We start from the raw sequence: 144179 nt of genomic DNA, 5'->3' as shown, positions 1-144179 counted from the left end.
TTGCCAGTGAGCCTGCTGTCTGAGAAAATATTAGGTAAACATCATGACATTATATCTTTTAATCTTCAGCAGGCAGGCTTCATTCGTTGTGGGAGGCAAAAACTGTCAATCTTTGCTGAGTTGGGTCTTTGTGTCACTTCTGCCCCTGCCCTTCTAGGTGATCAGCCACACTTAGTGCCTTGGTATCTGTCCTCTCTTTTCGTCATATCTTGCAACTCTTCCCTACTTCTGTTGATGTTTGGGCTCAGGCCCTTCTAGAAATGTAAATTTGTGTTGATGTCAACATTGTACTGCTCTTCAGGGACATCTGGGCTGGAGGAGTTAACTCAGAACAAACAAACCGTGTGCTGAGCTAGTAATAACATGTACGTATTGATTCTTTTTACAATATGGAGTACACGAGCATCTTTATGATACAGAATATGAAAATGTCCCTACCCACTCCTCCTGCTCCTTATCACTTGAAGCCTTTCTTCTTAGAGGTCAGAGAAGGGAAAGGGACTTTTATTCTGTTAACTCTATGAAAACATTTTTTTCCAAGTGGTGTGTATTTCTGCATCTCAGATGTTATTAGAGATCCTAACTAACACATTGTAATTATACATTTATGTGCCATACTCAATTGAGCAGGATTCACGTTTTAGGAAGGGCTTTATATCAGCATCCTTATGAAGGTATCTTTTGCTTCTGGGTATCAGTTTTGGAAGCATATTCCAAAGCGTTTGCTTGCCTACTTAGTAATCAATAGTGACACCCTAATAAAGACTCTGGGCGTTGAGGTCGAGGTTTTTAAGTTAGAGTTCTCTGTTCATATTTTCACACCTTGATATTGAAAAGATGATGCATCCTGGGAGCAATGGAAGCCTTTGCAGCCTACCTAAATTCAATACGATTTTACCTTGAGTGGTTCTGACCTATCCCCTATAGGAGCAGAAGTTGACATGGTACTCATACTGCTGGTTCTAGTGATGTGCTTATCTAGGTTTAGCACCACCATCCTTGGGGGATTTAGGGACTTCCTTTTCCCTTTGTGTTATCCAAATCATTTGCCTGCTTCAGAACTGGCCCAGGAATTCCCACTGGTTTCCAGGCTTTAGAGATGTGTATTTAGCGAACATTTTATAGCTGGTAGTTTAGCTTCACATATAGTATTAGGTTGTTTAATCCAGCAGGATAGTGAGTTCTTTTCATTCTCTCCTCTCCAACCACACATCTCTCCATTGGAGGTCAAAGGTGTTTGGGGGATTTGACAGATCTCATTGTATTCTGTTTACAGAGCTCAGCGTAGATTGTCACCTCCAGCTAGCTTGTGATTGATTCCTGTGATCTTTGATAGTGTCTCACTCATTCTTCTGAAAGAGCACCCCAAATACTGGATTAATTGCTGGGATGACACTGGGCATACAGTGGGTACTCTTTTCAACAAAGATCAGTGAATAGAGTTTTTTTTTTTTCTTGTTGCTTTTTTTTTTTTTTATTAACTTGAGTATCTCTTATTTACATTTCGAGTGTTATTCCCTTTCCCGGTTTCCGGGCAAACATCCCCCTAATCCCTCCCTCTCCCCTCCTTTATGGGTGTTCCCCTCCCCATCCTCCCCACATTGCCGCCCTCCCCCCAACAGTCTAGTTCACTGGGGGTTCAGTCTTAGCAGGACCCAGGGCTTCCCCTTCCCCTGGTGCTCTTACTAGGATATTCATTGCTACCTATGAGGTCAGAGTCCAGGGTCAGTCCATGTATAGTCTTTAGGTAGTGGCTTAGTCCCTGGAAGCTCTGGTTGCTTGGCATTGTTGTACATATGGGGTCTCGAGCCCCTTCAAGCTCTTCCAGTTCTTTCTCTGATTCCTTCAAGAGGGGTCCTATTCTCAGTTCAGTGGTTTGCTGCTGGCATTTGCCTCTGTATTTGCTGTATTCTGGCTGTGTCTCTCAGGAGAGATCTACATCCGGCTCCTGTCGGCCTGCACTTCTTTGCTTCATCCATCTTGTCTAATTGGATGGCTGTATATGCATGGGCCACATGTGGGGCAGGCTCGGAATGGGTGTTCCTTCTGTGTCTGTTTTAATCTTTGCCTCTCTATTCCCTGCCAAGGGTAATGAATAGAGTTTTAATTGAGTCGTATTTGAGTGCTTTGACTGAAATGTGTGTTAGTCACTACATGTGAGTGTAGTTGAGTGTCTTGATATCCATCTATTCTTAAATTCCCCTGAGGTTCTATTCTTGGGTTGATCTCAGGACTATACAACATGAGAGTGACCATCCTGCTCCATGGAAAACCTGGTTTGGATTCTGCAGACATTAACTTTATTTCAAGAGTGGTGAAATTTTTAACTCGAGGTTGATTTTGGTGCTACCCGAGACCTGCAGGTGCTGTCAGAAGTAACATAGAAATCTGTGCCCTAACACATTCTAGATAATGACACTCAGATCTTTTCCTGTTCACAGAGTCTTAAATGTGGCTGGAATTCAGCTTTACATTCCTGTGGCTAGGGAGGGTTAGCCATGACCTTCTCTTGTGTTCTGTTCATTCTATCAGGGCAACCCTTCACCCTCAGCCTCTCTTGTATTCTTGTCCCATCTCCACAATGTTCCTACACTGTCTTAATCCTTGCTTCAGCTCCAGGGTTCTTCATGAAGGTAGGAGAAGAAGATACAGCTCACGGTGAAGGTTCTCCAAAGCCAGACCCAGCTTCCTGCCACCCAAGAGTGACCTTGGCCACCTTTACCTAAAATTTCAAAACTCCCTCATTTCCCATGAGAGTAGTAACTGATCTGAACCAGGGCAGATCACCGGATGAAGGAACCCAAGAGCAATAGGCCCCTTTGCACTAAAAGCTCGACCTCTGTAAACAGTTATAGATTTGATGTTGCTATTTTACAAGCCTGAGAGCACAAGAACCACCCGAGTCTCTCTCATTGAGAATTTTAGCAAATCTAATTTGTGATGGTAAGGCCTAGGTTTTGGCCCTATGTTCTAGTTTTTTAAACTTTAAATAATTAATGCCCAGGTGCTACAATTATCCATCGTGGCCATTCACCTGGCTTTGAATCTACTTCTAACTTTAAATGGGCATCTTTGACCCCATAGGGGTTAGAAAACAAACTTGATCACTTTGGTACATAGCCTCAGTTGGTGGAATTAAGCCCTAGTCCAGGTATTTCTTCCATATTGTCACATTGTGGCCAACTATCTTCTTTTGCAATAGGATCTTTATTGTGCCCCTTTCCAATATCTGGAGTCTTCACACACACACACACACACACACACACACACACACACACACACACACACACACACTGATATCTGATATAATGACCAACCCCACAAACAATTTTACTTAATTCAATAAACATTCTCTAGATTCAGTTAAGTCTCAGGTGGTGTGTTAGGTGCTGGCTGGATGAAAAGGGAAAATACCACTCAAAGGGTGTGGCAGACACATAAAGAAATGGTAATAATATGATGATGTGATAAATGCTTTAGCAGAAGCATGTACAGACTGCCATGGAAACACAGATGGGGAGTCAGGAGTTCTTCCCAGGAAGAGTTAGGGAAAGTCACTGAGAGGAGTCTACAGTTGGGATCAGCAGTTCTCTTGGAAGTTGGGGGAGGAGCAGACATTCCATCAAAGAGCAAAGCTTAGGGAAAGCCAAGAAGACAGAATGCTTGGTGTTCTGAGGCAACAGGGAAAGGGGTTTTCCTGGGGAGACTCTTGGAAATTAATACTTCAAATTCCCACATCACGGTGATTTGGAATCTCAGGACTGGCATATGGCAGTCTTAAAAACAATAAACACTAAAGCTATTTGTTGTGTCTCTCACACAACAAATTTGTGATTTTGGGGGAGGGAATGGGGACAGGGTTTCTCTATGCAGTCCTGGCTTCCCTGGAATTTCCTCTGTAGGCCTTGCTGGCCTCAAATTCACAAAGACTGACTTGCCTCTGCCTCCTGGGTGCTGGGATTAAAGGTATGCACCATGACACCCTGTATCTTGGTAGAATTTTTAATTGAGATTTTTAAAATTAATTTACTTACTTTACACACCTATCACAGCTTTCTCTCCTTCTCTCCTCCAAGGATCTCCTTCCTCCTTCCCCCTCCATCCCCACCCCTTTTCTTCTCAAACAAGGGGAGCCCTCTATGGATATCCCCCCCACGCACCTCATTCTATCAAGTAGCAGTAGGACTAGGCACATCTTCTCCTATTGAGCCTAGACAAGGCATCTCAGTTCAGCGTCAGGGATCCATCCAAAGATAGGCCACAGAGTCAGTCCCACATGAAGACCAAGCTGCACATCTGTTACATATATGTAGGACCTAGGTCTATCCCATGCAGCACTTTGGTAAAGTAATTAAATTGATGCTTATACTATAGTATCCAGGAGGGTCAATAAGAAATTCATCTTTAGGGGTTCTTAGTTAATGATTATATGTCATGACCTAGGCATCGAGATTTTGAAAATTCCTCTGCTGTTTCTGATGCAGATAACTCCTGCATCCAACATGGAGAACTACAGATCTAGAGCAGCAGATTTAAGAAGCAAAGCCGGTATATGGAGATCTGCTATATATTCTACTGGGGATGTAAGGATTTCATGAAACTTTTTGAGCGTATGCGTGGGAGTTTGGTTTTGATCTGCAGATGATAGAGAAAAAGAAGTGACTCCTAGGAAGTTCAATTTCACTTTGTTTGCACAACCATGTCAGGAAACAAGATCAAATTTAGCTGGTGTACTTTTTATGTTGGAGACAGGGATACTCAAGTACCTTTCAATGAAGTGGGCTCAGATATACCATAGCAGTTGCTCTCGACATGATAGTTTTCTCCAGAGATACAGTGAGAATCTATTCTATGCCCACAGTAGAAATTTCATCTGTATCCACATAAACTCTGAGGCAGACCGAGGTTCAAGGAGGTAAGACTTCAGAAAGTTGATGGTGGTGGTAGAGATTAAACAGTTTTCTTTTCAGTCTCCAAGCTTAGTATCATAAAACACATTTACACACATTCACAAGATTCAGAAACAGAAGGAAATGTGTTTTGGTGAGGATTACAATGGGGTACACTGGGGAGTTTGGGGGGATGTAATCCATCTCCCCAAACTTTTGTTTTAAAATCGAAGGTGATAACATTTGAAATGTAAATAAAAATATCCAATAAAAAAAAGAACAACAATACCAATCAATCAGAGCTCCCAGGGACTAAACCACCATCCAAAGAGTGGAAAGACTTATGACTCCAGCTGCATATGTAGCAGAGGATGTCCTTGTTGGGAACCAATGGGAGGAGAAGCCCTTGGTCCTGTCAAGGCTCGACTCCCCAGTATAGGGGGATGTCAGGGTGGGGAGGCAGGAAGGGGTGGATGGATGGGTGGGGAAAGACCCTCATAGAAGAAGGGGGAGAGGGGATGTGATAGGGGGTTTATGGATGGGAAACAAGAAAGAGGATAACACTTGAAATGTAAATAAATTTTTAAAATTCTACAAAAAAAAAAGAAAAGAAAAAAGAAAAATGAAGGTGAGTGTGGAGCATGATAAAGTACAAGACAATGGATGATCACCGCTCTGGGGTGGAGCTTTGGAACTGGTGTGGTCCAAGATGATCAAGGAAGTGCCATTTGCATTGTGGGTACAGGTGTAAGGGAGAAGGCAGGTCAGAGGTCATGTAAGGCATACCTGTAGGCTCCAAGTAGCAATTCATTATGTAGACCTCAATGATGAGAATTTATCATACCACCTCCCTCTTAACAGCCCTTAATTTTTTATCCCATTTCCTTTTATCTACTCTGTCCCTTATTCTCTTCTTTAGCCCTTTTGGGTTTCATAAAAAGACTTTTATGCACTGATCCATCTTGCCACTATCTCTCCTTGCCCTTTGGCTGGAGACCCAGAGAGAAGAAGTCCCATGGATCATTAATGGCAGAACTATGGTAGGGCCATGTTTTTATTTTCCTTCTATGGCTGTGTATATTCTAATATTCTTTCAAAGCCAAGTGAATAGTTTTGGCTATACATTAAATATCATGTGTTGTACCTGTAGTCATTGTCAAAGGAAGCTATAGCAATTAGCCTAACATGCTGATTTAATTCATTGAAAAGGGCATTTCTTAATGCCCTCAACATGATGAGATACTAAAGTTATCATTTGCCATTGTGATCATGTAGTCTCAGAACCACGAATGCTGGAACAAGACCCTGGTGGCCTTGTGGTTGAATATGGAAAAGATGTGCTGTAGTTATGCTGCTCTGCCTTGCTGGCCTTGCTCAGTCCTCTCTATTTGGACTTAAGACCCTGTCTGTTGGTGTGCTCATGTTGGCGTGTGGGGGATGAGCTTCCTGGTCTTCTTGTATAGCCATGCACTGATCATCTTTATCTCTGGTGTTTATGAGTCCGTGAACCCAAGGATGTGTCGAACTCGGTGAATAGACTAAGCAGACACTTAAGCATTATCTGCTGTATGGATTTGAGGTGAAGTCTGCAGATTGCACAAAAATTTTATATGCACAGCCTTGGACAGGTTGTTTTCAGTTTCCAAGGTCACTAAAGTTTCCTAAACATGTGAGACAAGGGGCAGACAATCTCTGGTGCTTCTTTCCTCTCAGAGATTGTGCATATTGGCATCTTTTTTAAAAAAAAATCCCAAAAATGTGGAGTTTGGAGAGATTTTGAAGGTCAATGAGCCCATCCCACAGCTGGTTCAAGAAAGCCAGATTATTCAAAGTAGTAGAGATTTGGCGGCTTCTTGGTTTGTGTAATAGTAAAAAGTCAGCCAGAAAGAATAATTCAGATTAAAAGTCATTTGAGGGCCAGAATTATTCTTTTTGTCTAAACATCTGTCACATTAGTCAAGAAGAATTAAATCGATTTTGCATGCTTCTTCTCTGTTTTATATTAATGTACTGAACATATACAATGAAACACACACATTTTAAGTGTATAACTCGAGAAATGTTTTATTTCTGTGTATCCATCTCATAAGTTTGGATTCAAATTCTGACAGTTAGTTGGTGGTCAACTTGATTGGATCTGAGGTCAACTGAGAGACATGCCTTTGGAGGGATCCGTGAGGGTATTTCTTGGAATGTGTACATAAGTGGGGAGGACTCTCCTTCAGAGTAGGTAGTGTCTTCTGTTTGACCTTCACATATAAGGAGGTCTCAGAGAAAACCTTGCGTCTGCTCATCTTTGCTTCTTGGTGGTCAGAGCATCTATGTTGTGCTGTTTCTGCGAAGGCCACCAGCTTTCATTGCCTCCTGACTGCAGCATTTTCTCCCTTTCCACATGGGCTCAGGATCTTCAGTTTTCCAGGGGATCTCCCAGGCCTCCACACCAGACTCTTTTTTTTCCATTTATTTATTTATTTATTTATTTATTTATTTATTTATTTATTTATTTATTTATTTATTTGTATCACTTGAAGTTTTTATTTTTATTTTTATTTATTTATTTTATTAACTTGAGTATTTCTTATATACATTTCGAGTGTTATTCCCTTTCCCGGTTTCCGGGCAAACATCCCCCTTCCCCCTCCCCTTCTTTATGGGTGTTCCCCTCCCCATCCTCCCCCCCTTGTCGCCCTCCCCCCAACAATCACGTTCACTGGGGGTTCAGTCTTAGCAGGACCCAGGGCTTCCCCTTCCACTGGTGCTCTTACTAGGATATTCATTGCTACCTATGAGGTCAGAGTCCAGGGTCAGTCCATCACACCAGACTCTTAGTGCTGAGTTTCTACCAAGTTTCAGGCTCTCTTGCCTATAGACAGCCATTGCTGCACTATCCAGTCCATACCTTGTACAGCAATATAATAAATCTTCTGAATACTACATATTCAGGTTAATGGTTCTATTTCTCTAGAAAACTCTGAGTTCCTCTAGGAGAACCCACAGTCCATTTTAAGGCTAGGATTGGTAGTGCAAGCTTATAATTGCAGCATTTGAAAGGCTGAGGCAGGAGGATTACAGGTTCCAGGAAGTCCTGAGTTACATAGCAAGACAATAAATTTTTAAAAAATACCACAGTGTGTTACACAGGGGGAAAACTTCGCTTATGCTCCAGTGCCCTCTGAACAGTTGCTGTCTTCACCAAGGGACAGAAATCTAACTTTCATCTCCACAGGTTTGTTGTCTGGCTTTGACCTTTATATAAATGGACTACACAGCTACACACTATGTCATTTCATTGGACAGTCACCCAGGTTGTTGTATGTATAAATCCCCACTCCGTGCTGTGTGTGAATTGCTTGACTACAAGTCAAGAATTCATTAGTGGAGAGTATTAGCTACTGTTCAGAAGAAACACAAATGTGCTATATCCTGATTCTAGCAGCTCCATGAACTCCTTGCTGGATTCATTCTCTTCAACTGTGAATGAACAAGTTGGACTGAAGAATGATTAGCATTATTTTTCAGTTGTAAAATCAATGAACAGTATATGCATTGAAGACCCAACCTCCAGCTGGAAGATATTCGCAAATTACGTCTCGCAAAGATTTTATACCAAGAAATCTCCAAATATTTCCTGTAAGTCACTAAGAAAACCAGAGAGTCTGTACCCTAACAAGAACGAGAAGAGGGTTTGTGTGCATTTGGCACTGTTGCTACAGTGAAGATGAAATTTGCTGAGCAGACAATCTTGGCATCATTGTAACAACCAAGTAACACATTGCTTCAAAGTTTCTGCAGTGTTTGGCCATGTTCATGCTGCAGAAAGACAGCCCTTTGTGTCCATTGTTCATGAGGAGTTCTGTTCCATGCATACATGGAAAGAATAGTACTGAAGAGCATCCCAAACTGTGAAGTTCTGTGCCAAGGAAAGGCATCATCATCATCCTAGAGCTGTATGAATGCAGTTGATCGCAACCACGATTCAACCCAGTCGCAGGTGGAGCCACCAGCCCAGGGTCATTTCCCTTTGTTCCTTTGCCATGTCTGAGGGAGAGCCTCTGAGCACATAGAAATAACAGCTGAAGTTTTCATCAAGAGTTATGGGTGGGTGACCAAGGTGCACACCGAACTCATAGCAAGAGATAGGTTTTCATTTGGGCAGCCAGAGAATTATTTCCTCCGAGTTTGAAAAAGGGAAAGTTTTAACAGACCTCTTGGAAGTGACCTTTGTTTCCCCCCCACCTGTTCGCACTTACTGCCAGAGAATGCGTCATCTCTCTCCCACATGCCCAATGGGAAAACAACGTTGCCATCCAGAGCAAAGGGAGTATTCTGCTGCGTCAGGGATACCAGGGTCTGCATATGGCTCATTGTGTATTTCCCAATTAGCCTCCCTCCCTCAGTGCTGGAGTTCCCTGCCTTATCATTTCAGCATGAGAAGCCACTGCAAACCAAAGTCTTGCCAGAAAGCTTGTGGTCCCTGTCTTGGCCTCTTTTTAAGATTTTGCAACACTGGTCTCATCTTAACAGGGTGAGAAATTGTCCCATCATCATAATCAAGCCAGACTGGTCAACCAAAGAGAATTTGCTTGTTCCTCACTTTTGCTGCCCAGATCTTCTTGGACGAGGAGATCCCCATGACTCTGCCCCAAGACTGGTGGTTAACTATTAGGTATTCCCTGTCTAGAATCGTGCATGGACTTAACTTCCCATTTGACCTTTCCCCATCTATCTCTTTTACCCAAGATTTAGCTGCTAGACAGTAAGATTAATGCATGCAAACAGCACCCAGGCAGAAAACGAATCCAATACAATGTAGTTGTGGATTACCCAGAGTTCTGAAGAACAAGTGCGAGGTTGAAACTGGGTTTAACACAGTACCTAGGTGATTAAAATCCTGAGCTTATATATCTATAAAATTGGGTTACAAATCACCCTGGTTCTTAGGATTCTCATCCTGTCACATGAGGCAATCCAGTATACCATCCTGAGAGCGGATGGCCCAGAGTAATTGCCTCATAAATACTGTGTGGGATGTTTGTTCCACAGATTGTGCAGCTGGGATAGATCATCCCATGCAGTGGCCAGCTCAAGTTCTCAGCAAGTGTATGATAATCCTAGGACAATAGGGAAGGGTCAGGGTTCCTTTCCACCGGGGGCATAAAAGCCAATGCTGATGGTGGCTTCCGGAAGTTTGGGTAGGGAGCCATAATGTTACACAAAGCAAGCAAAATGGAACGGAATGAGATGGATTGTGATCTGTCGTCATCGTCATTGTCATCATTTCTTCTTTTTAACAAAATGGTAGACTTGCCTGGCACGGAAGAGAGGCTTTCATCTTAGAAATGGCAATCATGACTTCTTGCGAATGGCATCCATTTGGCTTTAACATGCCGAAGCTATTAGATTAGAAAAGCAAAAAAAAAAAAAAAAAAGTTAGTACAAGAGGCTCTAGTGACCCATAAGAGGAAAATAGATTTGAAAACTTCACCTTTAATTGGCAAGAGGCGGGTGTTTTGTGGAGAGAAGAAAAGATCTTGGAGAATAAAGGGAAGGGCCTTCTGGGAGAGCATTTTAGATCCATGCCAGAAAACCAGAAAACTAAGAGAAGGACCGGGTTATGGGGTTCCCTCTCTACGCTACTAGGTGGTGATCTTCTAAGAGAGAAGTGGTGGACTAGGATTAGGAAGACAGGCATAAGGGGATCGTGTTGCACATGCAGTCGGTGTTCCCTTTGGAGCAACAGGCCTACTCACAGAGGGCTGTGTTTACTGTTCTTCACAGAGTTTCCTATTGTGAATTCTCTAAACCTCTGTCTGCATGCCAATCCATACATTTTTCCTGGGTATGATACCCTGGACTTTTCTGAGCTCCATATGAACTACCTAGTCAGATCTCTCTTTTCAACACCCAAGGTCACTAGCAAACACTATAAAAAATCAGGGCCAGTCTCTGGAAGTTCCCTTGGGATGTAAAAACGGAAGCTCCCAGCACTCGGGTTGTGTGCAGCAACCGTTCCCAACACTTAAGTTTTAATTTAGGAGTTCATGGAGCAAACTCAATAAGGGTACGGACTCTGGAGCCAGGTGACTGTCTTTTACCTGGTTTTCTCCCCTTATTAGCTAGGAAACTTTGAGGAAGTTTTCAAGATGCTTGGGGCCCCAGCTTCCTTATCCTCCAGATGGTATGATCATTAATTCCTGCCACATGGGTTTATAGTGTTTAAATGAACTAACGCACGGGGAGGACTTTGCTAGAGCAATGTCTCATACACAGTGGAGTACAGTAACTGCTGGTAAGAGATGTTGCTGCCTCTGCTCAGCCACAAGAGGGCAAATTCACATGTGTGTGTGATTCTCTGTGTGTGAGCATGTGCTTGTGTACATATATATGCATGCGTGTATGTGTGTGTATGTGTGTGTGTGTGTGTGGGTGGGTGGGTGGGTGACTTAAGAGATGAGCAATTGACAGGCTTTTATAATAACCAAATTAGGAATTATATTTCATTGCCTCAATGTTTTAGGGGCTGTTGATTTGCTTTTCTGCTCCTTAGTTAGTAGGTGCTTTAAATAATTATGGAACCCTTTCCAGTCCTTGCCATTGCTGTTGGTACAGGGGGGAAATGATGCTTAATATAGGCACATCTCCGCCCTCAAGTTGTTTGTAACCTCAATTAGCTTATTCTAGAAATCGATTTCCCTTTCCTAGTGCTAGAAAGCCGGGGTCCTGCAGCAGGCCATAAACTGCATGGTATATGGGTTTAATAATGTCAGGGGAAATTTTCAGTTAATTCCTTGGACTGTGGGTACACCCAGGATTCAAAGGCCAGACCAAAATGACACGAAGAGAAACAGAAAACTGGTAATTATCTGGTGAATTTGGGTCATGTGGAAAGCCAAACCAAATTCCTTTAGCCAAGAAAAAAGTGAATTTTTTCCCCCAAATGAATTCGCTTTGGTAGGATTTTGATGGGGTCTTCCCCTCTCTTTGGTCTCCTGCTAGGTCTTCCCTAGAAGCCAAGCATGACTTGGTAAGATGAAATTTGGGGACTTTGAAGGTTCTAAAGTTGCCCACTTAGGGGGAAGTCTGTGATCCTGCATTGCTCTCAGTATGAACACGAATAGAAAAGTCAGAGCTTGATTCTGAAATCAGCAATGGTAGGATCCTGTTACTTCTTAGGTCTTCTTCATTTCGAATGAAATTCGGCAACTTCTTTTAGTTTTGAAAGAAGCATTTTCAGTGAGATGACTTCCTACGAACTTAAAAAAAAATCCAAATTATGCTATACTCCAAATTTATATTTCTAGGGTAAAAGCAAATGAAAGAAGCAGGCTTTAATTTTTATGCTCTTGGTCATTTATTGTGCTTTTAATAGAGGATTTAAAAGCATTTCCTTATCCAAGAAATAGTAATGGAAATTGCTGGCTCCAACTGTAATCTACAAAATCTCGTTAAATGGTGTCATGAGAATTTGTCACTTTGTTACCTCGCTGACCTTTTACAACCCTGGGCACTCAGACAGAAGTGACCTCTCTTTCAGTTCTTCATATTTCATTCTGGTCTTACCAGGAACCCCTTCGCACCAAAACTTCAGCCAGCTAAAGTCAATTTCTAAGCAAAGCGCATAACCAGAAATTGGCACCGTCCTTTGTGTATCTTCCTTTCCATATTTAAAAGCTGCCCGAGACTCGTCTGATTAAGCAGGAAAACAGCTCTGCGGATGTCATTGGACTGATGAACATTCCGTGTCTGGCCACTTGAGTTTGTATTCTGTGGATGGATCATTAAGTCACTGTTAAGTCATTTCTTTCGTATGAACCCGGTCATGCTCTCTAGAGTCTGAAAAAAATATTTCCATATCGAGTTTAGAAAGTTTAAAATTTTCTATTTCCAGTCAACAGAAAGGAAACAGCTGGTCAGTTAGGGAAGGCTGGTGCAGGTCAGCTGGCTACTATAATCTCTTCTGGGTTGTTCTTTAGTCAAATCATCTCCATTCCAACCAGGACCCCCTCCCTGCCAAAGCTCCTCATCAAACAGAGTTGTGATTAGAAAATGATAAATGACTATTTCTTATGTGACTCTTTTCAAGCTTCTGTATCCTTCTTTTACGTTTTCCCTCTTAGACAACTTCTTGACCTTTGGTTTTTCTTCTCCATGGTAGCCCTTCAACACAGGATGTGCAAAGTTCTTGATCTGTAGACCACTACTGAACAGAGCACCTTTGCACCCATTCTTGTGGGATCAGCTGTTATCTATGCATTTATTTATTTATTTATTTATTTATTTATTCATTCATTTATTCATTCATTTATTCCATAGCCATTGCTTGCTTCACACAAATTAACCTTGCCTGTCTCACCCAAGGATAGCTCACTGGTTTGCAAACAGTTACTAACATGTTTCTCTGTTAGTTAGGAGTGTTTCAAACACCAAGGGAGACTAGTATATACCTTGCATTTGGTGACCAGGATTCCAAATGTGGACAGATATTAACCAGAAAAGTATCACTTAGGGGTGTTGTTAAAAATGGATATTTTATGGTCCCAATTTCCAGACATTCTGAATCATTTGAGTGCAGCCATAAAGTTCTTACATGCAGTTAGATTTTTTATTTCCAGTAATAAGCTAGCATGATAGCATTGGATAACGAGTAGGCAGGTACACCGGAGAAATACCTGGGAAGTGGGAACAGTGGATCATAGATAACCTGTTCATACATACTATTTCTTAAGTTATGTGCTGCGACAAAAGAATACTGTTTATTTCATTGACTGATAATCTCCAAGTACAGATTCAATGGAACAAAACCAAAACACAAAAATTAAAAAATTAAAAAAACCATATAATCTTTTGATTAAAAATATCCATCCATCATACATCCATCCAAGCAGCTTTTATCCTTTCAACAAGTGACACATTGTTTTGTTTACTGTTGTGTATGTGATATATTACATGGATATTCTTTTTGTACCCTGCTTTTCCTTTAACACTTTGGGATTCCAATTATATATTCCATGTGCTTCCTGGAGATATTTTTCTCATTCTTTGCAAAGGCTTCTGTCTGTTTAAGACCACAGGCATTCTGAGGGTCTAAATGTTGCCTAAAATTAAGTCATTGAGAAATCCTTACTGTGGCAGTATTGTCAGGGCCTTTTTAGAAGTCCTTCATTCATGATAACTCTATCATTATGAATGGAGCAATGCATTAAAGGGTGGGGAGGAAATGGCTCGGTTCATTCATATTTGCCCTTTTCCCTGTCTCTGCATCCTTTAGAAGATGTGGCAGGAAGACGTAATTTTGGAAGCAAAGGGCAAAAGTTTTGACATCTGTCATCATCTTGGGCTTCTCAGAGCAGAACTTTGAGAAATAAATGGTCACAGTTATAGATTGATCATTATTTTACAGTAACATACACAAACTAGGAAAAGTCATTCCCAGATAGTACTTTGAGTTAAATATCTCCCACTGGGGACATTAACGCTCTACTCGGTTTCCATTTGGAAAAAAAAAATGCTGTGATAAACATCGCCCTGCTTCTTTCCTCCTTGAGCATACATGTGTGAAAGCTTCCCTAATGGAAGTGGGTCTGCTGGGTCACAGCACATGGGTGCTAAAAATTTAAATAGTTACTTTTCACTTGCTAGTCAGTGAACTGTGACTGCATCTACAGGCAGGATTTGGGAGAGCTGATCTCCTGTACTGTTATAAACTTAACGTTTGCCAATATTATGGAAAAGTGCTATGCTGGCTTAGAGTTTTCAAATTCTACTTTTAATAGGGATTCTTAAATGCTTTAACCTCCCTTCTATCCCACCACTCATCAGAGGAGGTGGAGAAGAAAGGTTATTAAGATGTGAGAAAAGTGGAACTATTTAGAAATAGTTCTTCGGAGCAAATCCAATCTGAGTTGTCAGGCTACCTACCAGCAGCCCAGTTCAGTAGCGTCAGGATAGCAAACGTGAATCAGCAGCAGTGGCAAGACCCAGCAGAGACAGCCAGGCCTCAGCCCAATTAGCACGAGTCAGTAGGAGGAGAAGGAGCAGCAGGGAGAAATCCTCTGTCATGCTTCTCTCAATGAGGTGAAGAGCAGCAAAGATGAAGACTTAAGACCAACAAAGTATCTCGAAGCCAGTTACACAGGCCCTGTCATTGTCTACTGATTTCTATTTATACTCCTTCCAAACGTCACAGGTCCTCCCACGAGCCTTCCTCAGAAAAACTCCATGTGAAGTCTGTATCAGTTGACATCACTCTGCCATTCAGCCTGAATCCGCAGAAGCAACAAGAAGCCATCTGAATACTACCAGAAGTTTTTTGGTGTGTTTCTTTCTATGCAGTCATGACAAATGATGACCATTAAAGGATGGCAAGGTGTACCAATACCATCCAGCGCTGTGTACAGTCTATTGGGTCCTGCTTAACATGATGTGTCCTTTCATGTGTTCACTGCAAAACATCCTTTCACCCGTGTCTTCTTCAGTGAAACATTCTTGGACGTCTCTGACTTTCCCAAGAACCCAGAAGTTTCTACTTCCATTGGTATTTCATTGTATCTTAAGCTTCCATTTCTCTGTTTACAGTTGTGTGTGGGTTCACTTGCACAAGTTCTCCATTCATGTCTTTTCTTGAGTTTTAAAAGTGGGTTATCTATATTTTCATGTCGATTTACAGGAATTACAGGTAAGATTCCAAGGGCTTTCCCCCATATTTTCTAGTGAAGCTGTTTAGCCATTCTAAACTCTGCTCACTCATTAGGTAATGATGGTATCCCATTAGAGTCATGTCAAGAGTCGACTGAGGTGAAATATTAAACTCTTTGTGTACTGCTTGACATATAGAAATTGCTCTGTATGGTTCTTTCAGTTACCTTTATTTATGTTGTCCAGATCATAATCTTAGACCCTTCATAAGATCTCAGCCTATTTTCCCCAGGCCTCAATCCAACTGTTCATTAATCCATCCTTGCATTCCTTGACTCTTAGCTGATAGCTGGATCAAAGAAGCTGCTGTGAATAGGTTTTCAGGACTGTGAAGATGTGTGGCACTGGGGAGGGGAAAGGGTGCAGAGTTCTGCCATGAAGTTTAGTGTTTGGTGGACCTGTGTCTTGGGTTCTCAGTCCCAAAGGTGCTCTTTCCTCTAGTAGTGGCAGAGTGGCTGGGGATGTTTTACTTAGAGAGTGTAAATGGTGATGACTCTTAACAGATTAGGCTCTGGTCTGCTACTGTATCCCAGTACTATGCCCACTACCACATTGGAAGTAGAAGAAAATTTTTTCCTTATATTTTTGTTGGAACCTTTCTGAGATTCCAGCAGTAAATCTCAGAATACAATGGGTATATCCTAGGTCTATCTCAGAGGATAACTCTCAGAATAGTCAGTGCCAAGTGTCCAGTACTTGGTCCTTTACAGTCTATGGTTTGCTATCATGACCCTGTCTCCCATAGTTTCTGTTTCTGAGTCTGTATCCACCTATGATTTATCTTGGGCTCTTCTCTTTCTTATGAATCCAAGAGAAGTTGTTGAATTTGCAGGCTGTTCTAATATTTACCTGGTAGGATGGAATTTAAACTTTTGACATTCTTTAAATGAAGAAACTTTAAACTTTTAATTCTTTAATGAAGAGACCCAAAGTGCCCCTTTTAAGAACAGATCATAATCTGGAGGTAGTGGCTTGTTCCTGAAATCAATGTGTGGGAAGCTGAGGTCAGGGAAGCACTAATTCCAATAAGTTTGAGGGTAGTCTCAACCTATAGTATAGATAATGTCTCTAAAAACAAAGCAGACAGAGAGACTGCATGAAATAGGACAACATAAGTTGTTAGGGCAGCCACAATAAAGTAACCCAAACTGAATAGATGAAAATAACAGGAATTTTCTGCCTTACAGATTCAGTTCTAGAAGCCAAATATATAAAATCAAGATGCTGGCAGGGCTGTCGCTCTCTGAAGACTTTGCTCAATTTTGGCAGCTTCTGGCACCTTGGGCATGTTGTAGCATCATTCTGGCTCTCTTACCCTTGGCCCATGACTCTTCCTTGTATCTATGTTCTTCTTTTCCAATCCATTTCTTTGCATCAGAAAGACCCTCATCACTGAATTAAGGGATTACCAAGGTCTAGAAAGATTATGTCTCAATAGTTTTAACTAATTCACCTGTGAAGACTCTCACTTCCAGATACCCATTGTCATTTGTAAATGTATGGTTGTGGGGGGCTTGAATTTATCTTACCAAGGGATGCAGTACAACTTACCATACTAGTAAAGAGGCAAATTATAATTTGAGTACACTGTGGGAGAATCTTTTTGGTGATATATGTATAAAGATAATGGGGAATCATATTTGAGATATTTTTCAGGGTAAGATTATAGGATTTCTTAATAGATTTGACTTGGATGGAGAGAGAAGAAAGGTCAAAAATAACTCAGACTTTTCACCTGAACCACTTGGTAGACAGAAAGAACCATTTACTTCTCTAGAGAGGAGCCATCTTTCAAGGAAGGAGATTATTGTTGGGTCAGTTAGATGCGATTCTGCATGCGAGGAATAGAATAATCTGACAAGTCAGACAGAACGCCCGTTATCTTTTATATCTCACTTGAAAGGGACCTATAAGGATTTTAAAGACTTCTGTGAGTGTTTATCACTCTGATTCTGGCAGTTGATTAGGAAAAACGATATGGAGGTAGTGTGAGGGGGATACAAAGAAAGAGAAAGAGACAAGAAAGCTACGCAAAAAAAGATTAGTTAAGGCAGAGTCATGAAAATAGAAGGGAGAAAACTGCCCAAGTCTTGGTAAGAGATGAACTATGAGGAAAGATAAAGACTTATGACTTTCTAGATCTGGAAAATTGAAAAGGAGTCTTTGGAGGAAGTAGGGAAGCCACCATGTAAAGTGGCCCTGAGAAGAGAAAGGGCGCATTTGGTTGTACCACATGGCAGTCCAGAACATCAGAATGATGGCATGTTCTAAGGCTCACTATCAAAGTGGTGTGCAGGTCGTCCAGTGACTAATATCTGACAGAAATACAATGATGGCTGTGTGTGGTGTTGGTTAAAGGCACCTGTTGCCAAACCTGATGACTTAAGTCTAGTTCACTGAACTCACACGGAGGAAGGAGAGAACTGATTCCTGAAAGTTGGCTTTTGACATCTGCAAGTACATTGTGACACATGCTCTATGTGCCCTCAATGCACATGTACCCCCACACAGAGATACAGATGTAAATGTTAACAGAAATGTGTAAGCTACATGCAACGTAATTACATGTAATATAATTTTTAGTTGCTACTTTTTAGAAAGTGAAACTAAAAAAAAAAGACAGATGAAACATTTTAACAATCTAACTTAACTCTTTAGAACTAGCATATATCATTCCAATACACATTCAATATGAAATATTAATTATCGTTATGTAGCAATTTTCTCTGACTTGAAACATTCCATACCAGAGAGAGGTCTGTTAAGATGTAAAAAGTAAAGAAGGCTAAGGAAGTAAACAACTCCTAACTCACAGGAAGTTCCTGAAACTTGTAAGTCCTCCAAGTCATACCTTTATTCCCTAAGTTTAAATAAGTAGTAACAACTGATGGGGAAGGGATAATCTCTGACCAGTTGAACTGCTTGAAATTCCTGCAGGGGTGCTCCAGGGATGCATCTTCATGAATCCCATAGGGTAGGCTTTTTGATAATGTACCTGTTTTTGAGTCATCCATGTTCCTGTACATAAGTGATCCTAGTGGACTCATTGGTTCACTAAGCTGTACTTCCATGGGGTCATTTCTTTGATCTGTCTCTGTTGCTATCGGTGTTGAACAGACATTTATGCAAACATCCCCAGGAAAAGTCACTTTTGTTGCTTTTGTTATTGTCATTTTTCACGGCAAGTCTTTGAAATCTAGTATTTTATAATCATATACATCCATGCTTACACCATCCATATTTCGAGAATGCAATTTCTGCTGCATTGGACAGTGTTATTAGAGCCAGAGATGGTGACCACACAGAAGATTGGGACAGGATTTCAAAAGAGGAAGTAAGTCTGTCAGGGCTTGTATGGAAGGAAAAATCCTAGATAATAGGACAGTATTCCTTAGTGAGATTTGGGGAATCATTTATTTTCCAAAAGTTCTGGGGCTGAGTGATAGCTCAATTGGTGATGTGCTCAAAATATAAACATGGGGGACCTGCAATTGATCCTCAGAACTAACATAAAACCAAGCATAATGGTATGTGCTTGTAACATTAATGCTAAGAAGACAGACAGGTAAATTCTTGGGGTTCACTGTATAGCCAGCCTAGCTTAGTTGGTAAATATCAGGCCTCTGTCAACAAGCAATGTAATGGCTTTGAAGGACCAACACCCAAGGTTGAACTCTGGCTTGTACAAGTGTGTGCACACATATAATGCCTGCATATAAACAATGAGCATAATTCAGTTTACAGTTTTATCATAGTGTCCTCTTGTTTGTTGATTGTAGACTGTTGTTCTCTGGGCATGGCATGATTACTATTATCTCAAAATCAGCTTCTCATGTGAGATTCTGACAAGATTGAGGTCCATTAGCATTCCTCTATGGAGGGGGACCAAGCAGTACAGGACAGAACGAAAGAGGTACTTAAGAAGGCAGCTCCAGGTAGAGCCCCTCACTTCCCTGAGGATTTGGGATCATTTAACAATCACTGAGAGCACCGTGAGGCTTTCTCTGAAGTTTAGCCACCTGTAAGTTACCCCGGATCCCTTAAGCAACCTCTTTTAGAGTTATTGGGTCACCAATTCAGACTTTGGTGCAATTGTTTTCTTGGCCTGTCCTTAGTGCTGTATCTGGAGAGAACTGATATGGTTTTTTTTTCACATCTATGCAGAAAAAGTTGACACAAACCATGTTCATGTATTATTCTAGTTGCCCATCTCTCTATGACTATGACGTAAATCTGATTTCCTTGTAGCTACGTTTCTAGAATAGAACCTCTCCTATATGAGACCTCTCAAATTGCCAGTGACACAAAAGTCAAATCCTTGTCTTCTACGAAATTAGAGTATGATTAGTAGAGAGGAATTTCACAGGATGAAGTAATCCAGCTTTAGAAAATGGAGAGCTAGACTCTTGATAATACTGCCATATGGGATCCATGAATTCAGCAGAAAAAGAATCCACCAGCTTTGAAGTAGCCTAGAATAGCCGAATTGGAGCATGAATGGCTACTTCAAAGGCTGCCCTTTGAATACATGGAAAGGGGAGAGGAGGCAGATGGCAGGGTAAAGTGACATGCAAAGGCGAGATCCTCACAGAGAGTTAAGCTATAATAGATATTGAAGGAATAAAATCAATTAAGCCAGAAGAGTAGCCATTGGCTAGTCACAGAATTCGAGTTGTGCTACACAGGACTTTTGTGACTGATTTTATAATGAATTGGAGAGAGCAGAGTTGGTAGGCAATTATTGGAACTGTCTAGAAGGCAACAGGAGTTGGATTAATAATGATGTTTTGGGGTATAGATGGGAGCAGAAATAATGACAGGTATGTAGACAGTTCCCTTGCTGGCCTGATTAAATCTTAATGTGTATTGGAAAGTTGAATTCACCATGAAGGACAACTTTAAGGTTATGATTTAGTTACTGAGAGGTGGTGCCACGAGCTGTAAATTCCAAATCGAAAATGGCTTTTTGAGACAGACCCTGAGAGAGAAGAACGGATTGAAGACCAAGTGTTAGAAAATTTCTAAGTGGGAATTTCCAGGAAGCCTTGAGATGAGGAAGGGAGTCAGAGAATGTAGGTTCTTTCCAAGCCTTCTGTTCTTTTTGCCTATACAGAACATGTTTACTTCATTTGTTTCTCTGTGGCTCTGTTGATTACATTCTTACTGTGGTTTGATGCTCCTCTGGCTTCAAACTTGTATTTGTTCTGAGCAGGGTTGGAGTAAAGTGCTAACGACCTCAAGGTCATGGGGTTTGATCCCCAGAAGAGCCAGTTAGTTTCATAAAGAGGAACATAGAACTTCACGGTTCACAGACTTCACCCCTAATCCCAGCTTGCTTGTCTCCGAAGTATGTAGCACTGTCCCTAGAGGACCTGGTGAGAAGGCAAGAGTGGTCATGTATGGTCCATTAAAGCCACTGGAATAACAGGTTCAGACAGGCTTATCTAGGCTGCCTCTTTGAGAAGTGCAATCTGCCTTTCTCACTTAGCTCTTGGGGGAAATCACATTTTCAGAGACAGCATCATAACCAGATGCGTGTGGATCTGTCACGTGTACCTCCATTTCCATCTGCCTTTCCTGGTCCAGTGATCCAGGAGTTCATAGTCCTTTGTCACAAGTGCCTCTTTACCCTTGCTGGGGTGTTAGTACTTTGACTTTGAGAGCCAGCTTTCCAATATACAAATAAATCCTGCAGGGTGTGAGTGCGCCCCCAAAGACTGTAAGCACCTTTCACGGACAATATTTTCCATACTGTACCAGGCTGCTTTAGCTCTCTGGCTACCCTTACTGAGAAATACAAACTCACATCCAAAATTCTTATGCAGTGGTCATACAAGGATACAGCATCAAATATGCGATGCCTTTCAATGAAATGATAATATCTATAGATTAACCCTGAGATAAGTATCCAGAACATTTCTGCCTTAAAAGCACTTGCTGGGGCAGTATCTGAGCCTGTTTCTGTGGATATTGCACATCCAAAAAGCAGTCTTAGAGGTTCCCAAATTACTTTTCTGGTCAACCGATACATTGCAGGGTCCCATAGGTGTGATCTCCCAAAAAGAAGATTTGGAAGAATATTCCATACATCTTGAAAGGCCTCTAAGAAGAGCTCTTCATAGTTTAAGAGGGACTTAAAAACATGTTGCCTTTTCTTTTAGGGAATTAAAGTTTGTCATGCTGGGGAATATGACACCATCTAGGATTGAGGAATAAGAGACTAGAGCACCAAATACCACTATACAGTCATTAGACAAATAATTAAATAAGATTATTTTATATTATGCTGTGGAATAGATGCCTGCATGTAAAAGGCAGAATAACCAGGGTTGCGTGCTGATGAATGTAATATAACTGGCTGAAAAAATTACGTCCGGGCATAGCAAGAAGTGCTTGATTTCTATACACCGTCCTTTTGAATTGTTTGTATGGACAGGAACAATTATTTGGATAGTTTATGGAGGTATCCTAACAGCAGCAAAGAAATTAGAGATTATGATTCTGAGGGGTTGTAGCTCTATTACCTGGACTGGGGTGAGGAGACAGGAAGAGCTACAATGGCCTTCCAAGAAAATGCCTGACTTGGAAGTCTGTGTTGGCTGCTTGCTACCAGAATGCATAGTAACTTCCCCCCCTTGTTGTTGCCAAGGAGAATCAGATTAGTGGCGAAAAGACGGTGCATTGCTCAGTGTTAGGAAAGTGGGGTCATGAGTCAGTATGTGCCAGAGAGGTGGGAGGAAGCCAATGGAGAGGCTCCTGTTGTGAGAGTATTAGATACTTAATTCACACCCCCCCCCCTTGGAGTCAGGGATATTACCGTGTAGCCTTGGCTGGCCTGGAACTGGCTTATACAGGTCAGGTGGGCCTCAAACTCAGAGAGATCCACTTACCTCTGCTTTCTGGATGCTGGGATTAAATGTGTAGGCTGACATATTTGACAGTTGCCTCGTTCTTGATAACAGCAAGAGAGGTAGTGATAATGAAGTCTGAGAAAATTATTTCCACCTTTCCGTTCCTATGACTTACCTGCAGGTGGGGGATAGGGGTATGGAAGAGGGCAGGAGAAGGGGAGGGGATAAGTAACACTAAAAATACTTGAAAAACCATATGGAAACCTATATTTTATAAACATATACATGAAATTATCAATGTGAAAACAATTTACTAATACTTTATATTGATGATTATATAAAATAATCAATTAATTGGTGCTACGCTACACAGAGGACAATGCCCCTTCTAGAAGCCAACAGTTTCCAAATAAAAAGCCCGGTGCCAGGTGTCGAGTACCTTCTCTCAAGTTATTGGTCAGGAGCATCCCAAACAATGCAGGCTTTTTGCCATCGGTCTTACATTCCCACAAGAACATGACGGTCAGACCTTGGTTTTGAAGCACCTCACACTTTGGACTACAGGGCATGGAAACCTCAAATTGGTACTGATTAGCAAACTTCTTCCCCTGTTGACTCCCTGTCACATACTGTTGCTATGCGGTGAGCTGCTGGGGGATGGGAGGGAGTCATCAGCCAGTGTACCCAGCTGCAAGCCTTGTGAGCTACAAACAGGGATTGACATGTCAAGGCACGCCCGTGGGCGTAATAGTGGCATGGCTGTGATGGGAGTAATCAACTGATCTCTGCTTAAATTTAAGGCCTGTTCCACAAGAGAAAACACATGCCTTGCATTGTTTGTCTGGGCAGGGACTCATGGTTGTAAAGTTCACAGGCCACAGGGGGGAACCTACTGTCGTCATTCTACCAAATGAATCAAATTGCCCTTTAAATGCGTAGCTCTGTAATCATAGACTAGTGTAGTTTTCAGACCTTATCAAAGACATTTCTCTGTGCAGTGGATGGTGGTTAGAGAAGAAGCTCACATCTGGCCGACGTGTAAGAGAAGAGCATCTGCAGAGTGCAGATGTTTCAATCAACCCCACACACAGGTTCGGGTTCTGTTGTGGAGAGATCGGGAGAGACACAGGCTGAGGAAGAGTGGAACAAAACAGTGTCTTTTGGACATGGCAGAGCTGCTGCCCTCCTGAAGTCACCGTAGCCATGGTTGCCTGCACAAGCTAAAGTTGGTCACCATTCCAGCATAAAAGGGCTCACCAGCTCCCACCTCTAGCCGAAGAGAAATTGACAGTTGGTGGCTTCGGGTAACAGGGGTCAGTTTTCTTTAAGGGTATGGCTTTAGTAGTGTAAGCCAGCCTCATTCCAGTGCTGGCCCCACACCCATGAGGGTATGGACAGTGCATATTAGAATGGGTGGGTTAATTAAAAACAGACAGACAGACAGACAAATAAACAAGCAATAGGGTGTGAAGTCAGAGGAGGTCTGCCGGTGAGAGTGGATCTGGGAGGAGTTAGAGGGAGGAGGGATTGGGGAGGAACGTGATCAAAATGCATTGCGTGAAAATTCTCAACAATAAAAATAGGTTTTAAAAGAGAAAATAGAGACACAAATTCCTGGAGTCACATACATACAAGAGCTAAAGAGCAGACGAGGGCTTGGCTGACTTAGTTTCACAGCCAGAGAGGAATTACAAAGAGAAGAATAGTTAAAACAACGTGCTGTGTTTCCCATACAGCGTTACTGTGTTTATTGTAAAGAGATGCCCTTTACCATGGTACAGCTGTGACGTGTGTCTTACAGTTGATCCTTTTTTAGTAAAAAAGAGTGATGCTGATTTTTTTCAAACATCTTTACCCTAGCCTATTAAAGATTCTTGTCATCCCATGTCATTATCCTGGGATTTCTATCTTTATTTTTTAAACATTTTATTAATTTGTTCTCTCCTATATTTCATCCCTACCACCATTGCCCTCCTTCCTTTCCTCCCAGCCTCCTTTCCTGACTCCCCATCTACTTTTCTTCCTCTGTTTCCCTTCAGAAAAGGGCAGCCCTCCCAGGGATAACAACCAAACATGGCCAGCCAAGTTGCAATAAGACCAGGCGCCATTAAGGCTGCAAGAGGCAATTCATAGGAGGAAAAGGGCCTCCGAAGAAGGCAAAGGCATCAGAAACAGCCCCTGCTCACTCTGTTAGGAGTTCCTGGAAACTAGCAAGCCTTGAGGATAGACATAAAGGGGCAACTGGATGATAGGGTTTAACCTTCATGCTGACACAAGGCGTGCATTATTATCACCGAAAAGAGGAAACTGAGTCTCCTGGAAATGCTTTAAGTGCCCAAAGCACCTGGGTGAAAGTGTCAAAGCCACACCTGAACCCCACCTTCTGCTTGCCCTCAGCACTTCCGGTTCCTTTCCTGTTGTTTCTGTTTTTATTGTTTAGGGTCCCCGAGGACAGCAGATACTATCTTAGAGAAAGGGAGAATTTAATGTAGATGAGAAAGAGGTCAATAGTCTAGGAAAGGAGAATGGCAACCCAAAGATGCAGAAGCACCGAAGCATCACCATGCCCGGGGCTAGAGAGGCAGGGAAAGCAGCAGGAGGATAGCTAAAGGCCTATCAGGAGGGACAGCCGATTCTCGTTCTGGGAGACAGAGACCATGGAGAGGAGAGCTGCAATTACTCAAGCAAGTGCTATTTTAAAAAAGACAGACAGGGAAACCCATGCTGCTTTCTTTCCTAGCGTCCTCCATCTTTTGTGAATGTCTCCCATTGGCCATGCTTAACCAGAGATGAGAGGGGCTATGAAATACAGTTTGTTAAGGGAACAGATTTTAAAAAAATCTGATGAATAGTTGTGAGGGCAAACGAATAACCAGCACACTATAGCACAATTGGCAGTAGATGATTTTCTCGTAGCTTTTACTACAGTGGGGGTGGGGGCGCTCTAGAGATACAGACGGAGCATGGCAGCAGCAGTCACAGTCTAAGAGAATGATCTGTTTGGCTGTGGGAAGAGGGTAGGAACGTCTCTCTCCTAATGACCTTTAAAGCAGACAGAAATAAAGAGAAATTTGACTCTGGGGTAGTTCTAAGTGTGAGTATTTTAGGTTACATAGGGGTGGTTAAAGTAGAGGCCCTGAGCCAAATAAGTCAGGGAGGCACAGACTCGCACAGTGCCTCTGCTCCTCTTCCTGTCTTCTCCTTGAATATCTCAAAAAAACCCACCTCACCCTCTTTCCACCCCCCTTAGAGGTCTGAGATTAGGAAGAGTAGTTCCATGCTTATGGGATGGAATGTTGGGTTCTTTTTACAGCATTTGAATAAAGCAGTTGTTAGGGCTACAGCCTATGCCTCAGCCTCAAATTTCCATTTGGAGGAAGACTCTTGCACCTCTGTCCCTTCTGAGGACGCTGGGGGGGGGGGGGGTAGGCAGGAGCCATTCCTTTTAAAAAGTGAAACTGAGTTAGGAAATGGCAGGAGAGCTACTCAACGTTAACTCTTCCCATAAGACAAGAAGAAGAACATGCCCTACCTGACTTGAAACCCAAGGGCAAATTCTGCTACAGACGGCACCAGAGCTGTTGTTTCTAGGCCAGTTTACACCTGTGTGTGTTTTCAGAGATTGTTGCATTCTTTTCCTCAGCCCAGTACAGGATGAAGGAAAGAACATTTAGAAACCAGATGTTGTATTAGCTATAACCATTCTCCTTCGCTGGATCCCGAGGAGAATTAGTCTCTATCTATAAACAGGAGACTGCTTTCAGCTCAGCTCCACACTGAAGACTCATCTTTGCTCAGGGACAAAGGCTCTGTGAAACATCTTATACTACGTGTTGAGTCATAATTGATGGTCCCAGGGTCTTCAGCTTTATCAGAACCGCAGCTCCCCCCTTTCATAATGACTATTTTCATATGTTAATGTTCTGAGGTGAGACAATGTCAGCTTACAGAATTTCTAAAGAGAATCATTGCAATGATGCATGGGCTGCAATTGCAGGAAGAAAGAAAAATGATGTATAGTAAAATGTACCCAAGATGGAAATGCCTGACATCACTCCACTGAAAAATATTATGAAGTTGTCAGGTGTTTGCAACCATATGAAGAATTATAGTGGCATCAAGGGATACTGGTGCATAATGGAGACTTTACATAACCCAGCGAGTGTTGCCAACATGGCTGTTATTTCCCAAAATGGTGGATAAAACTTAGTAAAGGTCCAAGCAATGAATGGTGTTATCTTCCTTTAGATGATTAGATGGCAATTTCATCCTTGTAGTATTCAGTTTAAGTTAAAACCATGGAAAAATACTTCGAATTTATAGTAAGTTGAAGTTGTAGTCTAGGCTTTGATGACTATAAACAGGTTATCGTTTCTATGAAATGTCTGGAGTCTTGGTTCCCTGCCCGATAACTGTCAATAACGATTCTCTTATTGTCCAACAACTCTGAGTGCCAACAACATAGGTTTTTCAAAACTGTTGAAGAAAAAAACCAGATGGATTATTTCCAAGCTTCTGAGAAGAGTCTTCTTGACCAAATTACACATTTCCTTGTGTATGACTTGTGTATTCCTGGACTATATGAGGATCTAAGACATAACTTTGTTCATTGACATCTTTGTTCAAGGACATTGGTTTGACCTTGTATTTTCCAGACACCATTCAACACATTATCAGGATTTAACACTGTAGTCTAAACAAGTGAAGAGGGGTTTGGCTACTGTGCAGAAATGCATATTTATCTTGATGATATACTCCAGTATGGCTTATTACTCAAAGACCTATGTAGCTACATTTCTTCAACAACAAAACAAAAATTGAAATAAGAAGTGTCAATTTGTGTGCTGTTGTGTCTTTGCATCTGGATTGAATATGGAATGATGGTGCTGCAAGTATGCAGAGTTTTGTGTTTTCTGATGGTATTCAGGTCTCCTTTGCCTGCCTCTGACTTTTAGTCTATTAGTGTGTTTGAACCTTCATCCCTACTCTTTAGCGTTCATAACTGTGCTTGAGTTAAAATGATAAATGAGACAGTATAGGTAATCACAGTAAGAGCTTATTATTGTTTCAATCAGAGGTAATTATCTATCACTGATACTTATCAAATAGGAAGGAATACTACATTTTAAGAAAAGTTACGGGGCTGGGGATTTAGCTCAGTGGTAGAGCAGTGCTTACCTAGGAAGCACAAGGCCCTGGGTTCGGTCCCCAGCTCTGAAAAAAAGAACCAAAAAAAAAAAAAAAAAAAAAAAGAAAAGTTATCATTTGGCATAGATGGTCTTGTAGATCTCTCTAACGATAGAATTATTCCTTGGCTCTTTGGGAGGAAAACAGCTTTGGACATACTCAACAATAAAAACGTTAGTCTGCTCATACATAGGCAAAGCTGTGAGGGAAGATTGGTTCCTAGAACAGATGGAATTTTCTTGCAAGTGTATGAATGGTTTGATAGGAAGTCATAGAGTTTGTGGGAGAGTTTCAGAACAGGATGGGTTCTTCATAATGCGTCCTGTGAACAGTCAGAAATTCCTTGGCGGGTTTGCATTAATAATGATGACTGGTGTCTAATCGGAAAGCCTGCTCTGCCATGTGCCTAATAACCTCCCATTTCATTATCTACAGAACATTTTAGAAAAAGGTATAACTAGGTTAGATGGATGTGGATTGAGGGGGAAAGTGTCATCCTGAGTAGAGGAAGGAAATGAGGTATATAGAAGACTACAGCTACAGGAGACAAAACCCACCAGGCATTTGGAAGACCTGCAGAATATTAGTGGAAAGTCCATAGTAATTTTAAGGGAACAGAGACTGGGAGTCAAAGTGAGATCAGTTACCAGTGGTATGTGGATCAATGTGAAAGAAAACATCTGCCTTACTTCCTTAAATTCAAGGAGGTTTACACAAAGGGAAATAGAATCGACTCCTTTAAACAGGAGGGGCATTTGTGTACCCTTGTCTTTCGACTAAGGCTGTGCAAGTGCGATATTGCAGTATGAATTCAGTAAACAGTACTAATACCTGTGTGAGTGCGATAACATGATAGGTATGCAGTAAACAGAGTTTTTTTAAACAACTCAGTGCTGAGAAATCATAGTCTTACAGAATCGTTTTTGTATAGGAGTGTATTCAGTATTATCTGGGTATGCTCCTAATAGGAAATATTTTCCCAAATGCTTGCATTATGGGTTAGGTATGACTCACTATTGGGTCAGATTCTGTGATGTTGGTCTCATCCACCCAGCTTATTCCACACATATGTCATACAATCCATACATCTCTTACATACATTGTGAATCATTTAACCTGTAAGTTCTATATCTCTATGATAAATGATTAGTCTGGGTGTTTCTGTGCCTGTGAGTTGCAAACACTGCCATTAAATAAAAAAAATGCTCTACAGTTCTCTATATGTTAAGAAATGACACACTACATCAGAGGAACCAGTTAATCAAACATGATTAATTTTAATGTAATTACTAAAGAAAGATATACCATTTTATTATGACACTCTAGCCATACATTTTTCAAAATATGCTTACTAAACAGTAAATGTAAGATAATGATTCAGTTAGTAACACTTTCACGAGTCATTAGGACTGATATTGCTCTGCCATAAATGAATTGAATAACCACTTCGAATACAATCAGGATTAATTTGATAGATTTCCTTTGTGTCTGTGTGTGGGTGGGTATATAAGACACATACAATGAATGACCAAATACTACTTTAAGGTTTCAGTAGAGAAATGAATTCGATGTCTGTAAGTTAATCATCACCCTTGGCCTTTAAGTGTGATAAAAATAAATGAAGCAAAATGCATGTTATAATCCAAATTCTCATAGCTCCCTAAATCTTCACCAAAAACAGATCAGGTCTGATGTACCATTTGGAGCTTTCAAATAGACTGAATACACACGGCACGATGTTTGGAAGGACTAATGATACAGAGACACAGATAGGAGATAAGAATGGACAGATTGAGGTTTCCTGAGCCTCCTGCAGAGTGTTTAGCAGTAGGTACAATGTAAATATCCAAATGAAATGAGATTAGGGGATAGATCAACAGGAGCCTTCGCTGTGAGCTGGTGAGTGGGGTCAGCCTGTGGTTGGAAGGGATTTTTAGCAGTTTCTTTTAATTTTCCTACTTTACACACGAGTCCACTTTGGGAAAAAGAAAATGAATAATGCTTGCTTTTAGGCCCAGACAGTTTAAACAGAGGCAAATTGGAAAGATTGTGAAAGGTCACTTTGAAGGTGATTCAGTCTGGGTTTTAAGTAGAAGAAAGTATTTCCATTTTAGCTCGTATTTCAATTGCGCGGTGACATTTAGATTTTCTTCTTTTTCACACGCTTTCTTGCTTTTTGTTAATGAATTTTTCTCCTTAAGGACCCTTATCAATGACAGAAAAAAAAATAACTGGAGAGAGAAAAAAAATCACGTTCAATATAAGTGTAATCATTCATTAAAAGGGACCATGTGAAATGTGTGTTTTAAAAGACAGTTCTTTAATTGTCCGATTTGGTCTGGCCAGCCTCTAAAAGATTCTGAGGCAGACATTGGGGGGAAAATCACCACCAACAAAAACAGATGGGAGGAACAAAGACACTTTCGAAAGTCCCCTGGGCCTCTGTCTTATCTGGGAAAGTTTTCCTTAAAATGATAAGAAAGAAAGGATTGTACCAGATATGGCTTGTTATTTAAAGTGATATCTTTATCATGTACCTTATGCATTTAAGCTTCAGACAGTCTTATCTCTTTTCTTTTAAATAGAAACCACACAAAAAAAGGTATCTATGTATCAATTTCTAATACCTAACTGGAAAGTCTTACGGAATATCACAATAGCGAGAAGCAAATCTGTATAGGATAGGATTAAGCACTAGCATTGAAATAAAAAACAGGCAAGAAAAAAAATTCCCTTAGTATTTTTCCTCTTTCAGATTTAGGACTTAATGATCTTTGTGGGGAGTGGGAACAGAGACTCACGCTTCTACTGTATTTTGAAGTAAGTAATTCCTTAATATTAATCATTCATCTTTTGAAGACATGGGTGAACCCATGCTTTGAATGGAAATGCTCATCCACTTGAGAAGTGCCAACCAGGGCCTACGCTAATAAATTAAGACAATCTTTTATGATTGAAAATAGAAAGGAACATTTAAAATGGTCTTATTTAAAAAGCCAAACCACCCCTTTTATAGCCAACCTACAAAGAGTCTACGTGAGTTTGCCATCTTCCATTCTGTGATGAAAGAGCAAAAAGACCAAGTCTTTTCTGCCAGTAAGATTTCCATCCGTAAAGATTGTATAAAGTAAGAAATCAAAACCCCAAACCAAGAAAATACAGAACAAAATCTTCACAGATTGTTAGCCATCGTCTTCAACAATTTCTCATAAACTCTTCCCTTCCTTTGTGAGGAGATAAGCCCAATTCATTAGGAAATACTTTCCAACCTCTCCCAATAAGATCCATGATTGCTCTAAGAGACCGACCACTCTTTGAGGCCTCTTTGATGGGAGAGCAAACCAGCGAGCAAACGCTCTCCAAACCAGAAATCAGTGCCTTCCCCAGAGGATGTAGCAGAAGCTGTATCCAGTAGTAGGTAAATCTATGTTCTTAAAATCTTTGTATTTTCTTCACTTTTTGAGTGTTTGTTTTTTGAGTGGAACACACACACACACACACACACAGCACTCACCCACCTGCACTAAAACCAAAAACCAAAATCAACAAGAAACCAATCAACAACAAAAGCAAAAAGTAACTTAATTATTTTCTTCTGCCATTTTCCTGAACTTATTTTTTTCCCCCCACTTCAAGTTATTGACCAACATTTCAGATTGGGTAAAGTATCGCTCATTTGGTTACATTTGAGAGCCAATTGAGTAATGGAGCCATCCAACTTCAAAACGTTTCCATCCTCTTGTCTCTGAACCCCCAAACTCACAACTTGGTGAACAATATTCTACTTGTGAGTGACACGAAGTTGAAAGGTGGTGGCTAGGGTGGTGGCTAGGTCTAATGCTATCTCAGTAAGCCCTCTACTATAGAACTGTTGTTTTCAGACTTTAAAAAAATATGTCTATGCTTTCTTTTTTTTTTTCTTTTTTCTCTTTTTTTTTAAGTCAAGTACTTTCTTAAAGAAACAATAGCACCACATTGGCGTAGCTGGCCAAACAGTAAAGGGGAAAGCAAAACACGCTGCGTCCTGTCTTCTGCGCATCCTCCCAAGTGCACAAACTGTAACAGAAACCCTGGAGCCGTGGCGTCTGAGACGGTTTCATCTACAGACATAACCACGTTTTACATTGACATTCAAAGAAGGAGAAGGAGTCTCAAGCGGCATGGGTCGATTTTTTTTTTTTTTTAAAGATAGGATTTTTCAAGGAAATGATTTCTTCTAACTCTTAGGGTGAATAGGTGTGTGTGTGTGTGTGTGTGTGTGTGTGTGTGTTCGTGTGTGCACATGCGCACAAGTGCACATGTAGGGTAGGTACGTGTATGGGTATTTAAAAAAGGATTTTTTTTTAACCGCAGGAAAATAGATTATAATGGAGAGATGCATTAACTTTTTCAGTGGAGTAGACTCATTTTACAATGTTTTCGAGCACTTGATAGTCTTTGGAGAATAGGATCAACCATTGACCTAGGTAGGTACTGAGTATTTTTTTAGGTAAATCAGCCATAATCCTATCAAATGAAAAACTCCTCCTTCCTACCTATCTTTTTATTTCCTTTGTGCATTTACTAAAATTGCTCCATGTCTAGACACTAAAACAATTCACCTCCACAGCAAAGCTTACAAAATTTCCAGTTGTAAGATTTTAAAGAATGTCCCTTTCTATCGCTCTTCAGTCATCATATCCTGATCAGCTGGCTTTCAGAGTTTACGTAGATTTGTCTTACAGGGTTCATTCATTTAAAAGTGCAAGGCTGCTTTAGTATCCTTAATTAGTAGACTGACTTTTTCTGACTTGATTTCCGATCCAGTTGGAAAGAACTAAGCATAGGACTGCATACTTGAGCTCTCCCCGAGGAGAGAATTTCTGACTGTGTATAGAAGTAAATGAAGAAAATATGTTGATAGACACTGGGAATCATCGAAGCCAACCATGGCAGGAAGCCCACCGATCTGGAGAAGGCCACCTCTATTGTCTTTCTGGGGACAACCGATTTGTAAAGGTACACACTGTGAACAAGAACTAGAAGTCAGAAGTGCCACCCAGGGTGTGAGAGGGCCTGACTTTTCCCTGCACCCTTCTGAGGAAGCAGGTAGATGGTGAAACTGCTCTCTTAGTTCATTTCCATCTCTACAGTAATCAGGGAATGTTCAGCGTGCCTTATGTTCCTAAGCCCAGTGGACTGAGGGCTTCACTCAACGGCACGTACTGCATTTCCCCAGAGATTCTAGAAGAATCTGGTGGGAGAAAAACTAAAGATGATCTTTTTTTTTTTAAATACATCTTATAAGTACATTAGGGAAGCTTGCAAAAGAGAATCAAGGCTGCAGAAAATAAGACGTGGCTATTGGATGTTTTTTAAAAGTGGGAGATGATCTTGCTCCACAAACACAGAATATTTTCTAGATGGTTTTGGTTGTCAATGCCCAGTTGAATGCATTCAACATATTTCCAGGAAGCTGGATTTCTTCCTTCTAAGCAGACACTAGGGAGAACCTCAGATTTGAAGAGAAAAAAAGTTTGCCTCTCAAGTAGCAACTCTTGCCAGCGTATTTTCATAAAATAGGAAAAAAGTAGTTGCATATACAACCAAGGGCAAGACTACACCCACTACAGCAGCTTGTGACTGTGATAGAAACTATTTCAAAATGTAAGAATGCCAGGGCCCTTTTTTCACATGTTAAGGAGAAGGAGAATTGTGTTTGGCAAACTGAGTCTCACTGCTAGTATTAGAGTTATTTCTAGAAACTGTGTGACTGGAAGGATTAATGAGAGTGGATAAATGGAATAATTGATTACTCTTTCATTGGCAAGGTCTTCCTCCTCCTCTTTTCTTTCTTTTCACTTGTCTTTATTAGCCATAAGCTCAAATTGCAAATCAAATGTCTCTTACTTTGTGACATGTTGGAGAGACTGAGTCACTAGCTTGTCACTGGTTAGTTGCACAGCTTCACCAAAAAGAGCTTGGATACGATGGTGGCATCCTAGTGACAGGTGAACGATCCTGGGAGCTACATTGTTAATGGGTTATTTACAGAATTCCTTGCATCCCAGCAATTCAAGGGTTCTGATGTTGCACCCTCCTGGAAACCCAGAACTAAAATCTGAAGGTCTACTTTTTTAATCTTCATACCACCCCTTTGAGGTAGGTAGATGGCATATTGCCCCCATTTTGCAGATGAGGAAAACTGAGGCACCGAGAGGTGGAGTGACTTGACTGAGGTCACACGGTGGTGAGTCTGTGGGACCGAGATTGCAAATCCTTGCTTCTTCGGTGATTAAAAAAGAAACCAGGACTCCCAGAATCCCTAGCCTCTTGCTTTTTCACACTCCATAGCTTCCTCTCTGGACTTGACAAGTAAGTGTGTCTTAATGGACGTTATGTCTTAACTTCCTCTTAGAAGGCATAACTGGGGAGGCCTTTGCATCCCCCAAGAGGATGGATTTTTTTTTCAGTTTCCTTCCTAATTTTGTCCTTTTGGGCTCCAGGCTTTCATTGTTTTTGCTTTGCTTTCTCCTTTCTCTGTGTTGACTAGATTCTTTCATAGAACAAACTACAAAATAGCACCATTGTACTAAAAACAACAACAACGGAGTTTACATACTGTTTGATAGTTCCTGTATTATTGATATGCTAAATTTACATAGTGCTCTATATGGAAAAAATAAAAAGAGAGAGAGAGAGAGAGAAACTGCTATTTACGTTACATACTAACTCATCATTTGAAGGAACCATTGAGAGTTTAAGAGACGTTCTATGCTTCAAACACACACCTAAAAATGATTGGCCTCAAAGTCATAGTTATTGTTATTCTATTTGTTTTTTTTCTTGAAACACGATGTCGAAAAAATAAAGCTTTGTGTCTAAAATAAATGCATCCAACTTATATTTGGTACAAATGCCATAGATGGAATCAGGGGCGTTAAAACTTGGGTGGGCCACCCAGTTGCTATTGCTTTCGAGGAGGCCAAATTCAACAAATACAAGAATGTTAAGAAAGGGCAGGGCTAATGGCCTAGACGAGATTATTAGATTCTGTGAAGGAAGCGGCTTAAGCTACATAGGAAGAAATGGAGATAAGGAACCATTCATCAACCACCTATAAACAGTTGCTAAATGAACGGCTTCAGCAGCCAAAATTCAGAGAGGAATTTAGTGCAACCGAATGTCTACAACACCCATGCATTTTCGGCTCTTAAGAGGCAGGGACTAGGAGATATAATTATATATATATTTATATATTCTCTATAGAACGTTATTGATAAAGGATTAACAGCAATCTACCCACGCCAGGACCACTTTTGCAAGGTGCAAAGCTTTTTTTTTTTGTTTTTGTTTTTGTTTTTTTTTTTTTTTTTTTTAACAAACACTCCTAAAGACAATGTCGGAATGTTTACTTGTGTATTTCATTGAGGGAAATGCCCATCTCTGAAATGGTATTGAACTCATTATTGATATTTGGCAGGTGTTCCGATGTTTTGCAGGTTGCTCAAGCAGCAAAGGATCTTGCGGTGACGTGGCATTTTCTGTTCCTCGGGAGGCTCCTCCTACATTCTGTAGGTCTTGTTTCCTGCACTTCCTCTACTTGTGTTCTTCAAGTGTACTTCCTGCAAGTAAGAAAGATAAGGGGGCCATTAAGTTGTGGCTTTATATATCCATTACGTCTTTAAGAAATTCACATTATCCCTTGTGGGTTTTAGCCACTGCGTGATAATTAACACATATGCAAGGACCAAACAGAGTAGTGTTTCAATACCTTTATAGATTCATTACTTCTTTATGATGCTAGCTTTCATGCTGTCTTGTAGTCCTTTACAAGAGATACAATAAATTCTTTTAACCCCCTACCCCTTTGTTCTTGGGCTGTAGGAGACCAGTATAGATTCATTCTATGTACTGTCCCAGACATTTTGAAAACTCGCCATCAGTCTTTTTTTTCTTATGACTCACCAACCTAGCTTAAGGAGGGTTTGGAGTGTTGACTTCTTTGAGGAACATACGGGAGGACAATTAGTTAATTAGTTGAATTAGTTAACAATTCAACAAACTTGATCTGTCTCTGGGAGCACCCATAGGATAGGTACCATTGTTTCATAATTACACCAACATATGATCCTTTCTATCTACCTCTACCCCAGATTCATTCACAGGAAGGAGAGACTGGGAATTCTAACTTTCTGACTGGAAGGAAGCATATTTTTTTCCAGTGAGTAAAACGAAACGAAACGAAACCAAACCAAACCAAGCCAACCTAGCCCAGCCCAGCCCAACCCAACCCAACCCAACCCAATTCAACTCGACAACAGCACAGACCCATTAGACCTCTACCTCTGTTGGTTACCTCTGTTGTCTTGTTACACTTTGTTTTACACTACTGCTTTGTAAGAAGGAAATGTTGCTTTAAATTGCGTTTTTCCCCACCCCCTAGGGAGAGAGGCAGCATCTTTGAATCAGAAGATTGGGGAATCAGGTAAAAAAAAAAAAAAAATCACAACAGTCAGACCTGAGCTCAACCCTCTACACTTTTCTACTTCCGGCCATGTGAACTTGCTCAAGTACCTGTTTCCTCACCCATAAAATGGAACAATAGTATCTGTGTTAAAAGAGCGAGGGTTTGGCATTCATGAAGGCCCTTTTCTGGACCAGAGGCATAGTCAACATGTGCATTAGAGGTTAGTATTCATTTTCTCTCTTTCTTGTGTCATCTTGGTATTTATGTATGTATGTAGGCATGTGTGTATTATGGCTACACATACATAGATGTGAATGTGGCTACACCTGTGGAGCCGCAGTGTTTTTTTTAAACAGGTTCTTTCATTGAACATGCCTAGAGTATTGAAGAGTAAGCTCAGGGCGTCGGCCTGTCCCCCCCCCCCCACCTACTCTCTCAGCATTAATGCCTGGCTGCCAGTTCTTCACAGGCATGCTGAGGATTCTGACTCAGTTTCTCATGCTTTCATTGGTAAGTTCTCCACCGACCGAGATAGCTCCCTGCCCTTGTCATGTCTTATTAATCGGAAAGAAACCCTCCTAAAACCCAAATGCCAATTTCCTTGAGTTGATATCCCTGTCACTCCCTCAACGGATCAAGATGTCACTGGAGGAATCTGAATTTTGTTTAGAACAGAAGTCCTATGGGAGCAGAGGCTCGTCTGCTTCATCAGCATTAAAGCTCTGAGTCTAATTAGGGATGATACAGGTCTTTTACCTCTAGCCTGAGGGTGTGCTACAGGGGGACAGAGTAGACAGTTACAGGTACAGAACAACACTTCATAAGTCGCAGTAGCTTTTTATCATTGGGACATAGTCATTCTCACACTGGCATTCAGAATTGCCGAACTTTTCTCTTACCTAAGGGACTGCATACCCACTCAGTCTCGATTCTCTTCGGAACCAAGGGACTTTGGAGACTTAGAGAGAGGGTGAGAAGATCTAATACTGATGAACACTACCAATGCAAATCAATATGAACCAATACCCATCAACCAAGACTCTTAGGCATAAGGAGAGTTTTCTAATACAGGTTAATCAGCACTACTGGAACATGCACTCTGCCTCTGAGTCCTTCATGAAACATGTAAGGAAGCTAGCCCTGTGTGAGTCGATGGCCATTTTCATACTGACAGGACATAAGAAAGGTGGCATTATATAGAAATACTCATTAAAGTAACAGGCTCATGGCCACTGTAAAAAAAAGTAGGCCAGTAGGACATGGGGCCTTGAGTAGAGCATCCTGAAATGCCATCAGTTTAAAATCCTGAGACCTTCCCTTTTTATAAATACAACTCTTTTCCTTAAAAAGCTAAATTTTATTAATTGTTTTTTCTTTAATTGCATATTTTACTTATATTTTAAATGTTAACCCATTTCCTGGTTTCCCCTCCAGAAACCTGCTATCCCGCCCAGCTCCCTGCTCCTCTTATAAAGTTTGCTTAACACACATTAGTTGCTGGGTGAAGCATGAGACATTAAGCTATGGGTGAACTTTTGCTCCTTATTCTGCTTCTTACAATCTTTTTTTTTCCTAGAAAAATGAAAGGAAGATATCTGTGGCAGAAGAATGGGGACATTAAAGTTCCCAAACCATTTGAAACCTTACGTGTGGGCCCATTTGATTATCTCACCATGTGCTTGAAACATGGGTAAGGGCAGCAGCATTATCCTAGAAAAACCACTATCTGAATGAACTAAGACTTAGAGAAGTGTACTAATCTGAATTTGGATATTTTCTTTCCTATTTAACATGCACACTAGCCTAGAAATAAAGGGGAGTCAAGAATGTGCCCAGTAGACCAGTTCAAGAATGAACTGGTAACGGTGAAAGAGATCTCATCATCTGCTGCATCCTCTGTTCTAAAGCTGAGCTACAAATTTGTCAGAGAACACGTTTGGGCATCGTCTCTACTTTATTTTGTGAATGCACGAGGGTTGTACAGCAGCTCAAGGGGTGGGGGGATTGAGATTAGATTGGCTATCTTACAGGTCTGCATCTTCTGGGTCTTTCTCTTCTCTGAAAGCAGAAAGCAGGCAGGGTGAGGTTGAACAGAAGTGTCCCCTGGTGTCTATCTCATGGGTCTGTCTTAGCATCCAGCAGGGAGAAAGAGGTGGGTTGAGAGAGGGAGGGAAGAAGAGAGGGAGGGAGGGAGGGAAGGAGGGAGAGAGAGAGAGAGAGAGAGAGAGAGAGAGAGAGAGAGAGAGAGAGAGAGAGAGAGAGAGAGAAAGAACGAAATTCACCCACCACTGCTCTAAGTAGCATGCCTCCCAGGCACACAGGCTCAGAGAACCCATTTAAAACCAGCTGTGTAGTCTGGTTTGCACTTGGCTCCCTTCCCAGTCTCTCACATGTGACTTCTTTGTTGCAGACAATGATAGTGAGGGACAAAAGCACTCAGGGACTTGGTCTCCGTTGCATCTGTTGCTTTGCTCATTGTCTTAATTTAATTATGCTGGCTACCCTCGACAATAGGCTACAAGTGGAGGCCCTTAGGAGCAGCCGTCCTCAGAGCTGGCCCCCACCTTCAATGCACTTCTTGAACGGTTATGAAACAGTTTCACATGCAGCCAAGCAATAACTTTTTTTTTCACTTCAGCACCTTGTCCAAGACAAACAAACCAGCTGAAATTGTTTCTAGTGTGCAACTAGACAGACTTTTGAAAGGAAAACAGTAGTGAGTAAATATTATTTCCAATTGACACCAGAGAAGGTAAGATTATTTAAAAAAAAAAAAAGTCGGTTTTCCAGCTCTCTGGGGTTGAAGGAAGAAACCGACCCTTTTGAAAGAAGGGCTAATCAACTTATTAAGGAATGAGCAGGGGAAGGGATTAATTTGTAATAGAGAGTATTTACTCTCTGCTGTAGCTTTCACACTTTCTCCTGAAAAGTTGCCCATAGACCCTTTGAGGGTGACATTTAGTAACGATAAATGCCACAAGAATAGTGTTTGACACCTGCTAAGGTGGTTTTACGGTCAAGCGAATTCTCTCACTGGCTCCTTGCATCCATTTTGGCAAGGTGACCTTGTTTGTGTCTTCCCCATTTCCAGCTGAGGCCTGCTAAGATATAGTGACATGCCTAAGGCTGCAGAGGAACTGTGAGATTCCTCTAAGATGATTGTGAAACTCAAAAGAAGAAATGACAGTAACCACTACTGGAGAATCCATCACGTGCTAAGGGTTATGTCATACATGTTCTCTGCATAAGCTTTCTTATTTATCCCATAGTATTCCTTGGGACAGACACTAGCATCATGATCATTTGACCTTTAAGGAATCCAAAGATTGAAAGAGTTTTTTGTTGTTGTTGTTTTTTGTTTTTTGTTTGTTTTTTTAATTTGCTTATTTCTTACAGTTAAGCTGGGTTTCTGGTTTAGATTTATGGAAGTGCCTTCTGATTCTGGAGGTGACCTGTTTGTTACTCTGCTGCCTACCATTCCAAAGAGGTAAAACCCCTATGGACTCAAAGATCTCTTTCTAACAATGGTAGCTCACGATATCATCAGCTGTCCACCACCTCTGCTGGTTTATTGATGAAGGCAGGGTGTTTGGGGTAGAGGACTCTAAGCCAACAGGATGGGTGTCCTTCCTGACCCTAATGTCAGCTTGGCCATCTTTGCATGGTTGTTTATAGAGCTCTGCAGATAGAGCCCTTCCAGTTAGCAAGAGTTATCTCCTTGGATATTATTATTTCTGATTTTTTTTTTACCATGCCTATTTTTATGGATGGGGGTTTGCCTAGGGGGCAGAATATAAAAGAAAGATGATAGACTCTTTAAACTTCAGGAAGGAAGCCTTGAGAGTTTCAATAGACTGTGTTTCCGTCTTCCACCCACTGCAAACAAGTTAAGTATTGTAGGGCACAGTCTATGAAGGGCCTGGCATCCTATAAAAAAAATACTGGGGAAATAATGTCCAGCATAGAATTTTAGCAGCTTATTTATAGCACAAAGTACTAACTCAGCATTGACCTTCTCCACAAAAGGGCAAATAGAAGAAGAAAGAACAATGGATGATTGACAGGTGGCCCAGACTTGTTGAAAAGGAGATGCTATAGTTCTTCTTCTTTTTTTTTTTTTTTTTTTCTGATTGGCTTGGGAAAACACACAGCACTGTGGAGGATGACTTAGATATTTTGCTACCAGTTTTGACATCTTTTGACTTCAAGGAATCCCAAGTTCAAATTCTAGGACAGTTCGGTTGGCCTTTCTTCTTTGGTAGCCATGCCGAGTGTCATGGGATCTACTCTATGCTTTAGGATGGGACTTTAAAACCAAAGAAAGTTTGAGAGACCTGTTCTCCTGCTGTGTATGGCTGACACTTTAGGAGTGAGGCACAGGCATGGACATGATGTTAGCTTGCCTAGCCTCTGGTTGTTTTTTTTAGACATGACCTTCCTCTTTTAATGTGATGGGAATTGCCATTCACTCCTCTCCACCTCCCCGACTTTTTCCTTTGAACATTTTGGATTGTTCTAGGCTGACTCTTCACTTAAGCTGTGGTGGAAATAACAAGACTGGACCCACTCTTGGAAAATATACATCTTCAGTGGCCAACTTTGTCTTATAGACTCCCCTGATGGTTGTTACACTGCCCTTAACACCTGCTGTTAGTCTCAGACAGTCCTAGCGGAGCCTCTTTTCTCTCTCTTCTCTTGGGATCAGATACTATTGCTGTTTGATAGTTTTCCCAAGCTTCCTATTTTCTTTGACATGGGTACATCTTCTAATAAAGTCTTGCTTGCCCACCCAGGAGCCATGGGCTTACATGTCTAGCTTTGATTGCAGATTCCCTACCTCACAAGAGTTACGTGACTTTCGACAGTCACTGACTTGTTCCTGCCTCAGTTTGCTCTTCTATAACTTAAAAGAGTGGGGGTAAGGTAAAAGCACTGATGTCACCAAGTCATTTGATTGGCTGCTCTAACCTCAGTTACATTTATTTAGCATAGGGAGATAGCTACCATTGTGTGCAAGGAGGCTCGCTATCAGAGACCACAGGTTCAGATCCATTCTGGGAATTTGGCTCTTAGCAATGCCATTCTAGTCTGGCCTGTGTGATATCTTGGTGTACTTACCTTTGTTAGAATACTGGCATGTTTTAGAGTAAATTCTGAACATGTTTATCTCCCCACTTAAAGGGAAGCTCCCTGAGACTAGGGGACATATTTCTTTTATCTTTTAAACTCAAGCAGGGTGTTTGAGAAACAAAGCCAATAGCAAATGGGGCTTGTTGTTTATATTGATTTAAATTTTCTGTGAACAATGGGATAGAGTTTAGGTCAACAGCAACCATTGCATGGCCACTTGTGTTCAGAAAGTAAAATATAACATAATCCTCTCCTGTCTCAGAACTTAACGCTGTTGACTGTTACACAATCAATGTTAACAAAGAAGGGAAACAAATAGTAGTTTGCCTGGTTAACATGTTGGGATCCATCTTGGGTGTGTATCCTAACTTGGCCAAATGAGAGCAAGATCTTTTATCCTTTTCTCTTTTAATAAATGATAATAAATAAATAAGTTATAAATAAATGTCTGACAAATAGGTAGGAATGCTCAGGCGTCAAGGAACTTGCATTCTTCCTCCCTTATTTTCTGATTTAACAACTCTCTCGCTCTTCAATTAGACACCTGATTTGATTTCCAGCATACCTTCCTGTGATGTAAGAAACCGCTGGCAAATGGTTTTAAAGGCTAGAGGGAAATAAAAGAAGAAAATACTGAAGAAACTTTTTGGCTAGGCAGCAGAAAATATTTATATTGTCTTTAACAATATGTAAAGATGTCATAAAATCCTGCAGGTTCAAGGTTGTTTAGATTGGGTTTTATGGACAAGTTGCCTAGGTATTTTTATTTGTGATAAATTCAATAGCAATAAGAACAATGACAAAAGTAACAATAATGGTGGCGATGGTGACAAATTAGTCTAATTAAGCCACACTGCCATCCCCGAGGTAGCTGATTTTGGAATTGCTGAAAGGGCTCAAATGCGACATTTCAAAAGTGCAATACCAGATCCTGCTAATGTGACTGATGTTAGCATGTCTCACTCGAAGACCAGTTTTGATGTTCTTTTTCCTCATGCTTTCCCAATGTCATTGTTCCAATTGGCATAGGGCTTAAGCTAACGTTGAGCTAGTGTGTGTGTGTTAATTTGTATCACGGTGTCCTTGAGAGACCTGAGGCCCTGAAAAGTCTTCTGGTGTCAGTTCAATGCACTGGTAATGAGTTCGCAGGGTTAGTAAGAAGGGCATCATCCTCTTCCACTCATTCTTTGAGCCTGTGACAAATCTGGGCAGAACATTCAAACTCTGCGTTCTGAATTTTCCTTCTCATTGAGTCGAGAGAAATTTTGGAAGCTTGGAAGATTCTCCAGAACTTTTAGGATGAACAAAACAACATGGTGACAGGTTGAAGTGATTTGCATCTGTTTGAGGTCGATGGGAGCCCTCAACATATAAAAGCAAACATGGGGACTGCCAATCAGTGGTTTTCCAAGACAGAACAGACTACAAGGGTGGTTCATCCAGTTTTAAAACTTTAGAATCATTTTGTTGTGCTTGAAGCACCTCAATTCCTAGCCTTATATTCTTTTGAAGAATATGAATATTATTCATACAGACAAACAGAGCATCTGACAGCGACCCAGACAACCAATAATACAAGCAAAAGAAAAATAATGATGCATGCATACATCACTTCATTCACACACTCTTTTTTTCCCTTGTTTTGCAATGTTCCATAAACTTTTAAAAATGCTTGCTGTGACATCAGCGTCACCCGTTTCCAAGAGCACAGTTGTCAAATGGCTAGGAATCTTTCCCAAACCCTCAACCTGCCATACTCTTGTTCTTAATTATCTGAAAGTTTTTGTCCTGCCATCATTGTTACTTACAGCTGTGAAAAGAGCCCATCATATTTTCACAGATGGCAGGGCTGGTTGGTCTTTGATTAGTTAACCTCTCGGTGTTGGCCAGACAGAAAGCCCCATGTGAACGCTTCTAGACTTTACACAGAATTTTGTAAAAACTTTTGGCATATAAATTCTTGCTTGGAAGTCGGGGCCATTCGGCCAGCTTAAGTTTTGATTTTAAAAAAATTTAAAATGTCTTGGTCTTTCCCTGGGAACTTTGGAGCCATTTTCTCAAAGAGAAGAATATTTGCTCGCATGCTTAGACTGTTGGGGAAGGAAATTAAATGGTCTGAAGTGAGGAGAAGGTATTAGAGACTTATGGCTAAGAAAGTGTAGGGGCCTAGTGAGATGGCTTAGAGGGTAAAGGAAATTGCTTCTAAGTCTGACAACCCAAGTTTGATCCCCGGGAATGTCATGGTAGAAAGAGAGAACCAGTTGGGTGACGATGTTCTCCAACCACCATATACACTGCATTGCCTATGCCCTTCTCCTGAATAAATAGACATAATTTTAAAATGTTTTAAAGGAAAGGGGAAAGAGGAAACAGAAGCCTGGGGGAGTTATAGACAATAATCCTAATCTCTGACAAGTTGGTAGAAAGAACATTGACTGGACACATGGACCCATCTTGGAGACAAGATTTCGATGTGGACCAAGTGTCTCGAGTTGCAACACCATTCTACAGGAAACTACTGAGATGCACAGATTCAAGAGAGCTATAGATTACATTAGCTGGGAATTGGTGGAAGCCCATGGTTTCCTAAAAGATACTATGAAAACAAGACCAATTTCCTTCTGCCCATCCAAAACATTCCCTTTATTTCCCAGAAGATAAAGGAATCTTGAGATTTTTGTGGATGGCAAGTGATATTTACAAAGGGATTTACATTCACTGAAAGAAGACATCCTGGTAGTTACCCAGGATTTTGGAAAGTTGTTTACCCACAAGCCCTACTGGGTCAATCAAAGCAACATAAACGCATGCATCTTAGATATACATGCAAACTTGTGTTCATTTGAACACACACACTCTCTTCTCACAAGACTGTTTACTGTCGTGAATTACAGATTCCAAATTCCTACCAAAGGTATTTAGAATTCAAATCAGCTGCAAGTCCATATGATAGTCTCATTTCTAATAAGCAACCCTCTGTTTTTAAAAATCTCCTGACTGACGCTTTCTAAAACTATAACCATAACGGTTAATAAAGATTCAAAGAGTTCTTATGGCTCATCCCGTGGGCTACAGAGCTGTTTCTGAGTGCTTGGTGTGTTGAGAGCTTTCTGAGAGGTGCTGTGCACCAAGCATGGATTCACAGATCTGTTCTGCCCTACCTCACATCCATTTCCCAGTCTTTGCTGCATCCAGTTCTGACTTCTGGAGGGTAAACCTAGGCTGACATTTCTAAATTATATACCTTGGTTGCTGGATGAGACCCAATGGCGTTGAGAAGTCTTGTTAGAAATCAGTTCCCAAATATGTGGGCTACAGAGGAGAATTCCGATTTCAATCAGGCCACTGAGAGAGAAACTGATTTCACTGTTGTGTGCTTGGTGGCTCCTGAAGAATCTTCTCTAACTGGTGTCAGGTTGTTTTTTCTTGCTTGGGTTAGGAGAATCAATTACTGGTCTTTCAGTCCCAGGCAAAGTCTACAGTGAACTTTCTTAAACTTATTCAAAGGGATTGTGTTTGATCAAAACCTGTTAATCTTCCCATTGCTTTCAAAGCCATCACTTTAATTTCACTATCAACTTTATTCTGGCTGAAGAGTCAACTTTGAATTACTATTATATACTTTCAAAAAGTTTGATTCTCTTCTACCAGGCAAATAAATAGACTAGACTTTTCCCTGCCTTATAGACTCTTATGGACTTGACCACTTGCTGGCTGTGTTACCTTAGAAAGCCTTGTTTCCTCTACACTGTTGCTTGGAGGCAGTTGGTCAGGAGATGCTAACAGAAGCAGGGTTACTTTTTGGAAGATCAAATGCCAATGAAAAGCACTAGATCCTTAGGAACAAAAGTGTCCTGGAAGCTCTGTGAGCCCAGAAATATCCCACGTTTCCATTTATTTTGACAGATTTTCTTAAAACTAGTGAGATCTAGAATTCGTGCTACAATTAAAATTTCCCCAGGCACCACAGAATGAAAACATATATTACATTTGATTTTAACTGGTTGTGAAAAAAAGTGATGGCTCTCTGAAAAGTTCATTGTATGACCTGTATTGGCTGGTTTTGTGTGTCAACTTGACACACGCTGGAGTTATCACGGAGATGGGAGCCTCCTTTGAAGAAATGCCTCCATGAGACTCAGCTGTAAGACATTTACTCAGTTAGTGATCAAGTGGAGGAGGGCCCATTGTGAGTAGTGCCATCCTTGGGCTGGTGGTCCTGGGTTCTACAAGAAAACAGGCTGAGCAAAGCAGGGGAAGGAAGCCAGTAAGTAACACTTCTCCATGACCTTTGCATCAGCTCCTGCCTCCATGATTCTGTACTGTGGGAATTCCTGTTCTGACTTCCTTTGGTATGAATAGTAATGTGAAAGTGTAAGCTGCATAAGCACTTCCCTGCTCAACTTGCTTCTTGGTGCAGGAATACAAAGCCTGACTAAGAAATTGGTACCAAGAGTGAGGTATTCTTGTGACAATCTGCCCATGTTTTGGGGAGGGCCATGGAAGGACTTTGGAACTTTGGGCTAGAAGAGCCATTGGGATGTTAAGAGCTCTGTGGGATGTTCTGTAGCAGCATGGAAGATAATGTTGGGAACAGTGCAAATGATGAAGGCTTGGTTTGTGAAATTTCAGAGAGAAGATTAAAGACTTTTTATCGGGGTTATTGCTATTTTGATTGTGAAGATTCTGTGGTTTTGGTTAGCTGGGGCTGAAGAATCAGCTGTGATTAATAAGAGGCCAGTATTACTGAAGTGAAATCTTCTGGGAAGTGTTTCCTGAGAGCACAGAGAAGCTGTGTTCCAGAGACAGCCAGAGTTGTACCTCGTGTTGGCAGCCAGACTTGGTTATGTTTAAGAGACACCCAGGTGGTACTGGTTTTGAAACATGAAGGATTAGCAGGTGATACCTGGCACTGTGAGAGGCCAGGAGAGGCCATTGGTGAAGGTACAGTCTCTGTGGTAGTTGAAGGCCCAAGAATGAAGGGGTCATGCAGAGCAGTTGGGGGCTTAGCACCATGAAAAGAGCCTATGAGAGGCTATTTGTGAAAGTGCAGTCCAGTTGCAGCAGAAGACAGCAGAGTTTTGAAGATGCCAGAACCATGAGATGACCACCAAGAACAGCAGCGGTGGTGGAGTGCAGGCATCTGGAGCCTAGAAGACAAGGTGTGTGCTACAAAGGGCAGAGCTGGAGAAGTGACCCAAGCCCTTAGAGAAGCCCGGAAGATGGGGTGAGTAGATCCCAGACATTGGACGGTTAGAGTTTGATTTTGCTTTTTCATTGTGACTGTGCACTGGTATTTTTCTCTCTTGTAGTAAGAAAGTATTTTACTTGCTTCCCATCGTTAAGCGATGTTGAATTGTAAAGAGACTTTGAATTTTAAAAGATATTGGATATTTTAAAGGGCCTGAAAATTTAATATGTAAAGACTGTGGGACTTTTAAAGTTATTTAGATCTTTGAGATGAATAGGAAAGTCAGGGTGGAGGCTTAATAGTGATAGTGATGTGTTTGTGTGTCAAGTTGACCAGGGGTCAGTTGTACTGACTGGTTTTGTGTGTCAACTTAACAAAAGCTGGAGTTATCACAGAGAAAGGAGCCTCAGTTGAGGAAATGCCTCCATGAGATCCAGCTGTAAGGTGGGAGGGCCTAGCCCATTGTGGGTGATGTCATCCCTGGGCTGATGGTCCTGGATTCTATAAGAAAGCAAGCTGAGCAAGGTAGGAGAGCAAGCCAGTAAGCAGCAACCTTCCATGGCTTCTGTATCAGCTCCTGTCTCCAGGTTCCTGCCCTGTGTGCGTTCCTGTCCTGACCTCCTTTGGTGATGAGTAGCAATGTGGAAGTGTAGGCTGAATAAACCCTTTCCTCCCCAACTTGCTTCTTGGTCATGGTGTTTTAGGTAGGAATAGAAACCCTGAATAAGACATGACCTTAAAATAAATATAGACAGTTCTTCATGTGGGAGAGCCGTACTAACCATTTTAATTGGGATTAGTCACAGAATCAGGTATTGTCTTGGTTGGGGGGAATTACTAAGCTCTCTTCTGTCTTATGTTGGAGAATATTTACATTGCTGTAACTGTTGTCAAATGTTGGCTTGACATTATTGGCTATAAAAGACACTTCGACTTTAAAAGACTTTTCTGTTGTTCCAATTTCCAGAAGTTACAATAATACTCTGGAGTAGTTCAATAGTGCTTATATTAAGTGTAAGCATTATTTTGGGTAGTATATATGTATTGATAGTAAACATACATCTCTGTCTCTGTCTCTGTCTCTCTCTACATATATAATATATATATATATATATATATGCATATATGTTTAAATACAGATATGCCTATGTAAACTTCTGATTATGTGCTCACAACAGTATGGGATAGATTCAGAAGTTGGAATATTTGAGAGATGAGGGAACTGGGATGTAGGTGAGTTAGACAGTTTGCCCATGAGAATACAGCTAGACAAAGAGTTCTGACTGCTTCAGAGCAGTCTGACAGAGTTCTGTGTTTTCAATGATACTATCCTTCTCCAACTTGTGTTATGCCTCATTTAGACATTAACAGTCATAGGTCCTCAATGAATTTTGTCTCAGAATTGTAATTCCTTACATATTTTAGTCAGTTTTAAACAAGATTATCAATTTTCCTCAACAGAAACACTTGAAGCTTAAATATACTACACTCTTGACTTCAAGAAAACACTGACTGGGTAAATCACATTCACTGTGAAGTATTTAGCTAATCAAAAACTGTCATATTAAGTCTTTGATCAATTTCAATTTTGAGCTAAATTTCAAATATGTGAGGTATCAGCCAATCTCCTTTGCCTTTTCTGATTTATTTTGTGAACATGCATTATGAAAGAACAATGCAATGGCTAAGTTTCCATGATTCATATTACATGGCAACGACATGTAGGCATGCTAAGGATTGCTTTAAAATGGTTAAAGCCTACTTCATGAAGAAATGTATTTCAATACAGTCTAGGACTGTGAGAACTTGTTCTAACTAGAAAGGCCTATTGCTTTAACTTTTCCTTGAAAGAAGTTTCTAATTAGATACAACTGACCAGTTCTTTTCATAGGACATAGATTCTGAATTCTTTTGTTGAACTGTGGTTTCTTCAAAAGCTGTCTGTGTCTGAAGGCTCAGGCCATGGTGGCATTAGTGACAGCTTTTGCCTGAGTCTAGCCCTAATGTGTGCTGACTTAATAGAATACAGCTTCTCTTGATAATCTAGGAATACTTTTTGCAATGGTAACAGAAGTAGTTCGGTTTCACTGGCGGTTTTTGACATAGACTTCTAATTGAATCTTCAATCCTGCCTTGAGTCCTGAACACCTTTGTAATGTTGAGGACATCCAAGATTTTCAGTGAGCCATGGAGAAAACATGATCCTGGAGTAGAAAAAAAGACAAGGCATAAAAGATGCTTCTTTATATCTTGTCTTCTTCAAAGTAGGTTATCTAGGTGAAATATCTCACTGTGGTTTTCAGTCATATTACAACTCCAAAGTGTCCTCATTAGTGGGCAGTGCTCTTCTGTCTTCTATACTCTCTTAGTGTGGGAATTCACAATTTGGATAATCTTGAGGTTTTGTTTTCTGCTCCATGATGATCTTGCTTGCAGTTATTAAATCAAGGGAAGTAAGAGCAAAGGTCAGTGGGACCCACCTTCTGCTGTGAGTTGATTGTTGCCTTCTCCAGAAAATTCAGCACTCTTTAGCACTTGCAGCCTTTTCTTTTGGTAGACAAATATTAAATGGTGGGGAGACTTCCTATGTCTGATTCCATGCCCCTTTTCTCTTTTGTACTTGGTTCACTTGATAGTTGTTATTTGGTGCCCAGAAGAAGCTTAGAAACCAAGTAGAGATCTCACCTACATCCAGATCTCAGTATCCCAGTCTTTACAACAAAGGCAGAATCAAATGGCTTCCAAAGCATTTACCATCACCAACAGCACGGTCCTAAGGGTTTTCTAAGGAGGAATCTTAGAGGATTTGAGATCTCAGCATCTGGCTGTGTGTGGGTGGGGGTGGGGAGAGGAAGGGAGGGAGGAAGAGAAAGATAACTAAATGATATAGTTTGATATCTGATATGTTCACTTTGGGCTAAATGCTACCCTCTACTCCAAAATTCAAGTTTAAGTTTCCAATTCCTAGTCCCTCAGAAACAGAGTGCACTTGGATACAGAGTCTTTGTTGAGAGCATCAAATTAAAATGAGGCCGTTAGGGTGAACCTTAATCCAGTCTCACTGATATCCTGATGAAAACACAAGGTTTAAATATCTACAGAGGGAAGATTGTGTGGACACAGGGAGGAGGCCTCCAAGGGACTGATACCTTGAATGAGGAGCTCCATTCTCTAGAACTATGAGGGAAAAAAAATGTGCCTGTGGGTTAAGCCATTTATTCTGTGCTGCTTTGTTATGGCGGCCATGGCGAACTAATACATCTTTGTGTCTGAAACCACAGTACAAAATAAAAGTTCAGTGATCTTTTAAAAGTTACCTCACAGGCCTCTTTGTAAATACTCGATGCTCTTTGGCCTATACCCTGGACTTGACCAAGAAGCAGAACCACCGGTGAAATTCAGGACAGAAATCTGGGAACTTCAATGACACAATACAGCCTTGCTGCGAATTTAGGGTTAATATTTAACTCTGAACATATATTGACATGGGCAATCCTTCTATAACAGATCTGTATAAAATTTGGAAATTCGGGCTGAAGAGGCGATCTTGATTTGCATAGTTTCTTTTACTCTCATTTATCTTTTTAAGAAGGGGAGGGCATGTCTTGTTGGCACATTTTTTTTTTAATTTTTTGTTGTTGGTGTTGTTGATGCTCCGTCCTTGTCACTCGTCACCTTCTGAGGTGTTACACTTGCCATGCCATTCTTCCCATGTATAAACGCCATGTCCCAGAGGAGGCTCTTCTTACTTCCATCACTGACATTATCTAGCTTAGAGAGGACTTCCTCGCTTCGCTTCCTCTGTGACTTTTCTGGGCTGCTGTCTGCTCCTCCTTCACCCCTGTCCCCGCACGTCCCTCTGGGCCTGCTTGTTCACAGTTCCTAGCTCGGCCTCCTTTCTCTGTCACCTCTGATTTTCTGAGTTGCCTCTGCTCCCTCCTCCTGTTCCCCTCCTGGGTGTGCCTTTGACTCACCTTTCCTTCTCCTTTGCAGCTTCCTTTTCTTGTGTGTCGATAGGGGCTGGGACTGCAAACATCACAAAAATAAGTGCATTGAGAACAGGGGGCTCCTGTGCGGAAGATGGTCTTTGAATCTGCCCAGAATGCCTGGGCTCCATAGGAAACACGAGCCAGCTTTGCTGCTGGAGAGGGGTCTACACCTCAGGCGCCAGAGCCAGAACTCTGAGCCTCATCTCTCATACCCACTTCCTCCTCAGCCAGAAAGAAGGAACACTCCTTTTCCCTTAGTTTGCACACTGACGTCCTCTCTGACTCTTGTGCCCACTGTGTTTTGTCTAAATCAAGCCCTACACAGTTCCCTTAAATCCTTTGAGGTGACTCACTGGGGTGATATCTCCACTAAGACCCCTTGGTCCTTTTTCAGCCGTGGCTTTGGCCTAGGATCAGGAAGCAGCAAAGGTCTCAGTGTATACATCTGAGTCCTGTGTGCTTTCTGCACAATGTTAGTTTGGTTTCAATGATAGAATCTATGTGTTCCCTTTTTTTTAAAAAAAAAAAAAACCCTCAAAACACCTAAGAGAGGGCTTTTACTTCTTTATCTTCCTTCCTTTCTCCTTTTCTTTCTATTTTACCTTCTCTTTATTTCTATGTAAGGACTATGATTCTACTTAGACACTAATATACTTGTGCATTCATTCATTCATTCATTCACTCACAAGTGTATCAAGTGGTCAACATATGTCAGGTGTTTTATCTGTTTCTGATGGCATAAATGGTCTTCCTGAAATTGGTTTATAATACATGCTCAGACAAAGGATGCCTTGTGTTTTGATCATTATAAACATCTAAGCATTCCTACAGCTAACCAGTATGTCCATTTTCAATGTACTTTTCTTTAATTTATAATTGCTGCTGTGAGTTTCTAATAGGTTCCAGTAAGGAGTCTGTATTTGGACCATTGTAGAATTCCAGGATTTGCAACTTTTGATGCAATCCTGTATTTCAATCATAATTGTATTAGCTACAATTATGACAAATGTTAATGCTTGTCTAACAGTTACTTAGTGCAAACATTCCACTTGTACATGGTCTACATCTTAGAGTATGTCAACTTACCAAATTCTGGTGACCTGTGGCAGTACATTCTATCATGATCACAATTTTATTGATAGCTAAGACTTGATAGCCTGTTTGGCCAATTGGCCTCATTGGGCAACTTGAGTTTTCACAGGGCAACTTGAGTTCTGATTTTCCACCATCTTCCAAGTATCAGATTGTCCAGGGGAGTGGAAAAGATAATTTATAGTAAAGAGTGATTGGAAGGGTGGACCCATAAGCCACCCTATTAATAGGATTGGAACTTTTTGACCTGTCACCTAGGAGACATCGGAGAGAACTCCCATTGGCCTCCCCTGCACCACATACAACAGAGACTGAAGCATGGTCGTACTTCCCCCACACCAGCTTACCTTCTGAGTCTTGGGCATGTCAGTGTGGCGCTGGGCCCGGATGGAACGAGCTGACTTTGTAGGCTTCAGCGGAGCACAGTACATCTCCAGCCTCCTCAGATCACAGCTCCGGAAGCAACACTCATCCACAATGCCCGTCTGTGGTGCCCTCCGAATGCTGGAGCCATAGCCTGTGGGCTTGTCTGCACAAAATCAGAGTGGCCTGGTGTTAGAACCGCCTATGTTCACAGACTTTCATCTATCCCCTGATGTCTTTCTTCTTCCCATCAAGTCTACATGCTTCTCCAACATGTCGTCCCTTTCTTGAAGTTTCTCCAACATGCCTGACCCAGTTCTTTCTTCTAGAGTATGTTCCCTGGAGTTCTAGCGTACTCATGAGTAAGACTTCATTTTCCATGCACTTTATTTGTATTAAGTCTTCCTATGCTCTTAACCTATATTTCAGGATCCTGTCTGTGTCCAGTCCTATCACCCTTCTTTTTATCGTCTTAGTTGGAAGGCTTTTAAGAGTTCTAGTTCAAACAAAATCACAGATCGAGTTTCTTAAAATGCCGTAAACATATTGTTTTATAGTTTAATTGATAAGGTATTGTGGTATTGGGAGGATACAGTATGTTACTCTGGAGTGCACACATATTTAACCATCAACTGACGGCGTTTAGGTTGTTTATCATCTCAAACATTTGAGCAAGAACACCTTTGGATGCGCGGCGCTGGGAAACTGCATCTTCTCAAACACATAGTAAATGCATCAAGTTTTAGCTGTAGGGAAACTCAGCGGCTCTTTTATCAATTATTTACTTTGTAAATTAAACTGCATACAAGCAAAGTTTGAAGTCAAAGCTCTATCTTTCTTTAATTGGTGGGAAAACCGAGACTCAGAGTTTGATGTAATTGGAAGAGTTGGGATTCAAACTCTGATCTAGCTGCTGTCAAACCCATGAACCTCAAGGAGCCCCGAGAATACTGATGGATAACCCTAGAAAAGCAGCGTAAGCTCTGTAGGTCTCGATCTAATTGTATCAATTATAATCAATGACATATTTCTTGTCAGAATTGAGGATAAGATAAAATGATGTATTACATAATGTATATTACCTGCCACAGAAGAGATCTTAACTACATATTAGGATCTTTTCCAAGGTCTTACATGATATATAAAAAACCCATTGTTGCTATTGACCATATGCAGAAATCTGGAAACTTAGAACTGATTACATCATTAGTGGGGAAGGGGCTTGCCCAGTTGCCCCAGAAAGCCTGGACCAACCATTTCTGTTTCCTACAGAAGAAACTGCTGGAGTAAAACAAGCAAAGCTAAATGGCAGTGAAACTATGGATATCAAACCCACTTTGATATTTGCACATCAATTAGATGTCGTTATTGGCCAAGGAGGTATTGGGTTGATTTGATCTTGGTTTTGACCACACTTTTACTGGCTTTGATGCACTACTGTATGGATAACATTTGATTTGATTCACACAAGATGTGAAGCCGTGTTGTCTTAGATAGGGGCACAACATTTTGGTCTGTTCTCATCTACTTTCCATCCTTTGGGAGGTGGGATGCTCACCATTTCTTTGATGAGAGAGTCGTACAGCACAAGAATTCAATTAGCAACCTGATATATGCTTAGTCTTACTTTCCAACCCAAGAAGGCGTGGCATTAAATAAGACTTATAATCACATAGGTAATGACACAATACTTAAGATTGGGGGTTAAAAATCAAAGTCTCCAACTATATTTTCAGCTTCCTCACCAGGGAGACTAACATCATAGCAATGGCCTGCGTTCACACTAGCTTGGCTGCCTCACCACTGGAGAGGCCAACTGTTCATGGTGTCTTCTAAGAACCCAAATGTCTTCCTGATGCTTGGCACAGGAGCCTTGCTGCTGCTTCCTCACACAAGGAAGGCTTATTCATGGGGCAGCTGGAGGTAGTAACTTACTGAGGGTGTATTTGTGGTCTCTCTGGGACGGATCTGCTCGCGCTGTCTCTCTGTCTCTTTGTGTCTCTGTTTTTGTCTCTGTTTCTCTCTGTCTCTGTCTCTCTCTTGGAGAAGACCCTGTGGGCTCCTCATGGCTGTGGGCTTTGGGAAGGACCAGGCAGCTGGTCCCAATGGAGTCTCAGCAGCACTGTTACTGGCCATCGGAGAGGAAAGACTAACATAGAATTGGACTTGGGGCTTTTGTTTGCCAGCCAGGCCCTGGCAAGTTCAAACTGGCTAGTCCCCTGGGCAATGTAAACAATGTTTTTTTTGTTTTCCTGACTTTTTTCTTTAATAATCTTTTCCTGGGACTATAAATTAGAGGAAAGACACAAATGGATACACATGGCTCTTGTAATCCACTAAGGACTTCTGCATAGTTTTCTAACTGACTAACCAGTTAGGACTAGAGGATCCATTTGGATTTTCTTTGCAGGTAGGGGCAAAGGAAAGAAGAGGCCTATCTCTTTTTCTATACTTATCACAAGAGTAACCTTCATGTAGTGAGTGTCTGTTTGTAGTACATGTTTCATAAAGGGCCTGATTTTATTTTTTGTTGTTTTAATCACTTAAATTTATTCTTTTTAAAAAATTGGATATTTTATGTATTTACATTTCAAATGTTACCCCCTTTCCCCATTCCCCCCTCTCCAATCCTCCTTCCCCCTGCTTCTATGAGGATGCTCCCCCTCCCACCCACTCACTCCCACCTCACTGCCCTGGCATTCCCCTACACTGGGGAAATGAGCCTTCACAGGACCAAAGGCTTCTCCTCCTGTTGATACCAGACAATGCCATCCTTTGCTACATATGTGGCTGGAGCCATGGGTCCCTTCCTCCATATATACTCTTTGGTTGGTGGTTTAGTCCTTGGGAACTCTTGGGGAGTGGGGGGGGTCTTGGTTGGTTGATATTATTGTTTTTCCTATGGGGTTGCAAACCCCTTCAGCTCCTTGAGTCCTTTCTCTAACTCCTCCATTGGGGTCCCCATGCTCAGTCCAATGGTTAGCTGTAACCATCCTCATCTGTATCCGTAGGGCTCTGGCAGAGCCTCTCAGGAGACACCCATATCTGGCTCCTGCCAGCAAGCACTTCTTGGCATTAGCAGTAGTGACTGGGTTTGGTGCCTGCATATGGAATGGATCCCAGGTGGGGCAGTTTCTTAAGAAACTGATTTCTTAATTGTTGATTATGGAATAGTTATTTGATGTTTGGGATTAGGGTTGTAGTAGTTCTTCCAGAAACTTCTAAACCTTGGCCAGTTCAGATATAACTGTTTTCACAACTCAGGCTTATGGATTAGAAATAGAGATGGGTGGGGGATTTCTGGGACCTGTTTAGGACTTCTTCCATTTCAAGCACTTCTCAGTTAATCTTACTTCTGTGATCTTCGCTTGCTCCAAAAGAAAGATACCAGCCATTATCTTTGGATAACCAAAAACATTCCCATGCGTTACATGATCCTGCTTGGTGACTTTCAACAGCCATGAGACTTTTCAGAAGATGAAACGCACAGTAATCATCACCTGAGCAAAGAACAGCACCCGTGCTTTGTACCTAGCTTGCTCTATCTCTCAGAGGAACTCGGAGTTTAATGTAGTTCCTTTAGTGCTTTCCAGGCCACAGCCTGATGGAGGTTGAAGCAGAAAGCTTAAGGATTTTTGTACAATGTTCGATTAAGAAGTCTGATCTTCTATCTGTATCCTTTTTAGAAAAGGCTGTTGGAGTGTAATATACACATGTGGACTTTCCCATGAACAGAACAACCAGCTATAGTCTTTCTAGCTACCATAATTCTAAAGGGATATTTGTCTTTGCCAATTCATAATGATTACAATGGAATCATTGTACTTTATTCAAAATTTATGAATGTAGCAAATGTTTACCGATTGCTGCTTAAAGTTTAATTCATCCTTTGAAGTCTCCTATAGACTTCATTTTAATCGCTACCTCTCAGCAATTGAGGGACCATGATTGTGGGTCAAAGTCTTAGATTTTTCTTCAACAACCTCCTATAAGTCTTTTATTTTTTTGAGAATCCTAATAAAAGTATTTACTGTTGTGGTCTAAAATAGGAAAATTAATGAAATACAGTTTATCAGCTGGGCAATCCAAGAAAATCTCCCTGGCACCTTTTTGATACAAATGAGTCTCTCAATCACATCTAAATTAAAGGGCATTTTAGTCATTTGATTACTTTCGTAACGAGGTGGAACTAGCTGTTACGTCATTGCCTTTAAAAACTCCCATTACATATTCGATTCTGATTGGTTCAGTCAGAATTATCAGGTAAACAGAAAACAAAATTGTCTTAGCGTAAAAGATTTTAAACATTTTTGTTACCAAAAAATAAGGTAAAGAAATGTAGGGAAGTCTCCCCTGCAGAAAACAGGTAAGGCTGTACAAACACCTGTGGGTCATTGTAGGAGAAGAATTCTATATCGGAAAGTAGACAGCTCCTGTGGTCTTTTCTATGTCAGAGATTGTATAGAAAATCTTGGCTATATATTCGGCCTAGTTGGGAAACACGCTATCTTCAAGAAAGAGCTTTAAATGTGTTTAAACTTAGAAGATGGAAATTAATGATCATTTCAGTTCTTAGGAATGCTCAAAACCACTTACTGTCTTTAGCCAATGCAACAGTGAAAGACGGGTGACTGGGATAGTACCTTTTGCAATGAGACACAATCTGGGGATTCTCTAACCTTGTCTATCTACTTAACTGTTTACCTGCGTAGCACTCCACAGATGTTTTGCTGACAAAGACTTAACATTGAAAATGTATAGTAGATATGTACCTGGGTCCTCATGTGGATCTCCTAACAATGGGAGATGACTCTGTTGCCATCCTTTAGATCCCTTCCTCTAGTTGTGCTGCCTGGTCAGGCCTCAGTGGGAGAGGTTGCATTTAGCTGTGTTGCAACTTGATGTCCCAGAGTGGACAGGTACCTAAGGGGAGGGGTTTCCCCTTCTCTAAGGAGAAGGGCAGGGGTTAATGGGGAGAAGGACTTGTGAGCATGGGACTTGAGGAGAGGATGGAGGGGACCATAATCAAGTGAATAAAAAAATAAACTAAGGCAAAAAGGAAAATTTATAATAATTATTTTGTCAGTAGTTTGGGTTCAGAGGTTGCTTAGTATATAGACCAAAGGCAGCTTTCCAGACAGGCTGGCCACCACTCAATCTAGATTTCTGAATCCACTGTGAATAGGCATAATGTTTAGTCATAACATGAGCCAACGAAGAGACTTCCAATGGTTAAACACACAGCCTCTATAATAGTAGCACTTCCCTTTAAATAATGCATGGTCCGTGGAGTAATTCAAGAATCTTCAGGGCAAATTTGCTAGTTACAAGGGTTTTGGGTAGAACTGTGGTATCATCAAAACCACACCAATTAGCTGAGTATCACATTTTGTCATGGATGCAAGCAACTGAACTCCCCTCCTTCTCTGAGGAGAAGGATGCACTTCTGAGATTTAACTGGGGCCGTCGTTTCTAGAGCAAAGAGTTGTGCCATTAATCAGGAGTGAAACTATGCCTACTAACCTACACACATCTTTGTTTCTCACCAGTTTCTGGAAATGTATTTGAGACACAGTACTTTACCTTGATTCTCTGTGAAATTTCCCCTTCTGATTATTGAGAAAGGTTTTTGTTTAAACTGTCGTTGGAAGGAGGAAAATATTGATTTGTTGCATCAATATTTAAATGATGACAAATGCAAACATTTTCAAATTAGGAACTTAACCTAGTTTTGAAGATATATGCTTATTCCTTTCTGAGTTACAAAATAAACAATTCTTTAAAACCGTTCTTAATAGGAGGAAGAGGTACCAAAGTGTAGAGCTTTTCCTTTTATAAATTAAATTTAGTTTTTAAAATTAAAAACAGGATGAAAAGGCAAGAAAATTCAGGTTGGGGTTTGGGGTGATTTCTAGAAATCTCTCAGTAATGTGTCTGATAGAAAATATAAATGATACTGTTGAATAATACACAATCTGCACTTAACTTTTATTAGCTGAAGATTGATTTCACAACCAAATATCACAGTTAGGATCTGTAAAAGCCAAACCCTAGTTTTCTTATATAAATTATTATTATTATTATTATTATTATTATTATTATTATTAGTAGTAGTAGTAGTAGTAGTAGTAGTTATTTATTTATTTTGCCAATCTCTAGATTCGCTGACAATACAGACTAAGTCTTCTTAAGTTAGTATTGGTCAATGAGAACCTTATCTAATAGAAATCAATTCAGTTGACATGAATTTTCACTGCATATTAGTAGGAAAGTTCTGAAAATTATATAAGGAGCAGTCTTATAGCTGTCCAGTAAAATTTCTTTTGTTGTCTCTGGACCTAATGCACCATGAGCACACAATGTACCACTGAACTAAGCACCTAATCCTACATTTTAGCATTTAATGTCCTTCCTCCACCCACCACTCCTTCCTTCCCTCCCTCTCTCCCTTCCTCCCTTTCTCACTTCCTCTTTTCCCTCCTTCCTAAATTTGTTTCTTGGAGACAGGGTTTCGCAACATAACTCAGACTGGCCTTAACCTTGAACACAGGAGCTCTAATCTCCCTGAGTGCTGGGACTATAGATTTAAGCTACCACTCCTGGAAACAGTTTAATTTTCATTTGTCTAAATGGAAATTGCTTTCCAATCTTTCCTTCTCTGATAGCTTCATGTGGAAAACGGACATATTTCGTAATTCCCAATATAAGGAAAACTATGATAAAACATTGCAGGGTTGATATTTCCTGAGTCCATAATACATATATTTAGTGTGTCTGAGAGTCAATAGTTCATTCTTTAAAAACTTTGTAGCAGTCTTATTTAATTTAAACAAACTACTAAGACGTGCAGGGCTGTATGCTTAGAAAATGTGTAGAAAGAGAATTCATTGTTGGACTTGTCAACAGCTATTTATGATAATGTGGGTTTGTACCCATCTACTCACACAGGTTAGAGAATAAAGTGAGTCATAACCAATATTGAAGTTTTTCCAACTAGGATTACTTGACGAAGGTTTAAAGCCTGTATTTGCCAATAATGCCTGACCGAGCCTTCCCCATGTTCAGTCTACCTACGTTCAGTCTTGCACGTCTGTGGAAGGATCTTTCCAAAGCTTGACCTTTGTCTTCTGAAAAAGTGCACACTGAGAAAATGTTCTCTTTTCTGTGAACTATGTGTCAGAAACAGTCCCGACAACCTATCAAATTTAGGCATCGATTTCACTTTTGACCTACGTTAATTTTTAATTGGCAGTTTTTTTGCTAGCCTACTACTTCTCAGTTGGGTGAGGTCATCTTTTCTAGGAATCATGGCCCTCTATTACCCATCCCACCCCACCACTCAGCAACCCTTTCCCATCTACTAAGTCCCTATAATGCCAAAGACCAAAGTCTCCTTGTTACCCAATCATGTCAGTGTTTATGTATCTCTGGGTCTAAAACGGATGAAATGAAGCATTAGGATGTTGAACGTTTCTTGAGACTCTCTCTCTCTCTCTCTCTCTCTCTCTCTCTCTCTCTCTCTCTCTCTCCCACCCCCAAACACAGGAGCAGGTGTGGGAAGGATATTTGGGTGCCCTTTGTTTCAAAGGTCAGAGAGTTAAAGTACAATACTTAGGGGCAAGAGCAACTGAGATTCAAAGCAGAGAGATTACTGCTTTAAGACTCTTTGGAGAAATGGGCTGACAGAGTGGGAAGCAATGTGATGTATTACTTTAGCCTGATACAATGCCCTGGAGGATGAGCGTCTTGCCAGGACAGCAGAATTTACTAGCTTGGGGCTTATTCCAAGGCTTGAAGGAGATAGATATAGCCAACAAAATTATACTTTGGCAAAAGAAGTGCTTCACTGCACAGAACTGTTGTCCTAAGGGAACAGTTTGGTTTATCAATGTCTAAGGTGAAAGGTAATCAAATATCAAGAGGTCATTTTTGTGTTGGAACTATTTCAATGGGGCTCTCGGTGTAAGTTAGGTACCATTAACTAGTTAAGGTGATTTCTTCCATTTGCAGCACAGGACTGAATCTGAGCCATTCCAGTAATGCTTCCCACATCAATGGTGAAGACAGGGGAATGAGTAGTTAAAGCCCAGGGTATGGAGTCAAACCATTTAGATGCTTTCTCTTGCTCAACTGCATTGGGATGGGACCAAATCTAAGATTCTGATCTTTATCAGTAGACTTGCTATACCAAACTATCTTCTAGAAATTCTGATAATATTAAGTAGCGCTTTGCCTGATGGCTGCTGTGCAGTGAACGACAGACATATTGGCTATCTGTATTATTGGGTCATGCTGATTAGCATGGGGATTAGGGCAAGAATTGTCTTCCTCCCTCCCTGTTTAGAATGCACCCCTCCTACCCCTACCCAAAGGAGAGTCTGTTTGAAATGGGTTTTCAGGATAGACAAGGCTATCTTCATTTAGGTAAATAATAACCACTCCCTTGAGAGGATGGCTAAAGTTTATGTTGTGTAAACCAGCCTGACTTGGTTGGACTCTCCAGTCACATCTAATGGCCTGATGCTAGATAAGCCTACCTTTGCCCACTGCTGCCTTTGGTTCCTCCCAAATAATCTGCTAGTTAAAGCCATTGCGTTTCCATATCCAGCTTATGTCAAAACGACTTGCAAGGCATGAGATGGGTGTGGGCTGAGCACAGGATCAGAGAGGTTAGCGTCACACTTTCCAACACTGTCCTTTCCTGTGTCCTTCACCCTTCCTCCCACCCTTAAGTTTGCCTTTCCCGGTTCAATAACGAGGGCCATTTGGTGTTATTTTTTCCTCACTAATGACTATCAGGCAGGAAGCTCATGCCATGCTGAGTTGATGGTAGGCTAGGAATTAGATACTAGTTCCCCTCCTTAAATAATCAAAAACTAGGGACTCCTTCCTGCCAGGTCTGCTTTGGGAGTGAATAGTTACGAAGCATCCAGGATTACCAGACTGCTAACCACTACTTCATCTTGGACTTGGGCCTGGAGGAGGTAGAAACTCTGAGAGAAGGAATGTGAACTGGAGCTGAGGAGCCACAGTTTTGAGCCTCAGCGTTCTCCTCCTCCTTTCTCTTGACGAAACATTGAGACAAAAGTTGTCAGAGAGTCTGGCTCCAATCTGGAGATAGTAGCCTTGCCATTAGTACTATCTCCTTCCCACCCGCTGTTATTGTTGGTTCCTCTTAGCTGTGATGGGAGCTTTGTAGTCAAAACACAAGGCGTTCATGATTAGAGGGCAATACCTCTCTTTCTGGTGACACAGAGAGATGAATCAGACACAGGGGGTGGGGGGATTAAAAAACACTCTTTATTTTTAGTTTCATCCCAGTGTATTGATATTCTCTCTCTCTCTCTCTCTCTCTCTCTCTCTCTCTCTCTCTCTCTCTCTCTCTCTCTCTCTCTCTCTCTTTCTCTGCAACTTTGGCACCTGCCCTGGGTTCTCAGGGGTCCTATTTCCTGTCAATCTCCTTTACTCAAGTTTCTGGGTCCTTTTTTGGGGGGGTTCTTTTGTTTGTTTTTTTTTTTTGTATGGCACACATCTGAACTTTTTCCCAGGGGTGGTTGTGACAGGGTCAGTGTGGCAGGTAAAGGGGTCATAGCTGCCAAGGAAGTCTGGCATGTCTGAAGGGAGAGCCTTGAGAGGTGGAGGCCCTGAAAGACGGGCATCCAGGCTTACACCAGAGAGGAAACTGTTGGAAACTGGCCTTCGCAGCAGCAGCAGAAACAGCTCTTGGCATTATGGCAGGGGAAAAGGCAGCCAGAGTCAACGACAGATTGAAACACACAGAGAGAGAGAGAGAGAGAGAGAGAGAGAGAGAGAGAGAGAGAGAGAGAGAGAGAGAGAGAGAGAGAGAGAGAGGAGGGTGGGCAGGAGGAGACAGTTTGGGTGTTACACATCATAAATAACTTCCGGATGTGTACTGAGATGCCAGTTGGGTTGTGTGCGACAGTTCTTTCATGCTGGTATGTCAACACTGCTGTTCTCTGACTGGAAGGTTCTAGAGAGTGTTTCTATAGCACCCAGTGCTGAGCCATACACAGCCAGGAGAAAGGTGGCGCTGTGGTATATTGGGAGCAATACTGGATCTCAGTCTTATACATGTCACCCAGATTCTCAGAGATTCATTCACATGGACAAGCTAAACTTGGGGTAACATCAGGCACCCTCACTGGAGCCCCGGCTCTTCACAGTGTTAGGCTATGTGCTTCCCACTTTGTAGATAGATAATGTTTACATATGGTACACAAATGCTTTCAGAAGTTAAGAGTAACATAGCAGTGAAGAGGGGTCTGATAAGGGGCTTGGAAGTGTCTTCTCTGACTAGTTTTAGATATAAGCAAGCTTCCTCAGCTCAACTTAAGGACAGTTAAGACCAGTGTTAGGCTCAATAGCCAAAAAGTGAAGAAAATGTCAAGTTCTGATGCACCATTAATGGGCAAAGACCAGAAAATCTGTGGGGACTTCAGAGGCCACTAAAGGTTGGGTCAAGTGTAAGTTAGAAAAATAGGAAAGAACTCACCAGAAGGTTGTCGGAAACAATAGGAAGAAACTAACTACATACTGCTAACCAAGAAGCTAATGAAGAGGAGCTGTTTCTCATTGCATTGGGATTTGCAAATGAGCCTTGCTACACAGAAGAGTGCTTGTAAAATATTCCTGAACTCTTTAAAAGCTTCGCTTTATTTTGTATGTGTGAGTGAATGAATGCTTCATCTGCATATATGTGTACACACAACATGCCTGGAGCCCATGGAGGTCAGAAAAGAGTGTGGGTGCACCTGAAACTGGAGTTACAGACGGTTGTGAGTGCTGATAGGGGTGCTGGGAATGGAACCCTGGTCCTCTACCAGGACATTAAGTATTTTTAACTGCTAAACCGCCTTTCTAGTCCTGTTTAATTTTTTTTAAACCCTTTAACAGGTCCTTTACTATTATTCTTTTGTTTTACTTTATTCCTATTATTTACAAGGTCCCATCTTCAGAAGGTAATAAGTGGTTCTCTGTGACAGGCAGGAAGGATATTGATATTGTTGATTAGAATGTTTAATGTCCTGGTACTCAGTGGGGGTTTAACTCCCTGACTTCCGTAACGTCTGTCAGTGGAGTATGGGCCTTCTGTGTGAGATTGCCTTCTTATGAGGTGGGCACACGCAGTTTCCTCAGAAAAAACTACTTTAGAGTATACAGATTATACTTTCTCACCTTAGATAATATAAATGGGCAACATGGCAGGCTGCCATGTTGTCCCAGGGGCCAACATCAGGTAATGTGTTTTTCAAGTGCCCCCCCTGTTCTAATTCTCTCTCTTTCTCTTTTCCTCCTCTCTGTTTCTCTCTCTGTGTTTCTCTCTCTCTCTCTCTCTCTCTCTCTCTCTCTCTCTCTCTCGCTCGCTCTCTGTAAAACCAACTCTTTCTACGGTTTCTGAAATTTTTACATGTATATAAGAAGTTCTTAAGCCAGTCAGAATATATTACTTGTCAAAGTACCAAGCAAGCATATAAAGAGAAGCCGGATGGTTTATTTATAGTGTATAGGCACATATTAATAAATAATTTTGTTGTTTTAGGGCATTTTAGATAAAAGTGAACTTGTTAGATCATTATCAATGTTCTCTGTGGATTTTTTCCTGTCACGGTTCTTATCCCTTCTCCCTGGCATTTGGTTTCCTGAATATAATCAAGAGACCTTATGTGTTTTCTTCAAACTCTTGCACTTTAACTTTTGAAAAAAAAAAGTCTTTGGATATTACAACAAAGTCAGAGTCAACTAAAGTGGTTTCTCAGCAAGCTTTTGGCAATCATGGAGCATGTTAGCTTTGAGCCATTATACTCCCAACCTAGTCCCACCCAAAGGAAGTGAGCTGTGAATGAGCAGACAAAGAGAGAGACAGAGACAGAGAGACAGAGACAGAGAGAGACAGGGAAAAGAGGAGAAGAACGGAGAAGGCTGACTGAGGGAGGGCAAGAGAGTCAAGTAATTGCTTGACTCCAAGTTAGAAGATGTTCTCATCTTTATTTCATCTGGGACCAATCTCATGCCTACGTTCCAAAACTCATTAAATGCTTTTTAGCAAATATAATTCTCCACCAAGGGGGAAAAACAATTCTCTTAATTATTTTACTAAATTCAGCATAGAAAAACCACTTTGGGGTTGTGATATTGGATAGAGAAATCACATTTTTACTTGCTTCTTTTTTTTTTTTTTTTATTACAAGCCTAAACACAGAATGGCCCCAGCACTCTGCCCTGGGACTTGGTCTGAGGCAATGGCCTTTTGGCCTTCTGACCATTCACTCACTTCTGCGAATTTCCTTTCTGAGAACTGGAGACCGTTGCCTCAGAAGTCATTTTCCAATTCTTCGAAAAACTTATTCACAGTTGCCGAATGAATTGGCCTCATGGAGAGCAGGCGGTGTGAGACCTAATGTGACACACAGCTGGGAGGAATATTTGCTGCAGGGACACCGTGCCAGCATGACTGCTTGTGGTTCCCTCCTCCATCTGCCCGCTTTTGCTCAGACCTAGGTTTAGAGAAGCTTCAGGGGTACTAAATAAATTCTGTCCTTACTTTAGCAGAAATTAGGGGGCTAATGGTGTCTTCTGATTTGTGGTCCTGCCATGGGTTAACCTTCTCTCCATTTTTTCAGCCTGCTTTTCAGGACCCCTTTCTTCATAATCCCATGCAAGTTTTCTCATCTTTAAAGCCTAGAGACCTGTGATGGGTATGGTCTATACAGGCTCTATCATGAGAAATACATGTGTTTTCAAGCAAGAACTACATCTATAAATGGGCTAATGACAAGATATGACCCTCAAGGTCTCCTAGCCATTTCAGTAGAGTAAAGATAGAGGAGACAAGTGAAACTTTTGGCTTCGAGTAGTAGCAGTTCTGCTAAGAACCAGCAGAGAACCCCTCAGGTACTCCACTCTATTAGGTATCTTGCTATAGCTGTGATAAACTAAAAATAACTTCAGGAAGGAAGAGATTAGTTTGACTCACAATTTCAGTTCACGATTAGCTGGCTGAGTTGCTTTGAGCATGCTTCTGTGTCAAGGCAGAAAGCAGCATGCTAGAAAGGGCGTGGTGGAGGAATGTATTTTATTTCATGGAGGGATGGTGAAACAGGGGAAGAAAGGGAGAGGGAAAAGAAAGAGGAAAGGAGGAGGAGATGGAGGGAAAGATATGAATAGATAAGAAATGCCCTTCAAAAGCATGGTCCAGTGATCTCCTTCCTCAAGCCTCACCCTAATCCTCAATAGTCCAATTAGGTGTCATCCATTTCTTAAGCAAATATTTTTATTATCTAAGCACATGTCAATTACACCACAGGCTGGGAACCCCGGACTCAGGATATAAAGCTGTAGGCATCACTTCATGTTTCAGTCTGTTGCACCTGGACTGTAAACTCAGGGAAGAAAGAAGAGGACTTCAGAAGAGAACAATAAGAGATGGATGGCGTAGGAACACTTTCATCTACTCTGAAAGGCTCACCAATTTGTCCCCACCTCCCCACTAACATAAACTCTCCTCATCTCTCTGCTTCTGAATCAAGAAGATACTCAAATAAAGGTCAGTTGATGAGTCCACACCTCTCTACTACTTCTCACTGAACGGGAGAGACTTGGTTTACAGAGACTTGCCTTTGGCAGACGTTTCTTGCAGTGGGAAGATGACCCGTCATAAATTCCTCACATTCTTCACAACATCCATGCCTTCTTTGGCCAAACCTTGTCCTTTGTGCTCCATAGGCCACAAATCACCCCTTGCTTCTCTTTTCAGGCTGTGTGTGCATGGTCTAATGCTCTTCTTTTAACCCAAGTCCCTCTCTCGCCCTTGGCTGTGGCTCTTGGCATATGAATCCTCTCACAGCCCCCATCTGGGTTAGTCATCTGAGGCATCTCCAGCTGTGTTGCTCCAATCCTTCTACCTAACTTAGGATGCTTGCTGCCTTTTCTTCAAATGTCAGAGTCGCTAAGGAGGCTATGCTACCTAACCTGAAGTCTAAAATTCTCTAGCCCAAACTTATACAGTGTAGCATAGACAACGCTTCCATAGAAAGAAGAACACAGATGGAGGTTGATGCCTAGAGGAAATCCACTAGCGAGTGAGCCAAAGGGCATAGTAAAAAGACAGAGATACAATCCATTAAACACTGCTGCCTTTGTCACTTCTAGAAAAACGGAAGCCTTTCCAACAACACTTGGTCAACAGCGTCTTCCTTTTAAGTGATTTCTATTGTCCTTTTCATGTCTTATTACTTTCTATGTCTTATTTATATCTTTATAGCATCTACCTGGGGTGGGCATTATGCCTATATCCATTTAACACATCTGGAAGCCGAGATTTACCAAGATTAAGTTGTAACTTAGTTGATGAAGTAGCAGAATCAAGCCACCTTCCTGGAAATACTCTAAAAGAGGGAGGACCATTAGTGAGATATGCATACCACGTGATAGGAGTGAAGGGTATAGGGGAGGTCTTTTAAGCTGAGCCTTCAACTCAAGTATTCAAGCATTTGCATTAAACAGTTTTCTCCTGGGCCCTGGGGTGAGTTCTAGAATGGAATACGTGGCTTTTGCCCCTGGGAGACATGTTTTTGAACTTCTGCCACCAAGGACACAGCTTGGGGACGTTGGATGCTCACATGTCATCTGTAAAACCATGACTCATTTTCAGACAGGGATACTCAGCTCCATCAGATAGCTAGACAGTTTCACTTATGTTAACCAATATTAAAATAATGAAGTTCACCTATGACTCAAATTTCCCAACAAATTGTATTACTAGTGTTTTTGCAATTTGTCCTCATCTCATCTGGAGGTAGATAATTACGATAAAGCTATAGTCGCAGACAAAATGCAATGTAATGTTGCATTTCTTTAATTAAAATCTAATTAATTATTTAATTTATTTAGTTAAAATAATGTTTTATTGTAAGGATTTCCCATGTTGCCACCCGATCTTCAAATTCATAATTTTCAAGGTGCAGAATATTTTATTGGGTAGATTTATCATCCTTAGATTCTTCATTTTTGTATTACTACATATTTTGGCTATTTTCAGTTTTATTATTGTTTTAACTAATGCAGCAATTAAGTGTTTTTGTAAAGATCTACTAGATCATCTATAAGAGGGAATGTTCAGAAATCCAGTTGTTGAATCAAAGGATATTCTCCAACAGTCCTATTTTGATGACAGACTGCTTTTTCACTATAAGAACCAGAAAGAATTTAGTCACCAAAGCAGATAATTATATCCAGATTTTCTTTCGGTGCTCAGAAGGAGAAAGTTAAGGTGAGGCCCAAAGAGGAAGCATACCTGCGTCCCATGAATTAGAATAAAGGAACCACTTCCTGTTTTCAATTACTAGTGCTGTTTCCTATGAAGGGAACATGGGGTGTAACCAAGCTTGAGTTTGGCATTCAAAGGTTTAGCAAGTAGGAGAAAAACCAAGGGAAATGAAATCGATGACAAGAAATCCTGCTTCTCAATTTTCAAAAGCACTATGTACCTATGAGGTTTCTTCCCTAAGGAGGCACTCAAGGGTCACAGCTGCCGCAGCAACACACTACCCCAGGGGACGCAGTAGACTTTCCCCTCCCAAATAACAGAAGCTTCTTTTGAGCTAAAGTACTCTCTGGAGAACTGGGCTCTTTTCAACCTTCTTTGAGGGGCAGGGCACCTAAGTTGCTGACGATCTAACTTCCCATCTAAACAAAAAAAAACATGGGCAACCATGTGTGTTCTTCTGTTACCACATTATTCATTCACAGAGTTTTATTTAGTACCTACTCTGTAGTCTAGACACTCTTCTCAGCAAATAATATGAAGGATGTGACAGATCAATACACCCATGATCTCAGTGACTAATGGCAGTCTTATTGGATACTGCGGTGGAGGGATGCTGAATTCAACACCTCAGTGACGATTATCCAGAGAAAGTGTTTAAGTCTCCGTATAACACAAGAAAGTGAGTTTGGGTCCTGGGGTGTACTCTGCTCTATTTCTATTCCATTAACCTCTTTGAACATGGAAAACAAACAAAAGCAGTATTTAACTCTTTCTTTGCCTTTACCTTCTGTTTTTTTGAAGACTAGCCTACTTTTCTCATTTGGTTTTATGGACCTAAAACCCGGAAATGTCATCCATGTACTTCTAGGTCTAAACTTATGTCAGATATGTGGGCATTTCCTAAATGCTCATCGATACCTGTATTGACAAATAGTTCACAAACAGAAGCCATATGAAAAACATCTGGGCATTAGAGGAAACCTAACATCGGGGACTAGGGATTTGACAGCACTAAAATTCTGGCTGTGTGCAGTCCTAGGTTTGAGTTGGGACCACACATGCAGCACCATCACCACCATTACTACCACCGCTCACAATAATAACTACCAAGCAAACAAAAACTCCCAAGTATTGCAGCTAGTCTCTGTATTTCGAGGTCTTCTTTGTTAAAGGCATGATAATTGTACTTATCTCTACGGGTAACTTCAAATTAAGTGCAGAGAGAGCCTGGAGCATCAGGTGGCATACAGAAGGAACTTGAAAGATGCCACCTCAGATCACTTTTCTAAATATGACCCTGATGACTTGAGAGGGAGATTTTGTGGGAAGCTGATTTGAATGAGGAGCTTTTCTTGAGTTAAGACATTGGTTCCACTTCATCAAGCAATGTGACCCAAGTAAACTACTGAGCATCTCACGGCTCGTCCTAAGAGACAGCAGCCTCACACAGCTTGGGATGCGTACATGAGGAAGCACTTGACAAGTCTGTCATCCCTCAAAGAGTCAGTGATCAGCCCTTATGTACCGGACTTGGTGCTCCAAATGCAGATGAGGACAAAGGAGACAGATAGTTCCTGCCCCTCGTCCCCACCTCCTGGAACTTGGAGTTCATACTGTACGTCAGCATTATCGATCCGTACAGTCAACTTCCTCTGCAGCTATCTCCAGAGAAGGCCTGGCAGTACAAATCACTGTTACAGGTCTTCTGTCCTTTAGCCCTTTCAACAGCCCCACAAAATACCCGGAATTGTCCCCATTGTATAGGCGAACAATCCAAAGCTTCAAATGGCGGATGAATCTGAAGTTCTTTTCAAATGACAGGTCTTTGAGTCTCACTCCTGTACTCAAAGCTTCATGATGGAATGGATTTCTCTCTCATGAATATGTGGTGGTCCCTGTAGCAGCTAGTGGACAAGAGGACCAACACATCCTAGGATACACAATGAACACATACAGTGGTTCTCAAACTTAAGCTTTCATTGATATCACCTGGAGGGACTATTAAAACAAAGGCCAGTAGCCATGCCTCAGATCTCTGTTTCAGCCATTCTGGCCTAGTGCCTGAGAATTCACATTTTCAAGTTCTCAGTTGATCCCATTGCTTCTGTGTGGCACTGGATAGTGTCACCCAATGTCCCTGGATAATGCCTAGACTTGGATAGGACCCAGAAAGAAGAATGGAAAGAAGTAGCCATTGAGGGTGGCAAAACTGAGAAAGATCTCTTTCAAACATTTAAAATATGCCAGAGTATTTTCATATCTCTTTTGATGATTGCCTCATAAAGGTATCCATATGTTAGTCTGGTAGCAGAACCGATTTTATTGCAAATCAGAGAGGAAGGAAAAAAGCCCGTCAAAACCTTCCGAGGGAAGAAACAAAATGAAACAAAAACCATATGTTGACCTTTCCCCCTTCACTGTTCTTTATATTTTCACAGTCTGCGTCGGTCTGGATTCCAGTTAGTACCTGAATACAAGACGCTGGGTCTGAGGGTAGGAAATTAGAGCCTTAACAAGTCCCCTAGCCAAATCAGAAAGTTAGAAAAAGAGATTCCCTCTCATATTAAATGCTGCTTTTCTGAGTTCCATTTGCTTTTGAGCTTTCAAAGTTCTATGATGGGTGTTTCACCTCACCCCAACCCCACCCTGCTCAGTTGTAAAACAAGTCACAGAAGACAGGATTCACCAAAACCTATGTCCTTTTCTGTGCCTTCCACCTTTATTATCCCACAGGGTAATATAGAGAAGTTAAAAAAACAAAGTGGAGTAGGTTTATGATCAGCATTTAGAACTGTATCATCAAAACCTTCTTTCAGGACCATTCAGAACTGGAGCAAAAGGGGATGGAAGGAAGCACATCATTAATGATCACTTACAGAGCCAACTAGGGGCAACAGATGAGAGGACGTATGCGTGTGTGGAAAGGAGAATTACAACATTCTGTTTGTCGGTCAAGCTATACCCAGAGTTCTCAACATGTCTCAAGCAAGGCTTAGGATGGGTCTTGTTGCAAAAGCAGGATTCATCAATTGTGTCCGGAGAGAAGTGTCAGGGAGGAGCAAACAATGCTTTATTTCCAAGCCCGCCTCACACTAGGCTTCCTCAGAGCCTCTCATAGCTTTAAGCCAAATTGTACCCTGTGGGCAGCAGCTCCCAGCTGGTTGAATGAGGAAGGGTGGGGGGCAGAAGCTGTGGCCGATGTGATGATTACAACTTCCTCCAAGCCCCAATTTGCATTTTCCTCTTGAAAAACAAAAGAATTAGAGCTTTTAATCATTTTCGTCTAGGTTTCTACTTTCCACTGATTCTCTGGAGCTCTTCACATATCTTCTTCAAAGATCTATCTCTGGGATAGAGAAGATGGGAATGGTCTCACTCAACCAGAAGTCTGTTGTGTAGTCTCAGGGATGACTGGAATCTCTGGGTTGAGATATTCTCCATCTTCTTAACTGATTTCTTACAAAATTTCTAAGGGCCTTTAGGGAGGACTGGCCACAGGTACAGGAAACACTGATGAGTGTTCCTTAATATGCAGGTACTCCACCATGGCCAGGAAACCTTTGAAGGCTGGTAAAACACTTTGTCTGATCCAAAATGTTCAAAGGCTACTAGGAATCATGACCTAGAGGCTCATGTGATCCAAAAGCAAAGGCTTATTCAAATTACAGCAGAGGGCAGGTCCTTAGAAAGCTGCTGGTCCATGTCTATATTCAGCATCCTTTGCATGATATATAACTACCTGTCTGTGGATTTTCTCACAGAGGGGAAATTAAAAAATTCAAAAGTCTCTATCATCAAAAGAAACTGGAGAAGTGCAGGCCCAGCCTCACAGAGGAGCTGAAGTAGTCAATGCTTTGACTCCCACTGCAATCTTTTGTCTTGCCTGTCTATCAGGATTCATATCTCTAAAGTCATATTTGTTGTTCAAGTGATTCCATGCAAAAATCTTCAAATGGTCTGAAAATATGTGTTCAGAGTCCTGAGCTCATGGGAAGTCCCCTAATGAAGAAGTCTATCTGATGATACTAAAGTCACTTGTTCTGCACTTAATGACACCCTGCACCCATTTTTTTTCAGGAACAATCTCAAAATTCCCTGTTTATCACATTTGATTAAAAGTTCTGAAAAGAATCCACAAGGGGTGTTAATAATTAACCGAGGAACAATGTGTTACCAAGCGTTAGCCTCCCATTAAATGTTCTGGGTCAGAGAAAACAGAAGTGTTAGTTTGCTAAAGGGGATTGGTTCAGAATATCAGAACTATCTTAAGCTGTAATGTCTTCAGTACGTTCTACTCAAAGAGGGGTCCTACTGTCCACCCTATCTAAGGCAGTCCCCACCCTCAATTCCATTACCCTATCGATTCTTTCAAGGCATTTACCAAAATTCGACATGGTCTTATTTATTTATTTGATGGCTTGTACTTTGTCTCCTTTTGCCTTCAAATCCATTTGAATGTGAGGTCTCTAAAGCCAAGGACTTCTGCCACTCGGAATAGCTCTGCAGAGAGTCATTGCTGAATGAATGAACGAACCCATTTTAATACCCATGGGTAGATGGGCTTGTGAATGGTTAGAGAAGCTGGTCGGCCTGTTATTACATCCCCAGTGCACATCATTAGTGCTCAAGAGATGAGTGTTGTCTAAGTAAACGAAGAGGGCTGATCCGCACTATTTTTCATGCTCAAATCAAGTTCATGGGGGAGTGGGAGAAATGAGTGATATTCCAGCCCTTCACAGGATTGGCATAAATCTGGACTCCTTCCGTCATGGCAAATAATAGAAAAGACTAGTTTTCAGATTGCCTTGAGTCTGGAAATAGATCTTCAGAACAGTTGACGGTAGGGTTAGAATTTAAAGATCTTTAGAGACTTCAACACCGAGTCACTGAAAACAGAAAACTGTTTGAAACGGACAGAAACGGGTTCCATCTGGCAGCAAGCCCTGTATCAAGCAATATAGCAAAATATCTGTGAGCTCTGGGGGAGCAGGAGAGTGCAGCACACTGTAATATGAGGCGGGCTCATGAGGGGGATTATGAAATGAAAGCCTAGAGAGTTATCTTTCTACAAAACTTGGCATTCCTGAGGTTTTAATTAGAGTGGGAACTTAAGTTTCACTCTATTTCAAGATTCATTTGGAGAAACTGGAGATATTCCAGCAAGATTTGGAAAAAAAAACTGATTAACTGGATAGAAAACAGAGTTAAGATGTAGGCCTCCTAGATCTTAGGAAGACATGGCTGAGCAAGGTGACTTAATCACTGTGGCGAGGTAAACGCAAGGTTCTGATCCTCATCTCCCCTGAGGACTAGACATCCAATGCTCTGAAGAACAGACATGGAGAAATAGGCTCTATGGACACCCAATGCATTTCCATTTAGAATCAGGAAAAAAATTGGTTGAACCGGGGAAACATGCTGAACCAGGACCTGTGGGAAGAGGTTGCTACCCTGGAGATCTCTAAATGTAGGATGATTACCATCTGCTTTGGAAGGCTTGGCTAGAGGCAGGGGACTGGACCTAAGGACCTCTTGGCTTTCCATCCATCTCTGAGTCTGTGTTTAGAGGATTGCGGTGACTAAGCACCCCCATTCCTCAGGAATCCTCCATTCCCATCACAGGACAGACCCAACACTGTCCAACTCTGAATGGCTTCCCTTGGGAGGAGCTCAATTGTTCTTCTCAGTACTGGAAGGAAACTGATAGTGTTGCTTCAGCTGCTTCCCTTCTGCAGCCCCCACAGAGAGAGGCCAGCTTTTGTCCTGTTGGGGCTCCTAACATGTTGCAGCAGGCGCTTCTCCATCTTGTGTGGGATTAGAAGGTGGGTGCAACTGGACATAGTCATGGGTTGCCAGATCTCCGAGACATTTGAGATCCAGTTTGGATCTATCCCCTTGTTTCTCAGACTAAGAATTAAAAAAAAAAAAAAACTCTCAAGGAATTCAGCTGGTTCTTTCTGCATTGGACTGAATTGTAAACCCCTTGACCCACAAGATTTACTGTTACCTGCGTCTGTACTTTAGCTAGGAGGAAATTTTTTGATGAAGATGAAGGGCCTAAAATCCTATCTTTGGTAGCTTAGCTAGAAGTGAGACAGTGAGAAGGGAGAACACACATGCTAGTAGAATTACCACCAGCATTGCTGTTATCCTCAAATACAAGGGAGGCATTTGAACCAAGGGCATTGAAAGTCCTACTGCCAGTTGCAGTATGTTATATTTCTATAAAATTATGGTTTCAAAAATAATAATGGGTAGATGTTCAATCGATGGCCCAAAGGATGAATTTGCTTAGAAGATCACTTATGTGATTGAGTCTCTCAATCTTTTTGAGACTCTAAAATGGTTAACATTAATTCTAATTTATTTGTTCTGAAAAAGGTTGTATGTGGGAATGATATGGTGTGTGTGTGTGTGTGTGTGTGTGTGTGTGTGTGTGTGTGTGTGTTATATGCAGTTAGTATATTCAGGTACTTGAAGAAACCATAAATCTTCTTTAACTGCTCTCCACCTTATCTTTGAGGCAAAGTTTCACACTGAACATAAAATCATTGGTTCAGTTAAGCAAGGTTGGCTAGGCTATGAGCTTCAGGGACTGTCAGTCTCAGTCACACCCCATACCCCTGGGGCTAAGGTTATAGGTACCGGCTGGCACACTAGGCTTTATACGTAGGCCTTGGGGATCTGGATCCTTCTGTAGCAAGCATACTACCAGCTGAAGTTCTCTCCCCAGACCACTTTTTCTATTGAAAGAGTTATTTCCTCATGTCTGCTGAGTGCTCTAGAAGCTTGTGCTGTAATTGTTTCCCGTACAGTGAAGCTTGTAAATCAGTTCTTCTGTGATGCCCTCTTTCAGTGTTGGCTTCCTATCCCAATGACCTACAGGGATTGTCTATTACTAGTGGTTCAGTGTCTGGAAAATCAAAAGCAACATCTTCAGCTACCAATGAAAGCCAGGTTGATCCAAGTCAGGTCTTTAGACTTGCCATTTCTTCCTGTTTATCCGGACTCAAAGTCTGAGAGCCATGTGTAACGTCTTTCTACAGGAGAGCTACCACTCCAAGTCTTCTGTTATAGGTCTCGTGACCCCTTTATACTTTCTACTGCCTCTTTCAAAATGTCAACAACCTGTGATTCTCCTCCTTCCAACTTCTTCCTACTAATTAAGTGGATGAACTTAGGGCAAAGGAGAGAGGTGATGGGATGCCAGTCCTAGAAGCCAAGAGTGGGAACAGGAAGACTCAGATTGAAGTAAACACCCCAGAAAATGGAGAAGGACCATAAGCCATAGTAAGTAGCTACTGGACAGGGCTGTGACTTGAGGAGAACGATGTGTGGTTTAGCTTTGGCTGTATCATTTACCTCACATAAGAATCGTATAATATGGGCACTGTTATTTGCTTCAGTTTTTATTGCGAATACTGAAGCTTAGAAAGGTTTAATGATGTGTCTCTAGAACTGCTGTCTATTAAATGGCTAAGCCAGAACTCAGACTAGGATCCTTCCAAGCACCAGTTCACTCTACTACATTACTTCTTCCCTTAAGGAGACACTTCTTTTTTTTTTCTTTTTTTTTTTTCGGAGCTGGGGACCGAACCCAGGGCCTTGTGCTCTACCACTGAGCTAAATCCCCAACCCCAAGGAGACACTTCTAACTAGTCAATGGAAATGACTAGAAGTCAATGGGAAGATTGTTCTGCCTCTTAGAACATTCTCTAAAAGTCATTTAGCATGAAACAAGGGGGAAAAACCCCAAAATCCTGGTACACCTCTTAACCACTTACTTGACATGGTATAATAATGTTTAAAAGGTACATTTTCCTTACTTTTTTATAGTGACTGCCCATGTTAGTTTTCTTGGCTGGATCAAGAGGATGAATGGAAAGGAATACCAGCCGGCATCCTGAAAATCCTTCTCCCCTATTCTGTACAATTTCTATTCATTTTTTGCATATTTCTGATCCCAATAATTATTACTTATATCTTCGGGAAGTTTATTAGCTTCTTCTGCCTGGTTTAATAGCATCCAACAAAGATGGGGAGGAAAGGGTAGATGAGGATAGAGACACCACACTCTCTTAGCAGCTGCTCATTTGCTCAAATGCATCTGGTGAATGGATAGGGTGTGAAATTACTCAAGAAACACAGCTGTCGGGAACTTTGGGAATATTTTCATGCCCAGGTTGATTTAAAGCCAGCCTCACATGCAGGCTGAATTATAAGAGTGATAAATGTGATCTGAACATCTCTGCCTGTGCTAGTCATCACCAGTTGTCCCATATCATTCCTCAGGAACCTGAGAAAGAGGTTTTGCTTCCATTTTTTTTGACAGCTTTGGAAATGGTTTGGAAGTCACACAGCTCAATAAATGATGTAAGTAAAAGATGTAAGTAGAGACCTGTCTAACATGAGAGCAGCCTCAGACTTTACAGTGCCTCAAGGTTGGGTACCCAACTCATATAACTTAAAGAACCCAAGGAGATTTACACTTACAGCTTTCCTACCCTTCCTTTTTCTGTGATAATAGAATTACTATCTTCAGATGACTACATTTCTCAGCCTTCCTTGCAGTTAAGTTTGACCATTTTCACAAGTTCTGCACAAAAGAATATAAGAGAAAGCATCGTATAAGAGCTTTGGGATTCTTCTTTAAAAATCAACTAGAAACCCTCCCTACCTTCTGTGTGTGTCCCAATCTCTTCCCTTCCCTTTCCCTCCCTCCCCTCCCCTCCCTTCCCTCCCCTCCCCTCCCCTCCCCTCTCTCTCTCAACTTTCTTTTGGGTATAGCATGATTATAATGTTGAATGCCCAGCAATCTATGGCCATATAGGTGAAGAATGTAAAACAGGAGGATAAAATAGAAAGCCAGAAAGAGCTGGATTCTTTATATAAAAAATACTTTGTTGTTGTTGTTGTTGTTTATCTTGTGTGTTGTGTTCATATTTTGTGTGTGTGTGTGTGTGTGTGTGTGTGTGTGTGTGTGTGTGTGCACGCGCAAGGGGTGTTCACATATACCACAGCACTTTGTGAATGCTGAGGACAACTTTGTGGAGTCAGTTCTCTCCCTGCACTCTGATATGGGTCCTGGGGATTGTCACAACATCAGGATTATGGGACAAGTCCTTCTGCCTGCTGCCTCACTAGCATAATAGCTGGATTCTTTAGGATGTTATGGAGCAGAACTGCCTTGCATGACATATAATTCAGCAGTACCAAACTGTGGAGCTTAAAAATTACAGATGAATAATCATATTTTCATCTTATTAAAGCTTGGACAATCCCAAGACACTCTTCCTTCTCACCTCTTGAATGAAGAAAGGAACAGATGACTGGGAAGCTATGGGGCCTCAAATGGCACCATTATATCTTTAGACTATTAAATTAGGATGGAAATTCTGGAAAGACATACAATATACATGAACAGAGTAAAAGGAGGCACAAAACAGGTGCTTCTGGGGCAGGCTTTATGCTTCCCAGAGAAAGGGATAGCAATCACCATTCATTCATTCATATACTCACTCATTCATTTATTCATAAGGTCACTCCAAAATACTTATTAATAGTATACTACGTCAGGAATCATTTTCAGTGGACTAAATAGTAAGGAAATTTGAATGTATGTTGATAAAAATTATTTTTTAGTTTAAAAAATTATAAACTTTATTATAAAAGACTTGTAAATAAATTAAAACAGAACACCCCCAAATTTACTGGACCTCATGTCTATCTACCCCCATGAACATGCCATAATTTCTTTTAACCTAATTGCCTTCCCACAGAGTTAAGCTGCTCGTCAATTTAAAAGCAGCAGTCATTAAAAACGCAAGCAAAACCATGGGTTACCCACCATAGTTAGGGCACAGTTTCCCAATGCTGTGCACTGTGAAAATGGATGGGAAAGCAAACACTGAGATCCTCAAGGAGTTTATGACTCAGTTATGAGAAAAGTAACCCATAAATAATGACAATACAAAACAGAATGAAGTTAAATGCCTTAACAGGTGCAGGCGAGAAAGGTTCTGAGAAGGAACTCAGCTGAGTCATTGTCCCACTGGCTAGTATGATCCTACCCTGATGTGCTATCCTGTTTGCAGAATAGGGGCGGCTGGGAAGTTGTTTCTGGTCCCCATCCCTGGAGACATTCCAGCACAGGCCTCTTTCAGGATCTGGAGGAAGCAACTTCCTTCTCTACAGACATATTTTATGAGGAGAAAGGTCATTTCCAACTCCTTAATTCTGAGGTTACTGGTTTTTATTTTTTTAAATTTTGTTTTCAGTTTCCAATGTGTGTATCCTTGGTACAAGGTACCATGTTACATAGGCATCTTTTCTGTACGCTTATATCGTTCTTTGACAGTATTTCCCACTATACCTTTCTCCTTCCCCTTCATCAGACCTTTGTTCCTCTTGCCAGCTTAGATTCTACTCTGGTGTCAGATGTACATTCATGAAGTACCTATGTAAAATGTAGGAACAACAAATGAGAGAAAACATGGTATTTGTCCTTGAGACGTACTTAACTCTCTTCATTAACCCCAACTGTATTCATTTCCTGACAAGAACATACCTTACGTGTACTGTGTGCACACCACGTTTTCTTTATCCAGTCTTTGTTGTTGAGCATGTAGGTTGAGTTCTGTAACTTAGCTATTGTGAGCAGAGTTGCAGCAAACACTGGTATGGAATGATCTCTATGATACATTGACTTCATTGACTTGAGGTCCTTCAGGGGAATACCCTCGAATGATATAGCTGAATCTGATAAATCTCCTTTCAGATTTATTGGGAGCCTCCATCCTGACTTCTACAGTGTCTGGATTGGTTTACATCCCAGTCAGCAGTACATAAGGGTCTCCCTTTTCCACATCCTGGCCATCAGTTGTTTAATTTGTTCTTTTAATAACTGCCACACTGGCTAGACTAGAACAAATCCACTTCTATTTTTGAAATGAACTCTTTACATGACAAAGAATTCGAAAATGCCACCGAGATCAAAAGCCTCAGTTGCTCCAATAGAATAAGCAACTTTTGCCATGAATGAAAACAAGCCACTAAATAACGTTCCACGTGGAGACGTCTCATTGGCTCTGAGATTAAAGTAGTCCTGATAAAGCATTGATTATTTGGGGGTGGTAGTTTCTCCATCTCCTCTTTATACTTCATTTGAAGGCTATGACTAACCACTCTCTATTTCTCTATATGAGCAATACAGATAAAGGAAAGATTTGTCATTTTAAGAAATTATTTACATATTTCGTTATAATTTATTTGTTCCTTTGAGTCAATATTTCTTGATACTCTTAGCTTCATTTCCCCACATGTCCATACTTTTTGGTGGATATAGCTATCTTTCCATCTACTCACCTACTTTTGACTTATCCTGTTTAATTTTAATCATACCTTGGGTAGACTGTGGGAAGAAGGGGATTGACTTAATTTTCTTTCAAGCCTCTGGTTACTAGAGTTAGGATTGGGTTCTGGGGTAACAGAGTCAGAATCTTATTCTATTGTAGTCAGTGACTCTTAACAGTGTTTAGAGATAAACAGAAAGGGGTTTAGTAAGATCACAAAGAAAACAAGCTGGTAAGAAAACAGGACAGGGTTAAAACACTCCAAAGCTGTATCGAGTGAAGTCAGTCTCCTGTAAGGAGTTTTATCAATGGCTCCCTACACTTAGTCTAGCTTGTATTTTTTCCAGAAATCATGCAGACAAACCACTGAACTTTCTGATTGGGATTGACTTTGTCAGTAAGTATGTCTCAATCCCCCTGACTAAAGATAGATAAAGTCTATCTTCAAGGATTTGAGACGACTGCTCTCAGTTCAACATCCCTCCAACAAATTCCGTGAGCATTACCAGTCGCCATCATTGTCTTTTTTACTTGTTTACAGAGCATGGCAAATGTAACGTTTACAAAACATGATAAGGAAGTTCCTACTTCTAAAAGTTTTAGATCAAGGTACAGAAAGATCTTTTCTTGACACTCACAGAATCGAGGGCCTTCCCATGACAAGGATAATGCACTCAGAATGTTCCAAAGTACACAGGACAAGCAGGAGCAAAATGTCTGATGCTAGTTAGAGACCAACATGCCTCCTCTGGTGAGGTGGGATATAAGGAACAACCAAGAACCTAACCTGCACCTTACAGTGAAGCTTCTTCACCACAGGAAGTTCAAATCAGTTCCTACCACTGTGGGCTTGCAATAGCATACACCATAGGACTTCATAAGGAGAAAACGAGAGATGAAGAAGATGGGAGATTGGTCATGTGAATATACCAATCATTGGGGTGGAAAGAATGCCTAGGAAATATACTATGTATCTTCCAATCAGAGGGTCCCAGCAGACAGGACTCATGCCACTCTCATGGTCCTGTAGCACTGCCCACCTGTACTTTTCTAAGCTCTGAGCACCGATAGCAAAAACCCTGTCAGCAGTTCAGCATCAGTGTTTGCTCCATAGGTGCTCACACATCTATGCATGTATCAGTGCTCACAGTGGCACATCTGGAACACTAGCTGTTAGATCAGTGTAGGCCACTTGACAGCCTTACTATTGACATTGACTTGCTGAGCTGGGACCACTTATGGCAAACCTTAAAAGAAATGCATGTGTAAGAGGTGATAATTAATTTTCTACTGAAAAAATCTATAGAGCAAAGTATAGAGACAACTATGTGCAAAGCGATTTGAGGACAGGCTCCTGAAAAAAGAAAGAAAACTGCAAGGGCCTTGCAGAAGAGTTAGTTTGGAAAATGCTAGATAGGCAACACATCGTACCCTGTGAAAACTTGTGACTTCAATGTGAAAAAAAAAAAAAAGAGGTTTCAATTAAATTGGATGTTTTTTAATCTCCCTCAGAGTTGTTCAGTTTTAGGGGTTGTGAAGCTGAGAACTTTATTAGGCTGGAGGAAGCCTTCTAGAAAATCCTGGAACCCCATAGCCCTTGGTTGGTGAGACAAATCACCCACGGGTGGACACAGTTTTGCCTTTAGAAGCATTGTGGTCAATGGCATTCTTTTATGTTCATGGGTGGCTAAGCCTGGAATGGTTATACTTGGTTGTAGCCCAGGAATGCCTCTGCTGTGCCTTTCCAAACTCGTTTTTGTGGGTTATAGACTTTAAGGAGTGGGAGAGTTCCCTATAGGGCTCAGCACTTCTTAGTTACTTATTTATTTGTTTTGGACTTTTGTTTTGAATTTGAAAAGGTAATTGAAACACTCATTGCAATAGTAAAGCACTTTGAAGCTCAGGCATTCAGCCTAATTCAGAAACTTTTAATTGTGTGGTCTTTATGTGCTAAACATTGTCCTGAATTCTGAGGCTATACAGAGGAGTAGTAGGCCACTGATTCTGGCTGGATGAAACTTATGATTAAATGTATACTTAACTCTATTACAAGTATATATTGGGATTTTTTTCTTCCATGTACAAATAAAGAGATACCTGGAATATGAAGACACTGCTTCTTGCTAATGGTGTAATAGATGGTCTCAGCCTTAGGTGTTACCCAGAAAAGGGACTGAAAGAGAATGCAAAGATCTGAAGACGTGAATGTCACCAGCACGGTGGGTGCCTAGTTTGGTTGCCTGGGTGTAGGCATCAGTGGTCACACTTAGACTTCTATGTTCTCATAGGTGTTTGTGTGTGTCTGGGTTTCTCGGCGCACTCACTTGGAACGATAATACTTGCTGTTTTACACAGGTGGCTGAGAATGCAGTGTGCGAATGATACACGGAGGTGTTTAAAACAGTGCCATGCATGCAATGAGAACTCAGAATGTGTAAGTTATTATTCCTCAATGTAAATGTTATTCCAAGTTATGTCTTTGGCTTATTTTTCCCTCCCCAAACCCCCCTAGTAGGTAGACTATTGCCAAGATGTATCATATGCCCCAGCCACGCATTCCATAGAGTGATCTCTAGATTCTCCATCACATTCTCTCTCCAAAAGAAATCTCCATTCACCAGATCCCCATTCTACATACTAGCTATGGATTTCAGAGAAACACAAGGATTCTCATTGTATATAACAGAACCTGCCTTCAGAGTAACCAAGCCCAAGACTGACCTTTCTGAGTGAGTGTCTAGGCTTCTCCTGTATCCTCAGAGAAGAGCACATGCAACAGGAAAAGGGCAGACCCATCTTTCTGATATTCCTAGATTTCCCTGAAAGATGACAGCAATACCAAAGGAACAAGACAAACACATCATCTGGTCAATGGCATGTGCCAATGTTTGACTTCACTGAGTCTAAAGGCCATCTCCACTTTTGTGAACAAGCCAGGGCTTGGCACTCTTTCTGAAGCCTCCAAGCACATTCTAGGACAGCTTATTTAAGAATAATTTTTTTTAAAAGACCTCACATCCTCAATTATGAAAACTGTTCATAGATAGAGCCAGATAAATGATTCAGTGGAGGTGAAAGATTGCTCACCAAGAGGCCGATGAAGTTAGAGGTCAACACTGAGTATAAAGTCAGGCTATTGGATACAGCTCAGACATCTTACAGGGATGACAAGAGGGTGTTTTCTGTTTTCTGTTTACCTAACAGTCTGGGAACAAATTGGTGTACACAGGCTCGTGTCTTCACATTCCACTGAGTCAGTCTGCCATTAATGTAGTGCTTGGCAGGGAGGTTGAGGGCTGGCCACACAAGGACCTGAATTGCTCCGTCACTTCAGATCTGGCAAAGCCTAAAGAATCTTGGATCAGGGTGTGGAGGGAGGGTAAGAGAGGAGTGGAGGCCATGGCTCCAGCCACCCACAGAGCCATTTCTAGGTTTTGATTAGGAAAATGCTAGACCTGACAGCCTGAACTTAGAAGGTCCAAAGGTATTTTGACATTTAAGAGGAACGAAGGGATCATGTTTCAGGGGAATGGTCTCATTTGGAACTTGTGACTCAGAACTTGAATGCATAGCAAGTGCAGTTAGCAGAATGCCATTGCTGTGTCTCTGTGTTACACAATGGCACGGCAGCATTCCTATGAGAGCAGAACCGTTTCAGCAATGCCACTGGGAGAGAGAAGTCACACACAGCCACCTGTCCAACAGTTCTCAGAACTTACGTTTAAAATGTTTTACATATGTCTTCATGTGTTCGGAGCGAGGTTTTTCCAATACTCAGTCAGTTTTGTCATGGGTGATCATTGTCTGTCAGGAAGTGAACTTCCAACTGATGAATTAAATTCGTTTACAAATTTCCCACAGTGAAACCAGAAGAGGCCAGGTCAGGTGTATAGGAGTTTTCCAAAGGGATCACTGCCCAGTATCTCAGCCCTCACCTCCCAGCTACTTTTATCTACCGCCCCTCCTTTAATGCCCCATCTGGGATAGCTAGAGTCAAAACCTTAACGGGCCAAGGTGGATCGACTTGGGCAAGATGTCCTGTCCCCTTATCCTAGCAGAGAGGAGATGCATGCCACTGTAGGACAGAGGCATCCTGCTGTTTTGTCCTCATCCCAGGGTGACCTCAGCAGGCAGCTTGGATCGGAAGCTGCCATTTCTCACCCCAACACTGGGAAAAGATGACTCATGGACACCAGTAGAGGATAAGGAACTGGCAAACCAGTGATGGAGATAGAAAGTTGTGATCACTCCCGATAACACTCCCTTCAGAATGAAAGGAAAACTCGGTCCTTATTTAGCAAGTGACCAGGTGCAAGAAGTAGACTTTGCCTTTTTTCTCTCATCCCTTGGTCAGGTTACTCACTACCTAGAAGTGCTTAGAAGTGCTTAATGGGTCCTTATAAGGACCTGCACGTACACGGTGAGTTGGCAAAGAATTGGGAGACTATGCTGAATTCTAAACTGAAAAGAGAAGAAAAGCCTTCATTTAGGGAAAAGTCAGAGAGAAACGAACTCTGGAAGGAGCAGGCATATCAAACCTGTTAGCATGTAATAATATTTTGTCAGAGACTCTTCCCTTGTTTCTGTTCGAGTGTAGACATTCTGCTACCATTAATCTTCTAATCAGATGGGAACAAATCTATTTATAATTGACATAAATGACAGTCTTATTTATAGTTCTCCTTCGCCTTCCATGTTTCTCTGTGGGAGATTTTCCCTGAAACGAAAGCCTAGTTTTTTTTTTTTTTTTTTTTTTGGAGTTTTTTTTTTTTTTTTCTGAAGTAACTGTATCCCAGAGACAGCCTTGATCATTTCTGTAGCCCGAGAGATGTACGTAATTAACCTTTTACCCCTACTCAAGGGGTGGTGGAATGTGCAAAGGACTGACCAATGATATAATGCCTCCTATTTTTGCCCTTGACTGACATTTTAGTCAGAAGAAATAATGCATGATCCCAAATAAGAAATGATAGATCCCAGGCTATCATTTCTTAAAGGACAATGAAAAGTGCATGACTATCAGCCAAGCTAACCCACTTTCTGCTTCAATATGTCTTGTAGTCTAATTCTCCTTCAGTTCTGAGAACTTGCTATGCAAATAATATCTAGAAGGTAGTAGTGAGGCTTGAGTCCCGGAATTTCGGAACAACTTCACAGATGTCATGTCATATCACTTGGCAGACAGGTGGGATGTTCGGATCCCTGTTTTAAAGGGAGAAAAATTGCTTGAAGTTTCCCAGCTCAGAGCCAGCTACTTCAAAGCCCTTCATGATGACCAGAGTTCTTAACCTCAAGTCAAGAGTTCCTTTTTATACTCATTGTTGATTTTGGTTGTTAAATAACTGTTACTTCGATGTATACAGACACTTAGATCTGGGTCTCTGTTTAATTCAGGAAAATTATTTTTATGCGTTGAGATATTAATGCCTGTGCACTCTCCATCAAACCCTATTTGTGTTGTGGAACAGAGATCAGTGGAGGTGGGAGGGAGACCTTATAACTCTAGGTAGAATTTGGATATTAACTTCATGTTGGAAAGACTGGTCTGGCAAGTTCACAAAAAGAAGGATTCCTAGGCGATCTTTTCAATTCCAACTTAGATCAACTCATCCACACCCCATCTCTGGCCTCTTTCAGGAGAGGGAGCACATTAGTATTCTCAGAAGGAAGATGCTTTACCTTACATTTAAACATCAGTGGATGCCCTTACATGATCATGTATAAAGACAGCAAATAAAAATTCTTGATATTGAGTTGGAAATTCAGCGACATGGTTTGGAGGTAAATAGAGAGAAAGGCATACTGTTTTAATGTATCATTTAAAATACTAGGCCATGGTACTTATTAAAGATCATTTTTTAAAACCTGATTGACAGACCTCACAACAGACTTTTGATACTATGATAGGTGCCTATCAATGGTGCTATTTAGTCTTTGGCTTTATTCATTCAGCTCACTAACTCTATAAAAAATAAATAATAGTTTATGAAATATTGCCAACCTTATTTACATTTACAGTAGGGACTTTCTGCTTTTTCTACAGCCTTTTATAGTTGGCCACTTGAATCAAATTTCATTATGTTGAATTCATTTCTGGAACATGAAATTGACTCTATAATCTTTATGGTAAAGAGCCTATCTTTCCAAGTCCTCAGGGAAGGTGAGGAAGAGGGTCTGTTTTATGGGAGGCACTCCAAAACTATAGAAATAGATATTTTGGGATTTAGGAGGCAGAACTTTTGCATTTCCTTTTTCCTGCGCCATTTATGGTTTACCTGGCATTGACTCAGTGCTCAGCTCTCAGCCGGGGCCCTGGAGATAGACCAGTTCCTATAATTCTAAACAAGTTGCTCCTTGTGAGGCATGCCATAGTGTTTTAATCTGGAGATTATAGCAAGCTTCCAACAGAAAGGTTCACATTCTATTTACCTAAATTCCCTCAGCAGTTTCCTTTTGATACATCACTCCTCACTTTCTCCTGGAAAATGCCTAAAAGTCCAGAGGGATCATCCAACCTGGCCATGTCTGCATTTTAAATGAGTTACTGTCTTCCTATGGGAATGCGCTACCACTCTTGGCCTGTGGGGGGGTCCAAAGAAAAATGGGTAACTTAATGAATTCCATGCAACATTAGCATACTGTATACAAGGAAGCTAGGGAAATCTTACAGAAATTAATTAAATATAGCTCTCTTTCACCTTCGACAAGCTGATGAGGGAACACAGAAACACTCTCCAACAAAACAGCATCAACAAAAACCAACCCCCAGCCTCCAAACCTCAATCACGACACATGAAATAGAGCACCTTATAAAGGCCTCTAGAGTAATACTATCGTTTTCTTGTTTCAGCAGAAAGTTGACCTCTACCAAAAGGCTTTACAAAGGAGCTTACATTGGATAGAACAAATGCATAAACAAGACCTGGTAGTAGGTCATGTAGGTTGGATGTTGGAAGATGTAGGGGACATTTGTAGACCCAATGACCCAATTGATTTAGTGGCTCTTTGACTAAGGCAAGTCATATTGAGAAGTGAAATGGGCCAGAATAAGACAGTTGAGAATAGTGGAAGTTTAGGTGAGGCAGAAAGGAAAAGACGTGTCAATATGAAGAGAGTTGTCCTTCAATTAATATTGAGCCCAAATTGATCCTGTCTAAAAGTAATTCAGGGGCAAAGGTGAAGCAGAGACTGAAAGAATGGCTGACCAGTGACTGACCCATCTTAAGACCCGTCCCAGAGGCAGGTGCCAAGCCTTCACACTATTAATGATGCTATGTTACTTGAAGACAGGAGCCTAGCATAACAGCCTTTTGAGAGGCTCTACCCAGTAGCTAACTGAGACAGATGCAGATATCCACATTGGATGGAGGTCAGGGACCCCTGTGGAAGAGTTAGGGGAAGGATTGAAGGCCCTCAAGGATATGGCAACCCTATAGGAAGACCAACAGTGTCAACTAACCTGGTCCCCTGAAAGGCCCAGAGATTGAGCCACCAACAAAAGAGCATACATGGGCTGGTCCGAGGCCCTTGGCACATGTGTAGCAGAGGGCTGCCTTGACTGGACTCAGAGACAGGATGTGCCTAATCCTATAGAGACTTGATGCACCAGGGTGGTGATACCAGGGGGAGCTTCCCTATTAGAGGCTAAGGGGAGAGGGGATGAGGAGAGAAAGTCTTCAAGGGTGGACCAGCAGGGGAGGCAACATTTTGGGCTGGAAATAAATAAATAAGTAAATAAATAAATAAATATTGGCAGATAGTTCAGAATTTAAAAAAAACATGATCTCTTCTAAGAAAAATACTTATGAAGACTATATCCAATGTATAGACTGCTGGTTTGTGGGTTCCAATGTAGGGAAACCTTAAGAAATGCAATCGGACAAAGTCTGACAATAGCCTTCCTTAACATGCCTTGCTGACAAATTAGAGAATTTGGGCTCAATTTATTTAGCCATCCATAGTCACCGGAAAGTTGTTTAGGAAAGGAATAAAGTGATTAGAACTGTGTTTATAAAGATTAATCTCTTGGGTGGGATGGCTGGTGTCAGGCAAGATTGGACACAGAGCAACATAGAGAAGGCTGTTGCAATAGTTTTGCTGAGTGATGAGGAGGCTCTGAATGGTGACGGGACTGGATGGAGGGACACATGTGGAATCTTCCAGTGAATTGATAACAGCTGTTCTGGATCTTGGTACAAAACAAACTATAACGCCACAGCTTGCTTTGTGTAAAAGAGTTGGGTTTGATGGTCTGTACTGTCCTAAACACACTGGGTGATTGCATAAACGGTCCATTGAATTGGCTGGAAACCTGGCCTTTTCTGCTTGACAAGGCCAGTAGCCAAATTCTCCACTTGCTGTTGAAGGAGCATCCCTTTGATGATCTCTAGTTATTAAATGTTTGGGATTTCAGATTTGGGTTCTTCTTTCAATCAAGAGAGCTTGATATTTTACAAATTCTGGATGACGTATACCTTTGGTATGTCTGGGGAGAGCTATGAAGTTGTGCAAAAGATAAAGTCAGTGTGGTATTTGTATGAATCAGCGGAAGTCAGCTGAGTGAGTGGGTGACCGTACAAAGACAGTAAGTGTATGATGGATGGAATGAGAGAAACGTGGATAGTTCACATCCAAAGGAATCTTGCATATCTCAAGTGGAAACAGCCTGGGCCCGTGCTAAAAGCAGATGAGTATATAAATGAATGAAGCAATCCTTCAAGGACACCATGGTCAGTGCTGGGCTCACAGTGCATATACTGAAGGCTGCAGCCAAGGGATGCCACTTGGGCTTCAAAGCAGCCCCTCCCTCACATAGTATGTCAGCTTATTTTTCAAGAGACTGTGTTAATTTTTGCTTTCATTTAGGGTATTTTGATTTTTGCAGACATACACATATTACAGCAATTGATGTATGTTGGATTGGTTTTGAGTGGTGACTGGCATCTTGTGAGATATGCTACCAACTCCACGAATGGAGTGGTTGTGCTTACTTTTAAGACTCTTGTTGCCAGCACGGGGCTAAGCAGAGCGCATTCTATAAATGGTGAAATCAAGAGACAGAATCCGAGACAGAGGAAATATCCCTATGTGACTTGGGTTATTAGATTGATATTTAAGGAGTCCTTGTAGCACAAGACTAAGTCTTCTGTGAAGGCAGGCTTCATTTTCTCATGGATCCTGTTCCCCACAAAGCAGGTACCCAGTGTATGATTCTATAGCGAGGCTGGTGGTTGCTGTAATTTAGCTACCATGGGTTTTTATCGAAGTGCCAAGTAAAGGTGAATGAGAGAAGAGTGCTAGCAGCCATGAAAGTACACAATTAACGCCATATCTAACTGGACCTTTTAAAAACAGGACTAAAGAGATTTAGATGCAATGTGAACTGCTTGTTCCAGATAAGGCTGCAAATATTATTTCGTCGCTATTGATTCAGCAATATCATTGTATGCAAATGGTGTGACCTGGCTCTAAACAGATCAAATGTAACGTTTTGGTCTAAGAGCACTACCAAGATCCTAGATCAAGTATCGTCAAGGAGTTTCAAAGAAGCTTAAGGAAAGTGCATGTGAGAAAATGTGGAAGTTGTAAAGACTGTCTACCCCCCCCCCCCAAAAAAAAACAGAGAAAAGAGACCACCATCATCCATTTCCAAGGCAGAATGCCTTGGCTAATCTTGTTCCTATGGCAAACTTGATTATTTCGTTGCCTGGATTTATTTAGTTCTCAATAGGTCCAAGATCTTTTAACTGTCAGATGCAAAGCCACTCTTTTGTTTCTTTCTAGCCTCACTTTAGGGACAGGAGTTCAAGCTAGCTTGCTCTCACCTTTATTTACTCCGCTACAGGACCATATCCTCAAAACACTGTAGTGTGTGTGTGTGTGTGTGTGTGTGTGTGTGTGTGTGTGTGTGTGTGTGTGTACCTGGTCCTGTATTACTATGCTCATGCAGGGGATTTTTCATGCTCTAGAATGGCTCTGGGTAAACTTGGATATCACCTTGAGACACAGTTTTAAAGTTTATCCTTTGTCTTCTGATAGGTGACAGAAATATATTCTTCTCATTTTCAGTCATTTCTATTAAACTGAAATAGGAACCGTGAGGGAACTAGTCAGCTGAGACTAATAGAAACCTAAGTATCTGACTGGCATAAAGATATGGAGGCAAAAATGGAGGAATGAAACGCATGCGCTTGCTCAATGCACGCATATAATATACACATCTAAACAGACAAATGCAATGTATATATACAGACACGTGCACACGTGCACACAAGCGCGCGTGCACGCACACACACACACACACACACACACACACACACACACACAGCACTGCTGCTGCTGGGTTATTTTTGAAAACTGTAACTCTTGAAAAAGAAACTGGCAAGATCTTAAGGTCTTGGAGCTTAGTTCCTGGCCCTGGTGACAGGTTTCAAAATTGCAGCCACAGCAATTGGGAATTCCGATTTCTAGTTCACAGAAAATCAGGCCACAGGGTTATCCTTAGAGCATCTCTGTGTTTCCTCAGTGGAGAAACCACTAGCTTGAGCAAATAGGAGCTACTGCCTTGCCTTCCACATTGGTAGAGATCCTAAGCAGGCTTGACCTCAGCATTCCTGTTCGGCTTCAGTAGAAGCTGAGCAGTGCTTAGTTTTTACTATTTTTCTCCTGGACTGAGTGTCACAAGTTATTTTCTAGAACGAGTTCTCTCAGGCCCCAGTGTGCATAAAATCCCCCCCCCCCAGGGATTTAGTTAACATGCAGGTTTGAGATTGGGGGGGGGGTGCTAGGGAGCCCCTGATCCCGCATCTCTATCAAGCTCCTAAAGTGTTTTGAGCAGCCTCCCTCCAGATCGACCTTCATACACCAAGCAACATTCGCATGCATCTTTAAGAGCGTTTGCTAATCAAACACACTTGACCCGATGGAAACACGTGGTTGTTTCTTGATATAAAACACTTTCTATATCTATCAATCAGATTGATTTTTTTTCCCCCTGAGGAGATAGATTTCTCTGTTCTTTAGTATTGCTTTTTTTTTTTTTTTTTTTTGGTTCTTTTTTTCGGAGCTGGGGACCGAACCCAGGGCCTTGCGCTTCCTAGGCAAGCGCTCTACCACTGAGCTAAATCCCCAGCCCCTAGTATTGCTTTTTTTATGTGGTAGTGATAGTGGGGTCAAAGTTATTTATCTTGGGGTTGGGGATTTAGCTCAGCGGTAGAGCGCTTGCCTAGCAAGCGCAAGGCCCTGGGTTCGGTCCCCAGCTCTGAAAAAAAAAGAACAAAAAAGTTATTTATCTTGAAACCAGTCACCTACCCAGTGACTGTAAGGCTCCAAGCGCCAAGTGCGCGCTTCTGAACGAGCTAGAAATAATTCCCTCTTTGTCTTTAGCTTATACACCCAGTACTTTTTGGCATAGTCACTGGCCAATAGCTTATCTATCAAGATAAAATTCCACAATCTCATGCACAAGCATTATCATAAGCAGCCAGACTTAGGGCACGGGCACTTTTCAACATCTTCCATTCCTACAACTTTAGGACTTTCAAAGTCTACCTTAAGGGAAGCCTATTGTGTGACCATGCCCTTGAGGACTGAGATGTGTCCTCCAAATCTCTGCTCTGCACTAGGAGGTGAGGACCAGCAAGAAAGAAGTAACCTCTGGACGCAAAACTCTCTCAACACCCAACTGGAGAGAGTGGAGCTCACTAGCATTTGTGTCTGTGCTGCAAATACAGCCATCGTTTTTGTAGGGAACACTCGCTATGCCTGACACACACAGTAAAATGGCTGAGTCCATAGGGAGGAACAAGCTGCAAATGGTTTCCGTCTGATCTTGTTCTTTTTTTCTTTTTTTCTTTTTTTTCACTCAATAGCCATTGATCAAGGCTGCACAGCCAAGAACAATGAGCCAATGAGCCAATTATAGTTTTATTCCTCAACCATATTGGTTAAGAGTCGCAGCTAAGATTTGTTGTATGTTTCAGGAATGGCCAAGCATCCATATGGAGCAACTATTTGGCGCCATGGCAGCCGACAAAACCAGGGAAAAAGGGGACAAATTATCAATTTCTCGCTCCCAAATTACCCTAAGAAATTATATCCATTTTCAGTAGCTTTGCCTTCAAATGTTTTTCATTACGTGAATCACCGTCACCTTCTGCCAAACTAAATAAGCCTATGAACAACTGGAGACTTTAATGGAAAGAAATGGAGAACTCAAAATGCGTAGGAAAATTTAAGCTTCATGGAAGACTGGAAAGTCAAGAACGCAGCAACTGTGTCTTCTACACCTTTTCTTTAGGTACCTTTTATCAGCAAGCAATAGAAAATGCAGTAACTAGGCAACCAGCTGACATTAAACTGACTCAGGAAAATTACATTTTTTACCTTTTCTCTTTCTCTTTGAGGCCTCCAATGTATCAAACTTCTAAGGCTTAGGAAGCCATCTTTAGTATAATATAGTCCCACTGATGGAGAAGAAAAAAGACCAAGTAAAGTTGGTTCATAGAAATTGGAAGAAGTGCTTTCAGAATGATTAAACACTTGGAGTTTCCAGGACTATTCTTATTCACTAACCAGAAAATGTGACCTAGTTGTTCATGGTGTGGACTTAGACTGTAGTCAGCAGGACTATTTTACGTGACTTTTTAAGGTTCCACTTAATGGGCCTACTTGTTCAGGAGTTTCTTGGGACTGGATGTAGATAAGCAGTTTGCTTTTCCCAGCAGTCTGCTTTGGGGCCTGGTGCACACCAGGTTTTCTCTCCTCTGATTGCTATGTGTGGTTCTTCATAGCTCTCCAATCCTTCAGTTCTGTTTGACCAATAGAACCTTATTGTGGTGTGTGTTTGCTTAGAAAAGGCCCTCCAGCTGTTCTATGTATCTTTCTGCTTCTATGCCAGGGTTCACTTTCCTGGTCTATAATAGCTTCTAGGAAATGAATCAAGAGGTACAAGAGAGAAGAATGGGGTATAAGTTAGGGTTTTCAAACTTGGTAGGACATATGGATGAGGGTCTAGAAGGCTTTGAAAAGTTCATGTTGCTGTAGTCTTGAGCTGACTGCTCAGCTATGAGGAAAACCTCGGAGTTGGTAGTTTAAATAGACCTGAGAACTGAGTTCTCCTATCTCTTCGGTCTCAATACACACTGACAGTAGTAGCCAGCAGAAGGTCAGGGGCCTATTCTGGGGATGGGGAGAATGAAATAGATTTTTGGAGTGAGGTTTTCAATTTCAACTCAGGGTTTTAAGACGTGTTTCAGGCTGGCAACTGTGGCGGTCAGGAAAAAGAAATCTATGGACATGTAAATCCCCTGAGACAGAGAAACCACCTTGTTACTGGTGCACATGATACAACTCATACTTTTTTTTTCCTTTTCTTTTTATCGGAGCTGGGGACCGAACCCAGGGCCTTGCGCTTGCTAGGCAAGCACTCTACCACTGAGCTAAATCCCCAACCCCACAACTCATACTTTTGATCACATTAAAAGTCATGCTCAAACAAAAAGCTGCTTTTTAAATCATTGTCTGAGTCTGACAATGACAATGACAAAAGTAAAACATACTTAGGATGGGCCACTTGACAGAGAAAAATACCTTTCAAGACTAGAAATAAATCCCCTCTGCTGAACGCTGTGCTTTGAGGCTAAGCAGAACTCACTAATAGCTGACAGGAGGAAACGGACATCTTGTGCCTACATATGCTGCCTCAGTGACTACCTGACTACCTCCTAGGGAATAAAGTCTCTCAGCAGCCTCGGGGTGGTAATGTGATAGGCTTCATCTCATGCTTGCTTCTTCCAGCAAGAGAAAATAAAAACTGATACCCATTGAGCCCTCTAACCAAGCAGTAATTAGCCCTTGGTCATTCTAAAGACAAAGAGATAGGTGAGAGGGAGATGGCAGTGTTCAAAAGAAGTTTGAGGAGAGTATATGGTGGAGCTAACCTTTCTAGATTATAATTATCGCAGGAAGTTTGGCAGAGATTGAATGATTGAACCGAACTGTCAGCCGTGAGTAAGGACAAAGGCAAAGTGTCTCCTTCAGTGTGTTAATCAGTGACGTGTCTGGATAGCCTTTTTAGTTTCAGAAACCCTTCTGTCCTTGAGTCTCAGAGCAGGTCTGAGGCATACTATTTTTTATTCATGTTTTATGGTGAGGAGTGTGAGGCTCAAGATCAGACTTCCCCAAGACCACAGAGTTGTCCAGTAGGGGATATGGGCCCAATTCAATGTGAAATTGCTGACTTTCTGGTCAATGAGTCTGATGATGCTCAGATAGGAAAAACATATAAGGGAGGAGAAAAAGTGAAGGCTAGAGAGGTGATTTATTATGGGTCTAAGAAAGGAACAGGCATAGGCACAGAGGTGCCAGTAGCCAGCATCCTTGACACTGGCTTCAGGTGATCTCCCTCTAACTTCTTAAGCCTACAGATTTGTAGTGGGGCATTTCTTATGTCCTTACCTCTCTTACCAGAACTGAGTGTGTCCTATAGCTGTAAGTCAAAAAAGGAAAGCCTGCAGAAGCCTTTTAAAATAGCTTCTAGAAAGAGTTATATGTTTTCATAGGAAAGTTTTCCTAACTCCTTCAACTCTTCTCATCGCTTGATTCGAGCAATGGCCATCAGCTCCTGAATCAGTGACCGAGGCCTGAGCCCATAATCCCTTCAATTAAGGGAGGCTTCCTAGGCAGTGTGTTATCTTTAATTTTATGCATGATTTTGTTCCACTTTGTAAGTTATTTCTCTTCTAGAGACTTTTCTAGTCCAGTAGTTCTGAATTTGGGGGAGATTTAGCACCCCCCCAAACATATTAGGCAATCTCTGGGTTTATTACAATGGGAGAATGGAACTCCCGGCATTGCTTGTAGCCAAACATACTTCTTTGAACCTACTTTAATGTACTGGACAAGGCCCCTCCTTTCAGTAGAAGTTACCAGACCCCAAGCATCAGTAGTCCTGCAGCTGAAAGTCCTATTACCAGTAATATTGCCAGGGAAAGAAAGGGCTCTTTAAGAATGAAGCATGATTTCAAAGCAGGTTACCTGGCCTCATACATGGGCACAGAGGAGGAATAGAAGAAATCGCAGAGTCCACATTTACTCCACACTTCTAACTCTTGTGCTCCTTTCCCCCAGTTTCATGGATAATCAGAAGTTGGCTCCGTGCAGTTGGCTTCAAACGGTCTTTCTAAATTGCTTGTTTCTGATGAAAGACCCATTTCACCAGAGTAAATGGCACCGAGGTAGTGCCATCTTCCCAGAAACCCAGGATTGCTCGACAGTTCTTATTCAGGGTAACCAAACTTTAGCCTAAACATGCGCTTCAGGCAGCTTTTCCCAGTACTCCATAAAGCGCACAAAGAAGGAAATCACTAGACATTCGTAGAGTATCTGCTTAAGAGTCTGAAAAAAAAATATCAGGTATAAATTTCTTTTGGCACGGAGAAACCTCCAGGAAAAAAAAAAACAAAGCTAATCCTCCCAACTCATGAGGCTGTTTCAGAGTTTCTGGGAACACACAGCTTTGGTAAGTCATTCAAAAGTGGTTCTACCGAAGTTGACATTGGAGAGAGTAGCCAGAGACCAGAAGAAGAACATAATATACAATAATAGTCTAAATTACACCGTAAGTAGATTTCAACGCACAAAGCATATCCGAAGCCATCACACCCCATCCACATCTATAGGCAGGTGGATGACTTTAATTTCTAGTATTTCTGCCACAAGGGAGCAAGTTGTCAACTCTCAGGTGTGCTTATTAGAATGCAGGGTCCCCTGGGACTGCTCGTTTGCATGCACTTGACTTGAGCACCCTGTGTCCCTGCTCATTTGAAGTCACCACGTGATTTCGCACAGGCATGATTAATCATGCTAAGCAGAGGTAGGCTGCACTGGGATTAGAGAACAGAATCCACACATCTCCTACTGCCTCTAATTAGTTATGTGACCTTGAACACATCACTTCTCTCTGGGTTTCTGTTTTAGTACGGGGGAAGATTAGTTTTCAAAAGTTTCCAAACTTGTAGGAGCACTTGATGTTCCTTCCTTTCAACAATCAAGTAGCTTTAAAGGGAGATAGAGGTGTGTATATTTGATCAATTATCACGTTCTTAAGTATCTTCCTGGGCACTTCAGCATAACTTGATTTTTCCTTTTGAAATGGAAATTTCTATTCGTGCAGCATGCCCGAAGACCATTTAAAGCAAAAAGTTTTAATTTAAAAGGCTGTGTGGTCTCTTCTGGGTTGCACAATTTCTCTTTGTGTCTCTGCTCCTGCTGATCAAATATTGCAAAGACATTAATTACCTTCGGACCAATACAGAGGGCCACGTGCAAAGGCTCTGGTGAATTGCATAAAGCAGTATGACCGATGTAAAGCAAGGGAAGGGTTTTTCTTGGGATCCAGGGTTCAGTGGAAAACTAAAAGGGGCAGTTATGCCAAGAATGAAAACCTAGAGCTTGCCAAGTGCTTCTTTAAATGGCTCTAGCCAATGTGAGACTAAACAATGCATTAAATAGGCATACAACTTGTTACGGCTAGGGAACTGCATGTCAAGCAACAGCTCTTTGCTATGTTTTAAGCATGATCTCACATATAGATAAAGACAAACACAACCCCGAGAGGTCGTCTCCTCAGTCTAACAGCTAATGAGAGGTTTGAACTTTCCAGGCAACCAAAATAATTCTTGGGGATATAAGAGCTTATGAAGTTTCGTGGAAAGGTGCTGGATGGAGTGGTGCCAGGTTAACAGCTCTGTGCAAACAGGGTAATTTGCCACCCCAGTTGTCAAGGACATCTGGCTACAGGCAAGAGGCTAGCCTCCGTGGCCTGTGTGAAGACAATAGAGAATCTCCTTGGGAGAGACCTTGTGCCTGTTCCCAGTGTGTCTGGATCTGTGTTGTGAGTTTTGAAATCAAAAGGAAGATTTCTGGAGAGGTGGGGTTGGCTCTGATGGAGTATCTAAGGGATGATGGCACGGCACTTGGTATCTGCACAAGGTGTTTGGAAGAACGCTCAAACTACACAATGCTCAATCTCCTTTTTGAATCTTAATGTCTACCTGCAATTGATGATGTGAGATCTTATTCCATGGTCTTAAACAGCCGGTTGAGATATACATTGTACAGATAGAAATCTTGGGTTATAGCTAGTCCCATTTTATCGGGCTCCCACCACACGTCTGGTCCTTCAACCTTCGGCAGCACTTTCCTGGTACCCCACAAGAGATGTTTGTTCCAACTAAATAGCCTTTTGGTAATTCTCTGAGAAAAAGAAAACCTTCCGAACTAAATGCTGCTGCGAGAAGTTAAACATTTGAGGTTTTCTGGTAGAGGAAGAAGAATTTGAAACCCGTGAGTGATGGGGGAGGCTCCCCAGAACAGAGGGCATCTTGGATATCACAGGCAAGGAGGGGCTGTTTACTGTCTGGGGCAGTCTATGAAATGTCTTGTATAGAAGCTATCTCTCATCAGAGAGAACTTTGCTTCTTTACTCTGAGGAGATTTTCTTAGTTTCTCCATGGTCTCAGAAGGAAAATACAAGTTCATTACCTGGCTATGCCTACTCCCTACTTCCCAGAGGCCTCATTTCAAGAAAATGTTGAAACCCAACTGCTTCATTCCAGGAGTCTTGTTTCTTATTATCCAGGGGTTGAGTGGGGTTTAGCGGACATTTCCCTAGGCTACACAACAATACAAGTGACCAAATGAGTGTATTTCCTGGGGACAAGAAGCTGTGGACGTGGCTTTTTCATCTATCAAATTTCAAACTCTCCATGCCTTTCTTCGTACTTTGTGTGGATGTGTGCATGCATGTGGCATGTCTATTCTGTGTATGGGGACAAGCGTGCGTGCCACCACATACATGTGGAGGTTAGAGGCCATTCATGGGTGTAAGTCCCTGACTCCTATCTTGGATGAAGCAGGGTCTCTCCTCACTGTATAAATCAGACTGGCTGGATTGCAAGCCTCTAAGGGCTCTCCTGTCTATACCTCCCATGTCTCTCTATTGGAACACTACAATTGCAGACATGCACCACTGCATCTGGCCTTTTATCTTCACGAGTGCAGTCTGCTGAGCATCTCCCCAGCCCATACCTTTATACTTTCTGCTTGTCTAATGCAATAATCATCTTTGCCTGTCAAAGTGAGGGGTGAAGGCAGAGCAGGAGAGAAAGGAAACGTGAGACAAGCAGATCACTCTTCTTGTTATTTCTATTGACACTATGCACCTGATCATTACAAGTCTTAGTTGTCCCAACAATTCTTCCTGCCCCAAGTAGAAAAAAAGTGAGTTCGGTAACTAAGTGGATTTTTCAGATAGCTAAGTTTTTACAGTAGATTCTGCAACCAAGGCTCAGAGGAGAGTAAATAGCTAATTAGCATGATGTGATGTACCAGGTGCCACTCTAAACTAAACTAACATGTTCTAATCTCTCAGCTCATTCAACCCCACTATCAGACAGTAAGGCAGGTCCCATTTTACACACGAAGAAACTGAGGCACAGCATGGCTCAGGAGCTCGCTCGAGGGCTCCCTATGAGTAAGTTTGCAGAGCTAAGGCTCAACCCTGGATTCTTCTCAAAAGAGGCCACAATTTTGGTCCTGAACCCTTCTTTCTCCTGTTGATCCAGGAGAAGAAAGTCTTAATGAATATTAACCTGTCATACAATTGAAAGTTATTTTCTGATTTCACAGAGAAAACCATCATTTTCTTAGTCCCCCACAAAAGTTCCATTGGGTATATTTTAAAAAGTAGTAGCAAGTATTTGAGGGTCAAGATAAAAGCCCAGTGCTTTAAAAAAATGTCTGTGGCCTATTAGCCCTGTGTACTAATGAGGGCAAGGTTATAAGGTCAATTCCAGATGTATCAATTTCAAAGAGAATTATTTTTCCATAGGCAGTGACCATGCCCCTAACTTGGATCAGAACTCACACAGATGCATGCCTGGAATTCCCATAGGGGTGCTGTGCAAGGAAATGAATGTGGATGGAGCTCAAACTTCGCACTGGCCCAAAGCTGGTGGTAGCCGTGTGTCTGTTTAACTGTGCTGTTCTTCTCCAGGTATCTAATAGGATGCACAAAGGCTTGGGGTGGATTCATAGAGTCCTCTTCTGAGAGAATGAACAGAGTTACTCACTGCTCCCCAAAAGTCAAAGCAGTGTGAAAGTGTTTGAAAGACAAGAATCATCAGATCGTCCTTGATAACAAAGAGGAATGACAACCTTAGGTCAATGACCTGGGACTTTGTGGTTATGTCTGAATTTCTGTTCGGTCCTTGGAGGACTACGGTTCAAACCGAAGTAAAACAAAGCAGTTGGCTCTTGTTTCTTGAAGTGAGCGGCTTGCCTACCTTTGGGAACCAACTGAAATGATGTCAAGAAGATAAAAGAAGTTAAATGTTCCTCAGGCACTCGTTAAATCCAGGGTTCTCCCTTCTCCAACAGCATCGATGCTTGCTGCTCGCAACCTAGATGTCAAGTCTATTAAAGTTAAAGGTCATTTGCTTTAACAAAATCCCCTTGCTTTATAGACAAGGGCATTTCAGCCCAGGAAGTTTAAATGCCTGCCAGGGTCACATAAATCATGATTGACTGGTCTGGAGGTAGTTTTCTGAGCTCTGCATATCAAAGGAAGAAGTCCGAGTTTATAATGCTAACCAAAGCCTCCTCAGAAGGTTTGGGCAATCAATAACCTCGAAGGCTAATTGCAAAGTTTCACTTAAACTCTTTAAAAGCTGTATGCTTTAACACATGAAGAATGTTGCCCGTTTATTCAGATCTGTTCCTAATAAGCATACATTGGAGGGATGTTTTACAAAAGCCATAAATCTGGGGTAGCTGAAAGGGTATCCAACTTTCTTTTCTAATTGATTTACTTCTCCTTTCCCCCAGACTGCCCGAGGTAAAGCATATACAGTTTATTTAAGGGACTGTTTATAGACTCCTAAAACTGAAAAGGACCCCAGAACCTCTCTTTCTTCTGGTTGTTCTTAATTGAAACCATTCAAGAGGGTTGGTTGTCTGTCAACTTCTTAAATACCTCAAAGAAGAAAAATTCCAGAAGTTCCCAAACAGCATGTTAAAAATGGTTTCTCGCCATAGCTGTCCAAAATTATACCTATGGCAAGCACAACTCTTTCTTTTTTTCTTTTTTTTTTACTTTGTTTTACCCACTGGAGTGCTTCAGACAAAACAAAGTTATAATGGGACGTCTATCCTCTGTGTGGGTTCCAACAAGTCAGTTAATCCAGAGCTCTTCGCTAGCAAGCCTTCACCTCCACAATGGCACTGTCCTCCTCCCAGAACCAAAAGAGCGTATGTCTGATTGACATGCTCTCTCTCTCTCTCTCTCTCTCTCTCTCTCTCTCTCTCTCTCTGGTACATGGGGAAGAATCCATAATTAGCTCTTCATTGGATCCTTCATTTGGTAAAATGTCTGGGGAAGCCACATTAATTTTGGATCAACTGCTCCACTTATGCTGAAGGGATATTTACAACAGATCATCCAGGAGGTTGTGTCTGCTGTGCTCTCACAGAACTTGGGCTAGAAGGATAGTGTGAGCTCATTTGCAAAACTGGGTCAACCTACACAAAGTAAGAATTAACAAAGCAGGCAAACAAGCAAACAAAGGAAACAAACAAGAAACTTACTCCGAATAATTGTAATAGGATTTCAAAACCCCTCGTTAGTGTGTATTATCCATAAATAAATAAATAAATAAATAAATAAATAAATAAATAAAATAGAGGCGAATTCTTTATGTTGTTTAAATATCAAACCAAGAGCAGATCCTGTCTTCCACAACTGAGAGACATACGTACTTCCGAAGTGGAGTTGAACCAGTTGAAAATAAAAAGGTATGGGCTCAATAAAACTTTGAAAATAAGAGTAAAATCTAGTAAATGTCAACTGGGGGTGGGCAGAAATGTGAAGGGTACTCTCCTTTAAAAGGTGCTTTGAGGACTATAAATGCTTAGGGCTGACTTCCCTCCACACAGTAAATCTTAGGGGATGAAAAGGAAACAATAAAATTTGTTGACAACAGTTAATGCCTGTAAGAATAATTGGCTTATGAAGGAAACAGACCATGAGTGTAGCTTGGGGATGGCCAAAGGACAGCTTCTAAGTTCTTGTTGCTATGCATACATTGCATTCTGTGAGGAAAGCCAAGCAGTTTCATCAAATAACTAGGTAGGCCTGAGGCGAGAAGTATGTTCGAAAGCATTTGGTCATCGTAATCCTTGGTGGTTCTGACTGGGAGAGTCCCACAGGAACAGTTCTATTAAGTTTAGTGGGATTCAATCTTGCCCTTTCAAATTGATAGATACCAGCAGCTACTGTATCAATCAAATATTGAACTTGACACCGATCTTCAAAGATAAATAGCTGTGGCCTTTGAGGAGTTCACTTCGAGGGCAGAGCCTGGCAAACACATGTCATGAATGATGTGGAAGACTCAGGAAAAGCTTTAAGAATTGAACTTCTTTTTCCAAGGTCATTTTCCCTTCCAGCATATGATATACACACTCTTTTTCTAACCTCTGACTAGACTGAGTACATCAGAGGCAAGGTCAGTCTCTCAGTCATCTCTTGGCTTCTCATTTATATCTTGGGCTACCGCACAACAAATGCTTTCCCAGTGTTTTGAAGTAAACTAAAGCAATGTAAAAGGATCAGCTCTTCTCATGTAGAGAGGATCGTGGAGTTGACCAGAAAGCTATCAAGAATACCTTCATGCTCAAGGAACAAAATGGGGCATGGGATTTAGCTTAAATCATAGAATTGTGTATGGAGGAATATGATAAAAAAGCACTCTTCATGGCAGGACTGACAAAAGCACATGTTTCACACAGCCATTGTTTTGAAATCTAGAACTCTGCTATAAATATCAAGTGGCTATATGACTTCTTTTCATTTGAAGTTATCAAAACATAAAACAATTTACTGAAATGTGATCCTCACAGCGATCAAATACAAAAACCTTTCCAGCCCATTAAAATTGGTTTCCACTGTCAGTGTTAAAAGCTCAACTGTCTGTGTGGACAGATATAAGTATTGCCCGGTTATCTAGAGCTGGGTCATTATTTCTTGTTTTAGTTTCGGCTATCTGATCACAGGCATGATCTTGTACCATGCATGGAAGTCCTGGAGTACATCTCGGTGGGTGTTACAGTTCAACCTGGCACTACACAGAAGGCGCTTGCACAAGTGCCTTGCTGAGGGAAGACGAAGTCCTTGGGAATTGGAGGTAAGAATGTATGTTCTTCAAAGCAAAGTCATGGCCAATTACAGCTAATTATAGAATGTTCTTAATTCATTGTTCAGTTGTGTTCATGTCTCATTTCACTTTGTATGGAATGTTCTTAAAGGTGAAACAAGTCTGGCATTAAAAAAAAATCCGGTCCCCAGCTCCGAAAAAAAAAAAAAAAAAAGAACCAAAAAAAAAAAATCACCCACCTAATAAGCTCATTCATTTACCCTGCACCAGAGAACTGGATGGAACTCTTCTATTGCCAGAAGAGTAAGTGAATTTATTCAAATAAAGGACTGGCAGGGAGCACAAAGTGGAAATTTTCCCATTCACACAGCTGAAAGCATGTTCGACTCTGATGATATCCTGCCAAGTTGTCTTTTTTATTTTATTTTGCCAAAACCATGGTAAATACATAATACCAGGCTCCTTGGTAGTTCCCTTCATAGTTTCAAACTTATATGAATAAACTTTTGCCTCCTTACACACACACACACACACACACACACACACACACACACACACACACACACCATACCACACAAGCCACAGTCATTACTACCTGCCTCAAGAGAGACTGGCATTTGACAAGAAGCCAAGAGAGACTTTAAGAATGGGAGTCATCTCAGGAGCTCTGCGGAGCCTGAGATTGGGGACTTGGGGGGTTCACCGAGGTGATCTCTCTGCACCTGAGTGGCAGGAACCCTGGCAAATGATTCATGCCCAGGTTCCAGGAACTCCTTGCACTTCAAAGAAATGTACAGAGTTCACATCTGTCCTTCAATTTTTCACTGCATTGTAATATACTGTGAGAGGGATGTGTGTAAGGTAGATTTCTTTTCAGGTGACCACTCCCCTAGGCGGCCATTGACTTATGGGTGTGTGTTATTTACAGACATTGATTCCTCTATCTCCTTCCCATGGACTGCTGACTTTCTGATTGTCTGAGACCTACTTTTAAGATATGTGATGCTGAATTGTTCAAAGACTCCTTTCTAGGTAGACATAATACCCAGGGAAGAGCTACATCAAAGGAAAGTAATGACAAAAGACAGAAGATAAAGTATCAAAGTCAATCTGCATCCCGGACGCATTGAAAATGGTACCACGTGCACAGTTAGAAAGCTTATGTACTTACAAACATCTCTTGGCAAAGATCACCTTCTGTCCACTCATGCTGGCTTTGTGTTCCATGGAGACATCTAATTCGTTCTCCACTTAATTCATTTCTCAAGGTCGCATGGATTTGGGGTGAGGATCCTTACCATTTTACTTTAAATTACAGAATACTCAGAGGAGTCCTGCATGCCTTCTGGGTGCTTATATATGCACCCAAATGTCTAAGAACAAGATCTGTAATACTCTAGGGTTATTCTGTCTCCTTTCTTCACTGGGAGGAACAGGAGAGTGGGGATTGACCATACAATCTAGAAGAAGGCCCCAGAGGAAGCAGTTAAAGGCAAACCCTTAAGGAAGAAAATTCAACCCTAAGTCTCCCGAACCTGCCAAAGCCCCACTGAAGTGCTCTGCATCCTTTAAGGTGATGGATCGCAGAGTCTAGTGATGGCTGTTCACCATAGGCAGTCATTTAGTTATTCTTCTGATCCCTGCAGTTGTAAACCCAGGAAACCATATAATCCAGAATCCTGGTAGCACAGAGAAGAGGACTGGGAGAGGGGGTGGGAGAGCTACTCACTGAAGTAAAAGCCCCTTGGTCCACACACGAACTGAAGAGCGTCCACCAGCTCAGCCCCGCAAAGGGTCTCTGGTCCGGCTGTGGCCGAGCTGGTAAAGGTGAGCAAGCAGAGTGCCAGGTAGAAGAGATGTGAAGACGACATGATGTGTATCTTTATCTGTCACAAGGGGAAAAAAAAGGAGGGTCAGGTATCCTTCTGGGTCCTGAAAGGGTGGGGCAGGGATATGTTGACCCTCACTCAATACTCCTTGCTATCATTCATTAAAACTCTCTATCCTAGAAGCGCACTGTGGTATGAAGGGTCCCCGAGTATCCTGGCCTGAGCCTATCTTGATATCAGACAAACTGTGCTTAGTTCCTTTGTTGCTGGGTCTTCAGAAGTTCCCCTGGGGTTTTTATGAGTGAGATCATTTTTTATTGGGTTTATTGGGTGACAAAAGTGGAGTTATTTGTGTGTGTGTGTGTGTGTGTGTGTGTGTGTGTGTGTGTGTGTGTGTGTGTTGGGGTTCCCATGTCAACCTGAGAGAGCGACAACAAAACGTCTGAATTATCAAACGTTACCTTGGGCTCGGCTTTGCCCTCGAACTGTTTTAATTTAAATACTCTAAAAGCTGACTGTCTCCAGATGGCACATATATTCGTCATGTTTATTATTGATCAGAATATTAAATTAACTAGGGCATCATTCTCTGGCCATAGATTAAGAAGATTTTACACTGGCCAGAACGGTATTAGGAAAACCTATCATTTTAGCTTCTCAGAGAGGGAGAGGGAGGGGAGGGAGGGAGGGAGGGCAGTGGTGGGAGAAGAGGCAGAGAAATCTTACCTTCGAATCTTAGCAGCTAATACAACCACAGGTGGGAAACCAAACAGGCACTTCCCAAACAGGAAAACCGTGGAAGATTTAGGAATGCACTGGTCTCACAAAAACGTAAGGGACAGAAAGGTGTGATCCCTCTCCTTACACAGCATAAAGGTCTGTACCTCTATAACGAAATGCAGGCTGAAAGCCATGATGTGTTTACTTAAGATTTAAGTGAGGTGAGAGCCTTCAGAAAAAAAAGAGCTTCCACAATGGGGGTTACTTCCCCATACATTGCTGTTGCTGTGTCGTGCCTATGTTCAATGGGGCGTGGACAGTGTGCAGAATTAACATTTAATGAGGGTAGACGGAGGTGGAAAACCCAGCATGTCTTACTTCTCCTGATTCTTCTATGCTCCTTTGTGAAGCATTCATAAATCCCGGGTGTACGATTTAGGACCCCTCTGGGAGGGGGAGGGGCAATGGCCTGCCATCAGACAAGGCAGGCAGCAGATTTCTCTCTGGCCAGCTCCTCTACTGAAAGTCATGGGAGGTCAGAAGCAAATGCCCATGTTTTATGGCTGCCTTGGGGAGGAAGGCTTCTAATTTCTATTCCTGCCTTGGGGGAGAGTGACAAGCAGGAAATAGGAGGCTAGCAGAAGGTCAGGGAGTTTAAAAAATCATCATCCAAGCCTCAACAGGACATAAATGGAATTTTTATATTCCAAGCCCTCCCTTCTTCACTATCGGGGAGGTACACACTGAGAGTCGTTTTTAAATGCGGGGCACTGGGCTTAAAATCTGCAAGAACCTTTTCTTGAGTAACAGGAATTCTGACTTAATCTCTGGGAAGCATTCATGGACCCCTCTTAATCAACTTTATAACAAAATCTACCAAGGGACCCTTGGTTGGCACAAGCTAGCCGATGGTTAATAGCCAAATGACATCCCTGCCAAAGTCTGCATCCCCATGACTCGAGTCTCTCTTCATTCTAAGAAGCAGACAGAGGCTGTGGTGACATTCCAATGCTGCTACTTGTGAAACCAGCATGCACTTTCTTCCAGGAAGGCCCCCAAGGTGAGCGGTTTCACCCCTTTCAGAGACACATGCTTTCAATACCATGGAAAGAGTCACCAACAGGGTATTAGGTGAGCCACCCTATAAAAGGGGGGTCATAGAGATATACTGGAAGCTATAATTCTTAAAAGAGCTTTTTTTTTTTTTAAACCTCACAGTTGAGGCAAGTTCATTCAATCCCAACTTGTTTGGAGAATGTGACTCAGACATTTAGTTTACGGCCACTTTCCCTGTCCTGTGTGAGCGCCTCACTTAATGGCACCGTATCACTGGCAAATTTTGCTCAAACGTTTTAAACACATTTTCAATTTAGTGGCTAGTTCTTCAGCCTAGCACTGGGCAAGGAACCCCGTGGCCCTGGTTTTTGATTTCACAGGGTAAATATCTAAGTAGTGTTTATAGGACAGCTAGAAATGAAAGGAACTCTTTACTCTCATCAGGGACAGAGGACACGCAAGTACTCCATCTCCATACAACCAAAGACACCAGATTTTCTAGAAATGAGCTAATATCTATTCACGCCTCTTAGTTATAAAAAGAATGAAGGGGAGCTTCCCCTTCAGTATTTCTCATGGAAACTTGAACAAACCCAACCCAAAAGGGCTTCATGGTTCTCTGTGAAAGGGCAGGCCTATAATCCCCATAATTGGTCTTAGAGAAGACTTTCCTACACTCTGGCAACAGATCAGCTCTAGAATAAACATTACTCCAGCAAACCCATTTCCGAAACACTGCCCCCTACCCCTGCTCAGTTCCAGATAGTGGTGAAGGCCAGGCACCTGCAGTGGTTAGGTCCACAGGAACTGTTACTCAGCCTCACAGCCTTTGTAAATTTAGACTGTCAGGAGCTGTCCCAAATGACATTTTAACCATTATTTTAAGGGACGGTGCATTTAAGTCCAGCAAGACATATGTACCTATAGAATTGAAAAACTGAAAATTGCTTGAACCCAATTTTCTTTTCCTTTCTGCATGGGGTTAACCTGAAAACCACTGCCTGATAAATGTCAGTACTTACAATCCTAGAACCTCTGGTGCATTTTCCTTGAGCTCAGAGACCAGTCCAGCACACCTAAGAGAGTCAGAGTTTATCACATCATGGTCCCCAAACAGAAAACACTAACGGACTTGCTCAGGAGTTTTAAAAAAGTCCAAAACAAGTCTCCCCATATGTTCTCCATTCCCCTGGGCCCTTATTTCATCAACCACAAGGAAAATGGGTAGAGAGAAGCCATAGCTGTAATAGGAAGAGGACAAGGAAGGGCCTGAGCGAGAGAGGGCCAAAAAAAGCCAATCCTGAACTCAGAGCACTTTCCTCAAAGATCACTGACAAATCCATGTCTCCAAGGACCTCTCTTTGTTAAACAAGTGAGATATCAATTGGTTCCAGATGTCTGAACAGCAAGGAAAATGGCTGGTCAAAATATGAGGGCAACAGTTGTAAGAGGGTACTCACTGGAGGTGCGCTCATTTTGGTACGTCCCGGGTCGTTTACACAGCAGGTCAGAGTGGGTATTATGAGGCCGAAGTGAAAACAAAGCCCAGGACTTAAGAACATGTGTTGTTTTGTGGGTGGGGTTTGTGAAAGCATCTAGTTACATTTGGACACCCAGGCAGGTATGCTAGGAGCCTGGGTAAACTGCCTTTTGTCCATTCAAACAATGGGCGAACTGCACAGCTCGAAGTTAGAGTCCATCCTTTCCCCCAAGTGAAGCCACTAATTTCCATTGTATGGCTATCTGTCTTGGCTACCCAGAATAGCGATCCAAGTGGCAGCTCCTTCCCTTCCTCCCCCCACCTTCCCCCTGGCTCAGGCACTGGGAAATACCTTGAGACTCAGAGTACAAAGCCAGCCTGTGCCCTGCCTGCACCGCTCTAGGCAGTTGACCTCTATTCCTTGAACTATGTTTCAGACCACCACGCAGCAGCTCCCTTCAGCCATCTCCTGCTGCAAGCACCGGGGGAAAAAAAGTTGAAGCAGATTGCTAGCTCCGCTTCTGAAATGTTCTGCAGACCCAGCACGGAAAGAAAGTTCATTTGGAGACGATTTTCCAAACGCGAAATGAATGCCTGCTGAGGTAACATTCCACAGTCCCTTTGGGAAACACTATCTCAGCTGCCAGACCACACAGCGTATATGAACGCTGACTTCACTCCTGTAAGGTGGATGGAGCTGGCTGGCATCGCACGGATGGCACAATTAGGTGCTTGACAAGGTTGTCTCCCTAAGTCCCAAGCCACTTCCTTGCCTAAGAAAAGTCCTAGCGAGGAAGCATTTGAAAGCAGCACAGAAACGCTGCACTCTTTGACTGGGATCTTTTATGAATTAAGCCCTCCGGCAACTGCCTCCAAGGAGCCGGTGACAGCGGCTTAGAAGTGCTTGCAAATTGAAAAAACACAAGTCTGGAAGGATATAATTTTGCTGAGAATGGAAACTTGAAGTAGGTCCAGTGATCGAAAGGAGAAGGCAATGCCACGGACAGTGGCAGCAGCAGCAGCAGCGGCAGCCAGATTCACCTAAAGAGACTTTACCGCACCTAGTCTAAGAGCAGAGCCTCAAACCGAAATCTAAGCCCCAAGCTCAGCCACCACAAAAGTCCCCTTCCAAATGAAAAGTTAGACAAGCAGCCGCCAGAACGCTGCTGCTTTCCCGGCACAGCGTGGATCTGTTTAAAATTTCTGAATATGCAAAGACAGCAAGTTGTCGAAGAGCTTTTACAGAGAAGCAAATCAAACTTCACTTTAACTTTGACTTTCTGGGCAGAAGTGCAAAGAACTCCCAATTCTTGGCTCCAAAGAGCGTTTTTTAAGAAAGCTTTCCTATCGTCTAAAATGTAACTTTTAATCTGTGACATGCCTCGTAAATAAAGTCCTGACAAATCACACACATACATCGACACAGACACACGAACATGATCTTAAAATGCAAACGCCTGCACCCCGGGGAAAGACAGGCAGATCCCGCGTTTATATCCATGCTTCCTAGCCCCGAGCCATAGGCAGGATTTAAGGAATCTCTTTAAAAACCAGCAGCGTGGAAGCCCTATAGAAGTGGAGGGTTTAGCATAAGTACCTTGCAATAGTTTCTACCCGTACAGACATTTCTGCAAATGCATTCATCTCCCGGACCTCTTTTTTAACAGCTCCCACAGAACCGCACATTCAGCAACTTGTAAATAACTCCCAGTTCTGAAACAATGCAAATTCTAAAGCGAATATAATGACTGCAGGCAGAAGAAGACAGTACACAGTTTAAATACAATTATCCAACGACTGCAGGAAAAAGAAAAAAAAAAGTAAGAGATATTTACCTTCAAGAAGTCACAGAGGCAGATCTTAAATAATTGAGTTGGAAGACTGCTGATTTTCCCCATCGCTTCTGAAGTACAAAGTCTGGAAATGAATTGGTGGGCAGGAATAATGAGGCAAAAAGAAATCCAGAGAGATGGGAGATGTTAGAGCAAAGTCACATTTCAATTTTGAGGACTTTATTTCGATTGCGCAGGCTCTATCTGCTCTGAATTTAGCAGCGACAGTGAGATTTAGCAAGCAGAAGAGGGATTTAGAGAAAATCCTCACATTTATCTACAAAACACAGACACTGTAGACAGGAAACAGCTGGGGGAACATTCGCCTTCTCTCTCTCTCCCTCTTCTGGCAAAGTTATCGAGTAAGGACTTTTTTGGGCACCGTGACAAATAACATCATACCTTTGCTTTTAAAAACTGGAGCACAGAGGCGTTTTTTTTCCCCCCCTTAAAAGAATGTGTGTTTCTGACAGGGTTAGCAGACGTTAAATACTGATGCTGCCATAGAAAATAGGATCTGTTCTCTGATTAACTTTCCGCAGGGCTCGAAGGTACACTTGTCTGCTAATACACCTAACCAGGATTAGAGGGTCTAAGTGGGACACGGGAGCGAGTTTATATTTTAGGGCAAATACAAAATTTGGGGGAAAAAATTTAAAAAAGGAAGAAAGACTATCTCCAGAAAGCACAATGATGTTAACCCTGAAATGACCATGGTAAACTAGATTGAAAGCCAGTTTTCTGGGGGGGGGGGGTGACCCTTGTCCTAGTTGCCAAGTGAGGGGAATGATCTCATTTCCTATAACCTATAGACGGGCAAGCAGCAGTGGGTTGGCTCCCGTTAGGACACTGTATCATGCTTTGTGCAGAGAATAAGACGGTGCTGAGCTCTGGGACAGTCTGAAAAATAAAACGATCCTATTTTTCCAACAAAGCTGGCGCCTGTCACCTCCTCGACCCCAAGGAAGCAGTATGGGAGGCACACACTATTTCCCATTGGCTGTATTTTTCTGCATAAGTGTGTGTGTGTGTGTGTGTGTGTGTGTTTGTGTAAGTGGGACACAGTTGTGTGTGTGAGTGTGTGTGTGTGAGTGAGTGTGAGTGTGTGTGTGTGTGTGTGATTGTGTGTGAGTGTGTGTGTGTATTCCAAATAATACCAGCTGGCTACCAATACCCTCTCCAGGGTTATGATGTCATTCAAATCCCTCGACTGGGTAAGTGGCTGGCAGCATGGCTCAAGCCGGCTGCTTCGCTATTTATAATGTATAAACTTGCCTTTGCCATGGAGAATCGCGTTCTGATCTTTTGTTGATCCAGTTTGTACCTATTTCTCAGTGGTTTTCAGAAGCGATAGATAGGAAAGTGAATTATGAAAGAAGGTTACAAAAGCCCAGATCAGATGCTGCGCTTTCCATGGCTGTCCCTCCAGGTGTGCTTTCCCAGGGGAGATGGAAATGAGCCAGACCTGCTTCAGCTCTCTGACTCTCCACTCCCGGGGGATTTGAAGGTACTGACACATCAGCGGAGACAGAGGCCAGCTGGAAATGCTACACTGCCTCTGCCTCGTTAATGCTGCCCCATAACCACAGCTAGAAATCTGCTTGGAGAGGTGGTTGTCCTCAAATGAAACCAGTTTGGTTTTGCAAGGGGTTTGGGCTTGGTCCAATCCTCTGTGTGGTCAACACCTCACAGTAATGTTTACCTTTCAGACAGGAACATTAGAAACCTGGGGCGAGGCTGTTCCAGGGGTGGCTGATGTTAGGTATCATTTGATGAAGGCATCACGTGACGAGAGCACCTACTATGTACTGGTTTACATACACCTCTGGAGAAGCAAAAAGGAGCACGCAACAGGCAGGAAGAGAGACACTTTTCCTGCCGTAGGTTGACTATGTGAAGCCTGAAGACATATCAGTGGTGGGAGGGGGCGGCAATTTCTTAGGGAGGCAGGAAGCGAAAGCCTTTTGGAAATGGAGAATGGGGGAGGAGAGAATGCTATGTGAGAGGCACTGTTCCGGGGAGTGCCTGTGGGTTGGATTGACTGGGAGAACACACAGAAGTGCAGGATCACCAGGCGGTCCTGTCATGTCTGCAGTAGTGGGAAATCCCTGCTCATACAGTGACCCAAGGCTTCCGTTAACAGGCCATCCTTGAGCATTTGATTTATGAAAACTTATGGAGGTCGAGTGTGTGTGTGTGTGTGTGTGTGTGTTCGTGTGTGTGTGTGTGTGTGAGAGAGAGAGAGAGAGAGAGAGAGAGAGCGAGGGAGAGAGAAAATGGTCCACCAGGACCTTGATGAGTACATTATATGGAACCAAAAACCTCCTGTTTTCAACTCTTTCCCAGTTGAGAGTTGACAGGTCCTTGGTTTCTAAGTCTGGAGAGTTGGGTCCAGGTTAGGCACCCTCCTCTACTTCTGGGTGCCCTTAGTGCAAGCCAGTACTGTGAGTTACCTCTTTCCAATGCAGTCACAGAAAACTTTGCCTCGATACATTTTAGAAACTTAGAGCATTTCTCCACCTTTGTGGCACTGACTGTCAGGCTTTCTATGCACTGTGCTGTGCTGTGCTGTGTGCTGTGTGTGCTGTGTTGTGCTGTGTGTGCTGTGTATGCTGTGTGTGCTTGTGTGCTGTGTATGCTGTGTATGCTGTGTGTGCTGTGTGCGCTGTGTGTGCTGTGTTGAGCTGTGTGTGCTGTGTGCACTGTGCAATGCTGTGTGCACTGTGCAATGCTGTGTGTGCTGTGTTGTGCTATGTGTGCTGTGTGTGCTGTGTATGCTGTGTGTGCTGTGTGTGCTGTGTATGCTGTGTATGCTGTGTGTGCTGTGTTGTGCTGTGTGTGCTGTGTTGTGCTGTGTGTGTGTGCTGTGTGTGCTGTTTTGAGCTGTGTGTACTGTGTGCACTGTGCAATGCTGTGTGTGCTGTGTTGTGCTGTGTGTGCTGTGTGTGCTGTGTGTGCTGTGTGCACTGTGCAGTGCTGTGTGTGCTGTGCTGTGCTTGGATGCAATGCTGTGCCACGCCATACCCTGCTACGCTGTGCTGTGCCGGCATGCCATGCCATACAGTGCCAGGCTATGCCGTGCTGTACCATGCTGTGCTGCGCTGCTGTATGGTTCCCAGCACAGATCACCTAATCCATCATTGCTTTGTCTCAAGGGCTGCTTCGAGGATTGAACACATATCATTCCATGAGATACTGTATCTAGCAGTACCAACCCAGGGAATCACTTGGCTTTCTCACCCCAATTACCCTTAAAGGATAATTGACTTTTAACTTACGTCCTAGCTTATGTCACAATCAAAGCCGACTGAATTTCAGTGCATCGTAATTGTCATCAGCTGTGCTGATGTGAGGTGAGCTACCAGTTTCCTCTTGGGGGTGGGGAGCAATTTCCTGAAGTGATCCCCGTGTATTTCAAGCTGGAGAATGGTCTTTATTAGTAGGGAGGGTGAACTAGCAATGAAGCCGGGGTCATTGCTGGGGACGCGTCCATTTTCTTTGTAGATTCCGGGAGTAAATGTGGAGATGAGAGGGGCCCTTTAATGATGGGGGTGCGATACCTGCTTAGGAGAGGAAACAAGGGGTGCATCTAATGATGAAGCTCAGGTGAGAATAAGGTTAATGTGCAGGGCGAGTTCAGGCCAGGAAAATCCCACTGGAGAGGAGGACCCATGGTCATTCTGAAATTAGTGAATGCTTCTAGAGCTGCCTGTCTGGAAAAGGAATCTAACAGATATGGGAACAGTGCGCCACAAAAATAGCTAGCTGCAAAGATGTGCTCATCATGAGAGCCTCCACCCTGGAGACTTGGATTCACAGTCTCACCTTTTGCATGTGTAATGCCTGTTGGTTATAAATAACTCTCCCCTCGAGCCTTCTACTTGAGCGGTGTATTTGCATAAAGCCACAGCTTCAGAAGACTTCTGACACCTTTCTTTAGAAAGAAAGGAAGAAAGAAAGAAAGAGAGAAAGGAAGAAAGAAAGATAGAAAGAAAGAGAATGAACTTGTTCGTTTTCAGAAAGGGAAGGCTGGCTGAGAGTCACAGAAAATGAACTAGTCCCTGGTCCCCTGGTCTTTTGGCTAGAGCCTTATCCCCACCTCTATCTTCCTTAGAGAGGGGTCACCTTCAAAGTGATGTCTGTCGCTGTTGGGAGCATGAACAATCTGTGTCTTTAATGTTGTTACTGACATTAATGTCAGTGGTGTGTGTGTGTGCGTGTGTGTGCGTGTATGTTACAGAGGAGGGAAATAGAGAAAGACAGGGTGAGAGAAGAAAAAGTAAATAATAGCATATATCGGAATTTAAAGCAGAAGGAAGGATTAGTTAGGGCCAAGAGAGAGCAGGGTGGATGGAAAAGGAGGGGAGAAGAGATGTTCTAGATGGAGGTTTGGAGTGAAAGGGGCTCTGGCCACCTCCTCAAAGGCCATGAGGCAGAGAACTTGGTGACACTGGTATTTCTCTTGGGTCTCTCTTTGTGGGAAAGGTTTTTTGGACTGTGATCCAATGTCTGAGGTGAAATGCACGTATACATAACATTGATCTTAGAGGAAAGGGATGTTCCCCAGAACTCAACTTGCTAAAGAGAGGGGACCTGCTAGGTTTTCCAAAGCTTCTGCTTAGAGCCTCCTTCCTGTTGATCCTAGAAAGACATTCTCTATCTCAGGGAGCTGCTGGAACCACTTGAAGGAATGTTTTCCCCAGGGGGAAAAGGGGACAACAAATTCATTCACCGAAGAAATTGATGTTTCTTCTTAGCATCAAACTTGGATTTGATTTCTTCTAAGATGTCAAAAGGACAAACGCTGGAAACAGAAACTAAATTGATGTGGGTTTGTGAGCAAAACAGTCTTAGTGGTGGTAGATGAGGTGTCACGGCAAGGGGCAAGTGTGGGCTGGTAGAGAGAGGGAACTTGAGAGTTCACAGTACTTGTCCAGATTGAACAGAAAGTGGGCAAGGAACACTCCAATTCCAAACTTCAGGGCTAGAACCCACCCAGGTGCTTTCCTTGGGAATTTTAAAAAAGCATGCCCTCTTGTGGGCATTTGGGAAACTGCCACTTCAATCTATTGGACACGTGACTGGGAGTGTGTGTGTGTGTGTGTGTGTGTGTGTGTGTGTGTGTGTGTGTGTGTGTTGGGGGAGGGGGGAGGGTTAGACAGTCCTGGATTCAAACATAAGCTGTGCATATCTTAATTTAATTAAACCCTTTAAAATAAAGATGCGTCTATTCGTCTCACTATCATTCAAAAGGGAGAAGTGTTCAGGGGGAAAGAAACTTCGTAAACTTCACAGATGACTTCTCCCTGCTCAGCCTCCTGGTAGGAAGGAGACTTAAAACACGGTGTTAAAAGAATTAGAGTACAGAAAAAAATAATAAATGATAGCAAAAGTAAAATATTTTTTAAAGTCATAAAGCCACTGAATAAAATGACTAGGCTTCTCATTTTATTAATAAGAAAAATGACACGGGGTGTAAGGATTGTTGGATGGAAAATGATGTATTACATGAAACCTAAATTTAGATGCTCCCAAGTGGAGCTTGATTCAGTCTTCTGGTGTACTCCTCATAGTTTCTGACACCTGGTTTGCAAAATGTGGGTTAGGACACCTGGAGTCAAAGACTCACTAAATACAGAAGTGATTCCATTTTTAACCCTCTTTCTATCCTAAATACACAAAGAAGAAAGTTTCAATCTGACCTTAGTTGGTTTGAAAACCTCCTCCCATTTTGCTTCTCTCTTTAATAACAAAGGAACAATAGACCTCAAGTCTAAAGTCTTTAGAGGTGGAAGTTTCTAGCCAGAATTCAATAATATGGTCTTATATGTATATTAATATTTAACGTTACTATGATTTACAAAGCTTGTTTTAGGCATCTGATTTTGGGAATTCCTATTTAAGGGAAGGGATATTGGGACTTAGGAAAAAATATGTTATTATTTTCTAGGAATGAATTTAATTTATTTTTAAAGTTAGTATACAAAATAATAGGTTTCACTATGGTTTTTCCATACTAGACATCATTATAATTTGTTCGTTTTCAGCTTCCTTTGGCCTCCCTTCCCACACTTGCTCCTCTCTTGACCCTAAATAGTTTTTTTTTCCACTTTCCTGTCACTTGCCTTCCTGCCTTCCATTGGTCTCTTCCTTTTCTTTCAGATCTTCCCTTCCTCTCCCTTTCTAGTCTCATCACACACACACACACACACACACACACACACACACACACACACACACACGCACTTAAATGCAGAGTCTGCCTATAAGAAAAAAGAAGCATAAATTTTATGTCTTTCTGAGGTTTACCTTAAATAATTTAAAATTAAATATATGCATCTAAGTCTCAAAAGTATAAATTTATACATATATATACACTTCTACACATACACATACATATATACACACATATATACATATATATGCATATATATATGAAAATACTACTATGGATGTTCAATAGTCAGGACAGCACATGGATATGATGTGTGGAAGCCTAGCAGTTGAGTGTCATGCCGTGTGGCTTGTTATTGTATTGGGAAAGCAGATAAAGTTACAAGACAAATGCTAGTAACAAAGACCTCGGATGTTTTGAAAAAAAAATGGCACCCTACAAATGGGCTGATTGCATTCTAGATAGTTTAGATTTCTGTTAGTTTCATTAGTGTTTTGAACCAGTCTTTGGAAGGATCTGGAGATGTTTTAACAAGCTGGAATTGAGTTAAGGCTTGAAGCACAAGCTCATTTCCAAGCTGGAACACAGCAAGTGCTGTTCCAGGCATAGGCAAGGTGAGTTCCAAGTATTGGGGTGACATAGGAGATGAGGTCGTCACCATGGTCACAGTGTGCTAGTTGTGGAGTCCCGTTATCCTCTCTCTCATGGACAGCATCCTTGAGTGGCTGGAGGATAGTCTTAATCCTTCATGTTTCTCTTGTCTGATGAGCCCTGGGAACAACACAGAGTTTAAAACATAAACAAAAACAAAAATGAACAAACAAACAAATAAACCCGAGAAAAACCTATGAAGTAATGGACTGTGTTATTTCGGGGCTTTAGAAGGATAGAATTGAGCACATACTAAAAGGGGGGCACTAGATTGGCTTACGTGATAGGGGATAGGTAGTCCAACAACGGCCACCTGCAACTTAAGAAACCGAATCCTGTGACTTCACAGTCCAGTAGGCTGGACGCAACCTTAGTCTGGTACTGAGAGCTGCAGGGTTTCTGTAGAGCGGTTGGTCTTCAGTCCATATTGGAATGAAAGTTAGATTCTGGTGTTATGAAGGACCATAGCAACAGAGACATTTACAAAGCAGATATCCTCACAATCTGGAAGCAAAGGCAAGCAGACATTACCTCTCTGGAAGAATTGGGTTGCCTATAAAGATGTCCCCCATTAAGGTGAAGGATCTTCTTCCCTCCAATAATCCTTCCTGGGAATGCCCTTGGAGACCCTCCCAGAGGCATGTCTCCGCTGACTTCAGAGCCAATCCTGTTGATGTTCAAGATTTACCATAACACAGTTTGCCACCGTTTATCCAGGATGGTTTCAGCAGCATGGGGAGAGCTGCCTCACTGTCTGATCACTCCATAGCGTTCACAGTGATTCCATTTTGAAAAATCTAACTGCAATGCTTATATTTTGGAAAATAGATTTTTAGGGAAAAATGAGACTATTATACTTGATAATGATTTAAGAATTGAGAGGGAGGTCTAATTTTTGTGAAGCCTTGAACTGTCCAGGAAACAGTGTTATCAGCTCATCCCACCTCTTCATGTGGTTGAGGAAGTTTTGTTCTGCTCTTTGAGACAGGGAACATGGCCTCCAGCCTCATTAAAAAAATCAAGGAGGCTCTTGGGAACCTTTTAGACTACTTCCTGTATGGGTCCCTTGCTTGGACAAAAGTTTTAGTGTTCAAACAGGAGACTTTGTACTCACTGGGGCTTTTGGTAAGAAGACACTTTGTAAGCATATAGTCTTGAAGCATGAGCTCACCTCCAAGCTGGAGCACAGTGGAGGCTGTTTCAGGCATTGGGAATGGTGTGAGCACAGGCACACAAGAATGAGAGGTTTCAAGCACTGGGGTGATATGGGAGATGAAGTTGCCACACTGGACTGTGGAGAGCCTTTATCTCTTTCCTTGATCCTTGAATCAACTCCTTCAGATGCAGATGTATTTACAATATACGCTTTTCCACCTGTTTTAGTCAGAGTTTCTATTCCTGCACAAACATCATGACCAAGAAGCAAGTTGGGGAGGAAAGGGTTTATTCAGCTTACACTTCCACATGGCTGTTTCATCACCAAAGGAAGTCAGGACTGGAACTCAAGCAGGCCAGGAAGCAGGAGCTGATGCAGAGGCCATGGAGGGATGTTACTTACTGACTTGCTTCCCCTGGCTTACTCAGCTTGCCCTCTTATAGAACCCAAGACCACCAGCCCAGGGATGGCACCACCCACAATGGGCTGGGTCCTCCCATCTTGATCACTAGTTGAGAAAATGCCTTACAGCTGGGTCTCATGGAGGCATTTCCTAAACTGAGGTTCCTTTCTCTGTGATAACTCCAGCTTGTGTCAGGTTGACACACAAAACCAGCCAGTACACCCCCCTATAATGTCTTGGTGATAGACTCAGCTTCTTTCCCAGAATGAATATCAATTATTTACTATTGATCTAATAAAATTTTAAACACAGTTGCACTAGTCAAGATTCCTTAGAGAAGTGTAATATATGCATACCATATTTCTCTTTTTAAAAACTGACTTACATAGATGTAGTGGGAATCTACAGGTAGACCAGTAGGCTGGAAAGTCAACTATGAATTGCTGTCCAAATAAAAGCACTTTGATACTACAATTCCTTCTTTTTCCTCCAAGGCCAGATACGCTTTAATGAGGCCTTCTATCAATTGGGTAAGGCACAGCCATATCACAAATAGAAATCAGCTTTACTAAGAATCTGATTGAAATATTATTACCTTAAAAAAAATCACAGGAAGCCAAGTGACACACACACACACACACACACACACACACACACACACACACACACGTTGCTCACACACACTAAATAAAAATTAATAAACTTTAAAAAATTATAGTAACATTTAGAGGACATTTGACTACACAGGTTAGCTGACACAGAATTACCCACATTACCAATGGCTTCCCAAAGATACCCTCACTGACCCTCACTAAAACCAAATCACGATAATATGAATCTTTCCTAAGTCACAAAAGAAGAAATCTCAAGTGAATGGTCCATGTTTTCTGATTTTACACTTTCATCTGTGTGGTTTTTTTCCCTGAAATGGTTGGCTCGCCCACATATTGCTGCTTGATTATTGCTAAAAGGAAGCCGTCTTCCAGCACTTGCCTTCACTGTGCCTTCAACATTTTACAAAGGTGCTGCTTGCTGGTGTCAGTGTTTTAGAATTTTTTTTTTTTTTACAGAAGGAAATAAATATACATGAAGCACATGCACACCTTCACACCACTTAAAACACACACACACACACACACGCACACAGACACACACACGCACACGCACACAGACACACACGGGCACCTACTTAAGCATCTGCGCTAAGTTTTTCTAGACGAGATGAAGTGTGTTCATTACCTCACAGTGCAATCTGTTGTTTGGATCAGCGGAGAGAAATTTCAGGCCTATTCAAACCCAGGTTGTGTTTGGGGTAAGGCCTGAGGAAGATAAACAATTGTACCTCCTTTTCTTCAGAGGCTACCTCAGGGCCTGGCCTTGTTTGTGTCCTGGCAATACAATTTGAGTAGAGGAGGGAGAAGGGATATTTTTTTGTTAACATTCACAAAGCTGTTCTGCATTCTCTGATTTCTTTTTCATTGAGCGGGTATTAACAGCATTTATTAAAAAAAAACATCATTTTTCTGGTGCTAGTGCTATGCACATTCTCTGTTATTAAGGTCAGCAGAAGCTCTAGTGTATGTGTCCATTCGTGTAGGTGCGTGCATGCTGACTTTCGCAGTTGCCCTTTTCATTCTTCAAGGACTCTGGACCTCTCCGAGGGTGAGATCTCTGCTTGCTTCTGTGACAAGTCTGTGCACTCACTCATCAGGCTTCACCATATTCTTCCATCCTCTCTTACAATGTCTTAAGACCTGCCCATTCCTTTCTAATTTCCTCTATCATCCTACATTGGATGGATGAATGACTCGTTACTGTATGACATTCTTTTTTCTTTTTTACCAGTCTTCCCCCATGCAATCTAGCCCATGTCCCATGGCTGGAGTCACTTGCCTAAGATGCTCTGTTTATGGGTCTCACACTTCAGGGATGTGAGATGAGTCCTCAGTGGACTTTGGTCCATTTAAGTCCTCCTCTTAACTTTAAAAGCATCCTCTTCCCCAGTAGCCTCATCTGTTGCTAGTCCCAGTACAGCATCTGCACAGCTAAGCTGTCCCCATTTATCCACATATCCCTAACTCTGAGAACACTTCTTGGTGTTTAACGGCTGGCCAATAGAATCGGTCAATGAATGATGACATAACCACCACTACTATTGAATGTATATTATATCCAATTCTTTATTTCATCTTACTTTAATGATCTCATGTACTTTAATGGAATATTCTATTTTCATTTTGACTTAAAAGGTCTTAGTGCTCTTCTAGGAATATATAACGCTCTCAACGTAGCTGTGAGACACATGAGGAGAGCTAGGAGACCTTAAGTGCTTTTGCTAATGTATGGACAGTAAATTATAGACCCCAGACTTAAGTTCAGGTTGGTCTGATAGATAGTAGGATCAAGTTGATGCAGAGTCAGACAGACTTTCTCACAGACTGGTCTTCCTCTAATGAAACGGACCATGAAGCCAGAGGAACACAATTAGACATTTTCTTCCCAGAAGGAAGAAGCTCGGTTGAAGCTGGACTTTGCTTTTCTGGTAGGAATGAAAGATGGGCTTTTGGTATTGTAGTCTCCTTGGACCTTTAGATGTGAAGAGCTACAGTAAGGCAATTTCCATGCTAAGTAGCTTCTTGCTGACACCTCTAATGTGACTTAGATACACTTTGCTCAGACACAGGGGCTTTAACGCTTCTCACTTGATAACTGCCCTACTTCTTAGAGAGCTAGGCTTGAGGGCAAACGCCATCTTCATTTTGATGCCTGGATTTTGTAAGGCTGAAGAAGCTAGGTACTCTTTGGGGTCCCTCTGAACCCTACTTCTTCCTTTTCTTTCTTTCCCTGTCTAATAAGTACTTGTTGAACTGGTCCCCTTTGATCAACCCTGGCTTCACATCCCTGATTCTTTCACAAGGAAAACGGTGACTTCACATTTGGATCTTGTTGGAGTCAGAGCCCTGCCAACCCAACTGGCAGGCTTTCTCCCAACTTGGGCTTCCATCAAGGTAGTGATCCCACATCCTGGCCTTGGTGAACTCCTCTGCAAGGTGCCAGGGTTGTTAATCTCACTCCACTGGTTGGCAAAGTAAGAGACATCCTGAGATGATTGTAGTATTTACAGAGTTGGGAGAAACCCGAGGCTTCTAAGTGGGGGCCTCTGTTTATACCAAGGGGTTTTTAAGGTCAAGCCTCCCAACACCTGGCCTTTACTAAACCTCTCACTCCAGGGGATTTTGCAGATAATGCAAATGAAGGCATTGACAGTTTGCCAGGTGCTGCCCTTAAGTAGGAGCCCAATAGAGCAACCAAATGATTCTTAGGACCCAATATAAAACAAGCATAATATAAAACCCAAAAGGCCCCGGGGACTGAATGGAATCTTTACAGCGGGAGGAATAAACCCAGAACAGATGCTAAGTGAGGTCACAGAGAACTGTCTAATGACAGTCATTCCTGTTCTGCACCAGCGGCCATCCCTGTGCATTTCTGCAGCTAATAGATAACATTACCACAGTGGCACCTAGGTCACAAGCACACCAATGCCAGCACTGCATTTGTCCTACCCTGGGGTATTTTCTCTATGAAGGGAAAGCCATGAAGTTAATGAATGGCTGGAGGATGTGGCTCATTGCTGGGACAGTCCAACCATTTGTGCTGAAGCTCGGGTCACCCTAAGGAAGAGCAAACTTTCTTCTCTGGCAGCCACTAATCTATACAACCCGAAGAATAACTCGGTGTAGTAACTGAGGATCATGCAAGTTAGTTCAGTCCATAAAGTGAGCAAGAAAGGCCAGGCTGGGCTGCATAAGTGCCCTGAACTCCAGCACCACTTTAAATGGGCCTATCATGGACTCCCTTAAACAAATGTTAGGTGACAAAATCCTCTGTGAAGCTTAACTATGTTATGCATTTTACAGTCCATGGAGGAGCCCAATGGTATTGGGCCTATGGGTAATCATGGAAAGAAACTGAGCATGTTTTCCTGATGTACTCTCTTTGCAGGGAAACTGAGTATGTTTTCCTTGACATACTCTCAAGGCAGAGAAGCCTGCCTTGGCCAGGATGTTTGACTTCAGAAATTGAGTCAGAGACACACTTGAAATTTGATATCCTTGGGATATTACTGTTAATTCCCATTCTTCCAGTAAAGTAAGTGTATTTTTTTTTTTAAGCAAACCAAGCAAAAAGTAAGGAGGGCATTGAGAAAGAAAAAGAAAAGGAAGGAACAATGAAGAAAGTCCAGGGGAATTACATTTTCATCTTGGGTACTTTTCTCCCGCTCCTTAGAGCAGCACACCCTGGTCTAGTGTAGCATTGACAGTCATTGTCAGGAGGGCTTAAGGTACATCCTCTCAATACTAACACACACACACACACACACACACACACACACATGCGCACACGCACACGCACCCAGACACATGTACCCATACACATACGTGCACACACATGAGCATGCAGACTTTCATGAGCATGTACACATACCCACACACACCACACCTATATGCACTCAAACACACACACACACACACACAACACACAATACACATGTGCACCCCCACACACAGGAACATGCAAACACATGCACACACAGATACACCTATACACACTACACACATACACGTGCACACACACGCACACACACGCGCACACACACACACACACACACACCCCAATAAAAATACTCACTATTATGTAAAGCACACAGCATGTGGATTTCTAGAGCACAGACACCTGCTTTAAAGCATTCTTTACTTAGGAGTGTCATATGTTGAATTCCATCAGTCTTGATGTTGTTGGTACAATGAAATCAGGGCAGCAGCCCACGCCCTTTCCTGGGAAGTTTAACCTGAGCTTTGAAAGAGAACACTTGGCTTTATAGAATTTATATAGTGTTCAGGCCACACTGGACTAGTAAGTAGACTGTGCCTATACTGTTCAGCTTGTCCAAGCTAGAAATAATGGCGCATCCCTGTGAACTCCTGAATCACTTTGTCTTTCTCTGTGCCTTGTCTTTTTACATGCATGTATGCAAACATATACACTTACCCATGGTTTCATTCACAAAGTAGTCACTATTCGGGATATGCCACATGCCAAGAACTAGCAGTAAACTAAATACACATCATTTTCCCTCCATGAAACATTTTAAACAGGGCAGGAAGTCAGCCCTTTATTTGCTACTCATACTAATAAGTGGATGCTTACCAGCTGACTACATGACCTATGGAAGATTTCTATTGTTGTTTTTATATTTATTTATGCTTTTAAGCAAGATAACAAAGGCACCTGATCAAAATGTGACCTAAAAAGGGCATAGGAGAGTATTCCTTAGGGATACAATTACACAGAGGCAAATATATGTGCAGATTCACTCAATAGCCATTTTCAACATTCTCCCCAGCAGGTTCCAAGTAGTAGTAGTGTGTTTGTGTATGTGGTGTGTGTGTGTGTGTGTGTGTGTATGTGTGTGTGTATGTGTGTGTTGTGTATGTGTGTGTATGTGTATGTGTGGTGTGTGGATGTGTGTGATGTGTACATGTATGTATGTGTTGTGTGTGTGTGGTATATGTGTGTAGTATGTGGTGTGTGTGAGTGTATATGTCTGTACATGTGTATATGAGTGCACATGTGTGTACATGTTCATGGTGTGTGTGTGTGTGTGTGTGTGATGTATGAAGTGAGGATGAATGAGGCTGAAAAATAAGCATAAAAAGAAAGAAATAATTCCAGGAAGCATTAAGCACAACAGAACAGGTCAAACAAGGTAGCAGTAGTGGGAAGGGACCGCCAAGTGAACCAGCTCAGTGAGGGTTAACTAGGAGCTGCAGTGCAAGTGACCCAGAGATGACCCTGTGAGAGGGAGCGCAGTGGGAGTCATTTCTATCTCCTTTCCCTGAGATTTTTCAGAGGTCACTGTTCTATTTGTTGATCATGAGTACAGGAGGAAAAAATCATATCATCTATGTTTAGCTTCTTTTCTGCGACTCATAACAAAAACAGGCTAACAAAAGCATTCGCATTTATTAAGCTTATTTTAAAGCTTTTAATGTTATTTATTTAATTATATTTTACATTGTCATGTGTTTATATTACCATTAACCAGAACTCATTTAGAGACAGGGTAAATATTTTTAGATATGTCTATAAGTTATATTCGTAGTTTAAATTTTTTTTTTTTTGGTTCTTTTTTTTTTTTTTTTTTTTTTTTTTTTTTTTGGAGCTGGGGACCGAACCCAGGGCCTTGCGCTTCCTAGGCAAGCGCTCTACCACTGAGCTAATTCCCCAACCCCGTAGTTTAAATTTTACATTCACAAAAAGGGGGAAAATGTTGTGGTTTGCCCTCAAGTTATCTGTATTTTGATGCTAATTCCACTGCCCCAAGGACAGCTGCCTAGTCACCTACTCAGAACTCATGTGACTTCACCAGAACCTTCTCCCCATTGAATTTGTAAAGTACAGGTGAGGGGCAGGTACAGGATAGAAGGAGGCCTGTCCTTGGAGGAGAAGGAAAGATGGGTGGGAGAGAAGTTTGAAGGAAGAGGAGGAGACTAGAGGAAGGAGGAGAGACAGGACAGAGACGGAGAGAGGGGAGAAACCATGGCAGGTGATGTTAAGATTCTGCTCTCTGTATTTACAGGTTGTTATCAATGTTCTTAAGGGATGGATGGTACCGGGCTTTGTAAGTTTAAGTGGGCAATTATATCTTACCAATTGGGTCAAAGAAAAAAAAAATTCACAGCAACAGGACGTTAATTTATGAGTGTTCCTACAGATCAGATCCCAATCTGATTAAGCATTTTGCGTTGAGAGGGAGATCCCCAAGAACCACTTAAAAGTGGGTACTGGATACTCTACTGTGATAGATAGTCAGTTGTCTAGCAAGTACACAGACATCTTTTTGTTAAACGTGTAGATTGGATTTCTTTGAGTTATTGACTCAATTTTTACTAGAATTTTGAACATAAGTCATTAGTGCATTAGGTATTATGGTCTCATAACTATCTGTATCTTAGCCCATTAGTGCCAATTTAAATTATGAAATCACATCAAAATTTTGTTAGAATCAGGTGAATACCTATTTTCAAAAACAAGAAATGGTAGCACATAAAATTCAGGTGGTTAACCAGCCAGGCGGTTTCTAACGCTCTCAGACATCTAGAGCAGCAGTTCTCAACTTGTGGGTCGTGATCCCTTTGGAGGCTGAAGGACCCTTTCTTGGGGGTCAGGTATCAGATATCCTGCATATCAGGTATTTACATTACGATTCCTAATAGTAGCAAAATTGCACTTACGAAGTAGCAACAAGATAATTTTATGGTTGGGGTTCACCACAACATGGGGAACTGTAATAAAGGGTCACAGGATTAGGAATGTTGAGAACCACTGCCCTACAGGAATTCAACAAATTCCTATCCCCTAGGAGCAAGGCAAAAGCAAGCTTCTTTTCAGTTTACTACGGAGTGTTGGAAACACTGCTTGCAAACCCAGAAGCTCACAACCATCTTCCCTTCCTGTGCTCAAGCTTACGTAGTCAACCTTATGGAAAGGACTAGAAAAACGGAGGTCCAATATTTAAACGATTTCTACCCATTGTGATGCTTGGGATGGGTAGGGAGGTGAAATAAAAAGTCACATTTTCAGCCAAGGAAGGTCACTTCAAGATCAAAATCAAAGGCAAAGCATTTTTAATCCTTCTCAAAAACAAAAACAAAAAGAAAGAAAGAGAAGAAACATAACAGTAAATATTTTTAAAATGAATATTTTTTAAAACATTTAATGCCTTTAAGTACAATTTAGGAAATTATGAATGCTTTGGAAGCCCATCTCACCTCAGTTAGAATGGTTATGACTAAGGGGGAAAAACAAATATTGACAAGCCATAGGGAAGGAGAAAGCGTTTTTGTTTTTTTGTTTTTTTTTTCATTGTTAGTGCAAATAATTAGACTAGTACAGCCACGTAGGAAGGAAGTGAGGAAGCTGCTCCAAAAACTATAAATAGAACTGCCACATGACCAACTATCCCATCACTGGGCACGTACCCAAAGGAGTGTTATCCTCGCACAGAGACACGCAAAAATTCATGTACATTGCTGTCCCGTTCACGGGAGCAACGAGACGGAACCAACCTAGCTGTACATCAGTGGATGAGTGGATAATGAAAGTGTGCTACATGGAATTCACATGGAATTTTATTCAGCAACAAAATAAATGTGGGAGCTGAAATTGGCAGGAAAAAAATATGGGTCAAGTTGAAAACTATGCTAAGTCAAGTAACTCAGACTCAGAAAGACAAGTACCCACACATTCTTGTCATATAGTGCTATTGCTTCTAATGCATATGCATGAGCCATTACATGGGAGCAAATGTGGGTTAAGATCCTGAAGCTAGAAAGGGACCACAAGAGTGACAAGACATGTTAGGAGAGGGTGGCGGAGTACGTAATAGTACACACGTGACATGGACACGGGGAGAGGGATACTGAAGGATTTAAGGTACGGGTGGACAGGGGGTGTGGGAGAGTGGGGAAGGAAGACTAAGACACTGTGTGTGTGTGTGTGTGTGTGTGTGTGTGTGTGTGTGTGTGTGTGTGTGTGTTCCTTTGCGTTCTAATTTTAAAGGGCAGAACACTTCAGGATTGTTGAAATGTTAGAACCGTAAGGGACCTGCATTGGAACCAGTATAAAGTCTACTGATTTCATAGCTCATGGAGATGGAGAGAGGGGGATCTGACTAAGAGTTGTGCCCATAATAACTGAATGCAGTGACCCCGACCGCTCCAGAGAACAAAGAAGAAATGGGTATTTTGCCACATACGTTTACTAACATTGCTCCTTATGGAGAAACAGGATAGGAGACCTGTTTGGGGAAAGTTTCTTTTAGATTTCTGTACCCAGAAAACTGGCCACACTAAAGTAAAAGGAATTTTGGAGCAGGCTTTTGGGAAACAGGCCACCTTCCTCCCAAAGATGCCCTTATCCGATGTCTTCTCTGACCCTGCCACTGTCCCTGCTCACCTTCATTAACTACTTGTTGTCTGGACACTGCTTTTCTTTCCCTCCGGGTTCCTATTAACATTCTTGGCTACGTCAGCATCCATCTACATAGTCACGTGACTGAGGATGCTCTCAGATCCTTCATCCTGCGTTCATTTTCTCCTCCACCTGTACCTCGCCTTTTAATCTCCATTCTCTTTCTCTAGACTTTTATCTGGACTGCTTCCAGTAACTCTAGTTAAGTCGCCCAACTGCATATGTTCTATCAGTCATGCAGTCCTCTACCCTCGATCATCCTTTGTTGTCACCAAAGTCCCCACTCTTTGTCTCCACTTCCCTGCTCACCATCTCCTTGTGACCTCCGTTGCCAATTAAATTAAATCCCACAATGCATTCGTATAATTCAGCTCTTGTGTGGGTCGACTTTGTCCATTCCTCCTCTCCCCAGCATTGTCAAAATAAGTCCCATCTGAATTTCTGCCAATGCCGTGCGTGCGTGCGTGCGTGCGTGCGCTTAAGGCAGTCGGAGCTGGAGAAAACCTAATCTGACTGAGTGGCTCCACTTTGGAGATCTGGCCGGATATCTCTTGTCTTCATTCAGCAGAATTATAAGTCAGACGTTTCTGGGAATAACACGGAAGGTGTTCAGAGAGATGAGAAAACTGAAGGAGACTACGCTGGACTCAGATAAGAGATCTGGAAAAACAAACGAACAAAAACACAAAGAACGATGTTGGAGCCTGGACTAAAGACGTGGCCACAGCCATGTGAGCCACTGGGAAAATTCTAGACATGTTTTAAGAGGTAAAATTAGCAGGATTTGCTAAGTGGGACAATCAGCTGGGACAATTACCATCACCTGTGTCTATGCCTACCAGGTAGAAACGGGAAGGAGCGAGTGAAAACAGTCATTTCTAAATGTAAGATTTTATCCAGAATGCTTCCTCGGAGGAGACTTCTTAGGAAAGCCTTGCTACTCTTCCCACCCTTCAGAATTCCCAAAACTCATTCCTGATGCTTCATGTTTTTCTTATTTTTCTTTATTGTAGCTTTCGTTCTACTATTTCTGTTTATTTGCTTGTTTATTTATTTATTTATTTTTGGAGCTGAGGACCGAACCCAGGGCCTTGCACTTGCTAGGCAAGCGCTCTACCACTGAGCTAAATCCCCAACCCCTACTATTTCTATTTATTATCTTTAAGATAAGAGGATAGGGGAAAGATGCTGGCTCCTAACACCTATTAAAAAATCCCCTTTAAAGAAAAGAAATGCAAAGCAAACAGAGGAAAGGAACACACTAATTACCATGTGAGACATTTCCATTTCCGCGTGGAAGGATGGCGCCTGTTAGGTGACTGGACATGATGGTTTAAGAAGTAGAAATTGGGATTATAGTGGAGGCCATAGGCAAAGAGAATAGGCATGGAGAATCGATGAACCTCCAGTCAGCACCAAATCAAAGTTCTCGGAGAAACAATATGTGCACCCTCTCTTCTGCAGCCTTATCTATCCCTCTGTATTGTTATTCTTTTATGCTAGTAGCTGACAGTTTATTTTGTCCCGTTCCTCATCTATATCTCCTTTTGGACTACCAGCTCCATGAGACCATGCATGTCTTTGCTTAGCGTTGCATTTGGGAATCAGGGGTGATACTTTCCACACAGTGAGTGAAGTTTCTCCCACACCTTCCTTCAGAAGCAGTGATGCGACGCCATCTTAGGGTGTCAACATTTTTTACACGGTTGACACCAGTGATGGCTTTAGTGTGGTCACATAAACCAGTTGAACAAACTGTGAGCAAACACTTTGGAGGTCTCCAGGTACCGTTTGAAGGGACCCGGACTAAAAGCAATACCAACTCAAATGAAACAGTGATGGGAGACAAAAAGAAAGCAGTCAGGTCCTGGTGACTTTATTTAAGACCTTGGCTCTCCAACAGATCTTGGATGAAGTCAATAGTAAGCTCATGTCTAACAAGCAAGTTACAGTGGTAAATACATTCTGACTTTTCTTTAATTTTGATCCATCTTGCTTAATTACCTTTCTGCCATTTAAAAACAGTAGAATCTGGGCTAACACAAGCTGTAACTGAATGATCTGAATCTGAACTGAGGAAGTCAAGTGCACAGAATATATACTGTATGGCCAGAATGAAAGGAATTATAAATGTATTTAATGAGTGCTCACAAGTCAGATGCAATGAAAAAACAGCTTAAAATACAAAGGAGAGACATTAAGCAAGGCAGGGCTGCAAGTGACTGTGCCCAGCACTGAGGTGGAAACAGATAGATCCTGAGAGTTTACTGGGCAGCCAGACTAGCCCAAACAGTGAACTTCTAGTTAGTGAGTGACCCTGTCTCAAGGAAGCAAGGGAGAGGGTGACAGAAGAGTATATTTTGCATGCTGTTCTGGACTCTGAATGTATATACATGTATGTGTAATCCATGTATTCCTGTGCATGGGACACACATACACACACACACACACACACACACACACACACACACACACACACACACACACAAAGAAGAGAAAGAGGAGAGGTTAGCAATATGGAGCTTGAATTAAAAGTGTACATTGATTGGAATTACTCAAGGAACTTGATAAAGTAAAAACTATTAGGTTTCCTCCCCAGCAGATGTTGGATGGAGTCCGTAAGTTCATGCCTACCAGTTGGTAGTACGTTTGCACCTCTCAGAACACTGATAATAGGTTTTGAGTCAGGCAGAGGTTTATTAGATTTGAAAATGTAGAAAAGGAGCATATCTATGTTGCATTGAATGAAGGAACATGTGGGTATCTGGGAAACAGTGTGGGATGGAGAGAGTAGTTAATTCTGTTAACTGAGAGATTAGCACTGAAACCGAGAAGGCCAGCTACAGGGAACACCCAGTGAAAGCCTTTCTATTTACACACAGATATAGATTGAGTTTGAGGACATTTGAGTTTATCTGTAGTGTCTAAGAAATGCAGTGAAGTCCTGAGAAACACAAGAGGTGAGGAGAATCAGAGGCAAGAACTGCTCGAGTTGGGGAAGAGCAAAGAAAGTTAGTTAGGTACAGAGGAGGAGACAGGAAGGAGGGGGGGGGATGGAGTCCGAGGAGGAACGTTTATGGATGAAGGAGCCCACATTTTGAGTGCTCTTTTTTTTTTCCTTAAAAAAATGAGGTGAAGAGGCATTGGGGGCCCTTTCAAATAGCTGTTCAGACAGGAGCATCAAGGGAGCACTGTAGTTGATAATTAAACTAAAGAACAGAGAGACCTCTTTCTACCGATGCTCTGCAGTCCTGGTTTAGAAGCAGAGAAGGGTGAGTGGGCTGAGCTAAGGTAGAAGAGACTTTCTGTGTTATAACAATAATACCTCCACTAACAAGTGCTCTGAAAACAAAACCCTTTACTATGAAGACAGGCCGCGGCAAACCAAAAACATGTGCATAAATTATAATAGCTGAACATTTGAGCCTTATGACAAAATTGCCTGGTCCACAGTTGCTTTTGCCTTGGACCAGGACTCTACCCTAGATCAACATGTAAAATCTGCAAGGATCATCTTCTGCCCCAAGTTCCCCTGACCTATTCCAAAGACCTGACATCTCCGTTCACTTCAGCACCTCCCATCCTCCCTTAGTGAACCTGGGGAAGATTTGATGATGGGCATTACTGCTGTTTTCCCTCATTCATGCGTTCCTCTAGCTAGGACTACCATCTCCTGTGCTCTCCCTCTGACTATGGAATAGTATTGGAGGGTTTTTTCCTAAAAGGAAAGTTGGTGTTGCAGTGATCAGGTTTGTCCTCCAACGGCTCACGTTCTGGAAGCTTGATTCCCTATGCTATTGAGAGGTAGGAATCTTTAAGAGGTGGGGCTTTGTGGGAAATGAGCATTAGGTCACCAGAGGAACCATACTTATAAAAGTTTGATGCCCAATTTGAAAGAATAATTTAGGTCTCAAGAGACTTAGTTGAGTCTTGTAGACTACTGAAGAGTAGGTGATTATAAAGCTTACTTATAGTCACTTATATATATATGATATAGAATTACATATAATGTTTAAACTGTAAACTTGCTGATGTAACCTGTACCTCTAAGAGTTTAAAAACTGTTTGTTATAGTCATTTGGGGTCGCCTTCCAGTCACTTGCCACAAGGGGCTGATTGAAGGTCAATCCTGATGCACCAGAAAATAAACCTCTTGCATTTGCATCGAAAAAAAAAGAATTACATATAAAATATACAGGTAATATATAAATATATAATATAACTATTATATACAATACAAATAATATATAAATAATGAATAATATATAAATAACACATAATATATATAAATACATATATAAAGCTCATTTGTAAAGAAAAGCTCACTCTTGTTTCCTGTTTCTTGTATGATCTCTCTCTTTCTCTCCCCTTCCCTCCCCTTACTCTCTCTCACACATGCATGTGCTTGCACGCGCGCGCACACACACACACACACACACACACACACACACAACTTTGCCATGTGACACCATCTCTCTGCCATGCTACTGGCTGAGTCAGAAGGCTCTTCCAAAGAGTGACAAGGATGGGGCAACCTGATATTAAATTTTAACCACTCAAACCAAGCTAACTAAACCTTCTTTCTTTAGAACATGCCAGGCCTTGGACATTTTGCTATAGAAACACAAAATGGATGGTGAGAGGTGCAGCTTAAAGGGGGATGGAGTGCAGGTAATAGAAGTTGGGAGCCTTATCTGACATGATTCACGGACCGGGGAGGCATCTGACATAGACTGGCTGAGAAATTCAAAACCAATGTGCCAGTGTCTGCAATTCCCTTCTAGTCCTCTCTTTACATAGCATAGAGTGATAAGGTAAGAGAGGGTGGCCAGGCCCTGAGGATAGAACTCTCTTGACATATGTGTCTCCCACGCTCCAGGACTGCACTGGGATTAAAGTTTGCAATGCATAAGTCCTGAAAGACAAATTCAGAAACACAAATAGTTTATCTGAAAGGTGACCCCCAAGTAACCCTGGTAAAGAAGAGAAAGAAAGAGGAAGGGAAGGATACAAGGGGATATGTTGAAACAATTTTGTATGATAATATGAGACTCAATGGCACTGGTCACCTTTGAGAAATGGTACAGAATTATCTCTGGCCAAATGACAAACTGAGGCATGTTTTCGTCATGTGTACATGTCAGTGAGTGAGGGATGCTTGTGGGAATTGCCCAGTCTTCAATAATTCTGATCTACCCTGTGGATGGGCTTCACAGTTTGAGAAATCTCCCAGAATGACACATATGTCTATGGTGGAAAACTGTAAATGACCAAGGAAGGGGAGCATCAAGAGAAAAGCTTCCACAGTCACTTGTCAGTTTCTCTCAAAAATATTAAAAGCGCTAGTCCTTTCAGACAGTAATCTCACACTTTCTATATAAACGTATGTGCTTGATACACACTCATGCACACAAGGCTAATTATTGCCAAACTATTTCAGTAAGTAAATATTGCATATGGGCTCAGTATTCATTAGGATAGAGCTTTAAAATGGTTTACACGTGTCAACAGCAAAAAAAAAAAAAAAAAAAAAAAAGTCTACCACACATTGAGTTTAAAAAGGCAAGATGTTTTGGATAGAGCAGCACGCTGCCATATGTGGAATGCATATCTACATACATTTTTCACACGTGCTCTTGTATGATTTCACTGTAAAGGTTCCAAGAAGCTAGAAATAATGATTGACTGCTTTGCCATGGAAACTGAAAAGAGGAGGGAAAAAAATGCAGACAAGATGGGAGAGGGATCTTTTAAAATTGTAAAGTTTTATTGTGTGATTTTTAAAGACATCTTCATATGTGATTTAAATTTAAGAATTTAAAGCTTTGAGTGGAGTGGAATTCTGATTGCATATGTATACTATATAGCTACTAAAACACAAACAATTCCCAGTGCCTATCTTCTGCCTTTTAATCCTAAAGAAGAGGGATCCAAAGGCATGGTGACAATGCCCTGGTGTTGGGATTATCCCCTTAAGTCAGTAGGAGAGTGACTCATAAGGATTCTTTCTGCATCACTCTGTTGATTCTTTCCTGTGACTCAAAGACATGGTGGCTTGTGTCAATGAATTTTAGCTCAGGCTAGACCAAATGTACTTTAAATTTTTTTGTTGTATTTTATATGTATAAGCAGTTTGTCTGTACATAAGCATGTGTACTGCATGCATGCCTGATGCCCATGGAGGTCAGATAAAGGCATAGGATCCTCTGAGACAGAAGTTGGAGATGGCCAGGAGTTACCGCAGGGGGTGAGCTTCCATACGGGATCTGAACCTGGATCCTCTGTAAGAGCTGCACCAAACCATCTCTCCAGCTTCTTGAGTAGCAGTGTTTTCATCCTTGAGCGAAATCCTTCAAATGGCAATGGTGTGTTTGAGGCTCTGCTAGGTTTCCTGGAATATCCAATATCTGTCTGGGTATTGTGGTACCACAGAGAGTGTCTAGTTAGCATGGATCGTCATTTTGAGGAACTAACTGGTGCCTTCTCCAGAGTGCAAGGGGTAGAGGAACTAATATTCTTATGAAACTGGCAAAGTTTTTCCCCCTCGCTGTCTCAGCCTCTGCGTACACAGTAGGATTAATCAGCTAGTTGCTCGACTCACTCATTATCAGGACATCTGACATAAATTGCCCAAACTAGATGGCTTGTGGAGGGTTTTTTTTTCCTGTTTGTTTGTTTATTAATTGGTTTTGCAAGTAGTATGACCAGAGTTGCAGCATCTCCATTTCTTTCTGTTTGGAGCAAATAATCACGTAATAAATAACAAGTGTATGGCTTCTCTCCAGCCATGCACTTTTACACTGTCTTATCAAGATGTGGGCACGGTGATCCTTGAAAAGCGTAGATTTAGATGAAGCGATCCATTTCTTCCTCTCTGTGTGTATAAGAACACACACAAGTATTTAGGTACACAAACCGATGTACGCACATCCGAAGGCCAGAGCAGAACATTAGATGTCTTCCTTTGTTGTTCTCCACTTCTTACCTGAGGCAGTCTCCCACTGAGCCGGAAGCTCACCCTTTCCACTAGGCTACCCAGCCAGTGAACCCTTGGCATCTCCCTGTCTCTACCAATCCCATTAAGAGCTGGGGCTGCACACTCACGTTATGCTCAGCTCGTTATGGGATTGGTGGTGGCCTGAACATAGGTTCACAGATGCAGCCCATGCTTGCTGAGCAAGTGCTTTTAGCTACTGAGTTATCTCCCCCAGCTCCCAATGATCCATGGCTTGAACCCAAATCAGCAGGACTTTATTGTCCTATAAAATATCCCTTGTGCCCACGTCTTTATATATAGTGTGAAAGTGCATGGCCGGAGACAAGGAGCGGGTTCATGGTTGCTATTGCATTAATCCCTGTGGAAACGATAGTCTTTGTCTTTATTATTGAGTGACCCCAAACCAAGAGAAATGGGGATATAAAGCACGTTCCACTTGCCCATCAGCTTTTCTAGTTTGTTGCTTTCCATCTCCCATGTGTTTGTATTTCAGCAGTACTGCGTCCTGCATGACGTTCATCCTCTATATTATCAAGCTCAGAATGCTGGTTCTCTAGGGCTCCATGAACCTGGTACACCCCTCCCCCGTATTACTATTTATTACACTGTCTTGAATGTTTGTTTCTTGGTCTGTATCTGTTTTTGGATGGTAAACTTTCCTAGACCAATGTAGCCTTTTATCCCCGAATTTGCAGCCTACACTAGGCATTCAATCCAACTTGCTCACACACAGTCAGTTCCCCTGGTCCTGCCCATGAACTGCTGCCTCTGAGTGCCTGCCATTGGCCACCTTTGGAAGCATCTCAGCCCACTCCTTTTCTCATCATGGTCAAGAGCAGCTCCTCAGAATGGCTGCCTACAAAAAGACTCTGCAGTGGAAATTTGTATGTAAGGGTTTTGGGCTAGTTTTCTCAGGAACAGCATCTGCAGAGGAAGTGAAAGAGGTAGACCCGGGAAAGAGGGAAGTTGGGCTCATGTGCAACTAGGCCTTGATTGACCCTACAGAAGGCTCTAAGGTCTGGCTAGTTCTTTGTGGTTGGCCCCAGTTGGGCTAAGACTTTCTGAGCTTTTATATCAATGCATCAACTGGGCATTAGATGCACGCTATTCTTGAAAAGGTCATGGCCTTGGGCCTGAGGGTTCTTTTCAGCCTCAAGCTGGGAGTCACTTGTTGGCAATAGTTACATTGAGAATATATATTTCTTAGTTTCAGGTAGGGACCTAAGCAATTTAGCATTCTTTACCAGCTGTCAATTGGAATTCTGAAGTCAGAATGCTTTTGGGAATGCCATTTTTGCTAAGCATTTTGGTTATCCATTGCTACATGATAAACAATCCCTCTAAAGAATAGCTTAAAAGCCAGCAGGCATTACTTGGATCACAAGCCTGCAATGTTGCTAGGGTTCAGTGAAGAGAGTTCATTTCTCCTCTACGTGGTGTCAGCTAAGATGGGTCTTCTAAGATTGGAACATTCACTTCCTGCTTACTCACATGGTTGGTGATTTCAACAGGGACTTCCTTGGGTTTCCTCATAGGATGGTGGCTCAACTCTAAGAATATATATATATATATACCAAGAATATATATATGTACCAAGATAGCAAGGCAGAAGCATGTCACATAGACATGACCTGGCCTCAGAAGTCACCCGGCATTGTTCTTGGCAGAGCAGTGCTGTGGTTTGAGGCTTGTCTACTTCCAAACATGAGTTGAAAGTTGATATCCTTTAACTGTATTAAGAGGTAATATCTTTAAGAAATGTTTAAATCATAAGACTTGTGACTATGAATGCTTCAATGACATTATCACTGAAAATATAAACATTATATTATATTTCTATTCAATATAATTATCCAGCCTCAGCTATTATATCATAGCAGTACAAAACAGGCTAAGATAGATATCTAGATCATACTGCAAATTTGTGAGCATAGAATCAAAAGCTATGGAAAACACATTCTTCCATAATCTTCCATTCAGATAACTCCTGTTCATCCTTATGTGAAATAAAATAGACTTTTTCCTAGACCTCAGGTTTTGTTCCATTGTGTCATTAGGTGCAGTCACTTGAGTGTCACTTTTATTTGTGTCTAGGGAACAAGAGCTCTGCTCTTTTCACATCCAGAATATGATGTGGCAGATATAGAACACTCCATGTACATATTTTCATCCAAATAGAGAGGTGAAATAAGAAATACACAACTACTACAGGAGGTTGTTTGTAACTTTGGTCAGGGCTCCTCCTACTCTTTAAGAAAGATTCCTTATGCTTTCTCTCTTGGTCTGGTCTTTGCATCTCAGTTATATATCCTGAATTATCCTTCATCTTCTTTATTTGAGCTGAGCAATTTTCTCAGCTACATTTTCTATTCTAGGCCTATATTAGCTTGCATAATCTCTGTTCATTTTAGTCTAAATCTTCAACACTTCCACTAGAACACTCTTCTTTAAACAGCCATACTGGGGTTGAAGACGTAGCTCCTGGGAAGAGTCCTTTTCCTGCACGTACCAGGAACTGGGTTTGATTTCCACACAAAACACACCGCAACAAAAATGCTAAGGCTGGCCGGACATGGTGGCACATACCTGTAATTCTGGCACTAGAGGGGTTGAAGCAGGAGGACCTCAAGTTTGAGACTTTCCGAAGTAGTGCTAATCCAGTCTTTAAAACACACACACACACACACACACACACACACACACACACACACACACACATTTATAAAAACAACTCGAGACATTTTAGAAAAATCAATATGGCTCTTGTTTGAAAAACCCTTCCAATAGATTAAATGTAAAGGACATATTGTTTTAAATTAACTTATTCCTTGATAACTTTGCCTATGTACACATGCATTCTGCCCACACTCATTCTGCTGTCCTCACTAATTTGCACCTTTCTCACACCCATTTTCACAGCTTTTTAGCTTGATCTTTTTTTTAATTTTTATTTTTATTTTATTTATTTATTTTTTTTTTTTTGCTTTGTGACCTGTGATGTTTAACAAGGGCTGCTCATGAAGGAATGAGGATAACACCGTTCTTTGCAGCACAAGGAACTCAGCAGTGGATGCATTGGCAAAGAACATGACTTCTCTTCCAGCAACTCCCTCTGGGAGGGGCAGATCCTTATGAGCCCCGTCCCTACCCATGATGCATTGGTACAGTCTTGTGGGGACCCTATGCAAGAATCCAGAGCTGTTGTAAGTTCTACAATGACATATTTGAGACAGGAATGAGGAAAGAACCCAATCGGAGATGGCATTGAAGGTTCTTATTATATTCTGCTAATGGTAGGAAAAACAATAGGATTTGATTGTGGAACAGCCTTGGGCCTCTCATCCTATAACATGGGTGAAACTTAATGGCATCATGCCACTAAATCAAAGATGCCACACACAAAGGACACATATTGTATGGCTTTTATGAGGTCCCTGGTATTGTCAAATCCCTAGAAACAGAAAAAGAAGAGCCATTCCCGGGGGTCAGGAGAGATTAACTGGGATTTAGTGCTGAGTCCATACAGTTTTAGTCTAGGAAGCCAACTATGGCTTTTGAGAGGAGTAGTAGTGATAGTTGGATTTTGTCAATTGGACACAGCTGGAGTCCTCACAGATGAAGGCGCATCAGTGGACGAGTCGTGGCTATCACACTCACCTGTACGTATGTCTGTAGGGTCCTCTTCCCGATTACTGACTGATGGGGGAAGGTATAGCCTATTGTGGGCCATGCCACCTTGGCAAAGTAGCCCTGGGCTTGATAAGTGGGCAAACTGAGCAAGCCATGGTGGGTTTGGGGTGGGGGGAGAGAAAGCCAGTAAATAGTACTCCTCCAGAACCTCTGTTTCAGTTCTAGCTGCTGGGCCTTACTCTGCTTCAGTTTCTGCCTTGGCTTCCCTCAGCGATGAACTATAATCAGGATAGGTAAGCTTAATAAAGCCTTTTCTCCACAACCTGATTTTGCTTATGGTATTTATCACATTGATAGAAAACAAACAAGGACGAAAGCCAATGGTGCTTACTGTGCCAATAGATGGCACCAAACTGTGCACTGAACAGTGACTGTCCTGATAGTCGTGCTATGTTTATTAACCACACATTCTTAAAAGTATTAGAGAAAAAATGCTGGTATAACTGCAGGTGCATGATCTAGTAGTTGATATTTCTCCTAAAATATTTAGTAAAAACAAAACAACCAGAAGAAACAAGACTAGGAAAAGAACATGATTGTTGAAGCAGGATGCTGGGTAAGGAGGCTGAGGATCATGGGCTCTATGCTGTATTAAACATTTATATAAATATACATTTAAAAAGCTCTATCTTTGTTTTGGTGTTTAGAATTTGATTTTCTGAGCTCTGCTGTGCACTTATGCTGTCTACAGAGGAGTCAATGAAGAACCAGTGAAGCGAAGCACCCTGCTGAGAAGCCGCCATGCTCTGTTAATGGTGTGGGCTGAAGCTGAGAGAAGTCATGGAGGAACCCCCCTCCATGATCAGTGTCCTTGTCTGTCCGGTCGACTGCAGCATCTGTAGACAGTCTTTGTTGCTTCCTCCACCCTAGACCCCTTAGGGCTTCAGAATGCTAATGCTCCATCAACTGAGACATAAGTGAGGAGGACCCCAGGGAACAGTATTCTTTAAAATGTTTTCTAGGTGATGCTAACATTAGTGAAGGTCAAGAGCTATTTGCATACCGTTTTAGTCTGCTTCCCCTCGGTGTGGAAAAAATGCCTGAGATAAACAGCCTTAAAAGAAATGGACAGCACCAACCCCTGACATGATTACTGATGCCACGTTGTACTTGCAGACAGGAGCAGAGCATGGCTGTCCTCTGAGAAGCTCTACTAGCAACTGGCTGAGACAGATGCAGATACTCACAGCCGACCATTGGATAGGTCAGGGACCCCAATAGAGGAGTTAGGGTAAGGACTGAAGGAACTGAAACGGATGGCAACCCCATAAAAAGACCAACAGTGTCAACTAACCTGGACACCTCAGAGCTCCCAGAGACAAGCCACCAACCAAAGAGCATACACGGGCTGGTAGGAGGTCCCTGGCACATATGTATCAAGGGCACACATGCCTTGTCTGGACTCAGTGAGAGAAAAAAATGTACCTAATTCTGAAGAGACGCCCCAGAGAAGGAGGATGTCCTGGGGAGGGTACCCTCTCATAGTGAAGGGGAACGGGTAAGAGGGGGCAACATTTGGCATGTAAATAAATAAAATAATTAATTTTTAAATGTTTCCTTTGTCTTAAGTATTTAAATATCGAAGTCCATACTCAAGTGGCTCCATTGCTTCTGGACTTGTAATGAAGCAGAAGTCACTGTAGAAGGGCCCATCTAAGGGTAGCTGCTCATCTCAGGCTAGTGGGAAAGAGTTGGAGGAGAAGGGACCAGGGCCAAGATATATCCCTCAATGACCCCAGTGAGCAATTTCTGTCACCTTCTGAGGTGTGTATCATTTCCAATGTCTCATAAAGATATGAACATATCCTTAGACTAGTTATGGACCTGGGCAACATCTCACTATCAAATGATTTTTACAGCCCCCACCTCTGACCAAACAGTCACCAGGTGAGCTCTGGGAACATTTCAGATCCGAATTGTATCACACATGGATCAGTTGATGCATAATGCTGTTCATAAGATATTGACTGAAAAGTGAGTCTGGAGCAGTTTGCTTGGTATGCTATATTCCAGCCACTTACAGTAAACTGACTGTCTGTCTGTCTGTTGGTGGGTGGGGGTGGTTACTCATGTGCCATAGTGCATATATAGAAGTCAGAAGACGACTTGTAAGAATTAATTCTCTCTTAACCTGTGAGTACAGGAATCGAACACAAGTCCTGAGACTTGACAGCAAGCTCCCTCATCTACAGAGCCAGCTCATCAGTCCTATGACAAAGAATTTACATACAACCTTGTATCTCTCCTACCCAAGGCTTCTACTAGCCAGAGAGTTTCTAGAGCAGGATTGCCTATACCTGAGAGCAGAGAGAGCATTGTTGTGGCTGTTAGCAAAGCACATGGAAAAGATAAGAAAAGCTTCAAAAGGTCTTGAGGCTTCACAGAAACACCACTATAACATAATGCAACTTGGAATAACATTAAAGAAAAATGATTTATACCCATTTATCAAAAAGGAAACTGAAAGCTTCTTGGAGAGGTGTTTGTTTCTGGCATTGAAGGCTTTAATCAACTTGACAATGAGATATGATCCTTCGATGAGCTGAGCCATGAGAAGCAGCCATTTGCAATCTGAAGCCATGGCTGTTGCTATTCAAGTCAGTTTCACCCCTAGTGTGTTGAGAATAGAAATATTTTCGTAATCAAGTACAAAATGGAGTGAATGAGTTCAGGTAACCGAATATGGCAGGTGAATAACTCCCACGTTGCTTCCATTCCTCACCTTTGTGCCTAGGAATTTAGACAGAATATACAAGGTCTGTCTCTGTGGCCAAAATGTGGTCTCCATATTTATTGAAAGTAGCCCTTCCATGCAGTAATAAAATAGATGATCCAAAGCTTTAAGTGAATGGTGACAGGTGTCTTGGTTTCTCTCAAGTTAATCAGAGTGAGTTCCAAGGGAATAGAATTGCCAAATTTAGCAATCCCAGATTGTAGAAGGTCTGGTTAAACTTTATTTGGGCACAACTGTTTGGATCTAATGCCGGGGGCATGTTTATACCAAAATATTCAGTTTTTACTTGAAATTCTAGTTAAACTAGACACCCTTTGTTTTGTCTGGAAATTCTATAATCCAGACAAAACAAAGACAATAGAGGTCTTTTCTCTCATATACAGAGTCTAAATATCTTACTCCAAGGTGTCCAGAATGCCTGGGAAAGGCAAATGGTGGGTGCCAAGGGCATTGGCCCTGGAAGATTGTTGGAGGTAGCTAATACTACAAAGTCAGTGTATTAGTCAGCAACTGCTTGCTGTATAACAAATGACCCCACATTCCTGACTCTTGAGATAGACATCGTTTACCATTGCTAGGTTCAGTGCAGTTTGTTCAGGTAGGGCAGATGACTGGCGTAAATAGCTCCATCTTCAGGAGGAGAGCTGTGATTCAATTGGAGTAGCTTGGTATAGGGCAGAGGGTCTTTCTCCTGAGACCCATGGGGCAACTGAGGCAAATTCCTGATGGTGTTAACTAAGCACAAGACTACAAGGCCACTTGAAGCCAAAGTTTGGGACTAGCGTACTGACATTTCTACACACATCCCTTGTTCAGGGTAAGGTGCGTTGCTGAACCCAAAGTCAAGGGAAATAAAATATGTTCTGTTCATGAAGAGGACATGGTGAGTATTGGGGAGAAGGAATCAACATTACATTTGCACGGGGAAATCAAGGTACAGGAAAAGGAAAGCGAGTCCTGGCACTTCAGAATGTTAGGGGAGAAGGACTTAAAACTGGCAATCTAGGCTACCAGAAGCAAGAAGGGCTTAGATCCAAGAGTTATTACATCCCCCACATTTAGCCTTTAATCTCAATATTTCTGTGTTTGCCTGGAAAAGTTTTCTAGGCAAAAAAAAGTTTTTTAGACTCTGAAATGAGATGAAACAGATGAGTTGGTGTCTGATGGTCATGGTTGTGAAAACCCAACAACAGGATTAGGGTCCAGATTTCTTTTAAGTCTTACCCTCTAACTCACATGGACTCCTTGGACTCTCGCCCTTTTGGTTGAATAGGAAAGGCCACTGGGCATTTAATATACATTCATTAGTGCTGTCATCAGGGCTTCTTCCATTCAGAAAGAGAACCTCGGTGTCATTTGAGTTCAAAAAGAGAGCTACCAACAGCAGCATCTAAAAGACCAAGCATTCTAGCCTCAGAAGAGATGGATCTGGGTATGCAAAAATGTCACCAGGAATCCTTGTTTCTTCCCTGCTAGGCGCTGGGTATCTCTACGATGTCCTCATTCTTAAACAACTTCTTGTTTCACATTGCCACAAGAGTTGCTGGAAGCCTCATGTTGATGCTCCATCAGCACGACGACCCAGGCCAGGTTCAGTGAAAACCTTCGGACTGAATTTTAAAGTTAACACAAATCCGATGTCTACTTTGAGACAAGCTATAAGCACCATGGTAAGAGTTCCCCAGATCTGGCTAGTCTAGACTCACGTGGTGAAATTTCACAGGGCTCACCCAAAACATATAGGCTGAGTAGAGAAGACAGATATAAAATCAGGAGAACACAAAAGACATAGATTATGGAAAAAGAAAAAAAAATAAAACAAAACAAAACAGATGCATCTGGCTAACAGCTGGCCAGTCGAGACAGTGTCCTGTCTCCTCTGTTCCCTCCCACTCTACCTTACCTCAGCCACTCTGAACACTTTGCTCTCATGCAAGCAGATATGAATGAAGGCTCTGTGCTTCGGTTTGACCATTTTCTCACTGAACCCTATCTAAATATTTAATTTGAAACATCAGTCCAATGCTACATTAGTTCTGATCTTCTTTGATCCTGATGTAATTGCTCCTACTTTTTCATATATAATTCATGCAGCTACCATGATGATGGTCGACTGTCTCCATTCTTATTACAGTTTGTTTACTGTAACAAAACAGAAGGGTCTCCACTAATACATATGAAATGCCAACAACATTGCCAGGGCCCAGCATATGGCCAATTGATAACAGAGTAATTAATGCTTCAGATCTTGTGGAATGATAAATATCAGGAGAGAAGAAAATTTCCCAAAAGTTCTATTCTGCAGGGTTCTACTGATGGACCCATGACCAAATCGTGGTTTTTCTCACCAGGTAGACCCATGAATGAACCAAGCGAAGGTTCCTTGAGATTACAGAGTTTTGCTCTAGTCCCGCTCATGCTCAACCAATATCAGCCTGCACATGGTACAAGTGCATGTTCAAAGTGCATGAAAGAAGAGGGTATCAGGGTGGAAGTTGTAGGAGGGCAGGAGTGAACTCTCTAAAACAATGTTAGAGTTTTGTGTTTACACCTTAGCTGAGAAGGAGAGAATTTAGATATCAAGTTCAAAATTGTACTGGACTGAGTGCTACTTCCAAGAGCCTCCTGGTTCTATTCTTAGTCCTCTCATGTCATCTCCCTGAGCTCTAGCCTAGCTTCTTTGTCTATCATGTAAACCATTGGATTTGACCAGAATGCGATTCTCTAATCCCATACCCAAGTTCCATCCATTTTTATGAAGAGCTTGTCATTCACTGTACAAGGGTGATGCTGTTAAGGTATTCGATGAAGAGATGTGAAATGGGCTTGGATTTGTAGCAGGCAGGACCTTGCACTACTGGCAGACAAAGCTATGTTGGGGAGAACATTTGCTTCATTGGAAAGGCTCTATTTGAAAGACTATCTCTTAGGGTTTCTTTGAGAGAACTGCATTGAGATTTAAACCACCAAAGTTAAGCAGAACAAAGGGTGGAACCTCAAATTAACACGGGGGCCTGTCTTCACTTGGAAAGTTCCAAAACAGAGCCTTGTGAGCATCTGTCCTTGCCAGTGACCTTGTACATTTATTTGACTGTCCAGCTGAAAGTTCACCGTGACATTTCAGTGTGAGACAGAACTCTAGATTTATAGTGAAACCTCAGGCAGAGGACAGGACAGTTGCCCAATAGGGCTACGAGAAGGACTGGGATGGTTATTCAAGAAGCCTCTGCTCTTCAGGTTTTCTTTCCTACTCTTCTCTCTGCACAAGGTGCAGGCAGCTGAGCTGTCCTCAGTGATTGTGCTGCAAGGGCCATGTGGAAGTTGACAACAGGCAGTTGCTATTCTTTGGGAAGTGGTGAAGGGGTCTAGAGTGAAGAAAGGGAGCCGCATTCATGAGCCAAGAAGAGGACAAGAGATGTTGCCTTGCAGAAAAAGGAGGGAGGAAGAGATGGTTTGAGGGGAGAAAGGGCTTTTTTTGGTAATTAATTAATTTATTTATTTTGGCATATTTGAAGAGGATTTTTTGCAAAAATGTTCCAGAACTTTCTAGCACTGGTAATCCATGCAGGGCTGGATACAACAAGCAAGGGGGCCAACCAGTCCAAGTAGCTCCTGTTTCTCATACTGTTTGGTCTGGTTCCTTTTCATATCTATTGTTTTTCATTGAAACTTTTAGAAAAGACTGATTTAATTAAACCAAAATAAATCACAGGACCCGATTTTTTTCCTACCTTTATTTTCTATGATCCAGGAATTAGGGGCTTCATTCACCAGCTGTGTGGACTTTGGCAAATTATTTCACCTCCCTTGGCCCATTACCTCATGTGGAAAACAGGGCTTACAAGAGTGTCTGCATCACTGCTGAGCTTCTGTGATAGGAGGACACTTCAGAGCTCTGTACACAACAACCAGGGGCATCACTAATATCATTCAAATGCCACTCCATTGCCAAATGCATCAAGAGTCTAGGAAAACAACCCTAAACCGTCAAGACAGGTGGTGGCCACAGCTGTCTCTTGGCTCTCATCGCTGGTCCTGTAGAGAAAGTTTGATGGATAATGGTCCATGGGGATAGATGCTTCCTAACGTCCAGTGCATCAGAAGTGGGAGGAAGCAGCTGTAGGGAGGCAGGAGGAGACACAGGAGGCAGGGGCAGTGGGTCACAAACACACCTGTCCTCAACTCCATGAAATAAATGATCTGCCCTCTCCTGCCCTGAATGCATCAGGGATCCGTCTGGAAAGAAAAGAAAAATGTGGAATGGGCACAAGTGGAAGCTGGAAAAGCAGTGTTCTTAAGTGTGTTAAAAATGTGGTCCCCACTGTCATCTCCCACCAACTCCTGGGTTAGGTACCCATGGAAAATACCTGGAGTGAGTCTGAGCCGTGCCTAGAATCACTGAACTAAGGAATGGAAGAATTGTATGGATCAATTTACTGTATCACAAGTAACAGAAACATGAAGTAACTCATAAACTGACCTTGTTTGTTTAATATAGTAAGTTCAGGAGCATGAAGGCTTTAGGTTCAGTTGACCCAGAAGGTCAACAATGCTATCAAGTTCAGATTTTTCCTGTCTGTATCATCATCTTTAGTATATGGGTTATATTGTTGAATTTTTAAAAAGGGTTTGTTGGGGCTGGAGAGATGGCTCAGCAGTTAAGAGCACTGATTGCTCTTCCAGAGGTCCTGAGTTCAATTCCCCAGCCACACATGGTGGCTCACGATCATCTGTAATTGAATCCAATGCCCTCTTCTGGTGTGTCTGAAGACAGGAACAGTGTACTCATATACATAAAATAAATAGATCTTTAAAAAATGTTTTAAAAAGTGTCAGTAGTAGGTAGGGTACTCTTCTTTCTTGTTTCTAATCAATGACTGGGAAGGGATAAAGGAAAGGAAGGAGATAGAGATTCCTCAACTACAGAGTGAGAGGCTCAGTTTTGTACCTCTGAGATAATTCAGGACATGTGCTCACTTCTGGATCCATCACAGTGGCCAGGTAGGAGCCTGCAATAGTTAATCCTGATTATCAGCTTGACAGGACCCAGGATCATCTAGAAGACACCATCAAAAGTTGTCGGTGAAGGAGTTTCCAAGTTGTGGTATCTGGGTGAGAAGACCTGCCCTAAGCGTGGGAAGTGCCATCCAATGGGCTGAGGCAAGAACTGACTAAAATGGTGAAAACGGATCAGTTTTCATCTTGGCTCTTCTGGCTATGGATACAGTGTGGGAAGTTGCCTCAGGCCCTTGCTGCCATTGATGACTTACCCATGATGAACCAACTGTACCAATGGGCAGACAAAATAAATTCTTAATTCCTTAATTTGCTTTTGTCAGATAGTCTGTGGAAGCAATGATAAAGGTAATAGTTACGATAGGTAATATTTATTGACCTAAACCTGGAATTTAATTTTTAATTTTAAAATTATATATGCGTGTGTGTATGTGTGTGACTACAACATACATGTGCTAGTGCTATAATGTATAAAGTTCAGAGACAACTTTTTGGAGTCAATTCTCTCCTTCCACCTGAGGATTGAATTCAGGTGTCAGGCTTGTGGTACAAAGGCTTTTACCCACTGAGCCATCTTGTCAACCCAAGCCTAGATTTTTCAATCAAATGTTAGCAGATTATTAGCTTTGATGCAGACCTTTAAGACTTGGTAGTGTTTATCTTTGTGGCTGGGTAATTCTTGGTTCTGAGAAATTTCCTATGAACTTGCCATGCTTT

The 144179-nt window shown here is 41.9% G+C and overlaps 1 protein-coding gene and 1 long non-coding RNA gene across 11 annotated transcripts; one reads left to right on the top strand and one right to left on the bottom strand.

The window, feature by feature from the left end:
• Positions 1 to 28879: 28879 nt before the first annotated feature.
• Positions 28880 to 107952, bottom strand: Igf1 (insulin-like growth factor 1). 8 transcript variants are annotated; one of them, XM_087555716.1, is made up of 6 exons: positions 107876 to 107952; positions 107608 to 107689; positions 102417 to 102573; positions 51821 to 52002; positions 50367 to 50418; positions 28880 to 35226 (listed from the first exon to the last, which is right to left on the bottom strand). In XM_087555716.1, the coding sequence occupies exons 2-6, from the start codon at positions 107668 to 107670 to the stop codon at positions 35201 to 35203; spliced, it is 480 nt and encodes a 159-aa protein (XP_087411842.1). In that variant the 5' UTR covers positions 107671 to 107689; positions 107876 to 107952; the 3' UTR covers positions 28880 to 35200. The 8 variants fall into 8 exon arrangements, with proteins under 8 accessions (XP_087411842.1, XP_087411843.1, XP_087411844.1 ...); XM_087555717.1 differs by lacking the exon at positions 50367 to 50418; XM_087555718.1 differs by lacking the exon at positions 107876 to 107952 and having other exon boundaries at positions 107370 to 107611.
• On the top strand, positions 45635 to 137267 carry LOC148004605 (uncharacterized). Of its 3 annotated transcripts, XR_015624571.1 has the most exons (6): positions 45635 to 46428; positions 119995 to 120141; positions 135032 to 135183; positions 135623 to 135681; positions 135872 to 135945; positions 136360 to 137267. It is a non-coding gene; the product is annotated as an uncharacterized LOC148004605 (long non-coding RNA). The 3 variants fall into 3 exon arrangements; XR_015624572.1 differs by lacking the exons at positions 119995 to 120141; positions 135032 to 135183; positions 135623 to 135681; positions 135872 to 135945 and adding exons at positions 80829 to 80907; positions 100567 to 100717; XR_015624570.1 differs by lacking the exons at positions 119995 to 120141; positions 135032 to 135183; positions 135623 to 135681; positions 135872 to 135945 and adding an exon at positions 80829 to 80907.
• The last annotated feature ends 6912 nt before the right edge of the window (positions 137268 to 144179 follow it).

The sequence above is a fragment of the Rattus norvegicus genome, chromosome 7, assembly GCF_021556685.1.
Source record: "Rattus norvegicus strain SHRSP/BbbUtx chromosome 7, alternate assembly SHRSP_T2T, whole genome shotgun sequence".
Lineage (NCBI taxonomy): Eukaryota > Metazoa > Chordata > Mammalia > Rodentia > Muridae > Rattus > Rattus norvegicus.
Note: the sequence above shows the minus strand (reverse complement) of the source record. Positions and strands in the feature narration are given on the sequence as shown.

Bases quoted from the DNA above. Each gene is read 5' to 3' on its own strand.
- Igf1 (XM_087555716.1), bottom strand. From the start codon at position 107,670: ATGGGGAAAATCAGCAGTCTTCCAACTCAATTATTTAAGATCTGCCTC. The intron at 52,003-102,416 runs GTGAGTAGCTCT...GATTTTGTGCAG, and splicing joins ACCAAGGGGCTTTTACTTCA to ACAAGCCCACAGGCTATGGC. The intron at 35,227-50,366 runs GTGAGTCAAAGG...TCTTACTTGCAG, and splicing joins GCTGCAAAGGAGAAGGAAAG to GAAGTACACTTGAAGAACAC.